This window comes from Pan paniscus, chromosome 19 (assembly GCF_029289425.2).
Source record: "Pan paniscus chromosome 19, NHGRI_mPanPan1-v2.0_pri, whole genome shotgun sequence".
NCBI classification, from domain to species: Eukaryota; Metazoa; Chordata; class Mammalia; order Primates; family Hominidae; genus Pan; species Pan paniscus.
This window is the reverse complement of record NC_073268.2, coordinates 23,778,711-23,921,637: the sequence shown is the minus strand read 5'-3', so window position 1 is coordinate 23,921,637 and position 142,927 is coordinate 23,778,711. Positions and strand designations below refer to the sequence as shown.

At 39.6% G+C, this 142,927-nt stretch overlaps 15 protein-coding genes across 33 annotated transcripts; 2 read left to right on the top strand and 13 right to left on the bottom strand.

The window, feature by feature from the left end:
- Positions 1–2,386: 2,386 nt before the first annotated feature.
- On the bottom strand, positions 2,387–4,431 carry LOC100978467 (keratin-associated protein 1-3). Its single transcript, XM_055101143.2, has one exon. The coding sequence runs from the start codon at positions 2,987–2,989 to the stop codon at positions 2,387–2,389; it is 603 nt and encodes a 200-aa protein (XP_054957118.1). The 5' UTR covers positions 2,990–4,431.
- A 4,155-nt stretch (positions 4,432–8,586) lies between these two features.
- LOC100988562 (keratin-associated protein 1-1) lies at positions 8,587–9,496 on the bottom strand. The gene has a single exon (XM_003831399.6). The coding sequence runs from the start codon at positions 9,441–9,443 to the stop codon at positions 8,910–8,912; it is 534 nt and encodes a 177-aa protein (XP_003831447.3). The 5' UTR covers positions 9,444–9,496; the 3' UTR covers positions 8,587–8,909.
- A 5,311-nt stretch (positions 9,497–14,807) lies between these two features.
- LOC100988223 (keratin-associated protein 2-1-like) lies at positions 14,808–15,248 on the bottom strand. Its single transcript, XM_034941901.3, has one exon. It carries the CDS (start codon positions 15,219–15,221, stop codon positions 14,835–14,837), a length of 387 nt encoding a protein of 128 aa, XP_034797792.1. The 5' UTR covers positions 15,222–15,248; the 3' UTR covers positions 14,808–14,834.
- A 6,768-nt stretch (positions 15,249–22,016) lies between these two features.
- LOC117976485 (keratin-associated protein 2-1-like) lies at positions 22,017–22,786 on the bottom strand. The gene has a single exon (XM_034941902.4). It carries the CDS (start codon positions 22,758–22,760, stop codon positions 22,374–22,376), a length of 387 nt encoding a protein of 128 aa, XP_034797793.2. The 5' UTR covers positions 22,761–22,786; the 3' UTR covers positions 22,017–22,373.
- Positions 22,787–26,786: 4,000 nt separating this feature from the next.
- LOC100987889 (keratin-associated protein 2-1) lies at positions 26,787–27,661 on the bottom strand. Its single transcript, XM_003831397.5, has one exon. It carries the CDS (start codon positions 27,595–27,597, stop codon positions 27,211–27,213), a length of 387 nt encoding a protein of 128 aa, XP_003831445.1. The 5' UTR covers positions 27,598–27,661; the 3' UTR covers positions 26,787–27,210.
- A 4,988-nt stretch (positions 27,662–32,649) lies between these two features.
- Positions 32,650–33,449, bottom strand: LOC100987545 (keratin-associated protein 2-1). The gene has a single exon (XM_008956746.7). The coding sequence runs from the start codon at positions 33,377–33,379 to the stop codon at positions 32,993–32,995; it is 387 nt and encodes a 128-aa protein (XP_008954994.2). The 5' UTR covers positions 33,380–33,449; the 3' UTR covers positions 32,650–32,992.
- An 18,325-nt stretch (positions 33,450–51,774) lies between these two features.
- On the top strand, positions 51,775–52,362 carry LOC117976484 (keratin-associated protein 4-7). Of its 2 annotated transcripts, XM_034941900.1 has the most exons (2): positions 51,775–51,926; positions 52,047–52,362. In XM_034941900.1, the coding sequence occupies exons 1-2, from the start codon at positions 51,775–51,777 to the stop codon at positions 52,360–52,362; spliced, it is 468 nt and encodes a 155-aa protein (XP_034797791.1). The 2 variants fall into 2 exon arrangements, with proteins under 2 accessions (XP_034797791.1, XP_034797790.1); XM_034941899.2 differs by having other exon boundaries at positions 51,775–52,362.
- Positions 52,363–64,632: 12,270 nt separating this feature from the next.
- LOC100979458 (keratin-associated protein 4-11) lies at positions 64,633–66,991 on the bottom strand. 3 transcript variants are annotated; one of them, XM_034943359.3, is made up of 3 exons: positions 65,564–66,991; positions 65,330–65,473; positions 65,179–65,254 (listed from the first exon to the last, which is right to left on the bottom strand). In XM_034943359.3, exons 1-3 carry the CDS (start codon positions 65,764–65,766, stop codon positions 65,179–65,181), a joined length of 423 nt encoding a protein of 140 aa, XP_034799250.1. In that variant the 5' UTR covers positions 65,767–66,991. The 3 variants fall into 3 exon arrangements, with proteins under 3 accessions (XP_034799248.1, XP_034799250.1, XP_034799249.1); XM_034943358.3 differs by having other exon boundaries at positions 65,179–65,428; positions 65,504–66,991; XM_034943357.4 differs by having other exon boundaries at positions 64,633–66,991.
- Positions 66,992–69,200: 2,209 nt separating this feature from the next.
- LOC103785299 (putative keratin-associated protein 4-16) lies at positions 69,201–69,896 on the bottom strand. Its single transcript, XM_055101142.1, has one exon. The coding sequence runs from the start codon at positions 69,894–69,896 to the stop codon at positions 69,201–69,203; it is 696 nt and encodes a 231-aa protein (XP_054957117.1).
- Positions 69,897–73,081: 3,185 nt separating this feature from the next.
- LOC112437599 (keratin-associated protein 4-7) lies at positions 73,082–73,669 on the top strand. Of its 2 annotated transcripts, XM_034943356.3 has the most exons (2): positions 73,082–73,233; positions 73,354–73,669. In XM_034943356.3, exons 1-2 carry the CDS (start codon positions 73,082–73,084, stop codon positions 73,667–73,669), a joined length of 468 nt encoding a protein of 155 aa, XP_034799247.3. The 2 variants fall into 2 exon arrangements, with proteins under 2 accessions (XP_034799247.3, XP_034799246.3); XM_034943355.3 differs by having other exon boundaries at positions 73,082–73,669.
- Positions 73,670–85,318: 11,649 nt separating this feature from the next.
- LOC117976697 (keratin-associated protein 4-11) lies at positions 85,319–91,589 on the bottom strand. Of its 4 annotated transcripts, XM_055101141.2 has the most exons (3): positions 85,704–86,950; positions 85,459–85,613; positions 85,319–85,404 (listed from the first exon to the last, which is right to left on the bottom strand). In XM_055101141.2, the coding sequence occupies exons 1-3, from the start codon at positions 86,009–86,011 to the stop codon at positions 85,319–85,321; spliced, it is 549 nt and encodes a 182-aa protein (XP_054957116.2). In that variant the 5' UTR covers positions 86,012–86,950. The 4 variants fall into 4 exon arrangements, with proteins under 4 accessions (XP_054957116.2, XP_054957113.2, XP_054957115.2 ...); XM_055101138.2 differs by adding an exon at positions 91,210–91,589 and having other exon boundaries at positions 85,319–85,799; XM_055101140.2 differs by having other exon boundaries at positions 85,319–85,568; positions 85,644–86,950.
- Positions 91,590–106,917: 15,328 nt separating this feature from the next.
- LOC117976696 (keratin-associated protein 4-6) lies at positions 106,918–108,029 on the bottom strand. Of its 4 annotated transcripts, none has more exons than XM_034943343.3 (2): positions 107,771–107,972; positions 107,355–107,668 (listed from the first exon to the last, which is right to left on the bottom strand). In XM_034943343.3, the coding sequence occupies exons 1-2, from the start codon at positions 107,970–107,972 to the stop codon at positions 107,355–107,357; spliced, it is 516 nt and encodes a 171-aa protein (XP_034799234.2). The 4 variants fall into 4 exon arrangements, with proteins under 4 accessions (XP_034799231.2, XP_034799234.2, XP_034799233.2 ...); XM_034943342.3 differs by having other exon boundaries at positions 107,355–107,745; positions 107,803–107,972; XM_034943341.3 differs by having other exon boundaries at positions 107,355–107,769; positions 107,827–107,972.
- Positions 108,030–117,577: 9,548 nt separating this feature from the next.
- On the bottom strand, positions 117,578–118,228 carry LOC103782660 (keratin-associated protein 4-5). Of its 9 annotated transcripts, none has more exons than XM_063599283.1 (2): positions 117,875–118,228; positions 117,578–117,787 (listed from the first exon to the last, which is right to left on the bottom strand). In XM_063599283.1, the coding sequence occupies exons 1-2, from the start codon at positions 118,226–118,228 to the stop codon at positions 117,578–117,580; spliced, it is 564 nt and encodes a 187-aa protein (XP_063455353.1). The 9 variants fall into 9 exon arrangements, with proteins under 9 accessions (XP_063455353.1, XP_063455350.1, XP_063455352.1 ...); XM_063599280.1 differs by having other exon boundaries at positions 117,578–117,842; positions 117,888–118,228; XM_063599282.1 differs by having other exon boundaries at positions 117,578–117,827; positions 117,888–118,228.
- A 9,825-nt stretch (positions 118,229–128,053) lies between these two features.
- LOC117976695 (keratin-associated protein 4-4) lies at positions 128,054–129,153 on the bottom strand. Its single transcript, XM_034943332.4, has one exon. It carries the CDS (start codon positions 129,094–129,096, stop codon positions 128,596–128,598), a length of 501 nt encoding a protein of 166 aa, XP_034799223.1. The 5' UTR covers positions 129,097–129,153; the 3' UTR covers positions 128,054–128,595.
- A 7,702-nt stretch (positions 129,154–136,855) lies between these two features.
- On the bottom strand, positions 136,856–137,473 carry LOC117974279 (keratin-associated protein 4-3). Its single transcript, XM_034943330.2, has one exon. The coding sequence runs from the start codon at positions 137,471–137,473 to the stop codon at positions 136,856–136,858; it is 618 nt and encodes a 205-aa protein (XP_034799221.1).
- Positions 137,474–142,927: the final 5,454 nt, after the last annotated feature.

The window sequence follows — 142,927 nt, the reverse complement described above, 5'->3', positions numbered from 1 at the left end:
CAACCTAAGTGTCCATGTCCATCATTAAATGAGTGGATAAAGAAAATGTGATACACACACACATACACACACACACACTCACACACTGGAATATTATTGGTCATAAAAGAAGGAAATCCTGATATTTGGGGCAACACAGATGAAACTTGAGAACATTATACTAAGTGAAATGTCAGAAAAAGAAAAAGACTAATATTGCACTTTCTCACTTACAAGTGGAACTTAATGTAAATGACAAGTTAATGGGTGCAACACACCAACATGGCACATGTATACATATGTAACAAACCTGCACATTGTGCACATGTACCTTAGAACTTAAAGTATAATAAAAACAAAAAAACCTCAAAAAAAGAAAAAGTTGAACTCATAGAAGTAGAAAGTAGAATGGTGGTTACCGGGGGTAGGGTGGTGGTGGAGTGTGTTGGGAAGATGTTGGTCAAAGGATGACAAAATTTCAGTTAGATAAGAGGAATAAATTCAAGAGATCTATTGTACAACATAGAGACTATAGTTCATAACAATATGTTACAGTCCTGAAAATTGCTAAGAGGGTAGATTCTGTGTTTTCACTACAAAAAAACTTATGTGAGGTAATGCATATGTTAATTAGTTTGATTTAGCCATTGTACGAAGTATACATATTCCAAAAAAATGTGTTGTACACAATAAATACATGTAATTTTTGTCAATTCAAATAAATAAATAAATGAACTCATTTAACCATATGTGTATTTGAGGGTTTATTTCTAGGCTCTCTGTTCTTTTCCATTGCTTTATATATCTGTCTTTATATCAGTATCACACTGTTATGATTACTGTAGCTTTACAGTAAATTTTGAAATAGGAAAATGTGAGACCAACTTTGTTCTTTTTTAAGATTGTTTTGGCTATATAGGACCCCTTCTAATTTCATTGTATTTTAGGATGGATTTTTTTAAAATTTCTGCAAAAACATCATTGGGATTTTTATAGGGATTGCGTTAAATCTGTAGATTCTCTGGGTAGTATTGACATCTTAACAATATTAAATCCTACAATCCATGATCTCAGGATGTCTTTTCATTTATTTGTATCTTCTTTAATTTCTTTCAGTAACATTTTGTAGTTTCTGGTGTACAAGTCTTTCCCCTCCAAGGCTAAGTTTGTTCCTAAGTATTTTATTCTTTATTTTATTATTATTACTATTATTTGAAATGGAGTCTCACTCTGTCACCCAGGCTGGAGTGAAGTGGCACAATCTTGGCTCACTGTAACCTCCACCTCCTGGGTTCAAGCAATTCTCATGCCTCAGCCTCCCCAGTAGCTGGGACCACAGGCATCCACGAACATGCCTGGCTAATTTTTGTATTTTTAGTAGAGACAGGGTTTCACTATATTGGCCAGGCTGGACTTGAGCTCCTAACCTCAGGTGATCTGCCCACCTCAGCTTACCAAAGTGCTGGGATTACAGGCATGAGCCACCATGCCCGGCCATAAGTATTTTATTCTTTTGATGGAATTGTTTTTAAAATTTTCCTTACAGATTTTTCATGGTTAGTATATAGAAATGCAATTTATTTTTTTTAGTAGAGATGGGGTTTCACCATGTTGGCCAAGCTGATCTCAAACTCCCGACCTCGTGATCTGCCCACCTTGGCCTCCCAAAATGCTGGGATTACAGGTGTGAGCCACCGTACCCAGCCAGAGATTTTGATTTCTGTAACTTCCTGGTTGTGAAAGCACTGTGTAAGTTTAAGTTATGGTAACAGAGCCTTTGCCATTTCTGAGGCCCTAAATAACTACATTTACTCTATGTTTTTATGGTCATTAACCTCCACTGGACCTCTGGATAACAAATTTCCTAATGTGGTATTAGAAGAGAAGGGATATCAAAAGCAGATTAAAGTTTTTCATATGACATTCTATGAAATATACATCCTGAGTACACTCAATGAAAAAAAAAGATATGTTTGTTGCACCAATAGTTAAAATTTATTAGACCTTGGTATATTATTCCTCTTTCAATAGGGGGTGCAATTTGCAGGACGGTGGGATACAGGAAGTGAGTGTCCTGAGAAGGACAGATGGCTCTTCCATGGACTCGTCGGCGCTGAGACTCAGAGCGTGGGCTTCAATGCTTGCAAAGGCTCAGTTTCAAGGTAAATCGGCTTTTTCATTTCTTGGGTCAAATTTGTATTTTGGCATCCTCAGAGAGAAGAGTAAGGTCTTTCTGGAATTGAAAGGAATCAGATAACTCTGAGGCCAAAATATTTGGTAGCCCCCATAAGAAAGCCAAAGAAAGGTTGAAGAATTTGTTAGTTGTCCATAAGTGCTTGAAGAAATAATTTGTTCATGAATGGAACTGAAAGTGGAAATTTCAAGTTGAAAATCAGCAAACTGGCTTTTAGCAGGTGGGCTCACAGGAGTAGCAGCAGCAGACTGGGCGGCAGCAGGACTGTCCACAGTAGGATGGGCGGCAGCAGGAGGCCTCGGCATGGTGCAGCTGGCAGCAGGATGGGGGTGTGCAGCTCACCACACAGCAGGGGGGCAGCCAGGTACCCTCCACACGGCAGTCTGGGCGGCACCACCTGATACGGGTGCTCACAGCTCCACTGCTGCCCTCCTGGCCATAGCCAATGCCACCACCAATGCCACAGCCAGTTCCACAGGAGCTGGTCTGGCAGCAGCTTGGCTGGCAGCAGCTGGTCTCACAGCAGCTTGGCTGGCAGCAACTGGAGCTGCAGGTCCCACTGGTTGAGAAGCTAGGAAATCCGCAGAAGCTGGTCTGGCAGCAGCTTGGCTGGCAGCAGCTGGTCTCACAGCAGCGTGGCTGGCAGCAGCTGGTCTCACAGCAGCTTGGCTGGCAGCAGCTGGAGCTGCATGTCCCACTGGTGGAGCAGCTGGGATATCCACAGAAGCTGGTCTGGCAGCAGGTCATGGTGTTGGGAGCTGGTCTGAAGTCTGGGTTCTTGGAGGAGTTTCTGAGTTTTGGTGATGGCTGCCACATTGGGCCTTTTATAAGCCTTGGCCAGCTACTGTTTACATAATTCCTGAAGTCTCTTCCTTATTTGTGTTTGATAATTTGTCTCTGAATGATAATTGGCCTCTCCCTGAATTATTTGTTGAACCTACTGAGAGCCTTTGAAAGTTGATTGTATTTGGTCTGCAATTAGGCTTCTTTACCATGGTCAAGAAGTCATTGGCATTAATTAGGAATGTGATCCCTAACTCCTCATGTTTCTTAAAATTTCCTCATGGTCAAGGAATAATTGACTGATGCCTCACCTTTAAGGATTGTCAATATTACTCAGTGTTGACCCTTACAACTGGGTGATTGGGTCTCACATGACAGTTTAATTCCCTCCAATTTTAACTGTGGCTCCTTCTCTAACTTTCTTATCTTCCCTTTGACTGTGAAGCAAGACTATATTCAGCTGGCCAGAAAGGGATGTTTTCTCGGGCCTGGGAGATTTGCATTAATTGCTATTGATAACATTTTTCCATCACTGATTATGTGCCTAAATAGTTCTGAGTACTTCATATGTGTCAATTTGCTGAATTTTCACAGCAATCTATGGGCTAGGTATCATTGCCACTCCCATCAACCATGTGAGAAAACTGAGCCACAACAGATTGAAGTAACTTACCCAAGTTCACACTAGTATCTAGTGAATCTAAAATTTGAATCCACACCCTCTGATTCCAGACTAAACTCTTTAAACACTATAGTCAATTCTTTCTCTCTTTCTCTCTGTCTTTCTCCCTTCCTTCCTTCCCTCCTTTCTTCCTTCCCTCCTTTCTTTCTCTTTCTTTTTCTTTCTTTCTTTCTTTCTCTTTCTTTCTTTCTTTCTTCTTTCTCCTTTCTTTCTTCTTTCTTTCTTTCCTTTCTTCTTTTTTTATGTAAGCAGTCATTCTAAGGAAAATCCAAGGGTGAAAGCAAGCCATAAAAATTTGCTTCCTTTCTTACAGACTTTTTTGAGAGCAAAAGGAAGGAAGGGAGAGCTTAGGGTAAGTAATAACACTGTTTACTAGAGCCATTCCTAGAGGTTTTATTTATTTATTAACAGCATAATAAGCACACTTCAAGAAAATCTTAAGTGCTAAAAAAGTTAACCTCCTTGTGACTTTGTCTCATCTTTTATCTTAGGATATTCTATAGATTTAGATTTTTTAACTGCATAAAATTATACTTCTTAACATATTAATACTGGAGTATGTGATTTACTACAGAGTGTTAGATCGGCTGTATGCAGTTTATTATAGATATTAGAGACTAATCCAGTGAACTGGAAAGTTTATATAATTTGAATTTGAATGAGACAGCTGATGACGGTGAATATAAAGGTTTTGTTTAGATGCAATAAAAGGTGACCAGGCCTCCATGGAGTATGGGTTCATTACAGAGAAATGCAAGTTACGATGCTACTCTTGGATTTTGAACTAGAACACCAAGTGGTAGTTCTGCTTCTCTAGAAATGACAGCTTTGAGTTTACATCATAACTCTTTCTGAGTCAGAATTAAGACATATTTTCAAATCCCACATCAAATTTGGTTTAAAAGATATGATTCTTTGTGAATTCCTTGCTTCTTCTTAAGCAAAGCTACATCACAGATTCTTTGATTAGCTAATATTTTTTATGTTGGATGCTTGAAATACGTGGATGTGTCATGACAACAATCTCAGGAGCTATTTAATTCAGATCTAAATTTAGCAGAATCTTTGATACTAAACAGATGTGTCTCCTTTTGCAAAAGGCTCAGATATCTGAGGACTTGAAATACATTATTGATAAGAGCACTGGAGACAGTGGCGTTGCATATCAGTTCTCCCTTTCTGGGCTTTTCTACTGTGGCACTATTTTCAACATCTTCCTCAATGCAAAATTTAAGGTATGACACTTACTTGAGAATTTGACTCCTGTGCCACAGAACGAAGACTAATCTGAACATTCCCTTACCTCCTCTAAGTAAATTAAGAAAATGAAATTTATTTTATTTCACTTTACATAATATCCTTCAAGTTTAGGTATGTTGTAATATGTGACCGAATTTCCTGCTTTATATAGACTCAATAGTATTCCGTTGTGTGTATATATCACATTTCTTATTACTGTGCTGATTCCCTCTGGCTTTCATTACTTCATTTAAGTGATGGGCTCTAGACCATTCCAGTACCATAAGAAGAAAGAATGTGTTTGTCTGTTATTCCTGAACGTGGCTTTAGTTTAACACAGATACTAATGTTTGAAATTATTTTTCTTTAAGATATCATGGTTCTGGTTTTCTAGTTACAAGTTCTGGGGATTCTCCCAATTTCTTCATCTCTGTTTTACTAGTTCTCTAATTCAGTTGTGACTGCCTTACTTAGATTCTCGAGAAATAAAACATGATTGATGTACCAGTCAAATGAATACAACATTCCTATGTAGGGCTTCTGTGCTTCTGCTCTGGGCTTCCATCCTAGTAATCTAGACCAGATAACACATAAACTTCAAGGACCTCCTCTTACTACCAACTTTTATCCTAAGCCAAGTCACAAGATCTATCTCTTCCCTCCTGAATGCCAACCAGGCTTTTTTGGGGTGCTGCTGAGCCAAAGTCCTTTTAATTAAAAGGTACATCCAACCTAAACCCTCTCAGAGACAACAGAGCTCTAAATGAGGGGAATAAAATGTTGACTACATTGTAGGGTCATTGTGTATAGATGTACAGGTCGCGCCCTGATGTGTGGCTTGTGGCTCTGTCCACTCAGAGGAAGGAGCATATTATTTCTTACATCAAGCTGGAGGCTCAACAAACTGTGCACCCCTCTGTCTGTATCTTCTCCAAAGTGGTGCCTTTTCCTAATTCTTTTAAAGTTGTGCTAGCAGGGGTCCTGTTCTTTTGATTTTTTAAAATGGAGGTTAAATTCACATAACCTACAATTAACCATTTTAAAGTGTATAATTGAGTGACATATAGTATATTTATAATGTTGGGCAACATCATCTCTCTCTAGTTTCAAAAACTTTTCCATCATCGCAGAAGAACACCCCCATGACCTTTAAGCAATCACTTCCCATACCGCTCTACCCCCAGGCACTGGCTCACCACTTTGATTTAATGACGAAAGATTTTATCCCTTGGAATGAAAGCCTCACTATGCGTCTTTTATTTAATGCTTGCTTCATCTAGAACTGTCTCTGAAAATTAGAATAAGAACGGTGACAGTATATAGCCAACATCACATTCATTTAAATCCATCCTTGCAGTGAACATTTATTTTCTGCTTCACAATACATAAGAAGATTATACAGGTATTATAAAAACATCAGTTGATACTCCCTTTCATCATTTTTCAAAGTATATTTTCAGGAGTATTTGTGTTACAGGGTGTTAACAGGTAACATAAGAATAGAGAGTTTTCTGGCTAAGTTAGTTTGGGAGTGATGGTTATAGAGTTGTTTTTTTTTTCTTTTCTTTTTTTTTTTTTTGAGATGGACTCCCACTCTGTCACCCAGGCTGTAGTGTAGTGGCGCGATCTTGTTTCACCGCAACCTCCACCTCCTGGATTCAAGTGATTCTCCTGCTTCAGCCTGTAAGACCACAGGTTCCCGCCATGACGCCTGGCTAATTTTTGTATTTTTAGTAGACACGGGGTTTTGCCATGTTTGTCATGCTGGTCTCGAACTTGTGACCTCAGGTGATCCACCTGCCTCAGCCTCCGGAAGTGCTAGGATGACAGGTGTGAGCCACTGAGCCCGGCCACTGGTTGTAGAGCTTTCTTTATTGCAGGGCATCTCAGTCCCTTTGATATTCCAGTGTGGCTTTATAAACTTGCAAAAAGGTGATAAAGCATACAACATAATTTGACCACTGTATATTTTTTCCTCTTTGGGCATCTGAAGCTATTACTGGTCAGTGTGTATCCTGTTTAGGAAATTATCTACCCTCTTATGCCTGGAAGGGATGTTGTCAGTAATGACTCAATTCTCTCATTTCCCAAATTAGAAATAGGTACCCAGGCAAGTGAAGGGACTTGCTCAAGGATTCATGGATAGCTAGTTACAAAGTTGGGACTAGAACTCAGGAGTCTTGATTTAGCTTTTTGTTCTTCTACCCAATAGCATAAGCTATTTTTACATCTTATGCTATTGGGTAGAAGGAAAAAAAAAACACACTCAAATGTTCTTTCTACTCTCTCACTCAACAACAATCAACACAGAAGATTTCTGTGGCTAATGTGTGGGGATTTCTCCCCATCAAGAAGCAAGGAAATAAATTCTGCAGCAGATACCAGCTGCATGTTTTCCACTCCAATTCCATTCTAACGCTATTTACTTGGTGATAGTGTCAGGTTTTACAGGGGGGAGGGCTCAGTTCTGTAAGACTGCCCCCTACTTCCAGTGCCAAGCACAAGCTCCAGGTTGTTTTGCCTGTGCTTCTGACCAACCAGCCATAAATTGGGAATTCCATGACACCCTCAAGTTTGATGAATGTGCTAGAGCAGGTCCCAGGACTCAGGGAAACATTTAGCTTATTGGTTTATTATAAAGACAATTACAAACGGTACAGAAGAAGAGATGCATAGGGTGAGGTGTGGGGGAAGGGGTATGAGGAGCTTTCATAACCTCTCTGGGAACAGCACATTCCAGGAACCTCCACACATTCAGCTATCTGGAAGCTCCTCAAACTCTGTGGTTTTTTTTTTTTTTTTTTGAACATTTTATGGGGACTTCAGTGGATGGGCATGATGGACAACCATTAGAAACGTGATTGGACAAAAAGAGTATAATCTAATGTTAGTAGAGTGAGTGGTGAAACCCAGCAAGTCCTGTCTGTCAGATCCTTCTTGGTCTCTCTATGCAGCCTTCCTTCCTCCAGGGCATGGGGCAGAACCTCTTCTGAAATGGGGATCTTATGACCTACAATCAGGCAAGGTAGGTAGGAGAATATCTTGACGGCCAGTGCCAAGAACAGTGGGGGAAGATTCTTGCCTTGAGGAGTAAAAGGAGCAGGTGAAAAGAGGTGGGGAGAAGGCCAGAGAGAGAGAGAGAGCAAGAGCAAGTGAGTGAGCGAGAGCGAGAGAGCGAGAGAGAGAGAGAGAGATATTCTGTTTTCTGAGGCCTGCTTCTGAAGTGTAAAGTGCCCTAACATCAATAAAAGGGCTATGGGAGTTATGAGCCTAGACCTTGAATGAAATGTGTATATTTGTTATGTGCTATTACTCTATAATCTTGTGTTTGTATTCTTTCACAATTTTTATTATGCTTTTGTATATCTTAGAGGACAGAAATAATTGTATACAACCTCATATATGAATGGATGAATGAATAGATTTGGCAAAACCTCAAGAAGCTGAATCAATCTGTTGGAATACCTAGCCCACCACTTTGCACATGAGAGGACCTTAGGAAACAGTTCCTAAATGTTGTCAAGTTCCTTTAATCATATGTCTTGGCTGCAAAATATTGGACCATTTAATGGTAAAACAAAGGAAAATTGCTGTTAAATATCATCATTAAAAGAGCAAAAGTACAGAAAAACCATAGTGTCATGTCATGTTGATATTTTGAAAAATCCCCGTACCCCAATATTCTTAATAAATTCCAAAGCAAAGAAAGTTCAAACAACAACTTCATCATTGAAGAGATGAAAACTTTAATTAAATTTAAGTCCCAATAACTGGTGAAATATTTCAGGTGATATTTATAGTAAAATAGTATCTAACTCTTTTCACATTGTAGGACTTTGGCTGACAACCAGGTCTAGGAAAAATTTTTGGTCTTCCATTGTAAATGAATTTACATCCTACGGAATTTATGTGGCTGTGTGATGAGAGGTTGCAAGCCCAGTTATAGGTACTGGAGTTCAGAAGATTGTTAGGATTCTAATTTGGCTAGTTTTAAGGTGCCATCTTATCAGGATCCCCAGCAGAAGGAGGTTTTCAACAAGTGGGCTCAGAGCAGTAGCAGCAGCAGACTGGGCGGCAACAGGACTGTCCACAGTAGGATGGGCGGCAGCAGGAGGCCTCGGCGTGGTGCAGCTGGCAGCAGGTTGGGGGTGTGCAGCTAACCACGCAGCAGGGAGGCAGGCAGGTACCCTCCACACGGCAGTCTGGGCGGCACCACCTGATACGGGTGCTCACAGCTCCACTGCTGCCCTCCTGGCCATAGCCAATGCCACCACCAATGCCGCAGCCAGTTCCGCAGGAGCTGGTCTGGTAGCAGCTTGGCTGGCAGCAGCTAGTTTCACAGCAGCTTGGCTGGCAGCAGCTGGAGTCACAAGTCCCACTGGTTGAGAAGCTAGGAAATCCACAGAAGCTGGTCTGGCAGCAGCTTGGCTGGCAGCAGCTGGTCTCACAGCAGCATGGCTGGCAGGAGTTGGTCTCACAGCAGCTTGGCTGGCAGCAGCTGGATCCGCAGGTCCCACTGGTGGAGCAGCTGGGAAATCCACAGAAGCTGGTCTGACAGCAGGCCATGGTGTCAGGAGTTGATCTGAAGGTTGGGTTGCTTGGAGGAGTTTCTGAATTATGGCTGCCTATTCCACTGCCGGCTTTTTATAAGTCTGGGCCAATTCCTCTATTTGTGGCGAGCAACATTTTTATCTTGTTACTCTTTAAACCAGCCTTTCTAGGGCCCTCTGATGGTTCAAATGCTGAATTGTTTTAAATATATCTCGAAATTGATTTTTCCTTATTGCTCAGCTAATACTCACCAAATGTGTTTGTCTTTGGTAAAAATGTTAACATTTTATTTACAGACAATGGTATAATTTCCACTTGAGCTTCAGCTTCAGGTTTGCACTTGTGGGTATATCACGTGACAAAGTGACTCTCACCCATAAGGTGATGTGATTTTGGAGATCATATTCACCAAACCTCAGGTCTCCAGAAAAGAATTATTAATCATGATTGCCCTTATGTAAGACTGCTTTGTATTTTTTAGACTAATAAGATTATCCTCTCTCGATATAATCTTATTAGCCAGATAGAAACTCTGATAAACTCTATATTCATAGAAATTCATAGATTTTTCCCTGAAATGGAATCTTTCCAATTTCTGTGATATCTCCTGAACTTCACATTCATATTTTAGGAAACATTGATCACTCAGGAGAATATATAAAACAAAACCTGTTCAATTTCAATGTCTCTTAAAAAAGAGGCTAAAATTCATATTCAGTAATTGGAAAAAATTGCAAAATATTTTAATGAAATTTACACTTCTCTATGAAAGACAAAAATCACTTGTATATGGATTATCTGGCATATAATTTTTCAAAGGCAGAATTTAATTTTAATTTATGTCATTTCACGTTACTAAACCATGTGTCCTGTGAAAAGATATTAGACCAAAGAGCATGACAACTGAATTTAGGAAAGGGAATAAATCAAAGAAAAAGCAAGAGTTAGAAAATACTTTTATCTGCTTTATAAGGCAGGTTAGAAAATGGGTGACCAAATATAGTTCAAGAGGTGTAGTATAATAAATGCAAAGAGATTAAGAAAAATTTCAGCAAAATAAAAGTTAAAACAATTCCTGGTCATTGCCAGAAGAAAGAATGTAATTTTCACTGGGAGTTTAGGGTTACATGAGATAAATGAAAAAAGGCTGGTCAAAAACATATTATTTCTACTTGGGGTAGGTTTATTTCTCCCTTCCAATCATGAATAGAAACACATAGTTAGCTTTTTATGAGGTGGTGGCATTTGTTTGTACAGGAATGGGGTTATATCACAGTGTGATTCATGCCAGCTTCAGTAAAGATGTTCACATCATATGGTAACCATGACTGTAGGTATGAAGTTGAAAATGGTTATATGTAATCACTGAATGTTGGAGATCAAAAATGTAGTAAATTATCCTGTTCCACCACTTAATTTTATAGGTGTAGAAACTGACATCATTCTTATTATAAATAGCACATATTTATTAACTTCTACTATGCCCAGAGCACTAAAGGCTTATACAGAAAGCAAGATCCCATATATTTGTTTTGTATCTTGCTCTAGTATAAAAATCAGTGTAGTAGCAATAGGAGGGATTAATCAAGGAAAAGAGTTGAGTATAGAACCATTTAGTCTCAAAGTTCTAAATGGGAACATTGGTGATGTGGTATGGAGCACTTTTCATTTTCACTTAACATCGGTTGATGTTAGAATACTCTTGAGTCTTGAAGAGGTTAAGTGGCTTGTTCCATTCACACAGTACACAACCAGAAGAGCTGGGTATAAAATTCCTATCACTTGTTCCTAGACCAGTTCTTTTTATTTTATACCATGCTGCTTTTCAGAATCAATTAATGTTAGTAAGGCTCTTTGTCTTTGTCTTTTTTTTCTAAAAAAAAGGTATTTTGTAATAGCACAAGAATAGAAATATTAGATGGTAGAGAGATGGCACTATGGAGTAGTGATTTTAAATACACAATAAATAAGTACAAATATGTTAAAGTTCTTTTAAGTATCTGGACGAGAGACTTATAATTGGAATAAGTCACATTTGCCTCCTAGTTGTTTTTTGTTTCCCACATTCAACTAAGTTAATATAATTTCTGGGTTTCTACATCTGCTATACTCATTGTGTCTTCTTTATTCCATGGGTATTATCTTAGTTGAGCTCTTATTGTAATCACTTGACCAAGGCAATATCTTCCTGATTAGTTTCTGTATAGTTCTGTACGACTCATTTCTCTGGCCTTTGACCTCTGTCTTTATAAGGAGCTATCATGAGAATTGTCCCAATGCCCTGCTCTTGTTATGCCATTTTCCTGCCCCAAAGCTTTCAACAACTCCTTACTGCTTATTGCATTAAGGATGTACTCCGTTGGCTAGTATTCAAAGCATACAAATTTTCCAAATCTTTCTTTCACTATCACTCTATATATATCCAGTGCCCCCAGCCAAACCGTACTCTGAACAACCCTATGGTTCCCCTCCCTCCACACCTTTGCTCATACAATTTCTATTGCTGAGAATGCCATCCCTGTGATCTGGACACCACAATCTGAACCTATATAAAATGTTAGCTTCTCTTTTCAATCTTTCTTATTTTCCCCAACCAACAGTGACTTCTGTGTTGACACCACACAGTGTTGTACTTTTATTTTTTAATATTCTACTTTTTAGATGAATTATAGGTGAATATGACTCATGTCTCTAGAATCTTTTTGAAGATGGGAACATTTTTAATTCAATTTTACTTTCTATTTTATACCATATAGCCTGTGACTTGCATATGGTAGGCAAGCAGCACATTTAGACCCTATTTCTCAATTCATTTAAAAACAACCCAAAATGGATTAAATACTTAAATATAAGACCACATATAATAAAACAACTAGAAGAAAACACACAGGAAACATTTTATGGCACTGGTCTGGACAATGGTTTTTTCTTGGGGGGATAAGACCTCAAAGGCACAGGCAACAAAAGTGAAAGTAAACAAATGGGATTATATAAAATTAAAACCTTCTGCACAGCAAAGGAAACAATCAAATCAGCAGAGTGAAGAGACAGCCTAGAGAATGGGAGAAAATATTTTCTTTTTTGGTACTTTTTTTTAAATTATACTTTAAGTTCTAGGGTACATGTGCACAACGTGCAGGTTTGTTACATATGTATACGTGTGCCATGTTGGTGTGCTGCACCCATTAACTCATCATTTACATTAGGTATATCTCCTAATGCTATCCCTCCCCCCTCCCCCCACCACACAATAGGCCCTGGTGTGTTATGTTCCCCCTCCTGTGTCCAAGTGTTCTCATTGTTCAATTCCCATGTATGAGTGAGAACATGCAGTGTTTGGTTTTCTGTCCTTGCGATAGTTTGCTGAGAATGATGGTTTCCAGCTTCATCCATGTCCCTACAAAGGACATGAACTCATCATTTTTTATGGCTGCATAGTATTCCATGTATATGTGCCACATTTTCTTAATCCAGTCTATCATTGATGGACATTTGGGTTGGTTCCAAGTCTTTGCTATTGTGAATAGTGCTGCAATAAACATACATGTGCATGTATCTTTATAGCAGCATGATTAATAATCCTTTGGGTATATACCCAGTAATGGGATGGCTGGGTCAAATGGTATTTCTAGTTCTAGATCCCTGAGGAATCGCCACACTGTCTTCCACAATGGTTGAACTAGTTTACAGTCCCACCAACAGTGTAAAAGTGTTCCTATTTCTCCACATCCTGTTCAGCACCTGTTGTTTCCTGACTTTTTAATGATCACCATTCTAACTGGTGTGAGATGGTATCTCATTGTGGTTTTGATTTGCATTTCTCTGATGGCCAGTGATGATGAGCATTTTTTTCATGTGTCTGTTGGCTGCATAAATGTCTTCTTTTGAGAAGTGTCTGTTCATGTCCTTCACCCACTTATTGATGGGGTTGTTTGTTTTTTTCTTGTAAATTTGTTTGAGTTCTTTGTATATTCTGGATATTAGCCCTTTGTCAGATGAGTAGATTGCAAAAATGTGGGAGAAAATATTTTCAAACTATGCATCTGACCAGGGGTTAATATCTAGAATATATAAGGAACTTGAACAACTCAACAGTGAATAATAATAAAAAATCCAATTAAAAATAGGTAAAAGACCTGAATAGATATTTCACAAAAGAAAACATACAAATTGCCAACACATATATGAAGAAGTGCTCAGCATCACTAATCGTCAGGAAATGCAAATCAAAACCGCAATGAGATACCATATCACCACAATTAGAATGGCTATTATCAAAAATACAAAAAGATAAAAAATGCTGGTGTGGATGTGGAAAAAAGGGAACTCATACAAGGTTGGAGGGAATGTAAAGTAGTATAGCCATTATGGAAAACAGTATGGAGGGTTCCCCAAAAATTAAAAATAGGACGACCATGTGATCCAGGAATCCCACTACTGAGTATATACGCAAAGGAAATGAAATCAGTATGTTGAGGAGATATCTGCACTTCCATGTTTATTGCAGCACGATTCACAACAGCCAACATATGAAAACAATCTAAGTGTCCATCAATGGATGAATGGATAAAGAAAATGTGACACACACTCACACACAAACACACAATGAAATACTATCAGCCATGAAAAAGAATGAAATACTGTCATGTGCATCAACATGGATGAACCTGGGGGACATTATGTTAAGTGAAATTAACCAGGCACAGAAAGACAAATAGCACATTCTCTCACTCCTATGTGAAATCTAAAGAAGTTGATCTCATAGAAGTAGAGAGTAGAATAGTGACTACCAGAGGCTGGGGAGGGTGAGAGGAGGGGAGGATAGGCAGAGATTGGTCTACAGGTACAAAGTTACAGGCAGATAGGAGGGATAAGTTTTGGTATTCTGATGTACAGTGGGGTGACTGTGGTTAGTAATATTGTATCATATATTTCAAAATAGCGATCAGAGAATATTTTAAATGATCTTACCATGAAGAAATGATTAATGTATGAGGTGACGAATATGCTAAACACCCTGACTTGATTATTACACGATGTATACATGTATGGAAACATCACATTGCACCCCATAAATATGTACAATTATGTGTCAGTTTTTTAATTAAAAAATTAATTTAATACAAAATATTAGAATGAGTAAATAAAACCAAAGCTTTTTGCAAGGCCAAAGAACAGATATTTATTAGAAAATAAACATGCCACAAAATCTTAAGAAGAAGGAAATTACTTCTTTTACAGACTTCAGAATGGCCCAGGTCTTAATAGATGAGCCCAGTGCTCGGTTCCCAGCTTGGTTGATGTGGGGTTTTGTGGGCTCAGGGCAGGAGGTTTGTTAAAGTAGAGAAATGGGAGTGTGACTTTTTCAGAAGGTGAGTTACGCGTTCCGGGCAGTCAGTGCACTGCTCAGCAGGAGGAGGTCCTGCAGGTGGTGCTGCAAGGGGTCGGCTGGCCGCAGGGGGGCCGGCAGCAGGGGGACTGCACAGACACAGGCTGGCAGCAGGTGGTGGCCCAGCAGCAGGGCCTGCACACCACAGCCGTGCACGACGAGGGGCAGCAGGTGATGGGGCGGCAGCAGCCTTCCTGCAGGGAGCAGGGGTCGCAGCACACCGGGCGGCGGCAGGGCTCGCAGATGGGGCGCGTGCAGCGGGACACGCAGGTCACGGGGCGGCACACGGTGGTCTGGCAGGTCACGGGGCGGCAGCAGCAGGGGTCGCGGCAGCAGCAGGGCTGGCAGCAGCCTCCCCCATAGCTCAGGGAGGAGAAGGTGGAGCCGCAGCAGGAGCCGGTCATGGTGGTGTCTGAGGCTGGTGTGGGTTGGGCTGTTGAGAGGAGCTGGGTGTTCTCGGGTGTGAATGTCCTCCTCCCCCTCTGGGCCCTTTATATACCCTGGCCGGGTGCAGGTGACCCTTTTCGTTTACCTTTTGGCCAATTAAGTAGAATTTTGTTTTGACTAATGGTTGCTTGTGACACACTCATTATCTCATTAAAGAGCTCTTGTTTTATCTCTAAGTATGGATGTACTCACACTGGGTGAAAATCTAAGAACTCATCGTCATTTGAGGTGATAGTAGCTCTTGATGCTTATTTTGAGTAGATAACACTGGATCAAATCTGGACAAAAAGGTCTAAAAAAACTTCCGTTTTTAAAAGAAATTAAAAACATAGAGAAGTACATAGAACACTGAGTAGAGCCTATCCTGACCCCAATAGGGGACTCAAGTCCTTGGAAGCACCTACATGTGAAACGTGAATCACACGAGTGTTAGACAAGCCCTCTCATGTAGTCTGCTTGGGAATACGTTTGATTATCACTTGATATAGTGGGATACATAGGCCTTGAATAGGATAGCAGCTCATAGAGTTGTACAGGACAGACAAAAATTTTTGCAAACCACTAAGTATTGGAATAAAACCTCCAAGACTGCCTTGCATGTTTTGTTTTCTCTAGTTCAGGTTCTGTGCAACTCTGGTCTTTCTGGTCATAAGATGCTGATTTTTATCTCTGAAACATGTCATTTTTTAGCGTTGCCTTTCTTGTGCATGTAATGAAGAATTCTGTAATGGGAAATTTTTCTGAATATACCTTGTTGGCCGGGCGCAGTGGCTCACGCCTGTAATCCCAACACTTGGGGAGGCCAAGGCAGGTGGATCACCTGAGCTCAGGAGTTCAAGACCACCCTGGGCAACATGGTGAAACCTCAACTCTAATAAAATACAAAAAATTAGCTGGGTGTGGTGGCAGGTGCCTGTAGTCCCAGCTGTGCCGGAGGCTGGGTAACGAGAATCACTTGAGCCCCAAAGGCGGAGGTTGCAGCGAGCCGAGATCATGCCATTGCACTCCAGCTTGGGCTACAGAGTGAGACTCCATCTCAAAAAAGAAAAATGCATATATACTTTGACATAGGTGCTCTGATTAGCAAGTGACAAGAAAGGGGTTTTCAACCAACATTGCACACATATCCAGAATACTGTTCAGGGGTAGACACATTGGGAGGCTGCCCAGTGTTCTGCTGTGGCACTGCTAAAAGCGTGATGGATGCGCTTCTTCAGGAAGTGTTGCCAGGGGCAGTTCAGGAACTACATGGGGGAAACAGTCCCATTACTTTCCAGCTTTACTCCTCCTGTTAGTCACCAGACAGGGTTTTGAATCACTTCAGGATCATTTTCTTTATTTGAAAGAATGTGCCTTGGGGCCGGACATCTAAAGCTCCCCAAATGGAATTTCAAGCATAATTTCAAAACTTTAAAAGGAATGTAAATTGACTGGACCCAGTAGTCACAATTAGGGAAACAGAAGAGGGAGATATCAGGCACAATCTCATCGCTAGAGACCTTTGACTCTCCTGTTTTACATTCTTTTCTTTGTTTATGGACGTGGGATTTTTGTTTTTCAAAGTGGTAACCAGAGGTAACTAGGTAAAAAGTTGTATATTCTGCTCTTTTCGAGACATATTATCTCATAATTTATTTTCATGCTGCTGTGGAGTCTTCATGATAATCACATTTTATGCAATGGGAGCCTCTTTGGAAGACTTAAATCATCACATTAACAAGACTCATTTCTCTACTGCAGAAACTTCAAACCCAAGGTCATTCTAAAGAGATCTGTCTCTCCCCTTTATAAAGATCTGTCTCTCCCCTTTATAAGGATCTGTCTCCCCTTTATAAAGATCCAAAAAGATAATCTGTGCATCACTCAGTAACCTTTCTAGTGTTTATTCACTCTAAGACACTTATCCACACCCCATAGCCAAACTTCATTTTCAGGCAGAGAAAATATGGGTCATGCTTCAGTTATTCATGCCTCAGAGTTGTAAGAGCACAGACAGCTCTGCGGTTTGACACTGGTGGCAAGTCACATCCTATTTTCTGACCCCACTTATTCTGAAACTGGACAATGCTCATTTAAAGCTCTGCCACTTACTGGCTGTGTGTCCTTGGGCCATAATAATAGTTCATATCAGAATTGTAAGGATTACATGAGCTAATATTTGTCAAGTGCTAAGAACAAACAATGTCTGGCACTTAGTGTCTTGTATTTGTTAAATATATATATATAGTAAATATATATATACACACATATATACACATATATAGTAACATGACCTTTTACTATATATATAGTAAAATATATATAGTATATATGTATATATACATATGTATTACATATATAGTAAAATATGTATAGTACATATGTATGTATACTATATATGTATATGGTGTTGCGGGAAGTCAGGAACCCCAAACGGAGGACCGACTGAAGCCATGACAGAAGAACATGGATTGTGAAGATTTTATGGACATTTATTAGTTCCCCAAATTAATACTTTTGTAATTTCTTATGCCTGTCTTTACTGAAATCTCTAAACATAAATTGTAAAGATTTCATGGACACTTATCACTTCCCCAATCAATACGCTTGTGATTTCCTATGCCTGTCTTTACTTTAATCTCTTAATCCTGTCAGTTGAGGAGGATGTATATCATTCCAGGACCCTGTAATAATTGCATTAACTACAAAAATTGTACAGCATGTGTGTTTGAGCAATATGAAATGTGGGCACCCTGAAAAAAGAACAGAATAACAGCAATTGTTCAGGGAATAAGAGAGATAATCTTAAACTCTGACCGCTGGTGAGCCGGGCAGAACAGAGCCATATTTCTCTTCTTTCAAAAGCAAATGGGAGAAATATCGCTGAATTCTTTTTCTCAGCGTGGAACGTCCCTGAGAAAGAGAATGCGCACCTAGGGGTAGGTCTCTGAACTGGCCCCCCCGGGGTGTACCTGTCTCTTATGGTTGAGATTGCAGAGGTGAAATAAACTCCAGGCTCCCATAGCGCTCCCAGGCTTATTAGGAAGAGGAAATTCCCACCTAATAAATTTTGGTCAGACCGGTTGATCTCAAAACCCTGTCTCCTGATAAGATGTTATCAATGACAGTGGTGCCCAAAACTTCATTAGCAATTTTAATTTCGCCTCGGTCCTGTGGTCCTCTGATCTCGCCCTGCCTCCACTTGCCTTGTGATATTGTATTACCCTGTTAAGTACTTGATGTCTGTCACTCACACCTATTCGTATACTCCCTCCCGTTTTGAAACTCCCTAATAAAAACTTGCTGGTTTTTGTGGCTTGTGGGGCATCACAGATCCTACCAAAATGTGATGTCTCCCCCGGACACCCAGCTTTAAAGTTTCTCTCTTTTGTTCTCTGTCCCTTTATTTCTCAAGCCAGCCGATGCTTAGGAAAATAGAAAAGAACATACGTGATTATCGGGGCAGGTCCCCCGATAATATGGTACATATATATTACATATATAGTAAAATATATATAATATATTATATATAGTAAAATATATATAATATATTATATATAGTAAAATATATATAATATGTTATATATAGTAAAATATATATAATATGTTATATATAGTAAAATATATATAATATGTTATATATAGTAAAATATATATAATATGTTATATATAGTAAAATATATATAATATAATATATTACATATTTATATATACATATATACTATATGTATTTTACTATATATAGTATATATGTATATATACAAATATGTATATATATTTTACTATATGTATTTTACATATACTATATATATTTACTCTATGTATACCATATGTATATATAGCAAAAGGTCATGTTACATTGGTACTTTCTAAATTCTAAACTTTAAGTTTAGAACAAAGACCAACATATTTGTTATGGCAAATGGTTAGTTCTCTGCTCAGTCACCAAACAATACACATGAAATAACATTATTCAGTGGTAAGTTCCATTAATAGCATGAAATAAAATAAAAGCACCTGGAAGGAAGAAACAGAGCACCTTCTCATTGAGCACTTACCTCTGTGAAGGGAGTCAGGCTATTGTTGAACTGACAGAAGGCATATCTGTCAGGACTGTGTATAACAACAAGACCCCTACTGAGAACCCCACAGCCCATGCAATACAGAATGGGGTCTTAGAGAAGCATCCTTAAAAAAAAAAGCCTTCAAATTGATTTAGACAGATTTCTCATGGTGATGTACAACAGATTTTGTGTAACAAACTCTAGAGTTTTATTTCACATTATCATTTAACAATAACATTATGAACAAATCTTTTTTTCATTATTTCAACTTTTCCTTTAGATTCAGGTGGTATATTGTGTGATGTGCCAGTTTGTTATGTGGGTATACTGTGTGATGCTGAGGTTTGGGGTATGATTGATCCTGTCACCCAGGACTGAGTGTAGCACCCAACAGTTTTTCAGCCCTTGTCTCCCTCCCGCTCTCCCTGCTCTAGTAGTCCCCAGTGTCTATTGTTGCCATCATTATGTCAATGAGTACCTGATGTTTAACTCCCATTTGTCAGTGAGAAAATATGGCATTTGGTTTTCTGTTCCTGGGTTAATTTGTTTAGGATAATGGCCCCCAGCTGCATCCATGTTACTGTGAAGGACATGAGTTCATTGTTTTTTATGGGTCAGTAGTATTCCATGGTGTATGTGTACCATATTTTCTCTATCCAGTCCACCACTGATGGGAACCTAGGTCGATTCCATGTCTTCGCTATTGTGAATTGTACTGTGACAAACATGCAAGTGCATGTGTCTTTTTGGTAGAATGATTTGTTGTCTTTTGGCTACAGACCAAGTAAAGGGATTGCTGGGTCAAATGATAGTTCTACTTTAAGTTCCTGAGAAATCTCCACACTGCTTTCCATAGTAGCTGAACTAATTTACATTCCCATCAACAGCATATAAGCATTCTCTCCTCTCAACAGCCTTGTCAGCATCTGTTGTTTTTTTACTATTTTTTTCTTTATTCTGAAAGTATGGGGCTTCAGTTACTGAGTTTTTTAATAATAGCCATTTTGACTGGTGTAAGATGGTATCTCATTGTGGTTTTGATTTTGCATTTCTTTGATGAATAATGATGTGGAGCATTTTTTCACATGTGTGTTTGGCTGCTTGTATGTCTTGTTTTGAGAAGTGATTGTTCAAGTCCTTTGCCCACTTTTTAATGGGATTATTTGTTTTTGCTTGTTCAATTGTTTAAGTTCCTTATAGATTCTGGATGTTAGACCTTTGTTGGATGCACAGTTTGTGAATATTTTCTCTCAATCTGTAGGTTGTCTATTTACTGTGTTCATAGTTTCATTTACTGTGCAGAAGCTCTTTAGTTTAATTAGGTCCCACTTGCCAATTTTTGTGTTTGTTGCAATTGCTTTTGAGGACTTAGTCATAAATTCTTTCCCAAGGTTGATGTTAAGAATGATGTTTTCTAGATTTTCTCCTAGGGTTTTTAAAGTTTGAGGTCTTACATTTAAATCTTTAATCCATCTTGAGTTAATTTTTCTATATGGTGAAAGTCAGGGTCTAGTTTCAATCATCTGCATAGAGCTAGCCAGCTATCCCAGCACCACTTATTGAATAGGGAGTCCTATCCTCATTGCTTATTTTTGTTAATGTTATCAAAGATTAGATTGTTGTATGCGCATGGCTTTATTTCTGGGTTCTCTATTCTGTTCCTTTTGTCTATGCCACTTTATATTTTAAAACTTTCTGTTTTTGTACCAGTACCATGCTGTTTTGTTTACTGTAGTCTTGTAGCATTGTTTGAAGTCAGGTAATGTGATGCCTTCAGTTTTCTTTTTATTTAGGATTGCTTTGGCTATTTGGGCTCTTTTTGGTTCCATATGAATTTCAGAATAGTTTTTTTCTAGTTCTGTGAAAAATGACATTGGTAGCTTGATAGAAATAGCATTGAATCTGTAGATTGCTTGGGGCAGTGTGGTCATTTTAATGATACTGATTCTTCCAATCCATTGGCATGGGATGTTTTTCCATTCGTTTGTGTCACCTATCATTTCTTTAAGTTGTGTTCTGTAGTTTTCTCTGTAGAGATTTTTCACTTCCTTGGTTAGATGTATTCCTAGGAAGTGTGTATATGTGTGTGTGTGGCTATTGAAGTGTAAAATAAAGTTGTAGAATGTGCAACCATTTTGTGATTAACATGTCTCTCACCATACTAAGAAGTGTTTGACCTGAGGTCTAAATGCAGGAAATTTGTATTCTCCAGGGTCTTTTCTGAACTTTTGGGATTATAATTACATTAGTAAGTAACTTATTTACTCTTACATTACTCATGTTTCTTTAACTTCAAAAACAGAGGTAATTGGCCAGAGGTTGCCTAAGGCTTCTTCCACCTCTAACACCCTGGGCGTTCTATGATGTTCCAACAGGTGTCGGATCAGTAAACACACCATTAGGCTGGGAATGTAAGTTTCAACCCAGGTGCGGCCTCCCAGCGTGTTTCTTGTTGCAGAACATTTCTCAGGTGTTCAATGCATGCCTGGAATTCTGGGCACAAGTGACTCTGTGCACATGATAAAGTCATAGTTGTATCCATCTTCCTGACTCAGCTGTGCTCCATAAATGCCATTTACAATGATTATAAGAAAACTACTCAGACTTAAGTTATGAGAACTGTATAAGAGGATTATTCTGCATCTTGCTTTGAGTATCTCTAGAAAAAAAGAGACAATCTCCCAGAAGAAAATATCACAAAGACCATGATTTCTATGGTAGGAGTATTGAGTTTATTAGAAAGCAGACAACATGATATAGGAGTTAGACTGGAGTCCTAGGAAAAGTATTTCTCATCTGTGGTTGGTCTGAAAAGGTGTCTTCAATGCATAGTGTGAGCTAGTATGAAGAGATGAGAAATGGGCTTCTCAAGGAAACGTGTATTGCTCTGCGGTGAAGCCCTGAGGGGCAGCGGGATGGACCTGGCCATCTTCTGAGGGGCCCTTCGTGATAACGGGCTGCTCAGCAGGAGGAGGTCCTGCAGGTGGTGCTGCAAGGGGTTGGCTGGCCGCAGGGGGGCCGGCAGCAGGGGGACTGCACAGACACAGGCTGGCAGCAGGTGGTGGCTCAGCAGGAGTAGGTCCTGCAGGTGGTGCTGCAAGGGGTCGGCTGGCCGCAGGGGGGCCGGCAGCAGGGGGACTGCACAGACACAGGCTGGCAGCAGGTGGTGGCCCAGCAGCAGGGCCTGCACACCACAGCCGTGCACGACGAGGGGCAGCAGGTGATGGGGCGGCAGCAGCCTTCCTGCAGGGAGCAGGGGTCGCAGCACACCGGGCGGCGGCAGGGCTCGCAGATGGGGCGCGTGCAGCGGGGCACGCAGGTCACGGGGCGGCACACGGTGGTCTGGCAGGTCACGGGGCGGCAGCAGCAGGGGTCGCGGCAGCAGCAGGGCTGGCAGCAGCCTCCCCCATAGCTCAGGGAGGAGAAGGTGGAGCCGCAGCAGGAGCCGGTCATGGTGGTGTCTGAGGCTGGTGTGGGTTGGGCTGTTGAGAGGAGCTGGGTGTTCTCAGGTGTGAATGTCCTCCTCCCCCTCTGGGCCCTTTATATACCCTGGCTGGGAGCTGATGACCCCCAGGACACAAGGTCATTTCCTTGTTTTCACTTATTCTTCCTGAAATAACACCAGCAGATTAGTAAGTTTTGTAGACATTGTTTAGATGCTCAGGTACACATAAAAGTCTATTTTCCTTATTTAGTGTAGACCCATTATATTTTGCTATTTATGGTTCAAATATGAATTTAATGACCCTAACTTCAAAGTCTCCAATTATCGTTATAATTCAATGACGCTTTTGCTAGTTGCTGTTTTGATAGCTCAAAGCAGCTGCTGTGCTCTGCATGCTCTGAGTGTTATTACTTGCTAGCAGTTGAAGTAAAGCGAGCACCTCAAGTTGTTAGCATTCTTTGCCACTGCTAAGCTTCCTGGGCAAAACAAGTTGAGGATAATACTACAGGGATAGTTTAAAAGTCAGGATTTCTCAGTAAAAGAAGAATTTTCCTGTCCCCTTTTTGGAGGTACAAGAATGCATTTTAGTAGGTTTCCATCATCCAGTGGTTTTTGTCTTAGAGATATGTTCATTGATTTCTATGGTTGTATCTTTCCAGACCAAGGTAAATTTCACTGTAATCTTCATGATAGCCAGTATCATTAAGTTGTAACTATGTTCCAAGCATCATATTAAAAAATACATGCATTAATCTAATCTTCATAACATTCTTAGGATGTGGATATTGTTTATTTCTCATTTCACACATAAGGAACCAGATAAGTGACTTACCCAAGGTCATGTACCTAGTAAGTGTTTGAGCCAATACTCATTCCAGAAATATCTGTGGGAACATTATTTATCAGCCCAAAAAGCTGAAGAACTCACTGTAGCTAAAGAATGGATTGTAGGTACCACATTCCCAGGTATTAAGGAATGTCTATTTTATTTAGGAGCTTTTACAGTGTATTTACTTTGAAAACAGTTGTTATTTATGATATGTCTAATTTTTAGAGTCGGTTGAAAGGACTCTATGTCTTACCAACAGCCTCAGGAATGGGAAGAATTACCTTCTATTCAGCCTTCTGAAAATGTCGAAACATACCCTAAGGAGATAGTCATAGTTGGGCATAACTGAATAATCATGGGGTATTGTGAACAAAGCCACCAATATGGTGAGGAAGTCAAACAAGTCTATTTAGAGGAAGGTTGCAGTCTTGCGGTATAACAAAACCCTTCAGTAGTGATCCCACTTGAACGTGTTCTCGGGCCTCATCTGGCCCATACCTCAGTGTCTTCAACATCTCCCTGTGTGCTATGCTGGGGCTCATTTCTGCTTATGGAACCAATTGTCATTTTTAATTGTTTCAAACTGTCATGACTTGTAGGCAAATTATGTCACTCAATCACTTTTGAGTCTTTGCCTCTTAATTTACTTGGTTCTGACCTTTTCCTTTACAACTAAGACTGTTCTATTAGGTTGGTGCAAAAAGTAATTGTGGTTTTTGGCATTACTTTCAATGGCAAAAGCTACAATTATTTTTGCACCAGCCTAATAGATCTGAAGTTGAAGGTTCAAGTGGAAGCCTTCTTATTGATCACACCACTTGCATGGTTTCTTATAGGCTTACCCAGATCTGCACCAGCCACTTCAGCCAACCAGAGAATGGGGTGACTGTGGGAATAAATGAGATCCAATGATAATGATAGGTTTGAGGGGAAACAAGGCATTGTCCATTAGAGAAAACACTTTTAAATAAGGAGGTCTCTAGAAGGCTAACAAGAAAAACTCTGAGAGGAGAAAAACAGATGTACTTAACGAATTTTGAAAACAGTGATCAAGAATATATAGAAAGAAATTAGACTTGTGAGCCTATCCATTGGTTAATTACCAAACCGTTAAAAAAGATAAAACTCCATTGTGCACGTACTGCAAATGTAAAGGTTTTGAATATAACAGTCTTCTTTTTGAGAAACTTTTACCATATTTCCAGAAAAAAGATCTTTCTTCATGATTGGTTTATTGTTTTATTTTAAGAATATGCATATCCAGCATGAGTTGAGAGTTGGGATGGAATGATAATGTCTTTCTCTGTTTTAACCAATCCCCTTAGAACTTACTCATTTATCATTCAACACATCATTTCTGATTATACTCAATGTGCCAAATATTGTGCAGATCAGTGGGAATCTAGTAGTGAACAAAGTTAGTCGAGATCCTGGCCCTCAATGTAAATTAGCTCAGCCATTGTGGAAAGCAGTTTGGCGATTTCTGAAAGTATTTAAAACAGAATTACCATTCAACCCAGCAATCCCATTATTGGGTATGGACCCAGAGGGATAGAAATCATTCTACCATAAAGACATATACATGCATATGTTTATTGCAGCACTGTTCAAAGTAGCAAAGATATGGAATCAACCTAAATACCCATCAAGGGTGGACTGGATAAAGAAAATGTGGTACACATACACCATGGAATACTATACAGCCATAAAAAAGGAAATTATGTCCTTTGTAGCAATGTGGATGAAGCTGGAGGCCATTATCCTAAGCAAACTAACACAGATACAGAAAACCAAATACGGCATGTTCTCACTTATAAGTGGTAGCTAAACAATGAGTACATATGGACACAAATAAGGGAACAACAGATACTGAAGCTTACTTGAGGGCAGATGGTGGGAAGAGGGTGAGGATAAAAAAACCATCTATCTGTTACTATGCTTTTGTTTAATTAAATTAATTAATTAATTTTTGAGACAGAGTCTCACTCTGTCACCCAGGCAGGAGTGCAGTGGCGCAACCTTGTCTCACCAAAGCCTCTGCCTCCCAGGTTCAAGCGATTCTCCTGATTCAGCCTCCTGAGTAGCTTGGATTACAGGCGCGTGCCACCATGCCCAGCTACTTTTTGTATTTTTAGTAGAGACAGGGTTTCACCATGTTGGCCAGGATGGTCTTGAATTCCTGGCCTCAAGTGACCTACCCATCTCAGCCTCCCAAAGTGCTGGGATTTCAGGCTTGAGCCACTGCACCTGGCCATCTGTTACTATGCTTATTACCTGGGTGATGAAATAATCTGTATACCAAAACCCTGTGACACACAATTTACCTATATAACAAACGTGCACATGTACCCCTGAACTTGAAATAAATTTAAATTAAAAAGACTAAAGACCCCTGCCCTCACAAAGCTTCCCTTGCCTCACTTCTCTCAATGGGCAGGTAGATATGCCCAGGAATACATGCTGAACAATCAAAGAAACCTCTTTTCTATCACATGCTAGGAACTAAGAAGATATTTATCAGGGAAATGATAGTGGTTAGCCTTCCTTACCAACATACAAGTATTTAACAAAATCAAAAATATATGCAGTATGGATTAATGTTATCAGCATTTCAACAGCATTGCAGTTGTTTAAATGGTAAGATGTATGCGGAGCTCAAAACTAGGATGATTACAACCAAGGCTTCATTTCTCCGTGTCTTCTCAGCAGCAGCCACTCCACTGGAAGTAGAACTGGCCGTGGTGGTGCTGACGGGAACCATGGAGAAGATGGGATAGTGGTTCCTCCAGCATAGGATATTCAGTGGCTAGGGATTCCCAGGTCTTGTTTGACATCAATTACCATACAGTTTCCTACATTGGTGAACAAATAGGGCTATAACTTAACTTAGACTTCCTCCCCCTTATCATGTGTGTGAATTATTCATAAGTCAAGTTTATGTTTACAGAGACCTACTGTAGTCTCACCATTTCGTCAGCATCACCATAAAACCTGCGACTCGAAATATGAAGGTGAATCACGAGATGATCAGATTTATTTGAAATGCTATTAAAATTATAGACCTTCCACCTGAGTTGTTCCTATTCTAAAGCTCAAAAATGGCCCTTAGAAAATCTCTCCTTTCGTTCTTCTGATTCTGCATGCTGTAGTGTAAGCTAAATATGAGCTTTTGAAGAGCAATAAACAATAAATAAAAAGAAATGTGTTTGCTTCCCCAGAAATATAATTTTATTTCTTTTTACAGTGTAAAAATACAGCATACAAGTAGTATTATCCTGGAAGAAAAAAATCTCATCTGAGAACCTCGAAACAGTAGAAAAAAGGGTGATGAGTCAGTGGGACAGAGTTCTATTCAAGAGGAGCTTTGATTTTTATTTACTCGTTTTTTTTTTCAAGCCAGGAATTCGAATGATGAAAGCTGGAATTTTTCTCAAGATTGTCAGAGAGGGCCAGGATTAGCTGCATAATTATGTGGGGAAATAGATAGGATGTTATTGTTGAATTCGTGCTTGAGGATCAGCTAGGCTGCAAAGGTGGAGTCTCTCATCTGATCCAGAAGGGGTAGAAGAGTCTGCACAAGCTTCTGTGCACCTGGGAATGTTTCGTGCGTTGAGGGGAGAGGTGGTGGCTCAGCAGGAGGAGGTCCTGCAGGTGGTGCTGCAAGGGGTCGGCTGGCCGCAGGGGGGCCGGCAGCAGGGGGACTGCACAGACACAGGCTGGCAGCAGGTGGTGGCCCAGCAGCAGGGCCTGCACACCACAGCCGTGCACGACGAGGGGCAGCAGGTGATGGGGCGGCAGCAGCCTTCCTGCAGGGAGCAGGGGTCGCAGCACACCGGGCGGCGGCAGGGCTCGCAGATGGGGCGCGTGCAGCGGGGCACGCAGGTCACGGGGCGGCACACGGTGGTCTGGCAGGTCACGGGGCGGCAGCAGCAGGGGTCGCGGCAGCAGCAGGGCTGGCAGCAGCCTCCCCCATAGCTCAGGGAGGAGAAGGTGGAGCCGCAGCAGGAGCCGGTCATGGTGGTGTCTGAGGCTGGTGTGGGTTGGGCTGTTGAGAGGAGCTGGGTGTTCTCAGGTGTGAATGTCCTCGTTCCATTCTGGGCCCTTTATATACCCTAGCTGGATGCTGATGACCCCCAGGACATGAGGTCATTTCCTGGAGTTGTAGCTGCCCGTTGAAATGAGAACTCTGGATTTAACTGCTGAGGCAGCGATCCCTAAATCACTAAAGAATGCTTTGTTTTCTACCTGTCTGCTTTTTCCCTAGAACGGAATACCTGGTCATGTGTATCATCAGAACAATTGCTCATCTATCAGCTAGTCTTTCCAGGCCATGCCATGTGAGAAGGTGCAAGTTTGAAGAATCCAGCCACCATCACACTTTCCTCTTGTTCGCTGCCATCCGTGACTTAAGCATGGGACTGGAATGTTCATGAGTCACAGGCTGGGTTTCTGATTGGCATTGAGATCAAGCAAGAATTTCTAAAAAACCAAAATGGCTCATAAGAGCAGATGTGTATTGATTCTGCTATGGAAAGAATGGCCCAGTGTTTAATGACACACTGCCTAACCTTGTTTATAAGAAAATCATCACCAAAGCTGCTAGACTGATTTTATTTTAGTAATCTGAGTTGGTTTATAACTCATTAACACTTATGAGACACTTATTATGTAGATGGTACTGTACTATTTGGGGGTGGAGAGGGAAAGGAAAGAAAAATAGCTTTCAAATAGTTTCCTATCACATAGTAATCACAAATTTTAGTAAGGCAAGACAAAGATAAATCAAGCAATTAAAGGGAAAGAACTTTTCTGGGAACAACAAGGTCAAACTAAATGGGGATTTCATTCATTCTGTGCCTTTCTGAATGCCCTTCCCTGATTATTGTCCCAGAAATAAAATTGAAATTGGGCTATTTCTTGCTTTCTTGCTTTGATATATGCACTTTGTATTACATACTTAAAAATCTATGGACAATATCTACAAAGGAATCAATTATCTTTCTGTCACAGCTTCTTTAGTTTGTTGGCTGAGGGTTTTGTTTGCTTATGAGGTGGGAAGGTGGCATTATGAAAAAGACAAGGGGAATTAGTTGAGCTGGTGACCAATAAAATAGCTTTGTCTTTTCCAGCCATAGCGAAGACGAATAGGAATACAGAAAATAAATTTAGAGTTGGAAGGTAGATTAAAGATAACATTGTCCAAGGAATGCTGATGGTCTTCAGTGCAAATTTACCTCTGAGGTGTGTTTTGTTTTGTTTTCTCTTTTTAAAAATACACCCTTTGGTCTATCATATCCCTGATCTTTGAAGGCCTTTGAGTCTATGATCCATCATAGTCCATCACAGTTTTTGGAAGACCAGATTTACAAAATGAATTCCTCCAAAGTCATACGGATCAAAGAGTGGCAAATATTTAGCAATACCACAGGTCTTCTGTGGAGTAGAAACACTGGTGATGTCTCCCAGTCTTTTTCCAACTCGGAGTCACTCAAAATAGATAACATGTAGCAGTAGTTATTAAAAAGTTTTATTCCCTTTAGTGAAATAAAATAAGTACTCACTTGATACATGGTTTAGCATTCTGTTCTTTGTTTTGGAATGTATACAGAGATGCCAAACTGAAAAGAGAAATATGTCTGTAAATCCACTGCTTTTGTTAACAAAAGAACACAGTACTAAGAAATACTGTTTTCTAAAATTATAGGCTGTTAGAAACCTTGCTCTTCCAAGCCACATCAGTAAGAAGGAAACATTCCACTCTTGCCTAGACAGGATCTAAGTCATTTGGACAGAGAAGCAACCTCAGTACCCAACCCAGGTACAGAATTTCAGACAAGTGACTTGCAGACACAACATTCCCCATTTGTCTCAACTATGCAGTTTCCAGTGAAAGAGGACCATAAGTCTGTTTCACAGCTCAGGTCTGGTGTTAATTATTTTTTATACACAGCCCTGTTTTTCTTGAGCCTGTGAAAACACTACGTCACGTAGTTTTACCCCAACATTCCTCAACATTTTGTAATAACATTTCTCCTCCTTTGTTTGGGAGGATGCCCCATGGTCCTCAGCCATGTGGTCTCCCTTGCTGTAGCACATTAATAGTCCTAAGCTATTGGACAAGAGGTGTATCCCTGGTCTTTACCACATGGACTTTTTAAGTCATGTTATTCAAGTTCCACACATTCTTCAAGTGCATAATCACTAGGATGGAAACAAGTAAATCTGAAGCACAGTGAAAATAACTTGTGAGATTTTTGTAGTTGGATAGATAAAGAATGTAGTGTTGGTGACCTCTTGTGATGGTGGGCCATGCCCTCTTCTTAATAGTTTTATGAATTATATTTCGTTAGGAACTAGTCTGGAAGCCACTAGATGTTAGGAAAATTATTAAAATTCTAAAATTAGAATATACATTCCTTAAGGACTTCGTTCTCAGAAATAATCTTAAAAATATCCTCCAATCATAAGAGTCAGGGATGGGATGGGGAATATTGACGGGCACAGGGCAGGAGGAAAATGGAGAAGATAAAGAAGGATTCCAGTCCTTTCTCCACCTCTTTGCAGTTGTCTAACTTAGAGTAAATGACTTACCCTTAGCCAGGTTTCCTCATCTGTAAAATGGGCAGAGTCTTCGGCGCCTGGTGTTCTTCAGAGGCTGGCTTATCATAAAATCCATGCAAACATGGAAGACAGAGAAAGGGATATAATTAATTAGATATAATTAGAAAAGAAAATAGTTTAGTTGTGAGAGACAGAAAAACTAAATGATCAGGGGACTGGTGGAATTTGTTGCTAGAATTTTTTTAAAAATTTCATCTGAGTTTTTTAGATATTCATTTGCCTGAAGTCAGGGAAGGCAAAGTAATCTTTTGAGGTCTATTACAGCTTTGAGTTGTTTAATTCCCTTGGAAGGTTCAATGTGAAAGAAAGAGTCGAACCATCAGATACTTACATGTTGCTCAATCCTTCTTTTACCTGATGCTGCACTCCTATTCATAAATCCTATAATCTAGGACTCATTCCTGTGGACTTGTAAAATGAATTTTTAAAGATTATTTTCATTCTGAGACAGCCTTAATCTGATGCCAAGTTGTTGTGGGTTTTTTTTTGCCTTCTTCATTATATTTATTAGAAAATCTATTCCTACTGGTAGATGTGGACTATCCTGAAAAAAAAATTACAATTTAAGTTTGGTTAGTAAAGCCCTCCCCTGAATTTGTTCCCATTCCCAATGAGTTGATATGCAGTAGATAGCACATCTTTTGAGCCTGTTCGATACAGTGATGTCCAAATGCACCACAAGGAATATAAATGAATGTTACTGGGCATTTAACTATGTGCCAGGCATCTTGCATACATAAAAAGTTATAATTGTTATTTAACTTCCCTGTCAATCTACATTGGTAAATGTTGCTTTTCCCATTTTGCGGATGAGAAAACTCGAGAGTCAGAGAGGTTAAGTTACACTAATGCCAAAATTTTTGCTTTAAATAATTATCTACCTTTTAAAATTCTTGTGGTAAAGACAATTTCCTTTTATTTTGACAACTAAACAAACAGAAATTAAGTACCGGCTACGTATTAAACGTTGAGCTCAGTATTGGAAGCCAAAAACAAACTGTGGTCCCCTCCTTGGAGGCAAAAAAACATATAATCTCAATACAATGCCTTATGGGGAGGGAGGTAAGCTATTGGAACTTGCTGAGAGCTCCTAACCTGTGTGTGTGTGTGTGTGTGTGTGTGCATTTGCACATGTGTTTGTGTGATACAGGGGTTGGGACAGGACTACTGGAGAAGACTGAATTGAATCTTGGAAATGAATCAGAGTTAAGTAGGTGATGACGGTGAAGAGAGAGTGTGTAAAAGAACAGATAAGTGAAAGAACATGAGGAAAAGCAAAACATTTGGAACTGCAAATGTTTAATAACTATAAGGTCAGTGTTGCTTGAAGTGAATCTTAGTTGGGAGCAGTGAGACATGGATCTGTAGAGATGGGCAAAGGACAGGCAGCAGACCACCTGATGTGCACACACTTCCTAGCCACGTGGGTAATCTGAGGACTAGCCTAGCTCTCCTGTAACATCTTCAAATACCAAATACTTGTACCAGGAATCCTAGTGCCTGTCTCTGTTCCTCTTCTGTCTTTCTCATCATCTCCATCATCTTCCTCTTCACTCTTCCTCCTATTCATTGCCTTGCCTCCCCTCTTCACTTTTTATTCATTCCTTATCTCTTACTTTTTGTCTCTCTTTTTTTGTTGTCATTTTATTCCACCTATGACAAACTCAAGATACTGTTTTTTTTGCACATTCATTTACATTCACTTCTCTGCCAAACCGATTCTTCTGATTACAGTTTAGCAGGTGCTGTTTCATACTTATTATTATATTACATTTTTTCTTCACTTTGGGTGTCTTCATTGTGGCTTGTCCTGGTGACTATTCTTGGAAGGCTTCCAGGCCATGCTTGTTAAGCCCTCAAGGAGCTCAAATCCTGGTCTTCCTCTGAAGTAATGGTCCTGAAATTCTAATGACTTACATGGAAGTGATAGAAAATAAACGGCCTTGGGCCCCACTCCCAGAGATTTTGATTCATTAGGTTTGGTTTGGGGCCTAAGAATGTGCATTTTAATAGGTAATTGCAAGAGATTCTATTGTGTATGATGCATGGGCCACACTTTGAAAAATGCTACGCTAGGAACTGTGGTAAGAAGATGAGATGCGCTGTGCTGGTCAGTTTACTACCAGTGGTCATTCTGGGCTTGGCATATGCTATTCCCACTTCTACCCCTCTTCATGAACATTGTCTTTCCTTTTGTCTATTCCATTAGACCATAAGCTTCTTGGATACAAGGCATGTAGCTTGTTCATCACTAATCAGGGAGCACCTGTCAACTGGAGGTCCCTTGATAAACAATTCCTGAATGACTGAATAGATGAGATTTCTATGGATAAGGTTTTGCTTAGGTTGAGCTTTAGTTCCCTTGTGCAGGTTCCAAAATCTTGCTTATCTGTGTACGCTAATAAACATGCACTAACAAACAAATCAGGGAGCAGGGCAGTCTGCTATGCCAGGAAAAATTAGTTTATTGACAACAGTGAGCAACACATTGCAAAAGATGATGGTGACAGTTTGAGCAGTAAAAACCATCAGGTTGTAGAATGTGTTTGCAAAGTCCACCCCAGGAATTCTTAAAGGTCGATTTACTATCCATAATGACTAAGGCTGATGTAGACACCTGAAAATGTGGGTGAGGGTGGTAATGGACGTCTGCTTACACCAGGCTGTATCCAGATGGTAAAAATCACTATTGTCACCTTGTGAAAAAAAATCTATTTTTCTTTTAACTTTTTAAAAACACCAGATAGATGTTTAGGCTTCAGTGTATTGCTCTGTGGGGGCATTGGGGTCTCAGCAGGAGGAGGTCCTGCAGGTGGTGCTGCAAGGGGTCGGCTGGCCGCAGGGGGGCCGGCAGCAGGGGGACTGCACAGACACAGGCTGGCAGCAGGTGGTGGCCCAGCAGCAGGGCCTGCACACCACAGCCGTGCACGACGAGGGGCAGCAGGTGATGGGGCGGCAGCAGCCTTCCTGCAGGGAGCAGGGGTCGCAGCACACCGGGCGGCGGCAGGGCTCGCAGATGGGGCGCGTGCAGCGGGGCACGCAGGTCACGGGGCGGCACACGGTGGTCTGGCAGGTCACGGGGCGGCAGCAGCAGGGGTCGCGGCAGCAGCAGGGCTGGCAGCAGCCTCCCCCATAGCTCAGGGAGGAGAAGGTGGAGCCGCAGCAGGAGCCGGTCATGGTGGTGTCTGAGGCTGGTGTGGGTTGGGCTGTTGAGAGGAGCTGGGTGTTCTCAGGTGTGAATGTCCTCCTCCCCCTCTGGGCCCTTTATATACCCTGGCTGGGAGCTGATGACCCTTCAACATATGATCATTTTCTTGTGCATCTTCTGGCCAATTAAGTGAAGATTTAGCATTGACTAATGGTATTTTGGTCACTCTTCACCTCATACATATTCATGTACATACACGACAAATATTCACTCATTTTCTTGTATTGTTTAACCTCACTAAATTTAAACATTGGATTCACTTCTGATTAATTTTCCTTTGAAATATTCCTAACCCATAAGAGAGAAAAGAATGTGTTTTCTAAATTAGTGTCTAATCGCTCTGCCCTTTGGCGCTAAAATTAGCATGTTATTCCTTGTCTTCAAAGGCTCCCATCACCGGCACCCAAGCAGTGACTTGCCTTATTAATGCACATGGGCATGATGGTAGCAGGTTAATTGCATCATCCTAGTGCAGACCAGTAGTCATCTGCTTCACAGATAGCTCCTTCCGTGACTCACTTAAAGATAGGCTTGTGGTTTTTCATGTGAGCAGGGACCACACGAAATGCGGATCCCTGGCCACTGGTGTGGTCACTCTCCCCTGACTAGGACCTGGGCTTTCCTGCCTTGGTTTTGATGTGTCATCATTCACCTGGAATGCCCTCCTCATCCTTCCAATCCAAACTCAACTTCTACCTTGATTGTAAAACCCTCTTCAAGGATCCATTGCAATTATTATATTTGTAATTTGTTTGGAATTAGTCGTTGCATCTGTAGAGTCTGGGAAGGGATTGCAGAGAATATGTAGGCCTATGCCCTCACTCTACAGCTGAGGTCCTGAGAGTGTACCAAGGTCACACAATGAGGTCACCATATGAGGTCTGAGATCCAGGTCTCCTCAGTCTGCAGTAAGTAGCCTCTACTATGAGTTTTATGCTCATTGGATTCAGTAAACCATGGTCTTTAGACAGGAAAGAAAACATATATTAAAGTAGAAGCCCAGACTTCATGCCACTATGCAATATATCCATGTAACAATGCTGCATTTGAACCTCTTACATTTATACATATTAAACACAGATTTAAAAAAATAAGTAATGAACTTTCCTTTCAGCAGCAAGGTTAGAAGTGGTACTGGAAGAGAATTAGGGAAATGTTTTGCCCAGATGACACATTGTCATCCTGGACCCCCATTGACTCCAGTAAGGATGACAATGTGTCTGAGAGGCTAGAGAAGGGACCTGGAGAAAGCTAACATGATGCAGGGTTTATTAGTGGAACTTACATACAAGGGTGGTCCAGTGGTGGTATCTGGACAGGAGAACTGCTACTATTTGTAAAAAGCATGCAGTTCACATAGTATTTTCATTAGAACCCTCCACCTAACAACCTCCATTTAATCCAAAACAAAGGGCCTCAATCCCCAGTATGACCTGAGTTCTAATGGATGAGGTGGGGATTCAAATGTCCTTCATAGATAAGGAGTGGATCTCCAGGTTGGCCACTCCCAGATCCTTAGCTCAGAACTCCAAGCATATATTCTTCTTTGATTGTAGGATCATTCTCAGGGTATGCTTAAGTTAAGTTATTGCTGCCAGATGTGTCTGCCATACCCTCCACCTCAGCATACCCTTGAATAGCCCTTACATTCTAATCACACCATTCTTCTGAGATTTCCCTGGGGCTAGGATATGCAGAGGAGCATTGCAACCAGATGTTTCAGCAGCAACATAAACTACTACAACAAAAAAGAATAATGAATGTAACAAAAATTGTACTGTATAGAAAGTTTTTCCAAGCACTCAGGAGTTGATTAAACCATGTGGTTACAGGGTCATAAGATAGAGATTCTATAGCAGAAATCTGGGTATCTAGGGCCCACATGGCCTGTGTTACATTGTGAGAGTAATCAGGGATATATACACAAAATTCAGTTTTAATTAATGCACAGGTTCTGCCCTGATAAGCGGTTAAGATGTCCTGGGCCATGCAATTTTGCAAAGTAACACACCTAATTTGGGCAGTTTCTTCAGTGAGAAGAGTAATATCATGGCAGATATCATTAAAGACTGCAGCCCTATGTTAAGCCAGGGCCTCAACTTGCAGCTGTATGTCTATTGTCACCACTTGGGTGGTGAGTGGTGGGGGGCGGGGGGGGGGGAGGGGGACATGGCAAAAGTGGCCAACGGGTAAAACCACTGGGATGCATGCTTCCAGCGGTGCCTGGCTTTTACAATTTCCCAGTTAGTAAGAATGGTGTCTAAACTGGGCACGATGTATCCCAGCAAATGAGGATGTCCCCAGGTGCATCTACCAGTCCAATTATAGGGTAAGTAAGGCCAACTGTGGATGCCGCATGCCCACAGCCATCCTAAGGGGTGTGGTAGGCCCCCACGTGGAGAGTCACTCTGTCGTCACAGTCAAGTATCACTGGTTGCCTGAAGAGATTGGTTTCATTGCTGTCATATTCCATGTCTATTACCTGAAGAAATAGATTACATTACACTGTGGGGGTAGCCATCCCATATTACTGGTTTTAGCTTGTGGCATGCTATTATCATGCCTTTTAATACATGTGGGTGCACAGCCCACAAGCTGTATCTATACTGCTGTTGTCCACCCTGGCCCATCATCTACAGAATACCCCACAGTGGGGGTGATATTAACCTGCTCCTATACTAGGTGGAAAATATGTTGTCTCATCTCTGATGGTGGGAAACTTATCACATGAAGTGTGGTTATTGCTAAAGGGAAATGGGTGAGGGTCATTATACCAAGTATAGAAATGGCTCCAGATACTGAGGTTAGCTGCTTGGATGCACCATGGCAGGCTGATGCTGGAGGAGAAGGGCAGCTCCCTGCAGATGCAACAGTCTGTTTTGTTTTGGGGAAAGGTCGCCATTTGCACCCAGTTGGTGAAGAGGTACACCACCTATGGGCGACAGGTGAGATACCTAGTGGGTAGAAGAATGGGCAAGTTGGCCAGGCACAGTGGCTCACGTCTGTAATCCCAACACTTTTGGAGGCCAAGGCGTGTGGAACACCTGAGGTCTGGAGTTCGTGACCAGCTGACCAACATGGTGAAACCCTGTCTCTACTAAAACTACAAAAAAATCAGGCAGGCGTGGTGGTGCATGCCTGTAATCCCAGCCACTTGGGAGGCTGAGGCAGGAGAATCACTTGAACCCAGGAGGTGGAGATTGCAGTGAGCCGAGATCATGCCACTGCACTCTAGCCTGGGCAACAAGAGCAAAACTCCATCTCCAAAAAAAAAAAAAAAAGAAGAAGAAAGGGCAAGTCAGGCCATCTAACAAGACAGGAAGTTGTGTCGTTCTGAGAGATCACCACCCCCAGCAGCAACCTGTGCCTGGTTTGCAATACCACATGGATTGCCCACTTCTGCAACATGTTGCAGCCACAGTAAGACAGTGTGGATATTGTAATGTCCAATAATGACAGGATGATCACCCCCTTGCACAAGTGGGGACTAGGATTGATTATTTTAGAAGTACAAGGAGGAATAGGATGTAAAATAGGTGTGATCTGTATATCATTTTCTACGCCCTTGCCCCATGGAGTGAAAAAACTGTACCAACTGGGGCTGGTTTGTGATTTCCGGGCCCATGTAATGATGTGCTCTCCAGTGGGTAGGTCCTATGGCAAGGGCATAGCCCCAGGTTGAGTCCCAGGTTGAGGCAAAGGAGGGGGGGACCATCCCTTACACTGTCAACCTGGATCGTGATGGTGGTATCAGGTCCTTGAGCCAGAAGAGTGTGTGCACTGGGGAGTTGAGAGCACACCTGTTAATTCAGGGATATCTTGGGCCTGCACAGCCTGAGTTACATTGTGAGAGTAATCAGGGATATATATACACGACATTCAGTTTTAATTAATGCAGAAGATCCACACTAAGCGTCCAGGGCATGTGATTTTGCAAAGTGATACATCTAATTTGGATAGTTTCATTCAGGGTGCAGATGGGTGCTGGTAAGCAGTGTGTCCACAGAGCCAGAGAGGGCGTCTCCTGCCAGAGTTGTTTCTTCAATGGTTGTTTCATCCATTCAATCAGCCCCGCTGCTATAGGGTTGTATGGCAGGTAGAAATGCCAATGGATATCCAGGGCCTCCACCGATTCCTGCACTTTGTATATGGTAAAGTGAGAGCCCTGGGCACTGTTGATATCAGTGGGGATGCCACAGACCACATATAACTCCAGTCTTTTTATGGTGGTTTTCTGGGTAACATACTTGCTGGGATACACCTACAGTAGCCCCATGCAGGTGTCTGCACAAGTCAAGGCATAGCGGAAGCCATCAGATAGGGGCAAAGGCCCTTGGGATTCTGGGACCTTGGCCTTCATCCTAGTATAAAGGGGCTGGCACCTGCCATTCCTCTGTGGGAGGGCAGCGGGCTGAGCCTGAGGCTCCTTTGTGAAGCACTCTTCCAGCTTGAGCTTCTACCATAGCCTGACCAGAACAGCATTGAACTGTAGGCTCTTAGATAACAGTCTAGATTCAAATCCAAGCATGTCTAAATCGAAAGCTGTGTTTTCACAAATAGGCTTATGAAAATGAGATTCTCCTTCGAATTAATTTGAATAGGCTCACTTTGCACTATCCATTAATCCTCATTATATTGATAAAGCTAAAAATTTAACTAACTATCCCCTCCAGAAAATTTATCAAAATTTACCATAAAACCAACCCTGTCACAAATACTTGGCCACTGTTCTATTTTTATTTTCTTTGTAGAAAGCCATCTGTTCATCCTTGTGTATTGATTGGTGTATTAAGCTGGCTTCACATTGCTACCATGGTTGAATTAGACAGCTATTGCTGCATAGCAAGCAACCACAAACTCTCATAGCTTATAGTAACAAGTATTTATTTATTGGTCATATATTTGTAGGTTAGTTGGGGTTTGGTTGATTAAGGCTGGCCTTAGCTTCTGCCCACAGGTTGGTTTGGGACTTTCTTTTGAATGAGAGTTGTCATATTTAGCAAATAAAAATACAGTTTCCCCAGTTACATGTCAATTTCATAAAAACAACAAATAATTTTATTACAATTATATCTGATTATGCATGGGTATACTTACATTTAAAAATTATTTGTTGTTTGTCTGGAATTCCATTTTAATGGAGTGTACGGTATTTTAGGGGCCATCCTCCTCTGAGAACAAAGGCCCAAGGGAACAATCTCACATTTTGAGTGTTCGGGTCATGCCTTCTGACATCTCATTGGTCAAAGCAACTCACATGGCAAAGTCCAAGTCAGAGGGTGGGAGAGGATACTTCTGGAGTTGGGTGGGAGGAGGGGGGAGAGTAAACATTAATAAGGAATAATCTAATCTACCAAAGTAGAGAATCAATTATTTTAATAATCTTTGTGTGAGGCTTGGAAAAGACTTCTAGAAGATCAAATTAGATTATGTCTATTTCATTAGAAATTCTATTTTGGGATGGGAGTGGTGGCTCATGCCTGTAATCCCAGCACTTTGGGAGGCCGAGGTGGGCTGATCATTTGAGGTCAGGAGTTCAACACCAGCCTGGCCAACATGGTGAAATCCTGTCTCTACTAAAGATACAAAAATTAGCTGGCCATGGTGGCAGGTGCCTGTAATCCCAGCTACTCAGGATAATAATCAAGTGACACAGCATATCCAAGAGCATTGCCTAGAAATCTATATTTATTAAAAACAAAACTGCCTGAGATGTTCTAGGAAGATGCCAAGAAGAGTCCAAGGCCATGACCTTCTCATCAACTCCTTGCTGGGTGCAATTCCATCCATAAGACTGTGGCCTAAATTCAATATAACTGCGACTTTGTATTCTCAAGAAGATGAATCAGGAGTAGGGCTCTGTGAAGTATGGCATAAAGAGCCAAGCTTTTTTACAAGGCGGGAAAGACCAAAGACTTAGTGACTTGAAAGGATATCAGTATTTCCAGTGAATCTTGTGTGGGTCAAAGACCATTTATCTTGTTGCTTGATGAGTGTGGCTACTTCCTTGAACCACATGGAGACACATTGTACAGGAAGAAGTGCCTCCTTCTGCTCGTCATCTGTGATTCTCATCTGACACCATGATCAGCTTCTGTTGTAGCTCTGTCTGCTCTGAATAGAGCTGTGGCCAAGGCCTCTGCCAGACCTGCTGCTGCCCCAGTTGCTGCCAGACCACCTACTGCAGAACCATCTGCTACCATCCCAGCTGCTCTGTGTCCAGCTGTTGCAGGCCCCAGTGCTGCCAGTCCCTGTGCCGCCCCAGCTGCCGCATTTCTAGCTGCTGCCGCTCCAGCTGCAGTGTGTCCACCTGCTCCAGGCCCAGCTGTTATAATCCCCAGTACTACCAGCCCTCCTGCTGCCACCCTTCTGCTGCACTTCTAGCTGCTGCCACCCTGGCTGCTGTGTGTCCAGCTGCTGCTGTCCAGTCTGCTACCAGACCACCTGCTGTGGTCCAGTCTCCTATGAATCCTCTTGCTGTTGAACTTCATTCCTGACCACCAGCCCTGGTTCAGCCACCTTGTTGTCAGTGTACCAGTCGTTCTCATTCCCCTTCTCCACTGGACCTGGCCTTGCCCTGATCCACCACTACATTTATATAGCTCATTGTTCATTCCACCAAGCAACTATTTTAAAAGCAACAATTTAAATGCATATCTTACAAAACCTCCAACTTCTATGCTTGGTGTGCAGTCAGATGACCAGATATCTCACACTATTTCATTGGAACAGGCTTCTAAGCTTACAATTGCCGAGTGTGGTCTGGACTTTGCAATGAATTACGTCTAGTAGAGTAACTATATCTCAATAAACACTCTTTTGGTATCAAAAACATTTGTGACCTTTCAGTATTTCTTACTGTTGATTATTTATTTGTAAAATGGTTTGAGTTCCTATTGTATGGGCAATAACAAAAAAATTGATATTATATGTATCAGCCAAAGCCCGTATTAGAGAAAATGCCAAATAATTCATTTTTTTATCCAAAACAGATTGCTCATTTTACCTGCCATCAAGTTTATTGAGACAAAACAAGAACTCAATTTTTACTGTAATTAAATTAAGAACCAATTAGCAAGCTATTGGGCTCTGGGAATTGCATAAAATGAATGAGACCCACTTCTTGTCCCTTAGGTAACTCACAACATAATCATGGATTTTTTTTTTTTTTTTGAGATGGGGTTTCGCTCTTGTTTCCCAGGCTGGAGTGCAGTGGCTTGATCTCAGCTCACGGCAACCTCTGCCTCTCGGGTTCAAGTGATTCTCTTGCCTCAGCCTCCCAAGTAGCTGGGATTACAGGCATGAACCACCATGCCCGGCTAATTTTGTATTTTTAGTAGAGACGGGGTTTCTTCATGTTCGTCAGGCTGGTCTCGAACTCCTGAACTGAGGTGATCCGCCTGCCTCGGCCTCCTAAAGTGCTGGTATTACAGGCGTGAGCCACCACACCTGGTCTGAAAGTTATTTTTCTTTCCTTTCCCTCTCCACTCAATTAATTCAATTAATCATGAATTTAATTTAAATGCATATGTCAGGGAGAGTATGTTGGTAATATTAGTGAGAAAAAGGACTCTATTCTATTGGAGAAAAGTAATACATACATAAGGATTGATTCATAGAAATAAAATGTGTCAATTCTGAAAATTCAGGTTAACATGCACAGGTCTCAAACACGTAAGATTATGTGAAGGAGAATCAGATCACAGCCGAATATTTATATCTTTATGAAGGGTAGTCTTATTAAAAAGACATTTAAAAAATTATAGCCCTTTTATGGAGGAGGGATATGTCAAGATTAATTCATGGTGAGTTCTATGGAAAAATAAGAGGCATAATTTTAGGCTGGGAAGCCATAGTCAGTGGGAATATCAGCGAGCATGAGTGATGAAACACGTCATTATGGGAAAGAAAGTGATGGAAACCAAATTGGAATTGCAGTTGAGTTCTATTTTTGAGATGCTTCACTGACCCATTAATGATATTCATCCACTGATGCTCCATTAAAGCTCCAATTGCAGAGTTTGCATGCAGGTCTACCTATGAGACATGCAAAGGTTAGGGCTCACTCCACATGACCTGGATCAAGTCACCCAGCTACCTGTGTTTCCTTTATAACTTTGAGATTCCCTTTTGCATTGGGAGTTCAGTTCATATTGTATTTCCTGTGTCTTTTCAAGCCATTTCCTTCCATTTCAAAATGATATCAATCAAAATGATATCAGTAGGCTCAAGAGCTCTAGGCAAAACTTTTAGCTGAAGAGGAAAATAAAAAAGTAAAGTAAGCAAAAAACTCAAAACAACATATTCAGAAATTGATATGGTAATGCGACGTGAGAATCGTATCTTTGGGCTCAGGCATCCCTCTTCAATTTATTCCAGGACCATAAATGGTCTATACAAGGTGTTTCTCATTTCAGTATTGCTTAAGTACCTAGGCCTGAGAAATCTACCAGAGCCTCAAACTAGTAATGATGCCTATTCTGTCATATCTGCTTATTGCAAAACTGTATTTGTTTTGTTCATTTATATGATCTCTTCTATGGCACATAAACATTTATAAATATGTTATCTTCATTTTTGAATTTTTTCCTTTTTTTAAAAGACAGGATCTGGCCCTGTCACCTAAGTTGGAGTGCAGTGGCACCATGTCAGCTCACTGCAAAATTCAGCTCCATGGCTCAAGCCAACCTCCCCTAGCTACTTCAGCCTCCCAAGTAGCTAGGACCGCAGGCATGCACCACCATGTCTAGCTAATTTTTGTATTTTTTGTAAAGACAGGGTCTCACTATGTTGCCCAGGTTGGTCTTGAACTCCTGAGCTCAAGCAATCCACCCACCTCGGTCTCCCAAAGTGCTGGGATTACAGGCGCGAGCCACCACACCCACTTTATTATCAGAAAATATAGGTATTGTTACCCCATTTTTTAATTTGCCTACCACTTGTGTATTCTTTGCTATTTTTTATCCCCTACCACTTTTAGAATATATTTGAATCTTTTTAAATTTTATCAGCTTCATCTCTCAGAACCATTATTTTATGCATGACATCTATACTGTAATGGAATTCTTTATTTTGATTTGTATTTCAGTCAATGGGAATATTTCTTAAAGGAATTTTAAAGGGAAGTTATATATCCCAAGTCCTTGAATCTATGAGGAAATCTTTCCATTGCCTTCACACATGACCAATAGCTTGTGTGGATCAAAATAACAGGGTCTGGTTCTGTCACCTAAGCTGGAGTGTGGTGGCACCATTTCAGCTCACTGCAAGCTCCAACTCCTGGACTCAAGCCATCCTCCCACCTCAGCCTCCCAAGTAGCTGGGACCACAGGCATGCCACAATTTTTTCGCCCTTCAATGCAGTTTAGGCGTGAATAAAATATTGAAAAATAAAATTAACCTTCAGGATTATTTAACATGCTTTGGAAACACAGAGAAAGAATCTCACCAACATCTGGAGCATGGGCACTAGTTTACTTCAGGAACATTTAAGGGGGAGTGTATATATGAGATACTAAGTCTAATTTTAACAGTTTAGTAATAGCAGGTCCTTAAAATGTCAGAAAATTAACTTTTATGTCCTCTTATCCTCTTTGAATCCATTATGATACACCAACTTTTAAAAGGTGTTAAAAAACAGAAACCCTCATCTTACTTTCTCAGGACAGGAGACAATAGCAGATAAGAAAGTGTAGCAAATTTGGGGCAAGAGCAATGGTGGTCAACTAAAGATAACAAAAGGAGCTACAATGTGAATGCATGCAGAGAGAGTACCACAGAGTGTAAAGCTGGTTTCCCTTGAATCCTCAGAAAGGCTCAGAACCCGGAGTTACCAGGCAATACCCCTGAAGGCAGGGTAGGCAGCAGGCTGCTTTGACCCCTGGATCCCTACCCCACCCTACAAAGTTGGTCATTAGGCTTCCCCCACTTCCAACTAGGAGAAACAAGGGTTATCTTCCAGAAAATTTAGTGACAGAGACTCCAGATTTGGGAATACTAGAGTGAACAAAAGTCAAGAATAGAACAGAAAACAGACTCATGCAGTGAAAATCTGAGCACTGTGCTCAGCATCCAGGACTCTGATGGCCATAAGCCTTCCAAGCAGGATATTGGAAGATTCTCCTCTAAAGAAACTAAACATATAAATCTTGACTTCCTTTTTGTGGATGAAGGGGAGGAGAGGTGAAGAGATCAATTAACAAGCCCTGCTGTCCACACAGAACTTTCAATTGGCTTTTTAGTGCCATGTTAACCAATATGCTGCAGACACTTTGGAAATGTCTCCAGCCTGACAATTCACAGTAATTTAAAAAGAAAAAAAGAAAAAGGGGGAAAAACAAATTTGACAGCAATAGAAACTACAGGGAGCAGAATAGAACTAAAAAATTATAAAACAAGAACTATTGTAAATAAAATACTCAAGAGAGCTAAGAGAAGAAATTCTGTTTGAAATAAAAACAAGATTCTAAGAAACAGGAGCAGTCAGAGAAGTTGAGTGAAACCTTGAGAATTAAAATGTGATAGAAAAAATTAGAAAAACGTTCAGTAAAATGTTTGGAAGGTAAAGTAGAACAAGAAGTCAAATAATTTGTTCTCCTGTCTTGAAGATATGTAAAAAAAAATTATAAAAAGAAGTGAAAGAAATGGACATTAAAGAAACTATAATAACACAGAGGATCAATTCAGGAGATCTACCACTCAATGAAGAAAAATTTTAGAAAGACAAATGAGAAAACATAAGGAATCAGGTGTAATGGTGGCCTGTGCCTATAGTCCCAGTTACTTGGGAGGCTGAGGTGAGAGGGTCCCTTGGGCCCAGGGATTTGAAGCCAGCCTGGGCAACATAGAGAAGTCTTGTCTCAAAAGGAAAAAAGAAGACAGGAAGGGAAGGGAGAAAGAAAGAAAGAGAGAGAGAAAGAGAAAGAGAGAGAGAGAGAAAGAGAGAGAGAGAGAAAGAGAGAGAGAGAAAGAGAAAGAAAAGAAAGAAAGAAAGAAAGGAAGAAGGGAAGGAAGGAAGAAGGGAAGGAAGGAAGAAGGGAAGGAAGGAAGAAGGGAAGGAAGGAGGGAGGAAGAAAGGAAGAAGGGAAGGAAGGAGGGAGGAAGGAAGGAAAGAAGGGAGGGAGGAAGGAAAGGAGAGAAAGAAAGAGAAAGAGGAAGGAAGGAAAAGAAAGAAAGACAAGGAAGAAAAAGAAAGGAAGGAAGACAGGAAGAAAGGGAAATAGAGAAAGAGGAAGGGAGGGAGGGAAGGAAGGAAGGAAGAAGGAAGGAAGGAAGGAAACACAAGGGAGAAAACTATCAAAGAAATAGTATAAGAAAATTTCTTTCAGAGGGGAGCTCCAGATTAAAAGACCACCAGCACTGAGAACAGTGAATGTAAGGCTCACATCAAGATACATCACTGTGAAATCTCAGAATATTAGGGATATGAAAATGGTACTAAAAGCGTCCAATGAGGAAAATAATATGTGGTTCCCATACCAAGGTTCAGGAGGTGAAATGGCATCACACTTTTCAACATCAACACCGGAAGCCAGAAGACAATGGGAAATGCCTTAAAATTTCTCAGTGGGATGTTTTTTAGCCTAGAATTCCATGCCTGGCCAAACTACCAAACAGAAACAAAGGAATAGTAACATTTTCAGATATGAAAAGTCCAAAAAAATCCTTATTGTCCCTGCACCCTTTCTAAAGTAACGTCTGGAGGATGTGCACCACCAACATGAAGAAGAAGTTGACAAAGAGGAGAACACAGATTCAGAAAACAGGAATTTCAAGTCAGAAAATCAGAATTGCATTCAAGGTAAATCCAAAAATGGCAACCATACATCAAGCCTAGAAAGCAATCAGTGCAGAGGAGAACAGAAAGATGAGGATTTTGGAGGGAGAACTCTAGGAAAAAGATCTTTCTAAATGGTGTGGTTACACTACTATTTCTTGACTTTTAAAGTTTAGATATTATCTATTGGCCCACTGTTATGTGTGACGAGAATTTAGCTCTTACATCCCTCTCTATCCAACAGCCACCATTCTTCCTCTCCCTTTGTGTTCCAACTTCCCAACTGACCTGAGAATTCTAAAGTACTGTCAAATGTAGTCTTTGAAAAGGTGCTCAACATCACTAATCATCAGGGAAGTGATAATGAAAACCACAATAAGATATTACCTCATGCCTGTTAGGATGGCTATTATCAAGAAGTCAAAAGATAAGTGTTGGCAAGGATGTGGTGTAAAGGGAACTCTTATACATTGTTGTTGGGAATGTAACTTGATGCAGCCATTATGGAAAACAGTATGGAGGCTCCTCAAAAAATTAAAAATAGAACTCACCTGTGAACCAGGAATTCCACTTCTGGATACATATCCAAAGTAAATAAAATCACTATCTTGAAGATATCTGCACTTGTATGTACATTGCAGCATTATTCACAACTACTAAGATACAGAAATATCTACATGCCCATCCACAGATGAGTGGATAAAGAAAATGTATATAAATGTCATTATTCAAAATGCAATTCAGCCTTTAAAAAGAAGAAAATCCTGTCATTTATAACAACATGGATGAACCCAGAGGACATTAAGCTAAGTGAAATAAGCTAGACACACAAAGACCGATACTGCATGATCTGACTTATATGGTGGTTGCCTGGGGTGGAATGAGGAAGAAATGGGTAGATGTTGGTCAAAGAGTATAAAGTTTCAGCTATCCAAAATCAGTAAGTTCTGGAAATTGAATGTATGGCAATGTGACTATAGTTAACAATACTGTATTGTACACTTGAAATTTGCTAGAACATAAGTATTTTCACCACAAAAAGAATAACTATGTGAGGTGATTGATATGTTAATTAGTTTGATTGTGGTCATCTATTTCACAATGTATATGTATATCAAAACATTATTTTGTACACCTTGAATATATGCAATTTTTACTTGTCAATTATATCTCCAAAAAGCTTTCAAAAAGCTAACAATAAATTCAACAATATGAAACACATGAGAAACATGCTGCCAGGATCTTAGAAGAGGGCAACTTAAGGGAGAGGTGGCTTGGGCAGAGAGCATCAGGAAAGGTTTGCTTGTGGAGGTAACAGCACCTAAGTCTTAAAGAACAAGTAGTATGGAGGTTCCTGCATAGTCTGTAGAACAGAATGAGAGAGTTCTCACCACTGTTGAATAGATAAGTGAATGATGATCTATAGCTGTATAGGACTCCTAATTTCCGATTATATCAAACCCAACAAAGACCTTCCAAAAGAACATTTCTGGCCAATATAAAGCTCATCTGCACACATGGACCTGCTATTGTGATCCCACCTGTGAGTTACACAGGGCTTTTCAAGGCCCTAAGCCAATCCCTACATGACCCTGTGAATATTCTGAACATTGAAGACTATGGCATTAGTGATTCACTTTTGCTCTATTCTATTCTATTCTATTGGCATTATGCATTCCTAGAAGTATTGTGTGTTGGGGCAATAATTCATTACTTGACTAACATATTACCTGAAATTCTGATGATCAGGTTACATCATAGAAAAGAATTAGGACAATGTCCTGAATATCTCCTACGCTTCCTAAATGTCTTGCTATAATTGATCATCATACAACAAAATCTTATTAATTTGGGACATGTGCAGGCTAATTTTCCCTGGCCTGTACCGAGGGAAAATTGGCATCTTCCACAAAATTCATGGACAAATTGGGAAGGTAAATGTAATTACAGAAGATATATTTAACCTAGCGTGAATGTACTTTGCGCTAATTGCAAGTGAATCATATTATTCTGTACTTGAGCCTTGAACCTCATCACTTAGAAGCATTCTTTAGCTATGATGCTTAATTATGTTTAAATGTATTGGGAAGAAGCTAAATGACATTATCATTTTATTTCTTTTTTAAGTTTTGAGGTACAAGTGTGACTTTGTTACATGCATAGATTGCATAATTAGCAAGTCAGAGCTTTTAGGCCATCATCACATGAGTAACATAAACTGTACCCATTAAGTAATTTCTCATTGTCAACCCCACTCTCACTCTCTAAGCTTTCTGAGTGTCCATGGTCTATCATTCTACTCTCTATGTCCATACGCACATATTATGTAGCCCCCATGTGTGAGAATATGTGATATTTGTCTTTCTGTGTCTGATTTGTTTCATTTAAGATAATGATCTCCAGTTCCATCCATGTTGCTGCAAAATACATCATCTTATTATGATTTTATGGCGGAATAGCATTAAGTGACGTTATTTTCTAAAGTCCAAGTCAACCAAATTAGTGTAGCCTGCACTTTGGGGCCATTATTAAGTAAAATGAGGGTTATCTGAAAGCAAGCACTGCATATCCTACAATACTGCAACAGTCAGTCTGGTAACTGAGATAATTACTCGGGGATTAAAGGGTGGTCATATATACAGTATGGACACGGGGAGGACATTTGTCCCAGGCAAGACAGAGCAGGATTGGTGATATTTCATCATACAACTCAGAATGGCATGCAATTGAAAACTTACAAATTGTTTATTTCTGGAATCTTCCATTAAATACATTAGAACCGTGGTTGACCATAAGTAACTGAGACCATGGAAAGTAAATCCACAGATAGGGAAGGAATACTGTAATGCTATGAAGAGAGCATTAAGGGTGATTCTGGTCAGGGCTCAGAAGAAAATAATAGCTGTAGGGAAAGTATGAATCTTCTTATAGATTATTTAGGTGGTCGTGGCCAGAATGCTGAGAGAAATATGGACAATAGAGGCTATTCTGATGAGATCTCAGATGGAAATAAGGAACAAGAATTGGAAACTGGAGTAAAGGCCATCCTTGTCACAAAGTGGCAAAGGACTTGATTGAATTATGTTCATGTCTAAAGGCTTTATGGAAGGCAGAGTTAAAGAAAGATGAACAAGTATATCGGGGGAAGAAATTTCCAAGAAAAATGTTGAAGGAGCTGATTGGTGTCTTTGAACTGCGTATAGTAAAATGCAAGAGGAAAGAAACGATTTAAAGGTGGAATTCACAATTAAAAGGGAAACAGAGAATATAGATGTAGAAAATGTGCAGCCTGACCAACAATGAGAACACATGGTCACAGGAAGGGGAACATCACACACCAGGGACTGTTGTGGGGTGGGGGGAGGGGGGAGGGTTAGCATTAGGAGATATACCTAATGTAAATGACGAGTTAATGGGTGCAGCACACCAATATGGCACATGTATACATATGTAACAAACCTGCACGTTGTGCACATGTACTCTAAAACTTAAAGTATAATAATAATAAAATTTTAAAAAAAGAATGAAAAAGCATGCAAGGGTGTGGCCAAGTGATGCTTTGATACAAGGATTGATATGAATAGAAGGAAGCTAGGTGCTGTTCATCAGATCAATGGGAGAATGGCTCTGAAGGCATTTCAGAGATCGTTGAAGCTATCCCTCCCATCACAGGCTCCAAATGAGAGAATCTTGAGGTCAGAAAGGACTTGGAACTCTCCACATTCTAGCACAGTGCCCCTTTGCTGCTCCAGTTGTGGCTCAAGTGGGCTTAGATGAGACTTGTGCTGCTGCTGCAGAGGCCACAAACTGTGAGCCTTGGTGGTGTTCATGTAGTACTGACTGTAGATACACAGACTGCAGGAGTTGTGGGGCAATGGTGGTCCACCTAGGTTTGAAAGGATGTTTCTGACAGCCTGCCTTAGGGGTGTAGCCACAGCAGAGAGATCCTCCTAGGGCCATGCTCAGGAAAACGGGGGGTCAGAGCAGCCACTGAGACCCTAGAACTGTAGAACTATCAGCCTGCAATACTAGCCTGAGAGAGCTGCAGCAGAGACTCCAATCAGATAGCTGCTGTATGGGCTGAGCCCAGCAAAGCCATGGGGCAGGGCTATCTGAGGGCATTTGGGGCCTAACACCAAGGCCCCAGGCAGCCCTTCCCCATGTCGGGCACATCCAGGAGACAGCACATGGAGTCGAAGTTTATTCTCCAGTCTTAAGATTTAATGCTGTCTTCCCTGTTGGACTCACCTGGGGCCAGTTACCCTTTTTTCTTTCCTGTTGCTCCCTTTTGGAATGGGCCTGTCTATCCTATGCCTCTCCCACCATTGGATTTTGGAACTAGATAACTTCTTTAATAGGTTCACATATGGAGGAGAATTTGCCTCAGGATAAGTCCTGTGTTGAGTCTCATTCATATTAGAGTCACATGAGACTCTTAGATTTACATTTTGACTTTTAAGTTGGTGATGGAACATGACTTTGGGACTATTGGGATAAAAGGAATATATTTTGCGTATGAGAAGGACATGGATTTGGGGGGCCAAGGGTGGAATGCAATGGTTTGAATGTGTCCCTCAAAGTTCATGTGTTGGAAACTTGATCCTCAATGCAGCAGTGTTGGGAGGTGGGGCCTAACAGGAGATGTTTGGGTCATGGTGACACCACCCTCATGAGTGGATTAATGTTGTTATCACAAGAGTGGGTTCCTTATAAAAGGATGAGTTTGACTCCTTCTTTCTCTGTCTCACCCTCTCTCCCTTCCACAATGGGATAACATGGTATTCCTGGTTATCTATAACCAAGTCTCATTCTATAAACGGAATCCTAATTCCACAAGATTCCACATATGCTATTTATCAGGGGACATGTTGCTTACCACATAAATAATTGTAGTTTTCCTGAAATGAAACTCTGATCTCCTTGTTTGGAATGTTTTCCTCTCTTTTATCCAGAAGTCAAATGATATATACATTTTTAAAGGACCTTACATGATTCTGTGTCATCAAAAAGCCTTCATTCATTCAACAAACATTTATTTCCGGTGTTCTCTGTGCTGAGTATCATGGTAACAAAAAGAAACATCATAGCCCATGCCTTCAGGCTATTTACATTGCATATGGGGGAATGAAAGAAGTAAATGTCTATGATACAGTAGAATGTATCACATTATGAGCACAAGGCAGGAAATAATGATAAATGAATGGGGTAGTTTATCAGGAAAGATATTGTTGAGGAGGAAATATTTAACTGGGTTTTGACAAATGAGTAGGAGTTTGCAGAGTGGACAAAAAAAGACGACACATTCCAAGAAGATGAAGCAGTTTCAGCAAGCTTAGCAAATTTTATTCTTTACCACTTTCTTGGCTACACTAAGACATATTAGGCTTACTTTCTCTTTAATCTTGGACAAGCATTTTGTTTGTTTGTTTTAGCTTTTTAATGCTTCTTTTGAGTATTCTGCTAAAAGAGCAATAAGAATGTACATTACTTTATAAGGTTGTAATAAAGAGTGAAAATTAAAAAGATATTTAGCACAATGTCTGGTGCATAGTCAATACTTCACAAGTAATATACATACCCTGAGGATGTATGGAACTTATCCACATACTATACATTTTTATTTTAGTTGTTTAATGAACATAATGGTAATTCTTTTCATTTTTGCCAAATTCTGTTTCTTATGCATGTGTCTTATACAAGTACCTGCAGGTAAAAGAGGAGGGTTTATCTGTTCTATACCCAGAGTACCCAATAGAATGTCTTGGATGCGTATTATTGAAGGCTTAATAATTCTAAATATTGTTGACATATAACAAATGCTTTTGTCAATGAAAATCCATCATGCAGTTTTGATGATCAAAGGTAAATCAAAACTTCCTACTCCAAATACCTATACTGTAAGACATACAGAAAAATGTGTTTTTACTCATTAAAGGCAATGAGTCATGGCTAAGTACTTTCACTTGGAGTGGGGGAATAAGATCTGACACAGAGTTTATAACTTCCTTGAGATCTGACCATCTCCCCAACCATTCAAGAAGCACACATAGAATCAGAGCCATCTTCATTATAGATGGGACATCCTTCTCACGAATGAGTCCTTCCTTCTAATTCCTTTCCAACATTTCATCTGACCAGGACATTATTTGACAACAAAAGACACATTCACATTATAAAAATTGTCCCCCATGATTTGCAGAGAGCAATCTACAGGTAGGAGGGAGAATCACATTTAGAAATAAAGTGTCAGAGTCATGTGACCAGTGCTTTGTAAAAGACACTGCAGAGACCAGGGACAAAGGTGACCCCCACTAAGGAAGAAATATGACAAGTGTTTCCAATAGAAACACAGGAGCACAGCAGGAAAAGGAAATGGGTTATTTTCTCTCTTTTGGAGTATTTAAGTAGAAGCACACAATTATGTAATTACATGATTAAGTTTTCCACGAGGTAAATAATAAGGAAATAATGACGTGGTGGCAATGGGCCTTCAGCAGGGTATAAAGGAGGCTATGGACCCAGAAGACTTCCAAACCCAAGAACTTCACTCTCTTGGAAACCCACCCAGATCCTCCCCGTTCTGACACCATGGTCAGCTCCTGTTGTGGCTCCGTGTGCTCTGACCAGGGCTGCGGCCAAGACCTCTGTCAGGAGACCTGCTGCCGCCCCAGCTGCTGTGAGACCACCTGCTGCAGGACCACCTGCTGCCGCCCCAGCTGCTGTGTGTCCAGCTGCTGCAGGCCCCAGTGCTGCCAGTCTGTGTGCTGCCAACCCACTTGCTCCCGCCCCAGCTGCTGTCAGACCACCTGTTGCAGGACCACCTGCTACCGCCCCAGCTGTTGTGTGTCCAGCTGCTGCAGGCCCCAGTGCTGCCAGTCTGTGTGCTGCCAACCCACCTGCTGTCGCCCCAGCTGCTGTGAGACGACCTGCTGCCACCCTAGGTGCTGCATCTCCAGCTGCTGCCGCCCCAGCTGCTGTGTGTCCAACTGCTGCAAGCCCCAGTGCTGCCAGTCTGTGTGCTGCCAGCCCACCTGCTGCCGCCCCAGCTGCTGCCGCCCCTGCTGCTGCCTGCGTCCAGTCTGTGGCCGAGTCTCCTGCCACACCACTTGCTATCGCCCAACCTGTGTCATCTCCACCTGTCCCCGCCCCTTGTGCTGTGCCTCCTCTTGCTGCTGAGCCCACTGCCCTGGCTCACGTCCCCCTTCACCACTGGCCCACAGATGTAGACCCTTCTACTGTGCTGACCATTAGGATACATGAAGTGGGGTTGATGTCATTCAATAGGATGGACCTTATGCTTCCAAAGAGCCCACCACCATTTCAATGACTCTTTGAGAACATTCTGGTTCATTTTAAACTCCCTCCCTTGCTTTCTTTTTCTTCCGGTGGTGGCACCAAATGTGAATTAATTTGTAATACACTAGCTAAGAAATTATTCCAATCTTCTGATTTCCTTATTTTCTTTATCACTTTAAGGTACAGATTCTCCTTCTCAGTGAGGTAGATATTATCTGCAGGACCAGTTTTGTCACTGATGTTGCACCCTCAGATCCAGCCACCCAATTATATTCTGTGTTTCTCCTAGGGTGAATTTCTTATGCTTTGTTGCATCTCTGCTTTCTAATAAACTTTTCTGCACTTAAGAATTCATTGGTATCATTCTCTATTGCTTTCATAATTATTTTACTGATTCCCTGGCAATTATATTTTACACAAAGACACAGGAGGAGCAACCTGTGTGAAATCATTTTGAAGATACATTCTATATCAAATATAGATAATTTAAGGTATTGGAATAAAAGTGCTGTGTGTATATGTGTGTGTATGTGCACATGTGTCTTAATATTCTAAATTAAGACAGATTTAATTCATGCCTTAGCTCTTGAAACACATTTTATCATGAACACATTATATCTCACAATACTATTGTCCCTATTTTGACAAAAAACATAAAACCAAATTTCAGAAAAGTAGACACCAATGAAATAAGGGAAATCTTCTATAAAGAATTTAATGTACTCGAGTCATTTCACTCAATAAACAACATTTTGGAATTTATAACCAAAAAGCGGGCTTTATTTCCCAGTGAGTTCTGCTGAGAAAAAAAAGCATGTTGAGCTGTATTTTATCTGGATAGCGTGGTATATTTCTGACAGTGGTCTCTATGGGTATACGTTATAATTTAAACATCTCCACACTTAACATTTTAATATATATAAACCCAGAAAGGCTGAAAATTTCAAGGCTCACTTTTCTTTTTAAGAATTATTTTCTTGTAGATTTGTTTGAGTTCATTGTAGATTCTCGATATTAGCCCTTTGTCAGATGAGTAGATTGCAAAAATTTTCTCCCATTCTGTAGGTTGCCTGTTCACCCTGATGGTAGTTTCTTTTGCTGTGCAGAAGCTCTTTAGTTTAATTAGATCCCATTTGTCAATTTTGGCTTTTGTTGCCATTGCTTTTGGTGTTTTAGACATGAAGTCCATGCCCATGCCTATGTCCTGAATGGTATTGCCTAGGTTTTCTTCTAGGGTTTTTATGGTTTTAGGTCTAATATGTAAGTCTTTAATCCATCCTGAATTAATTTTTGTATAAAGTGTAAGGAAGGGATCCAGTTTCAGCTTTCTACATATGACTAGCCAGTTTTCACAGCACCATTTATTAAATAGGGGATCCTTTCTCCATTTCTTGTTTTTGTCAGGTTTGTCAAAGACCAAAAAACAAACAGCCCCATCAAAAAGTGGGCAAAGGATATGAACAGACACTTCTCAAAAGAAGACATTTATGCAGCCAAAAGACACATGACAAAATGCTCATCATCACTGGCCATCAGAGAAATGCAAATCAAAACCACAATGAGATACCATCTCACACCAGTTAGAAGGGCAATCATTAAAAAGTCAGGAAACAACAGGTGCTGGAGAGGATGTGGAGAAATAGGAACACTTTTACACTGTTGGTGGGACTGTAAACTAGTTCAACCATTGTGGAAGACAGTGTGGCGATTCCTCAGGGATCTTGAACTAGAAATACCATTTGACCCAGCAATCCATTACTGGGTATATACCCAAAGGATTATAAACCATGCTGCTGTAAAGACACATGCACATGTATGTTTATTGCGGCACTATTCACAATAGCAAAGACTTGGAACCAAGCCAAATGTCCAACAATCATAGACTGGATTAAGAAAATGTGGCACATATACACCATGGAATACTATGCAGCCATATAAAATGATGAGTTCATGTCCTTTGTAGGGACATGGATGAAGCTGGAAACCATCATTCTCAGCAAACTATCGCAAGGACAAAAAACCAAACACGGCATGTTCTCACTCATAGGTGGGAATTGAACAATGAGAACACATGGACACAGGAAGGGAAACATCACACACCGGGGCCTGTTGTGGGGGTGGGGGGAAGGGGGAAGGATACCATTAGGAGATATACCTAATGTTAAGTGACAAGTTGATGGGTGCAGCACACCAACATGGCACATGTATATATGTAACTAACCTGCATGTTGTGCACATGTACCCTAAAACTTGAAGTATAATATAAATAAATAAATAAATAAATAGAGAAGAAAAAGAATTTTTTTTTTGAAATTAGTTCATAGCCTTGAGTAGGTCGCAGCTGGGGTGCATATCCTAATTAGAATCTCCAAGAGTAGTGCCTTCATTTGAATCTGAAAGAATATGGTAAGTGATTATAACTTGGCATTCTAGTAGGAGCACCTGCTCTTGATGTTTTTACTTTTACTTGACAATTATCAGCTCTGAAGTGCCCTAAGCTATTGAGCCAATCAAGTTTAAGATGATTTGTTCAGATATCATTGATAAGCTTCACATTTTTTCAGATGCCTTAAGAAAATTGTTGCCCAGATCTTAATCATAGAGTTATGATGCCTTCTTAAACATGAGGCAGGATAAATAAGGTTAGAAGGCTGTGAAAGTAAAATAAATATTGAGGCCCCCAAATCACTAAGCTAAAGGGAAAAGGCAAACTCAGAACTGCTTAGGGAAAATCTGCCTCTCATTCTATTCAAAGTCACCCCTCTGCTCACTGAGATAAATGCATATCTGATTGCCTCCTTGGGAAAGACTAATCAGAAACTCAAAAGAATGCAACAATTTGTCTCTTATATACCTATGATCTGGAAGCCCCCTCCCAGCTTTGAGTTGTCCCGCCTTTGCTTCGAGTTGTCCTGCCTTTTCTGAACCAAATATGTGTTTATCTTACATATGTTGATTGATGTCTCATATCTCCCTAAAATGTATAAAACAAAAGTGTTATCTGACCACCTTACACACATGTTGTCAGGACTTCCTGAAGCTGTCTCACTGGAGCAGCCTGAAGCTGTGTCACTGAAGCATCCTCAACCTTGGCAAAATAAACTTTCTAAATTAACTGAAGCCTGTCTCAGATATTCAGGGTTCACATTTTGGTAATTCTGAAGGGATTCTGAGTGGAGATGCACCTGACCTTTGACAAATATCCAGTTGGTACCTGGTAATAGCATGAGCTAACCTTATGGCTCAAACCAAGAGGACAATTTACTGAGTTCTGGAAGCACCCTCCCCAAAGAATCTATGATCTCCCAAAATTTGGTGAAGATCTAAAGTGTATTTTGCTGTACAACCTCCCCATCTATTTTTTTTTTTTTTTGGAGTTTTACTGGCTTACTTGCCTTCCTTTACAAGGAAGGCAAGATTTATTTTACTTCCTTTACAAGGAAGGCAAGATTTCCTGCTTCCATGGTGATGAAATGCATGTAGAGTTTGAGCTCACTCCCAGCAGGGAACACCAGTTTGAGTTTTTTTCCTGCTTCCAGGATGGTAGAAAGCAGCCTTCAGCCTGAGACCCATCCCTAGGTAAGTAGCTGAACTGGGGCTTTGTCTGGGCTAAAGTTTAACAACCAGCTGGTCTTAATTTCTCCTTATCATTAGAATGCTTGGTAATCATATTGTTGGACATTTTGTTGTTTGTTTTGGTCTTTCTCCCATCAGACTTGACCAACTCTACCTGACTTGGTCAAATCCAAGTGAGAATTCAAAATTATGGGTAACAAAGCCTCTTTAATTTGGCTAAAATTCATTGCAGCTGCAAAAGAAGAAAACAAACAAAAAGAACCAAAAATCCATGCACTTGGTTTCTGTGTTTGCTTCCTGCCTTAGAAAACAAATTTTCTTTCATTTACTTTTCTTCCACCATATACCTCTTTCCCCCTTTGCCATCCGCAGTACCAAAAAATCTAGAGGGGGCTTCTAATGACTTGAACCCCCTTAAAGAATCAGAACAAAGGTCGCCACTCACCCCTTTTGGGGTGTTTTGTTTTCTTTGTGGAGTTTCAAGAGTCATGGGTAGATTCTTCTTAACTCTAAACCTCTATTTTCCTGTATTGCAAGACCTGACCTCTTTGGCTTTGACCTTGCTGGGTATAATGGTAGATGACAGCTACAGAGTTAAGGGGTGTCTGAGCACAGTTTACAAAAAGTAGTCTTGGCTGTTGTTTTGTTTTCCTTCCAGGAAGTTGTTGTTTAAAGATCCTAATTCTAGTTCAGAGATGCGTTCTAAAGGGTCCTCTCTGTTGCTTTTTCTCCACAAATTAAGCTCGATTCGGCTTGTCTGTGTGCATTTGCATGAGGAACTGAACTGTTGTTTTCAGTGGTGACCCACTGTGGAGTCCTGCCCACAAGTGGCACATATTGATCCACCACAGAAAACCTCTAGGCCTCAGCTCAGTTCCTCTTTTTAAGAAGAAAACTGGGAAACAAATAATCTAAGAATGAGGAGAAAGCAAAGAGAATGATTCCCTTTCGAGCACTCCATAGGTTTTATGGCACCTGTACTTGCCAGAGTTTAAGTAAAATGGAAGTAATATGGTCTTTGTGCATATTTACATTAAGAAAGAAAGGGCCCATGTAAATTAGTTCAACCATTGTGGAAGACAGTATGGTGATTCCTCAAGGATCTAGAATCAGAAATACCATTTGATCCAGCAATCCCATTACTTGTTATATACCCAAAGGAATACAAATCATTCTACTATAAAGACACAGGCACATGTATGTTTATTGCAGCACTATTTACAAGAGCAAAGACATGGAACTAACCCAAACGCCCATCAATTATAGACTTGATAAAGAAAATGTGGTACATATACACCATGGAATACGATGCAGCCATAAAACGGAGTGAGATCATGTCCTTTGTAGGGACATGGATGAAGCTGGAAACCATCATCCTCAGCAAACTAACACAGAAACAGAATACCAAATACAACATGTTCTCACTCACATATGGGAGTTGAACTTTGAGAACACATGGACACAGAGAGGAGAGCAACACATATCAGGGGCTGTTAGGGGGTGGGGAATGAGAGGAGGGAACTTAGAGGATGGGTCAATAGGTGCAGCAAACCACCAAGGCACACATATACCTCTGTAACAAACCTGCACGTTCTCCTGCATGTATATTTCATTTTTTTTTTAGAAGAGAAAGAAAAGAAGGAAAGAAAGCAAGAAAGCAAGAAAGAGAAAGAAAGAAAGAAAGAAAGAAAGAAAGAAAGAAAGAAAGAAAGAAAGAAAGAAAGAAAGAAAGAAAGAAAAGAAGAGCCTTAAGGTCGACCTACAAACTACAGAGTTCCTAAGTTCTCTTTTTTCTCTATTTTCTTTTCTGCCTGCTTTAAATCTGCTGTTATTTTTCTATTAAGATCAAAACCACTGTTTGGATACAACAGTTTTTTTGCTTGCAAGCTGGTGAATTTGTATGTATCTCATGGCTAAAGTTCTGAAGTAAAAGCTATAGGATGTGTGTGTGGGTGTGTGTATTTAAAAGGCCTTTATAATTTTTATAATTTTATGTTTATTTGGCAATGAAATCCATTTTAATTTCCCTCTAGCACCACCAGACTTTTTCTCTCCGTACCTTAAGATATAAATTTTGCTCTTTGATTTTTGCCTGAGTTGTTTCCTTTAATATGCAAACTTAAAGCCATTTAGCTGACAACTTCCTAGGGGATTAAAACAGGTTACTGAGAATTTGAAAGTCTAAGATAGTGGGAAAATCTTCTTATGAATCTATAAGATGTACTTCTATCAACATGCCTACTAGGTCTATGTATTTATGTGTTGTGTACACAATGTCTCACTACTGAAAATATATAAAAGAGCTCTAATTAATTGGCTTAAGAAAAAAGCACTTAAATCAAATACTTATTAGGAAAAAAGAAAAGACTAGTTGAATGCTTTCTCAAGTTTATGTAACTTAAGTAAAATCTTTAATAAATAAGCTACTTTTAAAATGATTGGTAAAGTAATATTAGACATGTCTTAAGAATTGCCAGCATGCATTTTGTTTGCATTTATTAATCAAGCAATTTCATGTTTATCCCTGTCAAATACTATAAGGTGTCAAAATTTGGCATGGGGTTACAAAACTGTGATAGAATGATCTTTGCTTGTGTAATCTTTAATAAATAAGACATTGATACTGGTTTAATAAAAATAGCCACATCTTGAATTTAGTCAGATTACCATAACTTCTAATCTTGTGGCTTTTAGTGGTCTAGTCCACAGGCAGTAATATTTACTTTGGGAATGAAATATTATAATCTTTGTTTCAAAGGTAAACTATAAACTGTTTTCCTCTCAAAGTCTGTTCAGCCTGTGCTGGTAAGAAAGCTTAAAGAGAAATAATTTCATATGAGAAAGAATCTTGTATGGTAAATTTAGACCTAAAATAAAATGACTGATTGTTTAAGAAAGATGGATGTTCAAAACAAACTAGAAAGTCCAAGCATATCATGAACAGTCTCTATAAGTCATAAGAGGATTTATTTTTAAAAAATACCAAAAAACTTTTATATGATTGAGTTGTCTATAATTAAAGGGAAATTATAATGGTCTTCCTGAAGATTGGGCTTCATGCTAAAAAAAACACTTATAGACTAAATAAGTAGTTAGAGCGATGAAATTTTCTTAAGGGATTGATTTACTCTTAATAAATTATAAGAGATTTTAATTTTTTAACCCGAAGTTCAACTATTTACTTGCTGTTTTCTCTCCCCTTCAACTTGTTTTCAGCTCATATAAGTTATTTTCCTTAAGTTCTGTTTGTTGCGGCCTGATGCTAACAATGTTTTCTAAAAGTCTAAAGGAAATGTTTTCTTCCAAAGTAATACTCTGTGCAGTGTAGAAGGTCTTTTCTTTTGCCTTTTGATAATTGACCTAACAGATTTTATGGCTTATTGAAACAATTCCTATGCCATTATTATTAGTTTTTGGTTTGCTTAGGAAAAAGAAACAGATAATTTTTTTAAAAAATTAACGTTATTACATCCATGTATATTTCTGTGTGCACTTTGAAAGTACCTGTGACATTGAGTTACAGGCCTTTAACTCCTGGATCTAAAAAGGAGACCAAGATCTGCTAAATCTTAAGCACTGACAGCAATTAAAACCCCATCTTCAGGCCTGGTAGAAGATGCCAATCAAAATAAACTGCATTTCTGAGACATAAGCCCATAAATCAAAGCTATTCAACTCTTCAAGGCTCAGGAACTACCACAGAAGAGGTAGGCATGTGAGAGTATAAGGGCTGATTTTGAGAGATAAAATAAGTTCAGTTTCTCTACAAGTTAATAATTGATGTCAAAGGCACACTGATGCAATACCAGCATATGGGCCCCTGTGTCAGATTAACAAGGTTTTCTTGAAGTGTTAACTGACCCCTTAATAAAGGTTATAAAGGTTATAAAAGGCTTATGGAAGTTGTATCTTATGGTCAAGATTAAAATTTTATAGATTGTTTAAAAAATTTTGAAAAACAAATTTAATTGGCTTTATGCTGTTTTATTTGGGCTTATTGTTTGAAAAATTGACTTATTTTATGATGACCTGTGATATCAAGTGTTTTAAACCTTTGATATTTGACAAACTTTCCAAAATCAAATTACAAGTTGTGTATTTTTCTGACCTAATTAATCCTTTAAGATATTAGTTTCCCTCAAGTCCAAAAACGAAATAATTTGACTTATTTGGTATAAAAATTATACAGGAAGCATTGTCAAATATAAAATGGTGTTTGGTTTTCTTTGGGCTGCATTTGCATAAAAACGTTATTGGTATGTGCACCAAAATTATGGGAAACTCCTATAATTCTGATAAGACCTGGTGTACATTATCAGTAATAATTATGATTGTTACATTAAATTATTGTGTGCCATGGTGGTAACAAATTTTCTCATCAATTGTGTCTTTGACTATGGCTGACCTAAAACTTTTTGTCACCCATAGACAATTTTTGTCTTGTTTTAGTCCTCTTTAGAAGATGGTTTTATAATCAACTATAAAACTCTAACAGGTATTCTTGAATGCAGGTTTCTAATAACTTTGGAGATTGTGACATCACAATGAAGGAAAAGCTTTCAGGACTCATGGAGACCTGAAATGTTCATGAATATCAAGCAGAACAGGAATTAACTGCATGAACTGAACTAACAGAAGACCGAAGTAACCTTTTTGACTTTTTGCTTAAAACGTTGCTGACCCTTTGTTTTGTTTTTTTCAGTCAAGGAAACTTTTCTTTTGAGCCATTGTCAGCTTTTAACAAGTTAGTATACTCCTGTGAAAAATATTTGGAGCATATTTGTTTCTCTCTACCTGATTTTCCCCAGAATTGGAAACTATCTGTGAGTATTCTTAACTTATGGCAATACAGTTATTTGCGTAAGTGCAATAAGAATCTGGTCTCATTTGTAACAGGACACAATAAATTGATCATTTTACCAAGGCTTTTACTCGAATGGTGTGCTCTTCTTTGAGGAATCAAACTTGACTTATGGAGCCAATGAAATCCCCTTGGGAGGACTGGCCTCACACCTTATCTACACAGTCCCTGTACGGGGTTCCTGACCTGTGGTAAGTAAAGCATGTCACTTTCTAACAGTTCCAGGAGCCCCAAGTTTATCTTGGAACCTCAAGAGGAGAGGAATTCACCCAACTCATAGGTATTTAATGGTACAAATCCATGGCTAGGCTAAGCTTTCCAAAAGTCTTATCCAAAATTCCTTCTATGGAACAAAGTTCTGATAGGGACAGAGGACAGGGAAATTCTAGGCAGAAAAGGATAGGTCCCTGACAAAACCCCACCTTCAAGCTGAAAAGCCTTAAACCACGGCCCGAAGTGAGAACTTATATCCCTGTTTTCCTGGTTGAAAGTTGCCTTTTTCTAAACCACTCATGGCCCCATCCTGTCCCATCCTGTGCCTGTGAAGATCTCAGACTCAGCTGGCAGAGGCAAGAAGCAGCTGGATGTTGGGGACTACAGCTGGACATCAGAGAGAAGCAGCTTGACTGCAGAGGGACAGCTTGATGGTGTAACCTTGGAGAAGAATCCGGCTGGATACAGCCTAACTTTGAGGAAGATTACCTACCCACCCCATCCTTTTTCAGCTCCCCTTTCTGCTAAGAGCCACTTTCATCAGCAACAAAATCCCCCACATTTACCATCGTTTGATTGGTTCATGTGACCTCACTTTTCCTGGACACCAGACAAGAGCTTGTGAACCAGGAGAGCAGATACAAAAGGCTGTCACACTGGCCCTCTGCTCTTGCTGGTGGAGGGCAGCTGCCTCATGCAAAAGGGCAGAGGGCTCACTGAGCTGTTGACACTTAAGCCATCCATGGAAGGCAGAGTTAAAAGAGCACTGTAATGTGACTTCTGGGGCTATGGAAGTCACAGGCACCTCCACCTAGATGCTGCTGTGGGGCCTGCACAGAGTTTGCTCCTGCCAGCACCCAAAAGCACTCACTCTGGCTCCTGCACCCATTCACCTGCACACTTCCTCCCATGAGCAGGGGACTGCAGCAGGTCCGAGTGAGTGAAGTTTGATCCTGCAGCACTGAAGTGCTGATTCCAGCACTCATGCACTCCAGTTCCTGCCTCATTTGCTTGCATGCTCCCTCCTGCAAGGAGTTGAGAGTGGCAGGCTGAATAAATGAGGCCCTATCACAAGTCCCACAAAGGGGTCAGGGAAACATCCTGCTTCACTTCCATCAAAGCGAATTTAAAAGCTTATGCAAAAAAATTATTACTATTACTATGACTGTGCTGTATACAATAATCAGGTCAGGTATAATAAAGCAAATCAGCTCTGCCATGATTTGTCTTTAGTAAAAATGGGAAATGGGAGAGGGAAGAATTGTTTCGAAAAATGATAGTACACCTGTTGTTAGATTCTAGTCTTGCCTAATGTTTTTCCATTTTTATTAATTTTTACAGTTTGGCCTGAATTCTAATTTTTCTTGGCTACAGGTCTTCAAAAGATTGTCTTCAGTTTTTTTCTTCTTCTTCTTTCCCACATTTTTCCTAATTTGGAGTCACCGAAAACTCATCTGTGCTTTTGTAAAGCCCTGTGAACTGAAGCTATAAGATTTAAACTTCAGAAGAAAATATTAGCAACCTTTTCACATACATGAGCCTCTTTCATACCTGCCTACTGATATATGGACTTCCGAGTAATGTGGCCCATATTGATTTTCCAGGATTGTTCTTTTGTTTATTTTTGTTTTTCCCCCTTCCTCTCCCTATTTCCTCTTCATAGGACATGAAACTTCACAACCTGCTAAAAATGAACTTTCCTAATAACTCAGGAATTATCTGTCTAGGAATAAACAATCCTAGCCATGAGATATCAGATGAAACTTGAGACCAAAGACTGACTTTCTTCTAAAATGCTTTCTCAAAAAGATTTTTAAGAAGAAATGGGTGGAAATTTTAAAGGAAAATAAACCTTGGGGCCCTGAAATCACTAAGGTAAAGGGGAAAGTCAAGCTGGGAACGGCTTAGGGCAAACCTGCCTCCCATTCTATTCACAGTCACCCCTCTGCTCACAGAGATAAATGCATATCTGATTGCCTCCTTTGGAAAGGCTAATCAGAAACTCTGAAGAAAGCAACCATTTTTCTCTTATCTACCTATGACCTGGAAGCCCCTCCCTGCTTAGACTTGTCCCGGCCTTTCCGGACAGAACCACTGTTCATCTTACATATGTTGATTGATGTCTCATGTCTCCCTAAAATGTATAAAACCAAGCTGTGCTCTGACCACTTTGGGCACATGTCTTCAGAACCTCCTGAGGCTGCGTCACAGGTATACATCCCCAACCTTGGCAAAATAAACTTTCTAAATTAACTGAGACCTGTCTCCAATTTTGGGGGTTCACAAGGCTATACTGAATTGTCCCCTGTGTGAAGCCCAGCAGGAGCCTTTCACAGCAGGTTCTTTTCACTTGAACCTTTGTGCATCAGCACCTAACTCTTTCGCAAGATAAGGGGTCCTACGGAATACCAGCAGACCCACCAGAGGGTTACAAGTTCCTGATACCTAGTACAACCTGGGAAAGAGAGCAAAGGCCCTTTATTCCTGATGTAGCTTCCCCAATCTCTAGCCAATTTGCACCAAAAGCCCAAGAAACTCCTAACTACAAATTCCTTCCAGGGGTGGGGTGTGTGGGAGGGTGGGCAGGGACTTCTCTGGGGTCCTGCATGCACAGCTAGGCTCAAGGTTCAGCTTATAGTAAACTTTTCCTCATTTTAATAGTAAAAACAGCCACAACAAGAAAAACACCCCTAGGCGAAGATTTCATATGCTAATGATACATGCAATGGGTGTTACATCATGTGGATCCTGAGCACATGTGCCAACCGCAGGTCTGCCTTTGCATACTTGACCTCACCGGTACTTTTTGATTATGTACGTATAGCTCTCATGAGAGGAATTCCTTTTACAGCACTAGCTGCTGTCTCTCCCATTGAGCAGCCCACTCTGCCTCTCAAAGGGTACTTTTGCTTTGCAAAAAACTTCTTCGCTTACTCTTACTTTGGATTTGCTCTCAAATTCTTTCGCGCAGCAAATTCAAGAACCTGAACTGGTCCACCAACAACAAAATAACAAAATTCCCTTATATAACATTTGGAGTCTGCCTTAACTGATTTGAATCAAGATGGAATGCAGTAGGAAGAGATGTACTTTTTAAATTTGACACAGAAGAGTGAGGAGTATTACCATGATATCATAAGTTCTAAAATCATGGATGAACTTACAAACCACAATACTGGGGGCTTTACCTATCCCAAAGCATTCCGTATATCAAATTGAAACAATCAAAAGCTTCTATTTTATTTTAGTTTATCTGTGACATTACTAGGGGCTTTACGTATCCCAAACCATTCCATATATCAAATTGAAACAATCAAAAGCTTCTATTTTATTTTAGTTTATGTGTGACATTGGAGCAGTTTGGCACTATGAGTTCATCCCTGAAGTCTTACTTTGGAATCATGCTTTGAGAATCCCCTTCTACTGCATTCCCACCTCACCCCCATGAATCAGTAAACTCAGTGAAAATTATCACAAAAAATGCAAAAAACAATAAAAGATTTCTAAATGAAAAGTTTAATACAATATATTTTGTGAACACAATAAAGATAAAGAACTAATAAAATAGAAAAATTCTGGCAAACTTGAACAGAGAGAGAAAGAGAGAGCAGGCAGAAAGCGGGAGAGCACGGGAGGGGCAGCCTCCTACCTTTCCAAGAGAAAAGAATGACTGAAAGGCTGACAGACAAATAGTATGTTTGAAAGGGAGATAATGTGTACCTCACTGGGAAGGATATTCTGTAGGCTCAAAATGATTTTTAAAAATGAGGAATTTAGAGGATTGGAATTATTTCTTAGCTAGTGGATTACAAATTAATTCGTATTTGGTGCCATGACTGGAAGAGAAAGAAAGCAAGGGAGGGAGTTTAAAATGAACCAGAATGTTCTCACAGAGTCAGCGGGATGGTGATGGGCTCATTGGAAACATGAGGTCCACCCTGCTGAATGACATCAATCCCACTCCATGTGCCCTAATATTCAGCACAGAAGAATGGTCTACATTTGTGGACCAGCGGTGAAGGGAGAGATGAGCCAGGGCAGTGGGCTCAGCAGCAAGAGGAGGCACAGCACATGGGGCGGGGGCAGGTGGAGATGACACAGGTTGGGCGATAGCAAGTGGTGTGGCAGGAGATTCGGCCACAGACTGGACGCAGGCAGCAGCAGGGGCGGCAGCAGCTGGATTCACAGCAAGAGGGGCGGCAGCAGCTGGAGATGCTGCAGCTGGGGTGGCAGCAGTTGGGTTGGCAGCACACAGACTGGCAGCACTGGGGCTTGCAGCAGCTGGACACACAGCAGCTGGGGCGACAGCAGCCGGAGATGCAGCAGCTAGGGCGGCAGCAGGTGGGCTGGCAGCACACAGACTGGCAGCACTGGGGCTTGCAGCAGCTGGACACACAGCAGCTGGGGCGACAGCAGCTGGAGATGCAGCATCTGGGGCGGCAGCAGGTGGGCTGGCAGCACACAGACTGGCAGCACTGGGGTCTGCAGCAGCAGGACACACTGTAGCTGGGGCGGTAGCAGGTGGTCCTGCAGCAGGTGGTCTGACAGCAGCTGGGGCAGCAGCAGGTCTCCTGGCAGAGGTCTTGGCCACAGCCTTGGTGAGAGCACACAGAGCCACAACAGGAGTTGACCATGGTGTCAGAGGGTGAAGGATCTATTTGGGTTTCCAAGAGAGTAAAGTTCTTGAGTTTGGCAGTCTCCTGGGTCCATAGCCCCTTTATACCCTCCTGAAGGCCCGTTGCCACCACGTCATTATTTCCTTGTTAATATTTACCTACTGAAAAAATTAATCATGTAATTACATCATTGTGTGTTTCTAGTTAAGTACTCCAAAACAGAGAAAATAACTCATTTCCTTTTCCTGCTGTGCTCCTGTGTTTCCATTGGAAATGCTTGTCATATTTCTTCCTTGGTGGCGGTCACCTTTGTCCCTGGTCTATGCAGTGTCTTTTACAAAGCACTGGTCACAGGACTCTCTGACATTTTGTTTTTAAATATGACTCTCCCTCCTACCTGTAGATTACTGTCTGCAAATCATGGGGGATGATTTTTATAATGTGAATGTATCTTTTGTTGTCAAAGAATGTCCTGGTCAGGTGAAATGTTGGGAAGGAATTAGAAGGAAGGACTCATTTGGGGAAGGATGTCCCATCTGTAATGAGGATGACTCTGATCCCGTGTGTGCATCTCGGATGTTCGGGCAGATGGTCAGACCCCAACAAGTTCTAAACTCTTTGTCAGATCTTATTCCACAGCCTCCAGCAAAAGTACTTACCCATGACTCACTGCCTTTAAAGGGTAAAAACACATTTTGCTGTATTTCTTACAGTATAGGCATTAAGAGTAGGAAGTTTTGATTTATCTTTTTTTATTTTTTCTGACAGAGTCTCCCTCTGTCACCTGGCTGGAGTACAGTGGCATGATCTCGGCTCACTGCAACTTCCACCTCCTGGGTTCAAGCAGTTCCTCTTCCTCAGCCTTCTGAGTAGCTGGGACTACAGGTGTACGCCACCACACCCAGCTTACTTTTGTATTTTTAGTAGAGACAGGGTTTCACCATGTTGGCCAAGACGGTCTTGATCTCTTGACCTCATGATCCACCTGCCTTTGCTTCCCAAAGTGTTGGGATTGCAGGCGTGAGCCACCAACACCCAGCCTGATTAATCTTTGATCATCAAAATTGCGTGATGCATTTTTCATTTACAAAAGCATTTGTTATATATGAAGAATATTTAGAATTATTAAGCCTTCAATAACATGCATCCAAGATGTTCTGTTGGGTACTCTGGGTGTAGAACAGATAAACCCTCATCTTTTTCTTGCAGGTACTTGCATAAGACACATGGATAGGAAACAGTTTGGCAGAAATGAAAAGAATTACAATTATTTTCATTAAACAACTAAAATAAAAAATGTGTAGTATGTGGATAAGTTCCATACACCCTCAGGGTATGTATATTACTTGTGAAGTATTGACTATATAGCAGGCATTGTACCAAATATCTTACATTTGTTTCATTTTCACACTTTAATACAACCTTATGAACTAGTTTATATTCGTATTAGTCTTTTAGGGGAATACTCAAAAGAAGCATTAAAAAGTTAAAACAAACAAACAACCTGTCCAAGGTTAAAGAGAAAGTAAGCCTAATACGTCTTAGTGTAGCCAAGAAAGCCGTAAAGAATACAATTTGCTAAGCTTGCTGAAACTGCTTCATCTTCTTGGAATGTTTCATCTTTTTTTGTCCACTCTGCAAACTCCTACTCATGTGTCAAGACCCAGTTAAAATATTTCCTCCTCAATAATATCTTTCCTGATAAGCTACCCCATTCATGTATCATGATTTCCTGCCTTGTGCTCATAATTTGTTACATTCTCCTGTATCATAGTCATTTACTTCTGTCATTCCACCACGTGCAATGCAAATACCCTGAAGGCATGGGCTATGGCATTTATTCTTGTTACCATGATACTCAGCACAGAGAACACTGGTGGTAAATGTTTGTTGAGTGAAGGAAGGCTTTTTGATGACATAGAGGCATGTAAGGTCCTTTAAAAATGTATATATCTTTTGACTTCTGGATAAAAGAGAGGAAAACATTCCAAACAAAGAGATCACATTTCATTTCAGGAAGACTAAACTAATTTACGTGGTAGGTAACATGTCATCTGATAAATAACATATGTGGAAAGTTGTGGAAGTTAAGATTCAATTTATAGAATGAGACTTGTTTATAGATAACCAGGAATACAGTGTTGAACATGCATGCCTATATTTACACAATAGAAAGACAGGAAGGAAGTAAATGCCAAATGGTAGCACTGGTTCTCCTTCACCTCCTGACTTCCTCGTTGTACTCTTGTCGATTGAAATAACTATTATTTCCAGTTTGATATCAGTCAGCCAAAAATGTTTGTTGATCATCTGTTGTCTTAACTTAAATTCTACCCAATGTAAACCTTGAGAAAAATACCTGGGTGCACATAATTTATTTGAGGGATGATCCCAGGAAGCACAAGTGAGGAAATGGCGAAAGTAAGACAGGAAAGGTAGAAAATCCCAACAGTGTTTGTGTTAATGGTAGGACCCCCACTGTGGGCATCTGGGGATGAACCCCGGGGACAGGCCTGAGGCTGGAGGCACTTGGCCACCATGATTGCACACCTACAAAATCCTGGAGAGTCAGCTGGGTATTAGTATGAATCATGAGATCAGATAAAATATGAACTTATACTAATCTATAGACTTTTTATACACTAGCAATAATTTTCTCTAAAATTTAATGGAGAAAAATCACACTGGGGCCTGTCGTGGGGTGGGGGGAGGAGGGAGGGATAGCATTAGGAGAAATACCTAATGTAAATGATGAGTTAATGGGTGCAGCACACCAACATGGCACATGTATACATATGTAACAAACCTGCACATTGTGCACATGTACCCTAGGACTTTAAGAATAATTTAAAAAAAGAACAACGTGCTCACAATTCTAAAGAGTAAATAGAAAAATATGTAAATAAATCTGCCAAGCCTATGTGAAGGAAAGTGCTAATATTTCCTGAAGGACATAAAATAACGTTTGAATAAATGTCAGAACAAGAGATGTGCAACGAAAGCCAAGTTTTCAAATAAATACATACATGTGTTATGCATTCATTTAATGAGGATGTATCTCAATTTGTAACATTAGGTATTGAATGGGATTGGCAAAGACCGTGATGGGAAACTTACTTTTGGTTGCATTCTTTTGTATTGTCTAAATGTTTAAAGAGCATATATTTGTGTATAAATGATATAAAAATCCTTAGAAAATAATAAATGTGATTTATATAAAATTCATAATTTTTTCTACAGATTCTGTTAAATATGTTTTCTGCTATTATGTTTACATTCTTATTTCTTTCAGGAACTAAAATATTAAAAGTAAATTTCAGTCAGTCATTTGAGCTCTCAAATTAGCTATCACGAATTTCAAATTGTTTTGGGGGACAGGCTGGGTTCCCCAGGAAGCAGACACTGAGATGGAGAGCAACATACAGGAGGTTTATTGAAGCATGCTCTTGGGATTAACACTGGGGAAATGAGGGGAGGGGAGGGGAAGGGGAAGGGAGAGAAGGGGAAGGGAAGGGGATTAACACTGGGGAAAGGAGGGGAGGGGAAGTGTGGGGAGGGGAGGGGAGGGCAAGAGAAAGGAAGAAAGGGAGGGGAAGGGGTGGGGAAGGGAGGGGAAAGGGTGGGGAAGGGGAGAGGAGGGGAAGGGGAGGGGAGGCACAGCACAAGGGGCGGGGGCAGGTGGAGATGACACAGGTTGGGTGATAGCAAGTGATGTGGCAGGAGACTCGACCACAGACTGGACGCAGGCAGCAGAAGGGGCAGCAGCAGCTCGATTCACAGCAAGAGGGGCAGCAGCTGCTGGAGATGCAGCAGCTGGGGCGGCAGCAGGTGGGGCGGCAGCAGGTGGGCTGGCAGCACACGGAATGGCAGCACTGGGGTCTGCAGCAGCTGGACACACAGCAGCTGGGGTGGCAGCAGGTCGTCCTGCAGCAGGTGGTCTGACAGCAGCTGGGGTGACAACAGGTGGGCTGGCAGCACACAGACTGGCAGCACTGGGGTCTGCAGCAGCTGGACACAGAGCAGCTGTGGGGGCAGGAGGTGGTTCTGCAGCAGGTGGTCTGACAAGAGCTGGGGTGACAGCAGTTGGGTGGGCTGGCAGCACACAGACTGGAAGCACTGGGGCTGCATGGCATCTTTGAACTGCACATAGTAAAATGCAAGAGGAAAGAAATGATTTAAAGGTGGAATTCATAATTAAAAGGGAAACAGAACATAAAGATGTGGAAAATGTGGAGACTGACCATATAAAGAATGAAAAAGCATGCAAGATTGTGGCCAAGTAATGCTTTGTTACAAGGATTGATATGAATAGAAGGAAGCTAGGTGCTGTTCATCAAATCAATGGGAGAATGGCTCTGAAGGCGTTTCAAAGATCTTTGAAGCTGTCCCTCCCATCACAGGCTCCAAATAAGAGAATCTTGAGGTCAGAAAGGGCTTAGTACTCTCCACATTCTAGCACAGTGCCCCTTTGCTGCTCCAGTTGTGGCTCAAGTGGGCTTAGATGAGACTTGTGCTGCTGCTGCAGAGGCCACAAACTGTGAGCCTTGGTGATGTTCATGTAGTACTGACTGTAGATACACAGACTGCAGGAGTTGTGGGGCAATGGTGGTCCACCTAGGTTTGAAAGGATGTTTCTGACAGCCTGCCTTAGGGGTGTAGCCACAGCAGAGAGGTCCTCCTAGGGCCATGCTCAGGAAAATGGGGGGTCAGAGCAGCCACTGAGACCCTAGAACTATAGAACTATCAGCCTGCAATACTAGCCTGAGAGAGCTGCAGCAGAGACTCCAATCAGATAGCTGCTGTATGGGCTGAGCCCAGCAAAGCCATGGGGCAGGGCTATCTGAGGGCATTTGGGGCCTAACACCAAGGCCCCAGGCAGCCCTGCCCCATGTAGGGCACATCCAGGAGACGGCACATGGAGTCGAAGTTTATTCTCCAGTCTTAAGATTTAATGCTGTCTTCCCTGTTGGACTCAACTGGGGCCAGTTACCCTTTTTTCTTTCCTGTTGCTCCCTTTTGGAATGGGCCTGTCTATCCTATGCCTCTCCCACCATTGGATTTTGGAACTAGATAGCTTCTTTAATAGGTTCACATATGGAGGAGAATTTGCCTCAGGATAAGTCCTGTGTTGAGTCTTATTCATATCAGAGTCACATGAGACTCTTAGATTTACATTTTGACTTTTAAGTTGGTGCTGGAACAAGTTAATACTCTGGGACTATTGGAATAAAATGAATATATTTTGTGTACGAGAAGGACATGGATTTGGGGGACCAAGGGTGGAATGCAATGGTTTGAATGTGTCCCTCAAAGTTCATGTGTTGGAAACTTGATCCTCAATGCAGCAGTGTTGGGAGGCGGGGCCTAACAGGAGATGTTTGGGTCATGGTGACACCACCCTCATGAGTGGATTAATATTGTTATCACAAGAGAGGGTTCCTTATAAAAGGATGAGCTTGACTCCCTCTTTCTTTGTCTCACCCTCTCTTTTTCCTTCCACAGTGGGAAGACACGGTATTCCTGGTTATCTATAAACAAGTCTCATTCTATAAACAGAATCCTAACTTCCACAACTTTCCACATATGTTATTTATCAGGGGACATGTTACTTACCGTAGAAATAAGTGTAGTTTTCCTGAAATGAAACTCTGATCCCCTTGTTTGGAATGTTTTCCTCTCTTTTCTCCAGAAGTCAAAAGATATATACATTTTTAAAGGACCTTACATGCTTCTATGTCATCAAAAAGCCTTCATTCACTCAAGAAACATTTATCACTGGTGTTCTCTGTGCTGAGTATCATGGTAACAAAAAGAAAGATCATAGCCCATGCGTTCAGGGTATTTGCACTGTATATGGAGGAATGAAAGAAGTAAATGTCTATGATACAGTAGAATGTATCAAATTATGAGCACAAGACAGGAAATAATAATAAATGAATCGGGTAGCTTATTAGGAAAGATATTATTGAGAAGGAAATATTTTAACTGGGTTTTGACACATGAGTAGGAGTTCGCAGAGTGGACAAAAAAAGATGAAACATTCCAAGAAGATGAAGCAGTTTCAGCAAGCTTAGTAAATTGTATTCTTTATCGCTTTCTTGGCTACACTAAGACATATTAGGCTTACTTTCTCTTTAATCTTGGACAAGTATTTTGTTTGTTTGTTTTAGCTTTTTAATGCTTCTTTTGAGTATTCTGCTAAAAGAGTAATAAGAATCTACAGTACTTTTTAAGGTTGTATTAAAGAGTGAAAATGAAATAAATATAAGATATTTAGCACAATGTTTGGTACATAGTCAATACTTCACAAGTAACATATATATACACTGAGGGTGTGTGGAACTTATCCACATACTATACATTTTTATTTTAGCTGTTTAATGAACATACTTGTAATTCTTTTCATTTTTGCCAAATTCTGTTTCTTATGCATGTGTCTTATACAAGTACCTGCAGGAAAAACAGGAGGGTTTATCTGTTCTATACCCAGAGTACCCAATAGAATGTCTTGGATGCGTATTATTGAAGGCTTAATAATTCTAAATATTGTTGACATATAACAAATGCTTTTGTCAATGAAAATCCATCATGCAATTTTGATGATGAAAGATAAATCAAAACTTCCTACTCCAAATGCCTATACTGTAAGACATACAGAAAAATGTGTTTTTACTCATTAAAGGCAATGAGTCATGGCTAAGTACTTTCACTTGGAGTGGGGGAATAAGATCTGACACAGAGTTTATAACTTCCTTGAGATCTGACCATCTCCCCAACCATTCAAGAAGCATACACGGAATCAGTCGTCTTCATTATAGATGGGACATCCTTCTCACGAATGAGTCCTTCCTTCTAATTCCTTTCCAACATTTCATCTGACCAGGACATTATTTGACAACAAAAGACACATTCACATTATAAAAATTGTCCCCCATGATTTGCAGAGAGCAATCTACAGGTAGGAGGGATAATCACATTTAGAAATAAAGTGTCAGAGTCATGTGACCAATGCTTTGTAAAAGACACTGCAGAGACCAGGGACAAAGGTGACCCCCACTAAGGAAGAAATATGACAAGTGTTTCCAATAGAAACACAGGAGCACAGCAGGAAAAGGAAATGGGTTATTTTCTCTCTTTTGGAGTATTTAAGTAGAAACACACAATTATGTAATTACATGATTAAGTTTTCCACGAGGTAAATAATAAGGAAATAATGACGTGGTGTCAGTGGGCCTTCAGCAGGGTATAAAGGTGGCTATGGACCCAGAAGACTTCCAAACCCAAGAACTTCACTCTCTTGGAAACCCACCCAGATCCTCCCCGTTCTGACACCATGGTCAGCTCCTGTTGTGGCTCCGTGTGCTCTGACCAGGGCTGCGGCCAAGACCTCTGTCAGGAGACCTGCTGCCGCCCCAGCTGCTGTGAGACCACCTGCTGCAGGACCACCTGCTGCCGCCCCAGCTGCTGTGTGTCCAGCTGCTGCAGGCCCCAGTGCTGCCAGTCTGTGTGCTGCCAACCCACTTGCTCCCGCCCCAGCTGCTGTCAGACCACCTGTTGCAGGACCACCTGCTACCGCCCCAGCTGTTGTGTATCCAGCTGCTGCAGGCCCCAGTGCTGCCAGTCTGTGTGCTGCCAACCCACCTGCTGTCGCCCCAGCTGCTGTGAGACGACCTGCTGCCACCCTAGGTGCTGCATCTCCAGCTGCTGCCGCCCCAGCTGCTGTGTGTCCAGCTGCTGCAAGCCCCAGTGCTGCCAGTCTGTGTGCTGCCAGCCCACCTGCTGCCGCCCCAGCTGCTGCCGCCCCTGCTGCTGCCTGCGTCCAGTCTGTGGCCGAGTCTCCTGCCACACCACTTGCTATCGCCCAACCTGTGTCATCTCCACCTGTCCCCGCCCCTTGTGCTGTGCCTCCTCTTGCTGCTGAGCCCACTGCCCTGGCTCACGTCCCCCTTCACCACTGGCCCACAGATGTAGACCCTTCTACTGTGCTGACCATTAGGATACATGAAGTGGGGTTGATGTCATTCAATAGGATGGACCTCATGTTTCCAATGAGCCCATCACCATTTCACTGACTCTTTGAGAACATTGTGATTCATTTTAAATTCCCTCCCTTGCTTTCTTTTTCTTCTGGTGGTGGCACCAAATGTGAATTAATTTGTAATCCACTAGCTAGAAATTATTCCAATCCTCTAATTTCCTCATTTTCTTTATCACTTTGAGGTACAGATCTTCTTCTCAGTGAGGTAGACATTATCTGCAGGACCAGTTTTGTCACTGAGGTTGCACCCTCAGATCCAGCCGCCCAGTTATAGTCTGTGTTTCTCCTAGCGTGAATTTCTTATGCTTTGTTATATCTCTGCTTTCTAATAAACTTTTCTGTACATAAGAATTCATTGGTATCATTCTCTATTGCTTTCATAATTATTTTACTGATTCCCTGACAATTATATTTCACACAAAGACACAGGAAAAGCAACTCGTGTTGAAATCACTTTGAAGATACATGCTGTATCGAATATAGATAATTTACGGTATTGGAATAGAAATGCTGTGTGTATATGTGTGTGTGTGTGTGTGTCTTAATATCCTAAATTAAGACAGATTTAATTCATACCTTAGCTCTTGAAACACATTTTATCTTCAACACATTATATCTCATAATACTATCGTCCCTATTTTGACAAAAAAGATAAAACCAAATTTCTGAAAATTAGACACCAATGAAAGAAGGGAAATCTTCTATAAAGAATTTCATGTACTGAATTCATTTCACTCAATAACAACATTTTGGAATTTATAATCAAAAAGTGGGCTTTATTTCCCAGTGAGTTCGGCTGAGAGAAAAAAGCATATTGAGCTGTATTTCATCTGGATAGCATGGTATATTGCTGACTGTGGTCTCTATGGGTTTACATTATAATGTAAACAACTCCACACTTAACATTTTAATATATATAAACCAAGAAAGGATGAAACTTTCAAGGCTCACTTTTGTTTTTAAGTATTATTTTATTGGAATTAGTTCAGTCTTGAGTAGGTCGCAGCTGGGGTGCATATCCTAATTAGAATTTCCAAGAGAGGTGCCTTCATTTGAATCTGAAAGAATATGGTAAGTGACTATAACTTGGCATTCTAGTAGGAGCACCTGCTCTTGATGTTTTTACTTTTATTTGACTATTATCAGCTCTGAAATGGCCTTAAGCTATTGAGCCAATCAAGTTTAAGATGATTTGTTCAGGTATGTTCAAATATGAAAAATAAGCTTCATATTTTTTCAGATGCCTTAAGAAAAATGTTGCCCAGATCTCAGTCATAGAGTTATGATGCCTTCTTAAACATGAGGCAGGATAAATAAGGTTAGGAGGCTGTGAAAGTAAAATAAATATTGGGGCCCCCAAATCACTAAGCTAAAGGGAAAAGGCAAACTCGGAACTGCTTAGGACAAACTTGCCTCTCATTCTATGCAAAGTCACCCCTCTGCTCACTGAGATAAATGCATATCTGATTGCCTCCTTGGGAAAGGCTAATCAGAAACTCAAAAGAAAGCAACCATTTGTCCCTTATATACCTATGATCCGGAAGCCCCCTCCCAGCTTCGAGTTGTCCCGCCTTTGCTTCGAGTTGTCTTGCCTTTTCTGGACCAAATCCGTGTTCATCTTACATATGTTGATTGATATCTCATGTCTCCCTAAAATGTATAAAACAAAAGTGTTATCTGACCACCTTACACACATGTCATCAGGACTTCCTGAGGCTGTGTCACCGGAGCATCCTCAACCTTGGCAAAATCAACTTTCTCAATTAACTGAGACCTGTCTCAGATTTTCTGGGTTAACATTTTGGTAACTGTGAAAGGATTCTGAGTGGAGATGCCCTTGACCTTTGATGAATATCCTGTTGGTGCCTGGTAATAGCATGAACTAACTTTATGGCTCAAACCAAATAGGACAATTTGCTGAGGTCTGGGAGCACCCTCCCCAAAGAATCTATGATCTCCCAAAATTTGGTGAAGAACTAAAGTTCATTTTGTTGTACAACTGCCCCATCTATTTTTGTTTTTGGAGTTTTACTTGCTTATTTGCCTTCCTTATAAGGAAGGCAAGATTTACTTTTACTTCCTTTACAAGGAAGGCAAGATTTCCTGCTTCCATGGTGATGAAAGGCATGTAGAGTTTGAGCTCACTCCCAGCAGGGAAGACCAGTTTGAGTTTTTTTCCTGCTTCTAGGGTGGTAGAAAGCAGCCTTCAGCCTGAGACTCATCCCTAGGTAAGTAGCTGAACTGGGGCTTTGTCTGGGCTAAAGTTTAACAACCAGCTAGCTGGTCTTAATTTCTCCTTATCATTAGAGTGCTTGGTAATCCTATGGTTGGAGATTTTGTTGTTTGTTTTGGTCTTTCTCCCATCAGACTTGACCAACTCTACCTGACTTCGTCAAATCCAAGTGAGAATTCAAAATTATGGGTAATAAAACCTCTCTAATTTGGCTAAAATTCCTTGCAGCTGCAAAAGAAGAAAACAAACAAAAAGAACCAAAAACCCATGCACTTGGTTTCTGTGTTTGCTTCCTGTCTTAAAAAACGAATGTTCTTTCGTTTACTTTTCTTGCACCATATACCTCCTCCCCCTTTGCCATTTGCAGTACCAAAAAGTCTAGAGAAGGCTTCTAATGACTTGAACCCCCTTAAAGAATTCAGAACAAAGGTTGCCACTCACCCCTTTTGGGATGTTTTGTTTTCTTTGTGGAGTTTCAAGAGTCATGGGTAGATTCTTCTTAACTCTAAACCTCTATTTTCCTGTATTACATGACCTGACCTCTTTGGCTTTGACCTTGTTGTGTATAGTGGTAGATGAGAGCTAAAAGTTAAGGGGTGGCTGAGCACGGTTTACAAAAAGTGGTCTTGGCTGTTGTTTTGTTTTCCTTCTAGGAAGTTGTTTAAGGGTCCTAATTCTAGTTCACAAATGCATTCTAAAGGGTCTTCTCTGTTGCTTTTTCTCCCCAAATTAAGCTCAATTCAGCTTGTCTGTGTGCATTTGCAGGATGAACTGAACTGTTGTTTTCAGTGGTGACCCACTGTGGAGTTTGCCCACAAGCAGCACATATTGATCCACCACAGAAAACCTCTAGGCCTCAGCTCAGTTCCTCTTTTTAAGAAGAAAACTGGGAAACAAATAATCTAAGAATGAGGAGAAAGCAAAGAGAATGATCCCCTTTCAAGCACTCCATAGGTTTTATGGCACCTGTACTTGCCAGAGTTTAAGTAAAATGGAAGTAATATGGTCTTTGTGCATATTTACATTAAGAAAGAAAGGGCCCATGTAAATTAGTTCAACCATTGTGGAAGACAGTATGGTGATTCCTCAAAGATCTAGAATCAGAAATACCATTTGATCCAGTAATCCCATTACTTGTTATATACCCAAAGGAATACAAATCATTCTACTATAAAGACACAGGCACATGTATGTTTATTGCAGCACTATTTACAAGAGCAAAGACATGGAACTAACCCAAACGCCCATCAATTATAGACTTGATAAAGAAAATGTGGTACATATACACCATGGAATACGATGCAGCCATAAAACGGAGTGAGATCATGTCCTTTGTAGGGACATGGATGAAGCTGGAAACCATCATCCTCAGCAAACTAACACAGAAACAGAATACCAAATACAACATGTTCGCACTCATATATGGGAGTTGAACTTTGAGAACACATGGACACAGAGAGGACAGCAACACATATCAGGGGCTGTTGGGGGGTGGGGAATGAGAGGAGGGAATTTAGAGAATGGGTCAATAGGTGCAGCAAACCACCAAGGCACACATATACCTCTGTAACAAACCTGCACGTTCTTCTGCATGTGTATTCCATTTTTTTTAGAAGAGAAAGAAAAGAAGGAAAGCAAGCAAGCAAGCAAGCAAGCAAAAAAGAAAGAAAGAAAGAAAGAAAGAAAGAAAGAAAGAAAGAAAGAAAGAAAAGAAGAACCTTAAGGTCGACCTACAAACTACAGAGTTCCTAAGTTCTCTTTTTTCTCTATTTTCTTTTCTGCCTGCTTTAAATCTGCTGTTATTTTTCTATTAAGATCAAAACCACTGTTTGGATACAACAGGCTTTTTGTTTGCAACCTGGTGAATTTGTATTTATCTCATGGCTAAAGTTCTGAAGTAAAAGCTATAGGATTTCTGTGTGTGTGTGTGTGTGTGTGTGTGTGTGTGTATCTATTTAAAAGGCCTTTATAATTTTTATAATTTTATGTTTAATTGGCAATTAAATCCATTTTGATTTCCCTCTAGCACCACCAGACTTTTTCTCTCTGTACCTTATGATATAATTTTGCTATTTGATTTTTGCCTGAGTTGTTTCCTTTAACATGCAAACTTAAGGCTATTTAGCTGACAACTCCCTAGGGGAGTAAAACAGGTTATTAAGAATTTGAAAGCCTTAGATAGGGGAAAAAAGCTCCTTAAGTATCTATACGATGTACTTCTATCAGCATGCCTACTATGTCTATATATTTATGTGATGTGTACACAATGTCTTGCTACTGAAAATATATAAAAGAGTTCTAATTAATTGGCTTAAGATAAAAAGCACTTGAATCTAATACTTTCTCAGGAAAAAAGAAAAGACTAGTTGAATGCTTTCTGAAGTTTATGTAACAAGTAAAATCTTTAATAAATAAGCTAGCTTTAAAATTATTGGTAAAGTAATATTAGACATGTCTTAAAAATTGCCAGCATGCATTTTTTTTTGCATTTATTAATCAAGCAATTTCATGCTTATCCCTGTCAAATATCATAAGGTGTCAAAATTTGCCATGGAGTTACAAAACTGTAATAGAATGATCTTTGCTTGTATAATCTTTAATAAACAAGACATTGATATTGGTTTAATAAAAATAGTCACATCTTGAATTTAGTAAGATTACTGTAACTTCTAATTTTGTGGTTTTGGTGGTCTAGTCCACAGGCAGTAAGATTTAGTTTGAGAATGAACTGTTATAATCTTTGTTTCAAAGGTAAACTATAAACTATGTTCCTCTCAACGTCTGTTCAGCCTGTGCCCAGGATTGAACAAGAACAGTTTGGAGGTTAGAAGCAAGATGGAGTCAATTAGGTCAGATCTTTTTCACTGTCTCAGTTATAATTTTGCAATGGCAGTTCCATAACTTTAAATGATGACTATTGCAGTTTTCATAAATAATCTAGGTAAACAATTCCTTTTTAAAAAGGTGAACAATTGTCATCTAATTCAATGCTTATTTAAAGATTATGTATAAGACAAGTTAAAAGGAACCAGGAAATCAGAGAGATGTAAAGAAAGGTATAAAAATAAAGAGGATAAAGAGGGTTCTTTTTGGTAAGGAAGCTTAAAGAGAAATAATTTCATATGAGAAAGGATCTTGTATGGTAAATTTAGACCTAAAATAAAATGATTGTTTAAGAAAGATGGATGTTCAAAACAAACCAGAAAGTCCAAGCATATCATGAACAGTCTGTAAAAGTCATAATAAGAGGATTAAAAAAAACCCAACAAACTTTTATATGGTCAAGTTGTCTATAATTAAAGGGAAATTATAATAGTCTTCCTGAAGATTGGGCTTCATGTAAAAAAAAAAAGCACTGATAAACAAAATAGTTAGAGCGATGAAATTTTCTTAAGGGATTGATTTACTCTTAATAAATTATAAGAGATTTTAATTTTTTTAACCCAAAGTTCAACTATTTACTCGCTGTTTTCTCTCCCCTTCAACTCGTTTGCAGCTCATATAAGTTATTTTCCTTAAATTCTATTTGTTATGGTCTGATGCTAACAATGTTTTCTAAAAGTCTAAAGAAAATGTTTTCTTCCAAAGTAATATTCTGTGCAGTGTAGAATGTCTTTTCTTTTGCCTTTGGGTAATTGACCTAACAGATTTTATGGCTTATTGAAACAATGCTATGCTGTTATTATTAATTTTTGATTTGCTCAGGAAAAAGTATCTGAGATAATTTTTCAAAATTAAGGTTATTACATCCATGTATATTTCTGTAGGTGCTTTGAAAGTACCTGTGACATTGAGTTACAGGCCTTTGACTCCTGGGTCTAAAAAGGACACCAAGGTCTGCTAAATCTTAAGCACTGACAGCAATTAAAACCTCATCTTCAGGCCTGGTAGAAGATGCCAATCAAAATATACTGCATTCCTGAGACATAAGGCCAGAAGTAAAAGCTATTCAACTCCTCAAGGCTCAGGAACTACCACAGAAGAGGTAGGCATGTGAGATTGTAAGGGCTGATTTTGAGAGACAAAATAAGTTCAGTTTCTCTACAAGTTAATAATTGATGTCAAAGGCACACTGATGCAATACCAGCATACGGGCCCCTGCGTCAGATTAAAAAGGTTTTCTTGAAGTGTTAACCAACCCCTTAATAAAGGTTATAAAGGTTAAAAAAGGCTTGTGGAAGCTGTATCTTATGGTCAAGATTAAAATTTTAAAGATTGTTTATAAAATTTCAAAAAACAAATTTAATTGGCTTTATGCTGTTTTATTTGGGCTTAATGTTTGAAAAATTGACTTATTTTATGATGACCTGTCATATCAAGTATTTTAAACTTTTGATATTTGGCAAAGTTTCCAGAATCAAATTACAAGTTGTGTATTTTTCTGACCTAATTAATCCTTTAAGATATTAGTTTCCCTAAAGTCCAAAAATGAAATAAATGACTTATTTGGTATAAAAATTATACAGGAAGCATTGTCAAATATAAAATGGTGCTTGGTTTTCTTTGGGCTGTATTTGTATAAAAATGTTATTCGTATGTGCACCAAAATTATGGGAAACTCCTATAATTCTGATATGATATGGTGTACAATATCACTAATAATTATAACTGTTATATAAAATTATCGTGTGCCACAGTGGTAACAAATTTTCTTGTCAATTGTGTCTTCGACTATGGCTGACCTAAAACTTTCTGTCACCCATGGACAATTGTTTTGTTTTAGTCCTTTTTAGAAGATGGTTTTATAATCAGCTGTAAAACTCTAACACGCATTCTTGAAGGCAAGTTTCTAATAACTTTGGAGATTGTGACATCAGAACGGAGGAAAAGCTTTCAGAACTCATGGAGACCTGAAATGTTCATGAATAGCAAGCAGAACAGGAATTAACTGCATGAACTGAACTAATAGAAGAGCAACGTAATCTTTTCGACTTTTTGCTTAAAATGTTGCTGCTCCTTGTTCTCTTTTTTTCAGTCAAGGTAACTTTTATTTGAGCTGTTGTCAGCTTTTAACAAGTTAGTATACGCCTGTGAAAAATATTTGGAGCATATTTGTTTCTCTCTACCTGATTTTCCCCAGAATTGGAAACTATCTGTGAGTATTCTTAACTTATGGCAATACAGTTATTTGCATAAGTGCAATAAGAATCTGTTTTCATGTGTAACAAGACACAATTGGAGAAATTGGTCATTTTACCAAGGCTTTGACTGGAATGGTGTGCTCTCCTTTAAGGAATCAAACTTGACTTATGGAGCCAATAAAAGCCCCTTGGGAGAACTGGCCTCATACCTTATCTACACGGTCCCTGTACAGGGTTCCTGACCTGTGGTAAGTAAAGCATGTCACTTTCTAACAGTTCCAGGAGCCCCAAGTTTATCTTGGAACCTCAAGAGGAGAGGAATTCATGCAACTCATAGGTATTTAATGGTACAAATCCATGGCTAGGCTAAGCTTTCCAAAAGTCTTATCCGAAATTCCTTCTATGGAACAAAGTTCTGATAGGGACAGGGGGCTGAGAAATTCTAGGCAGAAAAGGGTAGGTCTCTGACAAAACCCCACCTTCAAGCTGAAAAGCCTTAAACCACGGCCTGAAGTGAGAACTTATATCCCTGTTTTCCTGGTTGAAAGTTGCCTTTTTCTAAACCACTCATGGCCCCATCCTGTCCCATCCTGTGCCTGTGAAGATCTCAGACTCAGCTGGCAGAGGCAAGAAGCAGCTGGATGTTGGGGACTACAGCTGGACATCAGAGAGAAGCAGCTTGACTGCAGAGGGACAGCTTGATGGTGTAACCTTGGAGAAGAATCCGGCTGGATACAGCCTAACTTTGAGGAAGATTACCTACCCACCCCATCCTTTTTCAGCTCCCCTTTCTGCTAAGAGCCACTTTCATCAGCAACAAAATCCCCCACATTTACCATCCTTTGATTGGTTCATGTGACCTCACTTTTCCTGGACACAAGACAAGAGCTTGGGAGCCAGGAGAGCAGATACAAAAGACTGTCACACTGGCCCTCTGCCCTTGCTGGTGGAGGGTAGCTGCCTCACACAAAAAGGCAGAGGCCTCACTGAGCTGTTGACACTTAAGCCATCCATGGAAGGCGGAGTTAAAAGAACACTGTAACATGCCCTCTGGGGCTATGGGGGTCGCAGGCACCCCCACCTAGATGCTGCTGTGGGGCCCACACAGAGTTTGCTCCTGCCGGTGGCCAAAAGCACTCACTTTGGCTCCTGCACTGATTCACCTGCATGCTTCCTCCCACAAGCAGGGGACTGCAGCAGGTCCCAGTGAGTGAAGTTTGATCCCACCGTGCTGCAGTGCCAATTCCAGCACACGTGCACTCCAGTTCCTGCCTCATTTGCTTCCATGCTTGCTCCTGCAAGGAGTTGAGAGTGGTAGGCTGAATAAACGAGGCACCCATCACAAGTCCCACAAAGGGGTCAGGGAAACATCCTGCTTCAGTTCCATCAAAGGCAATTTAAAAGCTTATGCAAAAAAAAGTATTACTATGGCTGTGCTGTATACAAATAATCAGGTCAAGTATAATAAAGAAAATCAGCCCTGCCATGATTTGTATTTAGTAAAAATGGGAAATGGGAGAGAGAAGAATTATGTTTCAAAAAATGATAATACACCTGTTGTTAGATTCTAGTCTTGCCTAATGTTTTTCCATTTCTATTATTTTCTACAGTTTCGACTGAATTCTAATTTTTCTTGGCTACAGGTCTTCAAAAGATTGTTTTCAGTTTTTTTCTTCTTCTTTCCCCCATTTTTCTTAATTTGGAGTCACTGAAAACTCATCTGTGCTTTTGTAAAGCCCTGCGAACTGGAGCTAGAGAATTTAAACTTCAAAAGAAAATACCAGCAACCTGTTTACATACATAAGCCACTTTCATACCTGCCTACTGATGTATGGACTTCAGAGTAATGTGGCCCATATTGATTTTCCAGGATTGTTCTTTTGTTTATTTTTGTTTTTCTCCCTTCCTCCCCCTATTTTCTCTTCATAGGACATGAAACTTCACAACCTGCTAAAAATGAACTTTCCTAATAACTCAGGAATTATCTGTCTAGGAATAAACAATCCTAGCCATGAGATATCAGATGAAACTTGAGACCAAAGATGGACTTTCTTCAAAAAGTCGTTCCCAAAAGGTTTTTAAGAAAAGGGGGGAAATTTGAAAGGAAAATAAACCTTGGGGCCCTGAAATCACTAAGGTAAAGGGGAAAGTCAAGCTGGGAACTGCTTAGGGCAAACCTGCCTCCCATTCTATTCACAGTCACCCCTCTGCTCACTGAATTAAATGCATATCTGATTGCCTCCTTTGGAAAGGCTAATCAGAAACTCTAAAGAAAGCAACCATTTGTCTCTTATCTACCTATGACCTGGAAGCCCCTCCCCGCTTAGAGTTGTCCCGCCTTTTCTGGACGGAACCACTGTTCATCTTACATATGTTGATTGATGTCTCATGTCTCCCTAAAATGTATAAAACCAAGCTGTGCTCTGACCACTTTGGGCACATGTCTTCAGAACCTCCTGAGGCTGTGTCACAGGTGTACATCCCCAACCTTGGCAAAATAAACTTTCTAAATTAACTGAGACCTGTCTCCGATTTTGGGGGTTCACAAGGCCATACTGACTTGTCCCCTGTGTGAAGCCCAGCAGGAGCCTTTCACAGCAAGCTCTTTTCAGTTGAACCTTTGTGCGTCAGTGCCTAACTCTTTCACAAGATAAGGGGTCCTACAGAATAGAAGCAGACCCACCAGAGGGTTACAAGTTCCTGATACCTAGTACAACCTGGGAAAGAGAGCAAAGGCCCTTTATTCCTGATGTAGCTTCCCCAATCTCTAGCCAATTTGCACCAAAAGCCCAAGAAACTCCTAACTACAAATTCCTTCCAGGGGTGGGGTGTGTGGGAGGGTGGGCAGGGACTTCTCTGGGGTCCTGCATGCACAGCTAGGCTCAAGGTTCAGCTTATAGTAAACTTTTCCTCATTTTAATAGTAAAAACAGCCACAACAAGAAAAACACCCCTAGGCGGAGATTTCATATGCTAATGATACATGCGATGGGTGTTACACCATGTGGATCCTGAGCACGTGTGCCAACCGCAGGTCTGCCTTTGCATACTTGACCTCACCAGTATTTTATGATTATGTATGTATAGCTCCCATAAAAGGAATTCCTCTTACAGCACTAGCTGCTGTCTCTCCCACTGAGCAGCCCACTCTGCCTCTCAAAGAGTACTTTTGCTTTGCAACAAATTTCTTCGCTTACTCTTACTTTGGATTTGCTCTCAAATTCTTTTGCACAGCAAATTCAAGAACCTGAACTGGTCCACCAACAACAAAATAACAAAATTCCCTTATATAACTTTCGGAGTCTGCCTTAACTGATTTGAATCAAGATGGAATGCAGTAGGATGAGATGTGCCATTTAAATTTGACACAGAAGAGTGAGGAGTATTACCATGATATCGTAAGTTCTAAAATCATGGATGAACTTGCAAACAACAATACTGGGGCTTTACCTATCCCAAAGCATTCCATATATCAAATTGAAACAATCAAAAGCTTCTATTTTATTTTAGTTTATGCATGACATTGGAGCAGTTTGGCACTATGAGTTCATCCCTGAAGTCTTACTTTGGAATCATGCTTTGAGAATCCCCTTCTACTGCATTCCCACCTCACCCCCATGAATCAGTAAACTCAGTGAAAATTATCCCAAAAAAATGCAAAAAACAATTAAAGATTTCTAAATGAAAAGTTTAATACAATATATTTTGTGAACACAATAAAGATAAAGAACTAATAAAATAGAAAAATTCTGGCAAACTTGAACAAACAGAGACAAAGAGAGAACAGGGAGAAAGCAGGAGAGCATGGGAGGGGCAGCCTCCCACCTTTCCAAGAGAAAAGAATGACTGAAAGGCTGACAGACAAATAATATGTTTGAAAGGGCGATAATGTGTACCTCACTGGGAAGGATATTCTGTAGGCTCAAAACAATTTAAAAAATGAGGAATTTAGAGGATTGGAATAATTTCTTAGCTAGTGGATTACAAATTATTTCATATTTGGTGCCATGACTGGAAGAGAAAGAAAGCAAGGGAGGGAGTTTAAAATGAACCAGAATGTTCTCACAGTCAGCGGGATGGTGATGGGCTCATTGGAAACATGAAATCCAACCTGCTGAATGACATCAATCCCACTCCATGTGTCCTAATATTCAGCACAGAAGAATGGTCTACAACTGTGGGCCTGCAGTGAAGGGAGAGATGAGCCAGGGCAGTGGGCTCAGCAGCAAGAGGAGGCGCAGCACATGGGGCGGGGGCAGGTGGAGATGACACAGGTTGGGCGATAGCAAGTGGTGTGGCAGGAGACTCGGCCACAGACTGGACGCAGGCAGCAGCAGGGGCGGCAGCAGCTGGATTCACAGCAAGAGGGGTGGCAGCAGCTGGAGATGCTGCAGCTGGGGTGGCAGCAGGTGGGCTGGCAGCACACAGACTGGCAGCACTGGGGCCTGCAGCAGCTGGACACACAGCAGCTGGGGCGACAGCAGCTGGAGATGCAGCAGCTAGGGCGGCAGCAGGTGGGCTGGCAGCACACAGACTGGCAGCACTGGGGCTTGCAGCAGCTGGACACACAGCAGCTGGGGCGACAGCAGCTGGAGATGCAGCATCTGGGGCGGCAGCAGGTGGGCTGGCAGCACACAGACTGGCAGCACTGGGGCTTGAAGCAGCTGGGCACACAGCAGCTGGGGCGGCAGCAGGTGGTCCTGCAGCAGGTGGTCTCACAGCAGCTGGGGTGGCAGCAGGTCTCCTGGCAGAGGTCTTGGCCACAGCCTTGGTGAGAGCACACGGAGCCACAACAGGAGTTGACCATGGTGTCAGAGGGTGAAGGATCTAGTTGGGTTTCTAGGAGAGTGAAGTTCTTGTGTTTGGAAGTCTCCTGGGCCTGTAGTCCCTTTATACCCTCCTGAAGGCCCATTGTCACAATGTCATTATTTCCTTGTTATTATTTACCTACTGGAAAAATTAATCATGTAATTACATAATTGTGTTTCCAGTTAAATACTCCAAAACAGAGAAAATAACTCATTTCCTTTTCCTGCTGTGCTCCTGTGTTTCCATTGGAAATGCTTGTCATATTTCTTCATTAGTGGGGGGTCACCTTTGTCCCTGGTCTATGCAGTGTCTTTTACAAAGCACTGGTCACAGGACTCTCTGACATTTTGTTTTTAAATGTGACTCTCCCTCCTACCTGCAGATTGCTGTCTGCAAATCATGGGGGATGAATTTTATAATGTGAATGTATCTTTTGTTGTCAAAGAATGTCCTGGTCAGGTGAAATGTTGGGAAGGAATTAGAAGGAAGGACCCATTTGGGGAAGGATGTCCCATCTGTAATGAGGATGACTCTGATCCCGTGTTTGCATCTTGGATGGTCGGGCAGATAGTCAGATCCCAACAAGTTCTAAACTCTGTCAGATCTTATTCCACAGCCTCCAGCGAAAGTACTTACCCATGACTCACTGCCTTTAAAGGGTAAAAACACATTTTGCTGTATGTCTTACAGTATATGCATTATGAGTAGGAAGTTTTGATTTATCTTTTTTTTTTTTTTGACAGATTCTCAATCTGTCGCCAGGCTGGAGTACAGTGGCATGATCTCTGCTCACTGCAACCTCCACCTCCTGGGTTCAAGCGATTCTTCTGCCTCAGCCTCCCGAGTAGGGAGGTTTGCGCCACCACACCCAGCTTACTTTTGTATTTTTAGTAGAGACAGGGTTTCACCATGTTGGCCAAGACGGTCTCGATCTCTTGACCCCGTGATCCACCTGCCTTGGCTTCCCAAAGTGTTGGGATTGCAGGCATGAGCCACTGCACCCAGCCTGATTAATCTTTGATCATCAAAATTGCATGATGGATTTTTCATTTACAAAAGCATTTGTTATATATAAAGAATATTTAGAATTATTAAGCCTTCAATAACATGCATCCAAGATGTTCTATTAGGTACTCTGGGTGTAGAACAGATAAACCCTCATCTTTTTCTTGCAGGTACTTGCATAAGACACATGGATAGGAAACAGTTTGGCAGAAATGAAAAGAATTACAATTATTTTCATTAAACAACTAAAATAAAAAATGTATAGTATGTGGATAAGTTCCATACACCCTCACGGTATGTATATTACTTGTGAAGTATTGACTAGCAGGCATTGTACCAAATATCTTACATTTGTTTCATTTTCACACTTTAATACAACCTTATGAACTAGTTTATATTCTTATTAGTCTTTTAGGGGAATACTCAAAAGAGGCATTAAAAAGTTAAAACAAACAAACAAACAACTTGTCCAAGGTTAAAGAGAAAGTAAGCCTAATACGTCTTAGTGTAGCCAAGAAAGCCGTAAAGAATACAATTTGCTAAGCTTGCTGAAACTGCTTCATCTTCTTGGAATGTTTCATCTTTTTTTGTCCACTCTGCAAACTCCTACTCATGTGTCAAGACCCAGTTAAAATATTTCCTCCTCAATAATATCTTTCCTGATAAGCTACCCCATTCACGTATCATGATTTCCTGCCTTGTGCTCATAATTTATACATTCTCCTGTATCATAGTCATTTACTTCTGTCATTCCACCACGTGCAATGCAAATACCCTGAAGCCATGCGCTATGGCATTTATTCTTGTTACCATGATACTCAGCACAGAGAACACTGGTGGTAAATGTTTGTTGAGTGAAGGAAGGCTTTTTGATGACATAGAGGCATGTAAGGTCCTTTAAAAAATGTATATATCTTTTGACTTCTGGATAAAAGAGAGGAAAACATTCCAAACAAAGAAATCATAATTTCATTTCAGGAAGACTAAACTCATTTGTGTGATAGGTAACATGTCACCTGATAAATAACATACGTGGAAACTGCGGAAGTTAAGATTCAATTTATAGAATGAGACTTGTTTATAGATAACCAAGAATACAGTGTTGAACATGCATGCCTATATTCACACAGTAAAAAGACAGGAAGGAAGTAAACGCCAGATGGTAGCACTGGTTCTCCTTCACCTCCTGACTTCCTCGTTTTACTCTTGTTGATTGAAATAACTATTATTTCCAGTTTGGTATCAGTCAGCCAAAAATGTTTGCTGATAATCTGTTGTCTTAGCTTAAATTCCACCCAATGCAAACCTTGAGAAAAAGACCTGAGTGCACATAATTTATTTGGGGGATGATCCCAGGAAGCACAAGTGAGGAAACGGTGAAAGTAAGACAGGAAAGGTAGAAAATCCCAGCAGTGTTTGTGTTAATGGTAAGGCCCCCACTGTGGGCAGCTGGGGACGAACCCCAGGGACAAGCCTGAGGCTGGAGGTACTTGGCCACCATGATTGCACACCTGTAAAATCCTGTAGAGTCAGCTGGGTATTAGTGTGAATCGTGAGATCCGATAAAATATGAACTTATACTAATCTATAGACTTTTTATACACTAGCGATAATTCTCTCTAAAATTTAATGAAGAAAAATCACACACTGGGGCCTGTCGTGGGGTGGGGGGAGGGAGGAGGGATAGCATTAGGAGAAATACCTAATGTAAATGATGAGTTAATGGGTGCAGCACACCAACATGGCACATGTATACATATGTAACAAACTTGCACGTTGTGCACATGTACCCTAGAACTTAAAGTATAATTTAAAAAAAAGAAGCATGTACTCACAGTTCTCAAGAGTAAATAGAAAAATATGTAAATAAATCTGCCAAGGCTATGTGAAGGAAAATGTTAACATTTCCTGAAGGACATAAAATAATGTTTGAATAAATGTCAGAACAAGAGATGTGCAACGAAAGCCAAGTTTTCAAATAAATACATACATGTTTTATGCATGCATTTAATGAGGATGTATCTCAATTTGCAACATTAGGTATTGAATGGGATTGGCAAAAACCATGATGGGAAACTTACTTTTGTTCACATTGTCACATTCTTTTGTATTGTCTAAATGTTTAAAGAGCATATATTTGTGTATAAATGATCTAAACATCCTTAGAAAATAATAAATGTGATTTATATAAAATTCATAATTTTTCTACATATTCTGTTAAATATATTTTCTGCTATTATGTTTACATTCTTATTTCTTTCAGGAACTAAAATATTAAAAGTAGATTTCAGTCAGTCATTTGAGCTCTCAAATTAGCTATCACGAATTTCAAATTGTTTTGGGGGACAGGCTGGGTTCCCCAGGAAGCAGACACTGAGATGGAGAGCAACATACAGGAGGTTTATTGAAGCATGCTCTTGGGATTAACACTGGGGAGGGCAGGGGAGGGGAAAGGGAGGGGAGGGGAAAGGGAAAGGGAAGGGGAAGGGGAGGGAAAGAGAAGGGAAGGGAAGGGAAAGGAAGGGAAGGGAAGGGAGGGGAAGGGAAGGGAAGGGAAGGGAAAGGAAAGGAAAGTGAAAGGAAGATCAAGTTTGACACTGGGATAAATCAAACTGCAGGGCAATCTCCATGGAAGTCTCAGATGAACCTATAGGGAGTTCTGGAGATGAGATGACCCATTAGAGTCATCCCTGGTTGGAGAGAAATGTGGGTCTTTATAGTTTCATCCTAAAAAGAGGGCATGACTTTGGACGAAAAGAAAAAAAATCAGTCTCCAGCATACCTGTGAGTTTTCACTAGGCCTGCTTCCTTCATTTCCATCACCTGCCTGGCCATGAAGGTGGCCCTCTCTACATGGCAGCATGAACTCCCCATTGAAACTCTGCCAGTCAGAATGAAGCAGATCCACTGTGTTTGTGTTGAGGATTCATTACACATGACTCAGTAGAAAATACATGGACTTTGCTAAACCACCTATTAGCTGCTTTTACTGGAAAAAAAAAGAAATTGAAATACAGTGTTTTAAAAGATCACAGCTCTGTGCACAATAGTAAAGACATGGAATCAGTCTAGGTGCCCATCAACAGTGCATTGGATAAAGAACATGTGACATTTTCACACCATGGAATACTACACAGCCATAGAAAAGAATGAAATTTTGTCCTTTGCAGCAACATGGATGTGGCTGGAGGACATTATCTTAAGCAAATTATTCCAGGAACAGAAAACCAAATATTGCATGTTGTCACTTACAAATGGGAGCTAAACATTGGATACACATGGACACAAAGATGAGAACAATTGGGAACTCCAAAAAGGGGGAGAGAGGGAGAGAGGAAGGGCTAAAAATGACCCACTGCTCAGTACCTGGTGACAGAATCATTTGTAGCCCAAACCTCAGCATCACACAACATGTAACAAATACGAATATGTACTCTTTGATTCTAAAATAAAAGTTGAAATTATTTTTTAAAAGATAATGAGTTGTGATCAATCTTTCAAAACGTTTCCCCTGTTGTTATATTCATGGATATTTCATGACTTCAGCTTCACTCTTTTTGTCTAAAGACTACAAAATGACTAATTGATTTGCCTAAGCCTGAAAAGACTTTTCTAGAAAAAAACTAGGCAGTGATCGATGTCAGTTGACCTCTGTTAGAAGGTTGACTAATCTGTGCTGTGAGCCCTACAGGTGTAGTTAAATGTAATCACCCAGGACCCAAATATAAAACCCTTTTTAAAAAGAGAATAAGAATCATATTCAATTTTCAGTGCCAATAGAATAGAGGTTTATTTTGGTACATGGAAATAATAAGGTACAAAAATGTTTGCAAAAGACTTTAAGAGAGAGACTTCACTGGACTTCAAGGTTGGAGGCTTTAAGATCTGTGGCCCTACAAATGATAGAGGCAATCTTCAAATTCCTTAGGCATGATGAATAAATGTCCTGAAGTCAAAGAGGCGGGGGGATGTTGGAGGACAATTTGTCAATTTATTAGGAGATTGTCAATGAATTCCTTTGGAAGGAAGGGAGTTTGGACAAAAGGTAGAATGCAAATACAGAATTTCTAAGGATGAGGTTTGCTTATGGGACCCAGATCAATTCTCTTGAACAGTCCGCATGTTTGCAATGAGAGCCTTCATCTGTAGGAAAGGACGTAATAAGGAAGTGGTGTGTTCACAGCAGAGATTTAGCAGCAAGAGGAGGCACAGCACAAGGGGCGGGGGCAGGTGGAGATGACACAGGTTGGGCGATAGCAAGTGGTGTGGCAGGAGACTCGGCCACAGACTGGACGCAGGCAGCAGCAGGGGCGGCAGCAGCTGGATTCACAGCAAGAGGGGCGGCAGCTGCTGGAGATGCAGCAGCTGGGGCAGCAGCAGGTGGGCTGGCAGCACACAGACTGACCGCACTGGGGTCTGCAGCAGCTGGACACACAGCAGCTGGGGCGGCAGCAAGTGGTCCTGCAGCAGGTGGTCTGACAGCAGCTGGGGCGGCAGCAGGTGGGCTGGCAGCACACAGACTGGCAGCACTGGGGCCTGCAGCAGCTGGACACACAGCAGCTGGGGCGGCAGCAGGTGGTCCTGCAGCAGGTGGTCTCACAGCAGCTGGGGCGGCAGCAGTTCTCCAGGCCACAGCCCTGGTCAGAGCACACAGAGCCACAACAGGAGTTGACCATGGTGTCAGAGGGTGGAGGTTCTCGGTGGGTTTCCAGGAGAGTGAGTGTTCTGAGTTTGATCTCTCCTTGTTCTCTCTTTTGCTTTTTATACCCTGCTGAGAACCAATATGACCATGTGAATAATCTTGTGGTTTGCACATTACTAATAGAGAATCAGTTGTTTTTTAGTAAATTAGATAGTTGTGCTTATCTGGTAAATATTTCTATAAATAGAAAAGGCAACATTTCCTTTTCCTGTTGTATTCTGAGCTATCCAATTTGGTTAAGCCAAGTGAATCAGCTCTCATTCTGCTTCTTTCATCTGATGTGTCTTCTGATGTGTAGACCCATTACATGACATTGTTTGATTGGATTTCATAAGTTAATTCTTTATTTATTTGACTCCTGGATAATAAGTTGAAAATAGATTTTATGATGACTAAATCTCCTCTGCTCTCAAAGGGGTTAAAAATAAATTGCATGGAATGCTGGTAGGAAAATGTGATGAAAGATTCATCTTTGGGGGGTGATAGGAGGTAACTTGTGTATAATAAGGAACACTGTGATTCCTTTGAATTTTGTGGCTGGTCAGTGAGATATAAAAGATCCCACTGAAATTCCTGCTTCATGTTATTGACTCTATTTAGCTTGAAACAGATATAATGCAATGATTCATTGCTTTAAAAGTAAAAATACATTGGCATGATAGGTCCCTTTATAAATTATTGTTGGCATGTTCTTCAGAGATGTGGATCATAAGTAACATTTTTGTTCTATTTTGTTGGTAAGTCAAGATAACCACTGAATGTGTTTAACTGAAGTGTTATTGAAAGTAGATTTTCTCATACTCGAAAGCTGTTTTTTCTCACAATGTATGTTGGAGATATTTTGCTTGATACATGGAGAAAAGAAACAAAGGATCAAGTTTAATTTCTGTCCTACAGAAGCTTAAACAAGACAAATAAGAAACATGTATAGGAAAGAATTTAGCAACTATTTAGAGAATGGTGTGATTAGTGAACAAAATAACAATTATGTATTTAATCTGTACACTTCCAATGAAAGATGAAACAATACTAATAGTTATAATTTTTTGAGTGCTTACTATGTGTCAGGAATTTTCTGAGTCCTCTATAATTGTTATCTTGTTTATACTTCAAAAGGATTCTACTATGTAGACACAATTTTTCTAAATTCTTTACATCCAAGGTACTTGAGGCCCAGATAGATTGAAGTCACACAGTCTGTAATAGGGAAAGGGCGTCTCTCCTAGAGTGTTCAAGGAACGTTTTGCGCATGAACATTTTGCAATTAAATCCCTCCTGATATTTAAAAACAATTATTTATAATTAAAAACATGCAAGATATGTTCTCACTCCTAAGTGGGAGTTGAACAATGAGATCACATGGACACAGGGAGGGGAACATCACACACTGGAGCCTGTCGGGGGTGACAGACAAGGGGAGGGAGAGCATTAGGACAAATACCTGATGCATGTCGGGCTTAAAACCCAGATGACGGATTGATAGGTGCAGCAAACCATCATGGCATATGTATAACTATGTAACAGACCTGCATGTTCTGCACATGTATCCCAAAACTTAAAGTAAAATTAAAAAAAAAAGATGCATGGTAAGAAACCATCATAAACAAAGTAAAAACACAAATGACTAAATAATAAAAAAGGACTAGCAATTAATATCACGGACAAAGGGTTAATAGTATATAAAAGACTTCTGAGACCGGACACGGTGGCTCACACCTGTAATCCCAGCACTTTGGGATGCCAAGGCAGGCGGATTGTTTGAGGTTAGGAATTTGAGACCAACTTGGTTAACTTGGCAAAACCCCATCTCTACCAAAAAAACACAAAAAAGCAAAAAAAAAAAAAAAAAGGCTAGGTGGCATGCATCTGTGGTCTGTGGTCCCAGCTACTCAGGAAGCTAAGGTGGGAGGATTGCTTGAGCCCAGGAGGCGGAGGTTGCAGTGAGCCAAGATTGCACCACTGCACTCCAGCCTGGGTGACAGAAGAAGAAGAAAAAAAGGCTTCTGGAAATAGATAGAAAACAGACCAACAGCCTAATGGGAAAATAAAATGCAAATATTTTACCACCATATAAATATACTCAATCTCATGCATAGTAAGAGAAATGAAATAATATGGTATGATAGTTCTCACCTGTTAGATTATCAAAAATTCAAAATCTGATAGCATTCTCTGGAAGTGAGATGATGTGAAAATGGGCATGCTCGTATTTGTCTTGTGAAGGTTTGGCAATAACTAGCAGCATTATTCTTTGACTCAGCTATCCCAATTCCATAAAATATCTCAAACATACTCAGGTAAATATATGAAAGATATTGCACAAGACGATTCATAACAGTTCTATTTGGGAAAAAAACTAAAAACTACAACAACACTGGATACAACCCAGGTGTCCTTCAATAGGGCACTGGCGTATAAACTGTGGTGCCTTCCCACGATGGAGTACTATGCAGCTGTCAAAAGGAATAAGGAGTGTCTCTATAGGCTACTATAAATTAATCTCCAGTAGATATTGTTAGGAGACGATAAAGCAGTGGAGAAAAATGTGTACAATTGTTCTACAACAATGTTTTAAAAATCCAGGATATAAATATTGAAAGTATATTTGCTTACACTTTAAGAAACGACAGAAGAATAGAGAGAGAGGAGATGAGAAAACAGGAAAGAGGGACTTCTGTCAAAACATCAAATTGTGCATTTTAAGTACATGCAGTTTATTTATTATATGTCAATTGTAATTTAATGTAGCTGAAAACAAAGAAAAAAATAATGGAAGAATCAACCACATTTGGTTTTGTTGTTATTGTTGTTGTTGTTGTTTGAGATGGAGTCTCACTTTGTCACCCAGGCTGGAGTGCAGTGGAGCGATCTTGGCTCACTGCAACCTCCACCTCCTGTGTTCAAGCAATTCTCTGCCTCAGCCTCCTGAGTAACTGGGATTACAGGCGCCCACCACCACGCCCGGTTAATTTTTGTATTTTTAATAGACATGGGGTTTCACCATCTTGGCCAGGCTGGTCTTGAACACCTGACCTCATGATTCACCTGCCTCAGCCTCGCAAAAGTGCTGAGATTACAGGCGTGATCCACCACACCCAGCCCATGTTTGTTTTTTAAAAATTGACCCATAGAGGATGGAGGGAATAGAATAGAGAAGATAGAAACAGACACTAGATTATTTTTGAATGTATCTTTTTCTGTAGCTTGGACTTTGCACCCATGTAAATATTTTACATACTTATAAAAATATTAAATTTTTAAAATCTCTCAAAATCACTAAAACCACCACCACAACAATGGAATCTAACTGTATATCCAGGCATAACTTCAGAGTAAGTAACTATCCCAAGGCCAAAATGTTTTTTTCAAAAACCTGTTAAGTTTGTTTGCAATAACTACACTGTTGTTATTAGTATTGGCAATATTATTCCAAGATTGTTGTGCAAGCATTATGTAATAAAGAAAATGAGTAATTACATCAAGGAATGGTTATTTTTGGCAAGGAATAAAAGAGATTTAGGAAAAAGATATGAGGTTAAGTAAAAATCCTGTAATTATCAGTAGAAATGCTGATGTACTTTATCTTTTAAGCAAATATTTTCTAGTTGTGGACACTGAAAAAGTTGAGAGAAAATAATCAATTTAGTAATACTCATCATTTTTACATTTCAATCTTTCGTCCCAAATGCCATATTCACTACAAGGAACAGGGGTTCCTTGGAGAAATGGCTGAATATAAGTGTGGGTAAGGAAATATACAAATGAACCTGGAATATCTTATTATATATATATAAAAAAATCTACTAGATTCACGTCAAAAGTAGCCAGAGACCAACTTGAAGTTTGTTATTTGAGCACCAATGGGGATATGAACTGGAACCCACAGGTTCATATTGACAGGAGTTAAAAAAAATACTTTGGTCAGCTTTGAATGATGTTCCATTAGCAAGATTAACCAAGAAAAGAGGAGAAAAAATCTAAATAACCTCACTAAGAAATGAAATGGGAGCTATTACAACTGACACCACACAAATACAAAAGATCATTCAAGGCTACTATGAACACCTTTATGCACATAAACTAGAAACCTAGAAGAGATGGATAAATTCAGGGAAAAATACAACCCTCTTAACTTAAATCGAGAAGAATTAGATACCCTGAACAGACCAATAACAACCAGTGAGATTGAATGGTAATTAAAAAATTACCAACAAAAAAAAGTCCAGGACTAGGCAGATTCACAGCAGAATTCTACTAGACATTCAAAGAAGAATTGGTAACAATCCTTTTGACACTATTCCACAAGATAGACAATTAAGGAATCCTCCCTAATTCATTCTATGAAGTCAGCATCACCCTAATACCAAAACCAGAAAATGACATAACCAAAAAAGAAAACTACAGACCAATATCCTTGATGAATATAGATGCTAAAATCCTTAATAAAATACTAGCTAACTGAATCCAACAACATATCAAAAAGATAATCCACCATAATCAAGTGGGTTTCATACCAGGGATGCAGGGATTGTTTAACATATGCAAGTCAATAACTGTGATACACCACATAAACAAAATTAAAAACAACAATCACATAATCATCTCAATAGATGCAGAAAAAACATTTGACAAAATCCAGCATCCTTTTATTATTAAAACCTTCAGCAAAATCAGCGTACAGGGGACATACCTTAATGTAATAAAAGCCATCTATGACAAACCCACAGCCAACATAATACTGAATGGGGAAATGTTGAAAGCATTACCTCTGAGAACAGGAACAAGACAAGGGTGCCCACTCTGCCACTCTTCTTCAACATAGTACTGGAAGCCCTAGCCAGAGCAGTCAGACAAGAGAAAGAAATAAAGGGCATCCAAATCAGTAAAGAGGAAGTCAAACTGTCCCTGTTTGCTGACAGTATGGTTGTTTACCTTGAAAACTCTAAGGATTCCTCCAGAAAGCTCCTAGAACTGATGAAAGAATTCAGCAAAATTTCCAGATATAAGATTAATGTACACAAATCACCAGCTCTTCTATACACCAACAGCGACCAAGCGGAGAATCAAATCAAGAACTCAACCCCTTTAACAATAGCTGCAAAAAAAAAAAAAAAAAGAAACAAAAAACTTAGGAATATACTTGACAAAGGAGACAAAAGACCTTTACAAGGAAAACTACAAAACACTGTTGAAAGAAATCATAGACGATAGAAACAAATGGAAACACATCCAATGCTCATGGATGAGTAGAATCAATATTGTGAAAATGATCATACTGCCAAAAGCAGTCTACAAATTCAATGCCATCCCCATCAAAATACCACCATCATTCTTCACAGAGTTGGAAAAAACAATTCTAAAATTCATATGGGACCAAAAAAGAGCCCACATAACCAAAGCAAGACTAAGCAAAACGAACAAATCTGGAGGCATCACACTATCTGATTTCAAACTACATTCTAAGACCATAGTCACCAAAACAGTGTGGTACTGGTATAAAAATAGGCACATGGATCAATGGAACAGAATAGAGAACCCAGAAATAAACTCAAATACTTACAGCCAACTGATCTTCGACAAAGCAAACAAAAACATAAAATAATATTCTTATTAATTTTTCTCCACAGTTTCTCTCATTAATTCCATAGTGGATTAGAGTATTTGATTATTGGCTTGTCTTATTTTTATTCTTATGTTAACTGTAGCTTCTGTATGTGAAGTTTTATCTCTATATTTATGTGTTGATTGTAGCCTTTAGCATAATACTTTTTCCTACTTTGTCTTCTGTAATGCTTTTTGTGTAAGTCTAACTTGTGGGATAGAAGAATTGTGGCCCCTGCTTTCTTCCATTTGCATTTTCATATATGTATCTCTGTCTTTACCTTTTCACTTTTAACCTTCTGATGCTTGTTGATTCACTTGTGTCTCTTTATAGACAGCATAATGCTGAGCTTTCCTTTTCATAAGCCAATCTGAAAATCTTTTTTTAAAGTCAGTTGAGCCTATTATATGAATGGATATAATCAATATGATTAAATTTAATTATGTCATTTTTATTATACTTATATATAATAATGATATATAATAAGTTATCTTCTATATTTGTTAAATATTTCTCTTGCCTGTCTCTTTATCTTTCTATCTCTCTGTCTTTCACTTTTAAAATTCTAATCTTTCACCTTTTAAATTCTCTCTCTTTCTCAGTATGCCTTTTGGTATTTAGGAATGTTTGTATTTTGTACTAACGGTTACCTTTATATACCTCATGAGCTCTATTTTTTAGCTACTGTCAGTTGATTCTCTGCTTACAGAAATATTGAAATTATCTAGTTACCTCTTTATTCCTCACTCCCTGAGCATGAGATTTGAATTCCTGGTTAATATCTATAAGGCAATCAGCAAACTTCTACTTTATATATTTGCTCTCCTTTTCCTTCCTGTTTTGGTAGTTGTGCTGTATCGACATTGTCAGTACATAGCTGTTATGTATCACACTTCCTCTCTTAGGCTTATCGTTCATTCTGTTCTTAGTTCCAAAGGATATATATCGATCCAGACCTCATGTAGATGTCCTTCCAGTGTCTTTAGTCATCTGATTTTATGAAGTTCACTTGTTCATAAATTCTTCAGGATCCACCCATGGTGGAGAATATTCACTGGGTTTTTTCATGTTTATAATAGTTTGTTTGTGGCCTTTATACCTGAAGTTCAGTTTGGCTGAATTTAAAATCTTTGCCTCACATTTTCTTTCCTTGAGCGTTACTGTATTATCTTCTGACATTTTCATCAAAATGTGTGAAAACAAGCTCGTTTTATTTCCTTCTAGTTGACATGGACATTTTGCCTGGATGTTCAAATGATTACTTTTCTTTAAATAATTATTATGTTTTTCTTTAAAATTCAAGGCTTTTATAACATTATGTCTCAATTTTGACCATTATGAGCTTATTTTTCCAGAAGGGGTAGCTATACTTATAACAGATAAAACAAACTTAAAATCAACAACAGTAAAAACAGAGAAAGGAGGTCATTATATAATAATAAAGGGATCAATTCAGCAAGAAGATATAACAATTCTAAATATACATATTAGTAAGAGAGTGAGCTTAGTAAATTTGAAAGTCCCTTTGCTACCTGTCCTTTTTTTGTGCTCTGCTGAAGCAGCTGTGACCATGTCCGGGATCATTTCCTACTTTATTTTCTTATGGAGATGTTGGGGCTCAGAAAACAAAACCCCAAAATATGATTCTTTGGTACCTTGATTGGGGAATTGTGGGGAACAGCAGCTATAAGCAGAGGTTTTCTCTGAGGTTCCCGTATCTGCCTGAAGACATCCAGGAAAGATATATAACAGGAAAAGAGGCTAAATGTTGACATCACCCCAGAGCGGCTTTGCCTGAAAGACTTTACCTACATAGCAAGACAGCCTTTGTTCACCATACATTTCTTTCCCTCACCTTCCCATAGCTTGTGGACACCTCCCCTAAGAATCCCCAAGACCCTATTCTGATGCTATACAAACTTCAATCATTGGCCCTTCTTCAGGTCTTATAGTTTGTGAGGCTCTGCACATGCATGTAATAAATTTGTATGCCTTTTCTCCTGTTGATCAGTCTGCTGTCACTTTTTTCCAGAGACTCAAATTCTCAGATCTAGAGAGTAGAGGGAAGTTTAAAACACACCTATACACTATACACGAAATTAGATCATTACGTTTTTCTGGTTAAATATTTTAAGATGTAGGAAAATATTATTTCCCTTTCCTAGTGTGTTAAGATTTTCCAATCTGGACTTTCTCACAGAATTATCTTGCCTATTTCTTTGTCTACTGTGTCTTCTCAAGATGGCCCATCACATGGATTCAGTCCGGTATGTACCTGTGATCTGTGCATCACGCCATGATCCTGTTTGGGCAAATTGTTCTCATGATGCCAAGATCTCTTTTGATGTCAAAGAGAAGCAGAATTAGAGTAGGGAAATAAAAAGAAACAAGCTCATCTTTCTGAGTTAGTTACCGGTGAGCAATGAGGAAGACATATCCTATTTGTGAGTCATAAATGCTCATTAGATAGTGGACTCTCTAGACTTCTTCAAAGTATGCACCAGGTATCATTTCCTTTATTCAATTTGAAACTGTTAACAATGACTCATTGTTTTAAAATATGAAAAGGCATTTGGAGCTACTCTGAATAAATTCTCACTGGCCTAATATGGGACTTGGGCACCAAAATGAATATTGGCAGTAATAGATTACAACCCATCAAATAAAATTAAGGATTGATGAGTCCATATTGATATGAATTAAATGGAGAAGTTAAAAAAAGGAAGATGAGAAAGTTATCCATGACAGTAGAATGTCAATGAGTAAATGTAGAAGGAATAAAGGAGTTTCAAATCACCATTTACAGCCATTATAATAAAACTTGATCAAGTGAATATCATCAATGAATGCTATAACTATTGGGTGGAAGTTTAATGGGGAGCAGGATATTTGCACACTTCAAAATATTTTCCCAATAACTGTTTATTAATTTCAAAGAGAAAATGTTAACTTTACTGTGAAGAAACTTGAGAACATACCCTTCATCACAGGATCAAAGTTAGCAGCATTAATAATGGTCAAACTAGCATGTGTCTCCTGAAGTCACACACTGAAAGGACACATTACTTATGCAATATTTCTGTTAAAATGCAAAACCTGAATATAAGCATGTGGAAACATCAGATAACCTCAGACTAAGAAATACTCCACATAACGACTGGCCTGCTATCTTCAAAAATATTAGCACCATCTAATATAAAGACAGTCTGAGCAAGTATTTCAGGTCTAAATAAAGTAAGGAGATATGATAGCTAAATGCAATGTATGAACATGGATAAAAATTGCTCTATAGGATATATTGGGAAAATGGCAACATTTGGGTATAGCATGTATATTAGGTAATAATATTGCGTCAACATTCAGTTTAATTGATATCTTTACTGTGGTTATATATGAAAATGTCCTTAGTCTTAGGACATAAGTCTATCTCTATCCATGTCATCTCTCTAGAGAGAGAGAGAAATCAAATGTGGCCAAATGTTGAATCTAGGTGAAGACTATATGGCATAAGGAATTCTTTACTCTTATAACTATTCTGTAAGTTTGAAATGTTTTCAAAAATGAAAAAAGTTTAAAAATAAAACGAATTAGGATTGAAAAAGTATTTTTTCTTTGGCGTGTTAAAAGAAAAATTTAGGCAAATTAAATTTAACAGATTTTAATTCATCAAAGAATAATTCATGAATTGGGAAGCTCCCAGACCAGCACAAGTTCGGAGCAACTCCTTGGCTTCCATTTGGTTAAATAACATTTATGGATAGAAAAAGGAAAGTGATTTGAGTAGTTGCAACTGAGACCATATGATGTTCTACTAAATATCTGAAGATTAAGATGAAGAATTGAGTTATGATCACATACCTCAATTATTAAAAGTAGCCCTAATCTAAAAAAAAGAAAAAACGAAAAAAAAAAAAGGAAAAGGAAAGTGATGTACAGGAAACCAAAGTGAGGGACAGAAATAGCTGGGCTGGTTAGAGCTCAACGTTTGCTTTAGTTAAACATGGTTTAAACAGTCGGCCTCTGTGATTGACCAGAACTGGGCTGCCGTGGACTTGGATACTTGTTGGAAAGGAAGGTTACAGTTTGTTTACATATCCAGTTAGGTTACAGTTTACTATGCATGGAGAAACGTTTATGCCAAGCCTAAAATATGTAAAGAGGCAGCTTTAGGCTAAACTTAATTTAACAATTGTTAGTATAATAAGAGTGAGGAGTTTGGGTCTTTTGGAGGAAATGCTGAAGTATATAATAAAATTTACTTCATAGGAGCATCTACTATAAAAACCCTTTAAAAATATTTCTAACACAGTAAATCTTTCATCTCCTTGGGTCTCTGAAAATAAAGAACTTCTGGCAATGTAGCTGACTGAGTTGATACTGACAGACCCACTTCCTGGTATGAGTAAGTATAAATTCTTCAAAGATTTTTTTAAAAATTCAATCGTAGTTGAACTTGAGAAAAGTAGAGAAAAATTCTCATTTGTCAGAAACTAAGAGGGAACTCAAATGGCAAACACTAGCTGATGTCCTGTGGCCTGTGGGAAGGTTTGGCATCCAGTTAGATGCCCTCAGAACTGGAGGCTGGTGGTTAAAACTCAGGCAGGTACAAGAAATGGGACCTGAAACTATCACCAGGCAGGATCTAGGAAGTAAGACCCTTATATAAAGTTTATATTCTTAAGAACGCTGTTTGGGCAGATTGTTCTCATGATGCCAAGATCCCTTTGATGTCAAAAGAGAAGAATGTAAACTTAAGGTTTACATTCTGAAAGCATTTTTGTGCATAAGATGGAGACAAGAAAACCTTAGTCTGCCTACAGGAATTTTATGTGGTAATAAAGTCATGAACAACTAAACCATGCAATATCACCAAGCTTCTTAATTCACACTGTATGCATAGCGGAGGAACCTCAAGGTGAGAAACTGCTGATACTAAATAGTGCATGTCCTTGAAGTAATCAGAAACAAAAGCAAAAGGAATAGCACACAGAAAGAACACCCCAAAAAGAAAAAAATATAAAAATAAAAAAGCATTAAGCACAAGAAAAAATAAACCTCTAAGAAACCACACACAGATTGCATGGGATCCCCCACAGGGGTCAATTTCTGCATAAGATAAATGCATAGGCAAATATTACAAAATATGTAAGAAAATAATTTATCATGAGTAGTGTAGTAGACACAGGAAAAGGGAATATAACCCCTGGGAATTGAGATAACTGAAAATTCTGAAGGAGACTATATATAAATGGGTTTAAAAGGTAAACAAAAAATGGAAATCGGGGGGTTGGGGGCAAGGGGAGGGAGAGCATTAGGACAAATACCTAATGCATGTGGGGCTTAAAACCTAGATGATGGGCAGGGTGCAGTGGCTCATGCCTGTAATCCCAGCACTTTGGGAGGCTGAGATGGGCAGATCACGAGGTCAGGAGATCGAGATCATCCTGGCAAACATGGTGAAACCCCGTCTGTACCAAAAATACAAAAATTATCTGGGCATGGCTGTGTGCACCTATAGTCCCAGCCACTTGGGAGGCTGAAGCGGGAGAACTGCTTGAACCCAGGAAGTGGAGGTTGCGGTGAGCTGAGATCAGGCCACTGCACTCCAGCCTGGTGATAGAACAAGACTCTGTCTCAAAAAAAAAAAAAAAAAAACACCTAGGCGATGGGTTGATGAGTGCAGCAAACCACCATGGCACGTGTATACCTATGTAACAAACCTGCACGTTCTGCACATGCATCTCAGAACTTAAAGTATATTAAATAAAAATTTAAAAATGAAAATCATAATGAAGAAATGGAATATAGAAAATGACTGATTTGGAAAAGAACAATGTAGAATTACCCTTTGTTGGGACCATCCTTCCTATCACTTTCCTTTTACTTGAAGCCTTTCTTTTGTTTTTTGTTTTTGTTTTTATTTTTATTTTTTGAAACAGAGTCTCGCTCTGTCGCCCAGCCTGGAGTGCAGTAGTGCAATCTCAGCTCACTGCAACCTCTGCCTCCTGGGTTCAAGCAATCCTCCCACCTCAGTCTCCTGAGTAGCTGGGATTACAGGCGCCCACCACCATGCCCAGCTAAGTTTTGTATTTTTACTAGAGATGGGGTTTCTCCATGTTGGTCAGGCTGGTCTCCAACTCCTGACCTCAAAGTGACCCACCCACCTCGGCCTCCCAAAGTGCTGGGATTACAGACGTTAGCCACAGCTCCTGGCCTAGTCTTTTTCTTTTAGCAAAGTTTTCTGTTAACCTATTCTTTCATTTCTGTTTTCCTGAAAATAACTTAATTTCATTATCTTTTTTGTTTCTCTGGGCATTTAATTCTCTATCGGCAGTGTTTCCCTTCACAAGATGTCTCTTCATCGTCTTCTCACTTCCATTATTTCAGGTGAGTTTTAGGCTTCCTGTTCTTTTTGGAAAAGCGTATGTTGTTTTTTCCCCTGTTGCTTTTACTTATTTTATTATTTTATTATAAAATTATATATATATATAATTTAAGGTGTACAATACAATGTTTTGATATACATTGTAAAATGATTACTAAAGGCAAGATAATCAACATATTCATTGCCTCACATAGTTAGTTGCCTTTGTGTGTGTGTGTGTGCGTGTGTGTGTGTGTGAAAACACTCAACATCTACTCTCTTAGCAAGTTTCAAGCATACAGTACAGTGTTATTAACTGTAGTCACCATGCTGTACATTAAATTTTTAGAATTTATTCATTCTACATAACTGGAACCTTGTACCCTTTGACAGATATCTTCTAATTTCCCTCACCTTCCTGCCCCTAATAACCACCATTCTACTCTCTGCTTTTGTGAGTTTCACTTTTTTTAAGGTTCCACATATAAGTGACATCATGCAGTACTTTTCCTTCCGTGTTTGCCTTATTTCACTTAACATAATATCCTCCAGGCTCATCCATCTTGTCACAAATGGCAGAATTTCCTTTTTTAAAGCTGAATAATATTTCTTTATATGTATGCTTTAACATATATTAATATTATTATATATGATGTGTGTGTATGTATGTGTGTGTCTGTGTGTATATATGTGTGTGTGTGTGTGTGTATATATATATATATATATATCTCCATTCATCCTTTAATGGACACATACTGAATCCATATCCTGGCTATTGAGAATAATGTTGCAGTAAACATGAGAGTGCAGATAACTCCAGGATACTGATTTTTTACCTTCAGATATATACCTAGAAGTGGAATTGCTAGATTTTATATGGCAGACCTATTGTAATTTTCAAAGAAACTTCCATACTGTTTTCTATAATGGCTGTATCCATTTCTTGTTACGTTTATGATTTTCTTTTTATCTTTGGTTTTCAACAACTTTCCTTGATGTGCCTACATGTTGTTTTTCTTTTTATTCACTCTGCTTGGGTTCAGAGATGTTCTAGAATCTGTGACTTGAGGTCTGTCATCAATTGTTTCAAATTGCCATCCAGTATCTCTTTGTTTATAACTTCTCCATTCTCTCTTCTCTCTTTCTGGGACTCCAATTTACATGTATGTTAGACTTTTCACTATGCTCCAAGTGTGTCTTATGCTATTTTCTCCATTTTAAAACTTTTCTTCTCTCTGCATTCCAATGTGAATATTTTCTACTTCCATTTTGCTGTTCCTCTCTCCTGTCTAATCTTCTGTTAAGCTTATTTATTGAATTCTTAATTTCAGTTTTTGAGTTTTTTGGTTCTAGAATTTTTACTGAACTTTTTAAAAATAGATTCTACTTCTTTAATAAAATTTACATTTTTAATCTATTATTTCAAACATATTAATTGTAAGTATTCTAAAGTCAGTGTTAGTACCTGTATATAGATCATCCTTGGCTCTGTTTCTATTTTCTTTTTTCTTCTTGATTTTGCTCATTTAGTCATTTTTTTCTGGCATACTTGGTAATTTTTTTAATTGAATGCCAGAAATTCAGGAATTATATATGAAAAACTAGAGGCTGAAGGTGATCTTGTCTTTCAGCTGAAGGAATTTAATTTTTTTCTGAGACTATGGTCTCTCAAATACTGCCTGCATAAGTCAACTCCCAATGCTCATAAACAACTGTTTTCTTAGTTTTGTCTAATTGTCAGAGTCATTCCTACTGAGAGGTTGAATCTTCTATCAGTTACTTTGTCACAACTGGAAGTGGAATTCTGTTTTTTAATTTTTTAAATTATACTTTATGTTCTAGGGTACATGTGCACAACGTGCAAGCTTGTTACATAGGTATACATGTGCCATGTTGGTTTGCTGCACCCATCAACTCATCATTTACATTAGGTATTTCTCCTAATACTATCTCTCCCCCAGGCCCCCACCCCCCAACAGGCCCTGGTGTGTGATGTTCCCCACCCTGTGTGTGATGTTCCCCGCCCTGTGTCCAAGTGTTCTCATTGTTCAATTCCCACCTATGAGTGTCCTTTACTTTTTCAAGTGACCCCTCTTTCCTTCATCGGGATTTCGGACCTTGCACTCTGCTAGTTGTTGTCTTACTTCTCTGGTGATTCCTTTCCAGTCTCCTGTGGTTTCTGTTGCTTTGTTTTCAACTTACAAGTGATGGAATGTCCCACAGCTCAGGGCATAGATGTCTTATTCTCAGACACTTATTCCCTATGACCAGGAAGCCACATTCAGTCCCATGGCATTCAAAGTCCCATTTCATATGCTGAGACCAACTGGAGGTTCATTTAATTTTCACCTACTTTCTCTGACCCATTAGGAGTTGTGTGCTGTAAGTGCTGTGAAGGAATAATGCCACTACACAGTCTAAATTATTGTTTGTTCATGTAGTAGAACCTATGGAAGTTAAAGATTCATGATTCAATACCACTACATTATTTACTGGACCTTTAACTCCTAGAATATGTATTTAGTACAGAACTTTCTAAATGTTTCTCCTGCTTTTACTAGCTTGAATTGACGTAAAATTTATTTTCACCATTTTCCCCCTAGGATGGAGTTTATAGGCCATATTCTGGGTTTAACTAAGCACCAAACTATTCCGTTAGTTGGTTTCTTCTAAGTCCCCATATTTCTCTATGAAAATTCATTTTTGTAGAATTTATTGACCAAGACCATGTGCCCCAAGACCATGCTGTTAAATACACACCACAGAAAAGTCATTAAGGTAGGAAAAATACTAAAATTTGAGTATTTTACATTTTCTGCAATTCCCCAACTTCTCAGAAGATTGATTTTCCCTAAAGGTAATTATTTTGTTGTTAATGGATGGAGATGAAATTAAAGCAGCTGAGAGTGTGATAAATTGAATTACACGAGAGATGGATAAACCTTAAAGAGTAGCCTCTGGTTTTACAAGAATGGGATAAAAGAGATAAGGGCAGAACAAGACAGGATCGGGGGCCATGGGTGGAGGAGAGAAATGGAAAAATAAAGCAAATAAGAGAGGAGTGAGATTGTAAGGAAAGATACACTTTCAAAAATATTTAAGAAAATTTAGCTTTGGGATATAACCCTTCTCCATATTCATAAAAAAACTTAACTTAAAATCTTTATTTTTTTCAATACTTTTGGAAACATCCATGTATTGCCTTTTTTTTAAGTCATTACATGTTGCGATTTTCTTGAAGGTGAGAGCAAGAATAGGATTCATTCAGTTGTGTTTTGGGTGGAATTTCTCAGGAACTAAGGACAATCATTACAAAGCAACACAAAAAGAACATTGTATTTCTATGCGACAAAAGTGGAGTTTTATTCAGAAGCAGCAAAAATAAGATACAGAAACATTGCTGTAAAAGGAAATACAGGGTGAAACAATCAGACTTTCAAATCTGAGAGTGAGACATTCTTGCCCCGAGTTACCCTGCAAGAATTTCCATGTTTGGGACAGAAGAACTTGGTATCCATAAATACAAATATAAGGTATAAAATTTGGTAAATTCTATTAATTTCTTTCTGTAAATAATATCTAATTTCACACTTGGGTCAACATGGGGAACATATATTCTAGATGTATAGCCAGGACATATATCCTAGATATATGTCCAGGATATGGACACACAGTTGGTGGGAATGGCCTCTTCTGAGTTGTTTATGAGATGCACAAGGTCTGCTTCTGTGAGGAGTTAGCTGAAGGGGAGGAGATAGTTTCAGGAAAGGAGCTCAGCAGCAAGAGGAGGCACAGCACAAGGGACGGGGGCAGGTGGAAATGACACAGGTTGGGCGATAGCAAGTGGTGTGGCAGGAGACTCGGCCACAGACTGGACGCAGGCAGCAGCAGGGGCGGCAGCAGCAAGGGCGGCAGCAGCTGGATTCACAGCAAGAGGGGCGGCAGCAGCTGGAGATGCAGCAGCTGGGACGGCAGCAGGTTGGCTGGCAGCACACAGACTGGCAGCAATGGGGCCTGCAGCAGCTGGACACACAGCAGCTGGGGCGACAGCAGCTGGAGATGCAGCAGCTGGGACGGCAGCAAGTGGGCTGGCAGCACACAGACTGGCAGCACTGGGGTCTGCAGCAGCTGGATACACAGCAGCTAGGGCGGCAGCAGGTGGTCCTGCAGCAGGTGGTCTGACAGCAGCTGGGACAGCAGCTGGGACGGCAGCAGGTGGGCTGGCAGCACACAGACTGGCAGCACTGGGGTCTGCAGCAGCTGGACACACAGCAGCTGGGGCGGCAGCAGGTGGTCCTGCAGCAGGTGGTCTGACAGCAGCTGGGGCGGCAGCAGGTCTCCAGGCCACAGCCCTGGTCAGAGCAGACGGAACCACAATAGGAGCTGACCATGGTGTCAGAGGGTAAAGGTTCTGGGTGGGTTTCCAGGAGAGTGAGTTTCGTGAGTTTGGGAGTCTCCTTGCTGCATGTCCCCTTTTATACCCAGCTGAGGAGCCTTTGTGATTATGAGAAGATTGTTTCCTTGTTTTTGTTTATATGACACAAATGCAATTACTAAATTATATTGTGTTTTTCTAGTAAAAAATCCCAATATATAGAAAATGATTATTTCCCTTTTCTCACCCTGGTGTTCCCACATGAGTCACCTCTTGTTTTCCTTTCCTTGGTTTCAGTGTCACATGACTTCAGTCTCTGGGTATCATGTGACATGGGAGGGCCACTGTCACTTGTCTGTTTCTCATCATGATATCGTTTTGGGAGAGCTTCTGATTGGGCTAAGATCTCTAGTGGAGAAATGCATGTGTCAATCAGCTGGAATGCTGACAAGAAAAAAGAAAATATGCTTCTGTTTTTGAGTGTGAGAAATGAGGAAGCTTATGATTCACTGTATGTATTCTGGGTGGCCATTGAGCTAACTAAATTCCTAGGTCATTGCAAGCTGTGTTAATTCTCATCACTCTGGTGCACCTTGAAACAGTTAGTAGTGACTCACTGTTTCTAAGGAACAAAGCATCATCTGGGCTTGAGCTGCGTCTGTCTTCAAAAGTGTCCTACAGGCTGAGGTAGAGTAATGTGGATCATAGTTTTTGATCTGCCTTTTGAAATATCAAATGTGTAATGGTTATGCTTTATTGACATTTTGTTAAAATCTTTTTCATACATTTTGAGCTAAAACATCTAGCAGGGTTTTTTTTAGTATCACTTATTTCTAAGATTTTTTAAGAAGCATTGAGAGGAATATAAAAGATATATTCTTTAACTTACAGGTACTTATGTAACTGTGGACCTCAATTTTAAAAATCACCCACTTTCTCTTCCTTTCCTCCCCTCTCACCTCTTCATTCCTTCCCTCTGCACGCTCCCTTCTGGCAAGACTATCTAATATCTTATCTAATTATATTCTTGCTTAAGAAATTCCAGAGGCTAATCTTGAAACAAACCAGACACAGAGCCCTGAGGAATCCTCTCACTTAGGGGGAATCTTGAACAATTAATCCACCACCATTGGGCTGAAGTCAAAATAATGCCTCCCAAACCTCTGGACACCCAAGATAGCCATTGGAACAAGACATGCAGACTCAGCACCCTGCACCACCCCTGCATGTCTCCCATGCCAAGTTTCCCTTTCAAAACTCTATGGCAAATTTTAAAATTTAAGATGGCACTTTAGAATGCTAGTTCACTAGCTAAAGGATGTCAGTGAGATATATCTTGGGGTGAAATGTTTTTATTTCCTTCACTTAGCATTCTTCTAGTTATTCATTACCAGTTAGTTCAAATGCCATTTTTCTCCAATATCATTCTTGGCCTCACACAAAGCAAGGTTATCCTCTGGTTTACTGGCTCTCCAACTAGAACTAACTTTCCTTTCACCAGCCCTTGCCTCTTATGTGTTGGCTTTCCAGCAGCAAGCAGCTGAACCTGGGTCCAGTTACATTTACACAGAAATTGCATTCATAACAAGTTTTTATTTTATTTATTTATGTATTTATTTTTTGAGATGCAGTTTCACTCTTATTGCCCAGGCTGGAGTGCAGTGGCACCATCTCAGCTCACTGCAACCTCCGCTTTCCAGGTTCAAGTAATTCTTCCACCTCAGCCTCCCAAGTAGCTGGGATTACAGCCATGTGTCACCACGCCCGGCTAATTTTGTATTTTTAGTAGAGATGGGGTTTCACCATGTTGTCCAGGCTGATTTCAAACTCCTGACCTCAGGTGATCCACCCACCTTGGCCTCCCAAAGTGCTGGGATTATAGGAGACAGCCACTGTGCCCGGCCCATAAAGAGTTTTTAAATAAAATCCTCACATGATTATGGTTCTAAATAAAGGGTCTTCTTTAGTGCCGTGGACATTCAGGGAAAAGCAATTATTCAAGGAAAGAACAAATTACCTTCACGATATTTTCTCTTCCTGGGAATGAAGGGATGTCTCTTGTGAACTTATGTGGGGCCTGAGGAACCTGGAGATCTCTGCCCTAGTGGAGTTTGTATTCTAGAAGGAGCTGATAGACACATGAATTTACAATGGAGAATGAGATGATAGAGCCCATGTGTAAATAAGGCACCACAGAAGTGCAATGGAGGAAGGATTTTCCTCACTGAAAAATCACTGACTTGAGGCGGATTGATTAGTAGGAGAAAAGGCATACACATTTATCTAACAAGTATACCCAAGAGCCTTCAGAATGAAAACTCAACCCCTCAATAAGGTACAGAAGCTTATACAACATCTTGAGATCCCAGAAAGAATGAGGGCTCAGAGCATGGCCAAAAACAGGAAACAGGTTTTAGTGGCAAGGCAGGTGTATTGGTCCATTCTCATGCTACTATGAAGAAATACCCAAGACTGGGTAATTAACAAAGGAAAGAGGTTTAATTGACTCACAGTTCACCATGGCTGGGGAAGCCTCAGGAAACTTACAATCATGGCAGAAGGGGAGGCAAACACGTCCTTCACATCGTGGGAGCAAGGAGAAGTGCAGAGGAGAAGGAAGATAAGCCCCTTATAAAACCATTAAATCTCATGAGAACTCACTATCACATGAAGGTAACCGACCCCATGATTAAATTGCCTCCCCCTGTGTCCTTCCCATGACACGTGGGGATTATGAGAACTACAATTCAAGATGAGATTTGGGTGGGGACACAAAGCCTAACCATATCAACAGGTTATGGGAGGGAGAAAGAAAGAGGCTTGGCTAGCAAAGGGGGTCTTGTTATGTGGATGAAATCTCACAGGTAGCAACTCTCAGAGAAAAGAGATGGTAAATGATTTTTTTCAGAACTCTAAGGGTGTCAGACAGTCAGTTATTCTCTTCTAGATCCAGGAAAGGCCTATAATGAGAAGGCCTGACTGCATTAATGGAGATTCTCTACAGATGCAAATTTCCTTCACAAAAGACAGCTTTGCAGGGCCACTTTAGTCTGCTGGCCATGTGGCAGCCATCTTAAAATATGTCAAAAAATATATTTTGGGGTAAAACATTTTTTATTTTCTTAATTTAGCATTCTTCTAGTTGTTTTTTACTGTCCAAATGCCATTTTTCTCCAATATCTTTCTTGTTCTCACACAAAGCAAGGTCCTTACTCCACTGCACATCTGTTGTGCCTTATGTATGCACAGCCTCTACCATCTGATTCTCTCTCAGAAATTCGTTTGTCTATTGGCACCTTCTAAAATACAAACTCCATTAGGGCATAGACTATGATCTATTCATCTTTATATAACAGAACCTGAAACATATGTTTAATGGATGAAGATTTTGTCAAGGCTTTCAAGGGTCACACTGACCTTTGAGAATACAAACCATTCAAATAGGTGGAGAGAAAGGGGATATAAAAGGAGCACATAATTGAGATTGGGCATGACCCTGGCTTGTGATGGTGAAAGTGATATGCTGAAAGGTCTGTTTTGAGAAGTAATGAGAGAAGTTGGGATTGATAGCATGAGGGAGAAATTGTGGGTACCCTCAAATCCTGGAAGAAATGGTAGGGAGCTATGAAAAGCCTTCAGGAAGGAATGTTAGGTGATATTGTAACCGCCCAGTGGGTTCATTTTTCTTGCTGCCCAGATGGAGCAAACTTACCAAGACAGGGGAATTGCAATAGAGAAAGAGTTTAATGTGCATAGAGCCAGCTAAAAAGGAGACCAGAGCTTTGTTATTATTCATATCAGCCTCCTTGAAAATTAGGAGGTTAGAGTTTTTCAAGGATAGTTTTGTGAGCAAAGGAATGGGTGCTGCTGATTGGTTGTGGATGCAATCATAGGGCTGTGGACCATGGTCCTTGTGAGCTGAGTTTGCTTCAGGCAGCGGGGGTCGGTGGGGGCAGGACCAGCTGAGTCAAGAGTCACAGGTCCAGGTGGGCCTACTGATTGTCAGAAATGCAAAAACATGAAAAGACGTCTCAAAAATCTAATTTTAGGTTCTACAGTAGTGATGTTATCTGCAGGAGTAATTGGGGGAGTTGCAAATCTTGCGACCCTGCAGATAACATCACTACTGTAGAACCTAAAATTAGATTTTTGAGACGTCTTTTCATGTTTTTGCATTTCTGACAATCAGTAGGCCCACCTGGACCTGTGACTCTTGACTCAGCTGGTCCTGTCCCCACCGACCCCCGCTGCCTGAAGCAAACTCAGCTCACAAGGACCATGGTCCACAGCCCTATGATTGCATCCACAACCAATCAGCAGCACCCATTCCTTTGCTCACAAAACTATCCTTGAAAAACTCTAGCCTCCTAAGTGGCTGGTAATTGCTTATGTCTACACCTTAGCAGAACTCAGACTCCTCTCATCCTCTTAACCTGGTGAACTTTCATTAGTTTTACAAAGGTGGTTTAGTTTTGTGGAATGGATATTATCATTTAAACTATAAACTAAATTCCTCCCCCAGGTTAGCTTGGCCCAAGCCCAGGGCAATTTGGAGGTTAAAGGCAAGATAGGAGTTGGTTCAATCAGATCTCTTCCACTGTGATAATTTTCTTGCTGTTATAATTTTGGCAAAAGTGCTTTCAAAATATATGCTATGCACAATTTATTTTAATTTTTGATCTGCCTTTAGAAATGACAAAACACTCCTGGATTTCTGGGAAGAGATGCCATTAAAAAATTGAAGTGAGGCTGGACGTGGTGGCTCACACCTGTAATCCCAGCACTTTGGGAGGCCAAGGCAGGTGGATCACAAGGTCAGGAGATCAAGACCATCCTGGGTAACATGGTGAAATCCTGTCTCTATTAAAAATACAAAAAAATTAGCTGGGCATGGTGGTGAGCACCTGTAGTCCCAGCTACTTGGGAGGTTGAAGCAGGAAAATGGCATGAACCTGGGAGGCGGAGCTTGTGGTGAGCAGAGATCACGCCGCTGCACCCCAGCCTGGGCAACAGAGTGAGACTCCATCTCAAAAACAAGAGAAAAGAAAAGAAAAGAAAAAAGTTGAAGTAAGACAGCAAAATTTGAACTCTCAGCATCAGGTGATGGCCATGAGCATAACAAAGATAAATTATTCTCTTTATTATGAAATAATAAATTTATTTATGAAATAACTAAATTCTTTCTTTGAAATAATCAGTAGAGACTTGGAACAAATTGAAAATAGAGGTATAAGAAGGGTTCTTCCTAAAAGTTATAAAAGATATTTCAATTGAACTAATTGTTTACATATTCTATAATTTTCTATATATGTAATTTATACCCCCTACCTACTTAAAGCCAATAATTAAAGTTTTTAAAGGATAAATAAATCAGAAAGGATAAGATGTGCCTAAAAAAGAAGAACTTAAAAAGAATAAGCCATTTAGAGATAAGGAAGAAATATTTACATTAAAAGACTAGAATGGAATCGTTGGCACAATTATGCACTGACTACACTTGTTCTTTTCAGAAACTTAAGCAAAATAAAAACCCAATGTGTTATGGAATTCCTGTCCCTCCCTTCCTTCCTTCCTTCCTTCCTTCCTTTCTTTCTTTCCTTTCTTTCTTTCCTTCCTTCCTTCTTTCTTTTTTCTTTCTTTCTTTCTTTGTTTCTTTCTTTTTCTTTCTTCTCTAAATATTGTATACTGAGAATTTTGCTGGATGCTGGAATAACACAATAACAAACGACATGTTTTGCAATTGTTCTACTGTTTTACATATATTCGCTCAATTGCTAGTCCCAACAATCCAGTATGGTAAATTCTATTATAATCCTCCCTTTACAGATGAGAAACTTAAGGCACAGGTGGGATTCAAGCCAGTAAGCAGGGGAAATGTAATTTTATTTCAGCCAGCCCAGCACTGGGTCCATGTTTTTAATCACTATACACACAACCTCTCTGCAAAATCAGATATGAAAGGAATTTTCTCTATCCTCATGTTGCTTTTGATGCAGTAAAATTTATGAATTTTTTTCTTTGACAGCTCCTGGGTATGTGTCATATTTTAAAAGGCCTTTCCAGTTATAAATTTACATAAGCATTATCCCATAATTTCTGTTAACTTCAAGGTTTCATGTTTTATATTTTAAAATATTTTACCTACTAGGAATTTATACAGATACAAAATATGAGGTTTAAATGTTTTATAATCAGATGTGACCAAGGCTCAACATCATTTATTAAATAATACATCTTTCCATTACTGAGTTAAAGTGCCACCTTTTCATATAATAAATTCTTTTGTGTACGTTAGTCTATTTCTGGACTTGATTTTCAATTCACTAATGATTTTTCATGTGCTAGTATCACAGTCATCAATGTATGGTATTAACATGCTTCTAATGGTTATCAAGTTCAAGTCTGCCTTGATAGGTTATGGCAATATGCTGGTGAACTCATATATCTGTGTTGCAAAATGGTATATGTATACTGGGTTCCTTGCCCTGAAAATGTGAATTGCACCTGTCTGGCCTCTGAAACTGGCATCGAAAAGAATACACTAGCTGAGTCTGCAGTGGCGTATGAGTCTTACTAGGTTTGTTGAGTTTCCTGTAAAATTCTGACTTAGGTGGTGCAGCTGAAACAATTGGTGGAACCAACTTGTTTAATCACCAAGCTTGTTGATTAACCTCTTCCTTACTCACTGGCCAGATGGGACTGTTATAAGGGAGTTCATGGGAATTAAAACTCTTATTTCAGTTACTTCTTTAATCAAAACAGGCATCTATTGTTGCCTTTCTGGAGTTCTATCTTGCTTAGTTTTACTAGCTAGAAAGGCTTGAGCAATTCCAAAGCTATATATTTAGCATGGGCAAATAATACTGAGAGACTTCGAAGTGAATGAAACATCAACTAAGTCACTGTTTCATTCACTTAAAATCCATCTCTACTATGCATTTAGATAAAGCTGATGTGACCACAGAATAATAACTGCAGTCACACTTTCCCATTCATAAATTTATGTCTACCTTGGGTTTCACCACAATGTCTTCCATATCATCTTTGGACCCTTCAGAGCACCATAACTCTCTCCAAAGCCAATGACTGCACTTGAGTGTCTGTGCATACTTATTCTAAGAAGTTTCGCATGCCACCCTTGGGACATTTCACCCAAATTATTGCATAGGCCTTCAGACCCGGGGTACCTGCTCCTTGTTATTGTGAGCCCTGGGTACTGAGCTTTCCCTTGTTGCTTTCCCTGAACTCTAGCTACACCTTTGCAAATAGTCTCTTTATTACGCAGATACACTGTGTCATCTCATTCCTGCTGTGGCCCAGTTCTTGTGGACACAGGAAATTACAAGCCTCATATACTTTAATACTGAAAAGACCATATAAAACCTATAGTCTTTGATTTCACTCTAGCTAATAAAGCATAATGTTAAAACCAAAGCCTGCATCCTGTAATGAGCAGTTGTCAAAGAAAAACATATGAGAGGATAAAAGGTTTGTTAATTCTGATGTATGAAATGACAAGTCTGTACTCTGTAGAATAATTTAGAGTGAATGGAAAAGGCTGAAGCTGAAAGTGTCTGCAAGGCATTTTTATGATATGCTAAGACCATAACGCCTAACTTAGGCTGGAGTGAAGCCCACGTAATGTTAACTTCTATTCATGTAGTCGCTTGACAACTTAAAACTTCTTTATTTTTACATTTCAGAAATAATAATTAGCTCTTAGTTACATTTCTTTGGAAATATAACACAGCTAATAAATAAAATTCTGATTTATAGAAATTTTGGATTTAAAGCAATTTTAATATACTTTGGATTATTAGCTGAAATATAAACCCTTATATTTATATAAATAAGATATTTTGCACATATTGTGACACATTTTTTCATCTACATAGAATAACACTTGTTTGAGTTTTGATGATGAGAAAACTGAGTCTCAAGGAAAAGTCCCACCCATGTTCTCTTAAGACAAAGCAAGGTGATTAAAGCCCAAAACAAAGGAGTAAAACCATCAAGAAAATGAAAAAACCTCAGTAACATTAGGGGCTAAAATTATAAAGGAGTTTCAGTCTGGAAATACTAAGACTTTGAGCATCTATTAATTAAAAGATGTAAAACTTTTATGAGAAAACTGCCACGGATGTCATAAATTTCCCAAAATCTTGACTTAGAAGGTACACTGTGTTCTGAAAGATCATTTTATGTTAAGAGAGGAAAAAAGGAAGGAAGGAAGGAAGGAGTGAGGGAGGAAGGAAGGAAGGAAGGAAGGAAGGAAGGAAGGAAGGAAGGAAAGAAGGAAGGAAGGCAGGCAGGTAGGCAGGCAAGGGGAGGGGAGGTGGAGGGAAGGTAAAGGGATTCGAAGGGGAGGGAGGGGGAAGTAAGGAAATAAGAAAAAAGTACTTGAGCTAGGGAAAACACTCAAAATTTCCACAACCAATAATGGAACATACTGGAAGTAGAAATACAGTCAGACAAAATGTAGATGACTTCATGATGTTCAACTTGCTGGAGTTTTTAAGGGACACTTGAGGCATATACCAAAACTTAATTTTGAGTTGTAGAAGACAGTGCAACAATGATACAAATTTTCTTGCTGTTCTGTCAAAAAGAAAATTATGCTAAGATATTATTCTAGCCCAGGGTATTGTTTCAATCATAGTAACAGCAGAAATTGTATTTATTTATTTATTTATTTATTGAGACAGAGTTGCTCTGTCACCCAGGCTGGAGTGCAGTGACATGATCTCGGCTCACTGCAACCTCCTCCTCCTGGGTTCAAGTGATTCACCTGCTTCAGCCTCCCAAGTAGCTGGGACTACAGGTGTGCACCACCACGCCCAACTAATTTTTGTACTTTCAGTAGAGAAGGGATTTCACTATGTTGCCCACACTGGTCTCGAATTCCTGGCCTCAAGTGTTCCACCCACTCAGCCTCCCAAAGTGCTGGGATTGCAAATGTGAGCCACCATGCTCGACCAGAAACTGTATCCATTAAGAGCCTATACTGCATTATGTACCAGGCCCTGTGGTGAGTATATTACATGGGTTATGTCTCTTAACATTTAAAGAACGTAATGCATTATCTCTATTCACAGAGAAAGAAAACTGAGGCCTGAGGAGGTTAAAAAACTTGCCCCATGCCACACAACAAATACCTAGGGGAGTCGTGATTCCAATACAGGTAACATGAATCAAGAGCCCAGGCTCTTAAACATGCTCGCCTGCATTTGAAGAGAGATGGCCCTTGATGTGAACTGACAGGTAAAGACACACACACACACACACACGCAATGAAATCACTAACAAATCAGAAGATTTCAATATTAGGGAAGTGGCTGTTTATTAATACATGAAAACAATATTATATGAGATCATCACAGTTAGTGTCCCCTTCGAATGAAGACACTGCTCATCTAAAAATAACTGCACTGGGGCCTGGCATAACATATTTTAATGAATGTGATTGTCTGTCATTTCCTAGAAGAGCTGAATGTCCACTCTGAAGGCCACACGAGACAAACTGGCAGGGAAGTGTTCATTTTTCCAGTGACTGGCTGGCTACAGTGCATTTTAAATGACTAATGAAGCCATTCATAGTATGACAAATATCACAAGGAGACATTAGCAGCAAGAGGAGGCACAGCACAGGGGGCGGGGGCAGGTGGAGATGACACAGGTTGGGCGATAGCAAGTGGTGTGGCAGGAGACTCGGCCACAGACTGGACGCAGGCAGCAGCAGGGGCGGCAGCAGCTGGATTCACAGCAAGAGGGGTGGCAGCAGCTGGAGATGCAGCAGCTAGGATGACAGCAGGTGGGCTGGCAGCACACAGACTGGCAGCACTGGGGCCTGCAGCACCTGGACACACAGCAGCTGGGGCGGCAGCAGCTGGAGATGCAGCAGCTGGGCTGGCAGCACACAGACTGGCAGCACTGGGGTCTGCAGCAGCTGGACACACAGCAGCTGGGGCAGCAGCAGGTGGTCCTGCAGCAGGTGGTCTGGCAGCAGCTGGGGCGGCAGCAGCAGGGGCGGCAGCAGCTGGGTTCACAGCAAGAGGGGCGGCAGCAGCTGGAGATGCAGCAGCTAGGGTGGCAGCAGGTGGGCTGGTAGCACACAGACTGGCAGCACTGGGGCTTGCAGCAGCTGGACACACAGCAGCTGGGGCGGCAGCAGGTGGTCCTGCAGCAGGTGGTCTGGCAGCAGCTGGGGTGGCAGCAGTTCTCCAGGCCACAGCTCTGCTCAGAGCTGACAGAGCCACAACAGAAGCTGACCATGGTGTCAGCGGGTGGAGGTTCTGGGTGGATTTCTAGAAGAATGAGGTTCTCAAGTTTGGAAGAGTCCTTGGGCCACAGCCTCTTATATACTGCCCAGCTGTCCTGTTGGTACTACATTTTCCTTGTTTTTGTTTACTTAATAACTAAGTAATTATCAGATTACACAATAATGTTTGCCCATTTAATGGTTTAAACTTGTTGAAAACAAAATTTTCTTGTCCGGATGTAATAAGATCTATCACGTCTGCCTTCTCTCATGATTCACACCTTGGTAGCATCTTCTAGACCACGTTCTCTTCCTCTTCCTCCACAGAGGGCTGTTCATGTGATTCCCTGCATTTGGAATTGCATTTCTTACTCTCGCTTCAGGTACCCTCTACCAAGATGGGATTTGGTCAGTCACACTTCCAGTTATGCATTCCCTCTAGTGACCAATAGCGAGGAAAGCCCATCTGCTCTGTGTGGCATTCCTAGTCTGTGGGTCATTATTAAGCAATAAGCAAAGGGATAGCAATACCTGCATGTGGCCTTGGTGACCTCTACACTATTGAAATGGGTTTCCCTGAATGTTTCAAATTTTGGGTCATATTCCATATCCTTAAATTTTTATACTTGGTGTTACTAATGGGTCAGTTTCTTAAATTGATACTTTGCTCTCCTATATTTTGTGTCATGTGTCTCCAGTTAATCTATTAGATTCCGGAAGACATAGTCCCATTTTTATTCCATAACTCATTGTTTTTTTTAAATGCCTCTAACTGTCTGTTAACATAATGCAGGTGTGTGTTTTCACTTTTTAAAAAAGAAATTTGAGATAATTGTAGATTTACATACAGCTGTAACAAACAGTCCCAGGAGAGGCTGTCTGTACTTCACCCAGGCTCCCTAACACTGTGTAACACCTGTATAATACTTTTAAGTATCTATCTACCCCCACTACTGTGTCTTGCATGATGTGCTTAATATAGAAAGAACTCAAGCTCAGTGAAATTAAAAACAATTAGTTATTTTTCAGATTGACATATAATATTGTATTTACCATGTACAACTTAATATTTTGAAGTATATATACATTGTGGAAGGGTTAAATCTAGCTAATAAATGCATTACCTCTCATACCTATCATTTTTTTGTGGTGAGAATGCTTAATATCCATTCTTAGAATTTTTCAAGAATACAATATGTACAATATATCATCATTAACTATAGTCACTATGCTATACAGTAGACCTCTTGAACTGATTCTTCCTGTCTAGCTACAATTATATGTCTTTTGACCAGTATCTCCTCAAGCCCCTGACTCCCTAGCCACCCCTAGCCTCTGATTATCTTCATTCTCTGCTCTACTTCTATGATATCAACTTTTTTGAGTGCGATCATGTGAGTGAGATCATGTGCTATCTGTCTTTCTATGACTGATTTACTTCACTTAGCATAATTTCCTTGAGATGTATCCATGTTGTCACAAATGACAGAACTTCCGTCTTTTTACAGCCAAATAGTATTGCACTGAGTATATACTGCATTTTCTTTATCCACTTACTCGTTGGTGGACACTTGCACTGTGTGCATATCTTGGCAATTGTGAATAGTGCTGCAATAAATCTGGACATGCAGTTATTTCTTCAACATACTAAGTTCATTTCCTTTAGATACATAAAGTACCCAGAAATGGATTGCTGGATAATACGGTAATTCCAGTTTTAATTTTTTGAGGAACCCTTATATTGTTTTCCATAATGGCTGAACTAATTTATATTCCCACCAACAGTGTACAAGGGAGTTTTTTTCACATCCTTGCCAATACTTGTCATCTTTTGTCTTTTTGATGATAACCATTCTAACAGGAATAAGGTGATATCTCAATGTGGTTTCGATTTGTATTTCCCTAATGATTAGCAATGTTGAGTACTTTTTCACAAACCTGTTAGCCATTTGTATGTCTTCTTTTGAGAAATGTCTAGTCAGGTCTTTTGCCCATTTTTAATCAGGTTTTTGTTTTCTTGCTTGTGAGCTGTTTGAGCTCCTTTTATATTTTGGATGTTAACCCCTTATGAGATATGTACTTTATAAATATTTTCTCCCATTCTGTAGGTTATCTCTTGACTCTTTTTGTGGTTTCCTTTGCTGTGTGGAAGCTTTTTAGTTTGATGTAATCTCAGTCATCCAATTTTTCTTTCGTCGCCTGTGCTTTTGAGGTCATATTCAAAAAGTCATTGCCGAGCCCAATATCATGAATCTTTCCCCCATGCTTTCTTCCAAAAATTTCATAGCCTCTGATCTTACATTCAAGCCATTAACCCATTTGAACTGATTTTTGCATACTGTAAGAAATAAGGGACTAATTTCATTCTTCTGCATGTGGATACCCAGTTTTCCTAACACAATTTATTGAAGAAACTGTCCTTCCCCCATTCTTGGCATCTTTGTTGAAAATCAATTGCTTATAAATGAGTGACTTTATTTATGGTCTCTCTATTCCATTCCATTGGTCTGTGTGTCTGTTTTTATGTCAGAATGATGGTATTTTGGTTACTGCAGTGTTGTGGTTTATTTTGAAGTCAGGGAGTGTGGTGCTTCTAGCTATATTCTTAGTGTTCAAGATCACTTTGGTTTTTTGTGGTTCTATACAAATTTTAGAACTTTTAAAAAATATTTCTGTGAAGAATGTCATTGGTATATTTATAGGGATTGTGTGAGATCTGTAGATTGCTTTAATAATATTTGGACAATATTGGGATAAACACAGGATATCATTCCATTTATTTGTGTTTTCGTCAATTTCTTTCATCTGTGTTTTACAGTTTTCAGTGTAGATATCCTCACTTCCTTGGTTAAACTTGTTCTTAAGTATTTTATTTTATTGTAACTATTGTAAATGAAATAGTTTTCTTGATTTCTTTTTCAGATGGTTTGCTATTAGTGTATAGAAAACCTACTGGGTTTTGCATGTTGATTTTATACTCTGCAACCTTACTGAATTTGTTTATTAGTTCTCACAGTTTCTCAGTGGAGTCTTTAGGGTTTTCTACATATAAGATCATGTCATCTGCAAATAGAAACAATGTAACTTCTTCCTTTCCAATTCAGATATTTTTAAAATATTTTATTCGTGTAAATGTATAATTTTGTTACATGGATATATTGCATAATGGTCGAGTCAGGACATTTAGAGTATCCATCACTGAAATAACGTGCATTCTACCCATCAAGTAATTTCTCATCATCCATCCCCCTCCTACACCCCTGCCCTTCAGACTCTCCACTGTCTGTCATTCCACACTCTACCTCCATGTGTACGCATCATTTGGCCCCACTGTAACTGAGAACATGCAGTATTTGTCTTTCTATGTCTGAGTTGTTTCACTTAAGATAATGGCCTCCGGTTCCATCCATGTTTCTGCAAAAGACATGGTTTCATTATGTTTTATGGCTGAAGAGTATTCCATTGTTTATATATAGCACATTTTCTTTATCCAGTCATCCACTGATGGACATTTAGGTTGATTCCATATGTTTGCTACTATAAATAGTGGTGCAATAAACACATGTGTGCAGGTATATTTTTGGTATAATGATTTCTTTTCCTTCAGGTAGACACTCAGTCATGGGATTGCTGGATCAAATGGTAGTTCTAGTTTTAGTTCTTTGAGAAATCTCCATACTGTTTTCCATAGAGGTTGTACTAATTTACATTCTCAACAACTGTTTATGCGTTCCCTTTCAGCTCCATCTTCATCAACATTTGTTATTTCTGTCTTTTTGATAACAACCATTCTTACTGGTATAAGATGATCGCTCATGGTGGTTTTAATTTGCATTTGTTTAATGATTAGTGATGATAAGCATTATTTCAAATGCTTATTGGCCATTTGTACGTCTTCTTTTGAAAAATGTCTATTCATGTCCTTTTCCCCTTTTTAATGGAATTATTTGCAATGTTTTTGTTGGTAGAGTTCCTCTTAAATTCTGGATATTAATCCCCTGTTGGATGGATAGTTTGCAGATATTTTCTCCCATTCTGCAGGTTGCCTGTTCACTCCATTGATTATGTCTTTTGCTGTGCATGACAGACCAGGAGCACCATCATCTTGGACAAACACTGCCACTTGAAGTTGCAGCTCCCTTTCTAGCCTCATGCATTTCAAGGAAATCACTTCTCTTCTAACTACAAGCAGCCGGAAACAGCAGACAGTAAAACACAGATAAGATAGCTCGGGCACAGAGGGAAGCAGGGGGAAAGTCTCTTGGGTAACTGCCAAACTTCACCCTCGTACAATGGGCCCCAGTAAAAGAGTGAGCCTTAATAAGCACTTTCCTTTCCCTTCACGTGCACTAAGATAGGGAAGTTAAAAGCAGACTCGGGCTATGCCTGCAAGGGAATAGACACACAACTCTCCCTCCCAGATAAGCACAACAAAGAGACACAGAAGCAGTCCAAGCCTCTAAAAAACTCTCCCACCCTGAATCCTTAAAAACTCTTAGTCTGTAAAAGAGTGTGCCTCCAACCTAACTCAGCCAAATGCCGCTCTTAGGTTTGTTTTCTCTAAAATAAACCTGTCTTAACTGGCAAGCCATCTTTCATGTTTCTTTCCTTTTTGTTTAATTCTTACAGTGCAGAAACTTTTTAGTTTAGATAAATCTTATTTGCCTATTTTCTGTTTTGTTGCCTGTGCGTTAGAGGGCATAGTCATGAGTTTTTGGCTAGACCAATGTCCAGAAGAGTTTTCCCTAGGCTTTCTTCTGGTTTCTTTCTTTTTTTCTTTCTTTCGTTCGTTCGTTCTTTCTTTTTTTTAGACGGAGTCTCGCTCTGTCACCCAGGCTGGAGTGCAATGGCTTGATCTCGGCTCACTGCAACCTCTGCCTCCCAGGTTCAAGCGATTCTCCTGCCTTAGCCTCTGGAGTAGCTGGGATTACAAGCACCCACGACCATGCCTGGCTAATTTTTGTATTTTTAGTAGAGACAGGGTTTCACCATGTTGGTCAGGATGGTCTTGAACTCCTGACCTCAAGCAATCCGCCCGCCTCAGCCTCCCAAAGTGCTGGGATTATAGGCATGAGCCACCGCTCCCGGGCTCTTCTATTATTTTTATAGCTTCATGTCTTACATTTAAGCCTTTAATGCATCTTGAGTTGATTTTTATACATAGCGAGAGATAGGGATCTGGTTTCATTCTTTTGCAAAGGCAATCCAATGTACCCAACATCATTTATTTATTGAATAGGATTTCCTTTCCCGTGTATGTTCTTATCAACTTTGTCAAAAATCAGTTTGCTGTAAGTATGTGGCTACAATTCTGGGTTCTCTATTCTGTTCCACTGATCTACGTGTCTATTTTTAACCCCAAACCATGTTGTTTTGGTTACTATAGCCTTTTAATATAATTTGAGAATGGATAATGTAATGCCTCCAGCTTCCCCACCCCCCTTTCGGATTGCTTTAGCTACTTGGGCTCTTTTTCACTTCCTTATCAATTTTAGGATTTTTTTTCCCTAATTCCATTAAAAATGACATTAGTATTTCAGTAGGAATTGCACTGAGTCTGTAGACTGCTTTGGGCAGTATGGTCATTTTAACAGCATTAATTCTTCTGATCCGTGAGAATGAGATGTTTCCCATTTGTTTGTGTTATCTACAATTTCTTTTGTCAGTGTTTTGTAGTTTTCCTTGCTGGTATCTTTCACCTCATTCGATAAATATATTCTTAAGTATTTTTATAACTATTGTAAATGAGATTGCATTCTTGATTTGGTATTCAGCTGGATCATTATTGGTGTATGCAAATGCTACTGATTTTTGCTTGTTGATTTCATATTCTGAAACTTTACTGAATTTGCTTATCAAATCCAAGAGTTTTTTGGTGAAGCCTTTAGGGTTTTCTAGATATAAGATCATGTCATCTTTTGCTGTGTGAAGCTTTTTAGTTTAAATAAGTCCTGTCTGCCAATTTTTGCTTTTGTTGCCTGTGCTTTTGAGATCTTAGTCATGAATTCTTTGGCTAGATCGAGGTCCAGAAGAGTATTTCCTAGGTTTTCTTCTGGTATTTTTATAGTTTCATATTTTACATGTAAGTCTTTGATTTATCTTGAGTTGATTTTTGTACATGGTGAGAGAAATGGATCCAATTTCATTCAGCAAACAGAAATAATTTGCCTTTCTGTTTTCAAATTTGAATACTGTTTATCTCTTTCTCTTGCTTGATTGCTCTGGCTAGGGCTTCCAGTACTATGTTGAATAGGAGTGGTACAACTTGGCATCCTAGTCTTGTTCCAGTTCTTAGGGAGAATGCTTTCAGTTTTTCCCTATTCAGTGTGATGTCAGCTATGGGTTTTTCATATGTGACCTTGACTATGTTGAGATACATTCCCTCTATACCTAATTTGCTGTGAGTTTTTTCATAAAAATATTCTGAATTTTTAAAAATGCTTTTTTTGCATCTACTTAAGTGATCATATGCTTTTCATCCTTCATTCTATTAATGTGATGTATCATGTTTATTGATTTATGTGTGTTGACCTAACCTTGCATCCCCTGAGTGAATCTCACTTGATCATGGTGAATGATCTTTCTAATATGTTGTTGAATAAGGTTTCCTGGTATCTTGTTGAGTATTTTGTATTTTTGCACCTATGTTTATAAAGTATATTGGCCTATAATTTTCTTTTCTTGTAGCGTCCTTATCTGGCTTTGGTAAAGAGTAATGCTGTCATTATAAACAGATGTTGGAAGTGTTCCCTCCTCTTCACTTTTTGTGGAAGAGTTTGATAAGGATTGGCATTAATCCTTCTTCAGATGCTTGTTAGAATTCACATGTGAAGCTATCTGGTATTGAGCTATTCTTTGCTGGGAGGTTTGTTATTGCTACTTTAATCTTCTTATTCATTATTGGACTCCTCAGATTTTCTATTCTTCATGATTCAGTCTCGGTAGGCATTATGTTTCTAGGAATTCATCCATTCCTTCTAAGTTATCCATACATTTACACACAAACATACACAGACATACACATACACATACACATACTCATAAGTGCGTGTGAAACTGATAAAACTAGAACAAGTTTTGTGGATTTTACCAATGTCAGTTTGTGGGGTTTGACATGTACTCTAGTGATGGAATATGTGACGACTGGGGAAAACTGGGTGAAGGGTGCATAGGACTTTGCTGTACTTTTTTTCTACTTTCTATGAATTTATAGTTAATTCTAAATAAAAAGTTAAAAATATATATATGAGGATTATTGGGAAAAAAGGGGGAGCATGCTTTTACTTGCCAATCTCATTGAATATTTACGACATCCTTACTATATTTTGTCGCTATTGTGATCATTTCCTTAAAGAAAAGCAACCCTAGGCTGAGATAGTTAACATGTACAAGAACATACCTGGTATGTAGTACAGTCAGAATTCAGCCCCAACTCTCTCTAATTCCCAAGTGCACAGTCTATACTGTATATAGAGCTTCCTTATCAGTTTAAATCCCTTCCTTTAAATAAGTTTAAATCACTTCATGGGATGCAGTTTATTGACGACTTTCTATTTCGGTGGCTGTTGCAATTCATAGCTCTTATGTTAGATGTATTAGGTTCAAATATGCCTCCTTTGATACATTTTCCTATTTCTGCTGTGAGACAGAATCCTAGTTTTGATAAAAAATCTCATTAGAGAATATCAATTTAATTTTTCAATTGTATGATCCCCTGATAACATGTACTCTCCGGTTGTGCAGAAAAAGAGACAGAAATATGCATAGGCCAATTTATTAATAATAAACAGTGAAAGAGAACCATACACACAGATTGTCTCAAGTCTACCTAAATGGTACCTCTTTTATTACACAGAACAGCTGTATTTTTTCTTTTATGCACTTTTTTCTCTTTAAACTAATTGTTTTGTTGTCATTTTAGAAGTTCATTTTTTTTTTATGTTTACCTAATTGATACCTCATCTGGAGGATTGGACCATCTATGAATCTTCTTCCTCTCCCACAGGTTGACCCATAGCTACTGGTAACTGATGTCTGAGTGCAAAATTCCAACCACCTTGCCTCTCAGAAAGATGGGTCTGTGATACTAATCACACTCTAGAGCTTCCTATGGGGTCAGAAGAGAAAATAATTCAATAAAAATCATGTTCTGCCTTAGGTTTTTAAACTCCTCTATTCTGCTTCCCAGTTTCTTACTGATTTTTCCTGAGAGCATTTTCTTATAAGTCACTTATCCAAGAATCCTTGTTTTCGGTTCTATTTTGAGTGAATCCAACTTAGCACACCTCTTAAACACAGTTTCTTTTAGAATAAAAGTTACTAGCATGGCAATTCTGCCTTATCCTTCAGATATAATAATGTGGAAGAAAAAGAGATTGAAGACTGGGTGTGATGGCTCATGCCTGTAATCCCAGCACTTTTGGAAGCTGAGGCAGACAGATCACTTGAGGTCAGGAGTTCGAGGCCAGCCTGGCCAACATGGTGAAACCCCGTGTCTACTAAAAATACAAAAATTAGCTGGACGTGATGGCACATACCTGTAATTCCAGCTACTTGAGGGGCTGAGGTGGGAAAATCACTTGAACCTGGGAGGTGGAGGTTGCAGTGAGCTGAGATGGCACCATTGCCCTCCAGCCTGGGTGACATAGCAAGACTCTATCTCAAAAAAAAAAAAAAAAAGAGAGAGAGAGAGATAAAGACAACTAGTCCAGAGATAACTGTGCCAAAACTGAGGAGAAGAAGAAAAAGAAGAAGAGGAAGAAGAAGAAGAAGAAGAAGAGGAGGAGGAGGAGGAAGAGGAGGAGGAGGAGGAAGAAGGATAAGAAAAATATTTATTTAGAACATTTACCTATTTACTAGACAGTATACTCAAGAGTTGACCGTGACATCAGGGTAACCACTGATATTGTATAAAAATGATTTAATTATGTTACGTGAAATAGGCCAAGCACAGAAAGACAAATTGCTAATGGAATGGAACTCATGAAGATAAAGAATAGATTGCTGGTTATCAGAGTCAGAGGAGGGTGCCTGTGGGAAATGAAGAGGTGGATTGACGTGTACAAATATAAGTTAGAGATAAAAATATGACCTAGTATTCAATATAACTGTAGGATGACTATAGTTAACAATGATCTATTAAACATTCCAAAGTAGCTACAAAAGAATAATTCAGATGTTCCTAGCATAAAGAAAAGATAAACTGTGATGGATAATCCAATTACCCTGATTGGATCTTTACAAATTATATGGATGTATCAAAATTTTATATGTGCATCTGCTATATATCAATAAAAAAGGAAAAATGTTTTGAAGGGCACTAATACTGAGGTTAGGAACACTGGTGTCTTAGATTGGGTCCCCACTGGAGCCAACCCAGGAGTATATTTGGGAGGTGGTCCCAAGAAGTGCTGTACGGAACACGAAAAATGCTCCAGGAAAGGGAGGGAAGTGAATACAAGATGAGTTAATGATCAGAATAGCCCTGTAGGCAGCTGGAATTTGGTGTCTCTGAGGACCACTGACAGGCTGGTACAACATGCTCCCAACTGGAGGAGAAATAACTAAAGCATGTGTTCACCAACTCTCACTCATTTGTTGAATACTGTTCCAACAGGCTTTAACTCTACAGTCCAGAGCTTGCTCCTTGGCTAGAGAAACTCTTCAAGAAGAGAGTTCCAGGTGCTTGCTCTAAGAAACCACCATTGTATATTAGAATAAAGTGCGCTGAGGAAATAGAGGTGGTGCCCCTGAAATTACATTCTGCAGAGAAGAACAACAGAAAAATTGACTGGTAATGACCACACTCAAAAAAGAAAAATAATGAGACACAGTATCTGTATATTTCTATGCCTGAAAATTTATTTAAGATTTATTTAGATAAATATTTGTTTAAAATGGAATAGCTCCATATGAGAAATTATGGCAGAGAGCAAATATTTCAATTAAGATAGTTGACAGATTTCAGAGCAAATTACAACTTATGTTCATTTGGTAGAGAGGTAAAATGTGGGGGGAGCATATATTTGGAGGCCAGATTCAATCTAAGAATTGGTTGGAACTGAAGTTTTCCAACTAGCTTCCCATGACTCAGCTCATAGATGAGCTACATCAAGAACGCTGGTTGATGAGAATCTGGTGAGTCCAGATGACAGCCTCAGCAGCAAGAAGCACTAGAGCAGGTTGGGCGGTAGCACATGGTCTGGCAGCAGTTGGGGCGGCAGCAACTGGAGATGCAGCAGGAGAGCCTGCAGCAGCTGAAGCCACAGCAGGAGGAGCTACTGCTGCTAGAGATACTGCAGGAAGGCTGGCAGCAGCTGGAAATGCAATAGCTGGGGTGGCAGCAGGTGGTCCTGTAGCAGGTGGTTTGCCAGCAGATGGGCTAGCAGCATAGAGACTGGCCACAATGGGGCCTGTAGCAGCTGGACACACAGCAGCTGGGGCGGCAGCAGGTGGTTCTGCAGCAGGTGGTCTGGCAGCACTGGGGTCTGCAGCAGCTGGACACACAGTAGCTGGGGCAGCAGCAGGTGGGCTGGCAGCACACAGACTGGCAGCACTGGGGCCTGCAGCAGCTGGGGTGGCAGCAGGTGGTCCTACAGCAGGTAGTCTGGCAGCATTGGGGTCTGCAGCAGGTGGGCTGGCAGCACACAGACTGGCAGCACTGGGGTCTGCAGCAGCTGGACACACAGCAACTGGGGTGGCAGCAGGTGGTCCTGCAGCAGGTGGTCTGGCAGCACTGGGGTCTGCAGCAGCTGGACACACAGCAGCTGGGGCGGCAGCAGGTGGTCCTGCAGCAGGTGGTCTGGCAGCAGCTGGGACGGCAGCAGTTCTCTAGGCCACAGCCCTGGTCAGAGCACACAGAGCCACAACAGGAGTTGACCATGGTGTCAGAGGGTGGAGGTTCTGGGTGGGTTTCCAGGAAGGAGGGTTTGGAAGGCTTGGAAGTCTCCTTGCCCCAGATCCTCTTTTATACCCTGCTAAGGGCTGATGTCATCGGATGCAGCACTCTTTCCTTGTCATTGTTTGTTCTGATGAGCAGGCAATTATCAAATTAGGCAAGTTTGTTTTTCTGCTTAAATTTGTCAACATGGAGAAAAGCATTATTTCCTTCCCCTGGTGTGTTAGGATTCTTCAGGTCAGCTCTTCTTGAACAACCTCTTGTGTGTCTCTTGCTGCAGCTACCTCCTTGAGCTGCCATGTGACATCTGCCTGCAGGTACCATGTGCTGCAGCCTCATTTTCCTTAATACATTATGTCTGACCTTGGGTGATTTTAATTCTTCTAGGCCCGTAATTTTCTTTTGGTGACTCAGGAGGAGAAAGCTGTGCTTTAATCTCATGGCATGTTTGTTATAGATCAAGTGAGCAATGAAGGTTTGAATGTGAAACAGGTGACCAGTGGCATGAAAACACAAATACTATTAGGATATATTCCTTGCCACCTTCCATACAATGAATCATGACCCATTTTCTAGATGTTCTACTGGGGAAAGCAGAATTGTTTTAAGGTGGACATCTAAGTCATGAATTATCGATGCTTCTTTTTCTTGAGAAACAACACTCCAAAACTCAGTTTCAGGGCCTTTAGGGGAAATTGGCTACAGAGATCAGCTATACTAAAAGGTTCAGGTCCCTCCGCTCTCTGCTCTGAGGGGCTGATTTTCCTTCTGACTTTTCCTTCCTATCTGTCTGGCTTTAACAATCACATTGAGTCATCTCCTCTATTTCTAAGGTTTACTTGCCAACCTAAGGTAAAGGACCCAGTGTGCTTGCTATATATATTATATATTATATATATAATATATTATATTATATATAATATATATAATATATTATATTATATATTATATATATAATATATTATATTATATATTATATATATAATATATTATATTATATATAATATATAATATTTATATTATATATATTATATATAATATAATATATTATATTATATATAATATATACATAATATATTATATTATATATAATATATACATAATATAATATATTATATATAATATATACATAATATATTATATTATATATAATATATACATAATATATTATATTATATATAATATATACATAATATATTATATTATATATAATATATACATAATATATTATATTATATATAATATATACATAATATATTATATTATATAATATAATATATACATAATATATTATATTATATATAATATATACATAATATATTATATTATATATAATATATACATAATATATTATATATAATATATACATAATATATTATATTATATATAATATATATATAATATATACATAATATATATATTATATATAATATATACATAATATATTATATTATATATAATATATACATAATATATTATATTATATATAATATATACATAATATATTATATTATATATAATATATACATAATATATTATATTATATATAATATATACATAATATATTATATTATATATAATATATACATAATATATTATATTATATATAATATATACATAATATATTATATTATATATAATATATACATAATATATTATATTATATATAATATATACATAATATATTATATATTATATATAATATATACATAATATATTATATATTATATATAATATATACATAATATATTATATATTATATATAATATATACATAATATATTATATATTATATATAATATATTATATACACATAATATATATAATATATATTATATATAATATATTATATACACACACGTATATACACACTATATATAAATATACACACTATATAAATATGCACACTATATATAAATATACACACATACACACACATATATGTGTGTGTGTGTGTGTGTGTGTATATATATATATATATATACACACACATGCATACATACACACACATTATGTCTGACCTTGGGTGATTTTAATTCTTCTAGGCCCATAATTTTCTTTTGATGTATATGTATATATATATATATACACACACACACACAGGTTTGGGGGAATATATATATTCCGCCAAAGGACCTTAGGAATATATATATATATTATACATATATAGATGGGTAGATAGAGAACCTTATATATAGGTAATATAGGAATATATATATTTACATATTTATGAATATATAATATATATTCTTCATATATGTTTGTATTTAATAGTATGTATAAATATGTATATAATATATACAATAACATATTTAGGAATATATATATTTATATATATATATGTATTTACCTTTATCTCCTGAGGCCCTTTACCTTAGGAATATTATGCACACACACACACACTCAAACACACACACACACACACACACACACACACTCCCCAAACCTGGATGTTAAAGAAACCCAAGGAAGAAGGCAGAAACTTCCTGTCTTTGTGCCACCCTCCACTTTGGGATGCTCTTGGGTTAGCAATTTCTGTTTGGACTGGTCTCTCTGAGGATACTATGGACACCCCAACTCTGCTGAGGGTCTTTCCATAAAACGTGCTCATCTAAATATTTGGGGGCCATGAAGGTAAGAAAAAGTGAATATGCCAAATGGCAGAACCATGTTTCCAAAACTACAGAAATACTCTCACAAGGAATCAAACCTAACAAGATGAAATATCAGAACCAATTGTAGATCAAATGAGTGGTTATTAATGCAGCATGGCAAACGAGATTGGGGAGGAGTGAATATATCTAAATTTACTGGGAGTATTTATTTAACTATACACACACCCTAAGGTTGTGTCCACTCTTAGCATCCCTTCACCAGATAGAATATTACAAGTTGAGGACATCTTTTCTGAAAATCCGAAATCTGAAATTCTCCAAAACCCAAACCTTTTTGAGTACCTATATGATGCTCAAAGAAAATGCCCAATAGAACATTTAGGATTTCATGTTTTTGCATTAGGGATGCTCAACAAGTATAATGTGAATATTCCAACTCTGAAAAAACTTGACATTTGAAACACTTCTGGTGCCAAGCATTTCAGATATGGGGTACTCAACCTGGATCACCACAATGGGCTCTATTACTGCAGGCATGCAGTAGAAAGGCAGGTTGAGAACTTCTCGTCTAGAAAAAACCACTGTATGTGTATAAGAAGACCTTGAAGCAGTTTATGATGAGGATTACTTAGGTGTTTCACACTTTAGTAACCTCAGTATTAGTTCACACTTACTGCCAACCACTTACTGCCACTAACACTGTGTTAACTCCTGCATGCAAACTTGAAACATTCATGAAAGTGGAACATTTACTAAGGTAGATGAGGCATTTCTAATCCTCCAAGAGTGTTCAGAACACATCTGGAAAATGCATTTCAATCCAGGCTAGAAGGATAAAGATAAATGGGGGTTTATGAAAAGCAAAGTTGCTGTGAGGGTGGCATTATGATCAATGAGGAACAAATGGAAACACTTTGGAAATGTAACCTAAAAAGGAGAAAAGTGGAACAAAGCAATGGCAGTGCAACCTGAAGGGGCTCTGTATGAGAATGGACTTCCTCAGATGGCTGCCATGGGCTGATATAGGATAGGGAAGATAGGATGTTCCTAGGGAGAAACAAAATCTGACACAACATGAGGAAGGTGCTTTATGAAATGGGCTGCCTCTAGAGATAATCAGGGGAGGGGTTTCAGTGTGAGCTGGTGTTTCTGACTGAGGCACATGCAAGAGCCAGATGGAGGGAATTGGATGAAATTACTTTGAGCTTCCCTCTCTGCACTCAGGTCCATGTAAGTCTAATAAATGGAATATAATGTTATACTGTTAACCAGTTTCTACTGCTGCCCTGGTCCTGATTTCCAGGCTTACACAACCAGGATGATAACAATCTGGCTCCTGAGTGGGCCCCTGCTTCAGCACTGGCTGGTGTTCTGAGTCTGCACTGGCTCTGATGCACCCAGACACAGCATCGTATTGAGGTCCTGAGCCTTTGTCCTCAGTCAGAGTGAACAGAAGCAGGTTCCAAGCTGTTACGGGGTTAAAACTCTGGTGAGCCCCTTTATGGTGTATGAGAACAACTCTAAGATTTCCTCGAGAACTTGAATTATGGGAAAAGAATCACATCCTTGAAGAACCCTGATGACTAGTACCTACTGATGACTCAGTGGAGATCACTTTTATTTACATTAATTGACTTTTTTTTGTAAGGTGAGCGTGTGTGTTTTGCTTAATGTAAATTTGCATTATGTTTAGAAATCTCTCATGATTTCTTCTAGTACTTCAGCACTTTCATTTTTCCCCAGCTTTATTGAGGTATAGTTGGCAAATAAAATTTTATGTATATCAAGGGTACAACATGATGCCTTGATATGTATATATTGTGAGATGATTATCACAACCAAGTTAGTTAATACCTATCACCTCACATAGTTATTGTTTCCTGTGTGTGTAATGAGAACAATTAAGATCTACTTTTCCAGAAAATTTCAAGTACTCAATACAGTATTATTAACTATAATCACCATGCTAGTTACTAGATCCCTAGAACTTAGTACCAATGTCAGATTTTGGGATTTGACATGTACTATGATCCTATGAGAAGCAACCACTGAAGGAAACTGAGTGAAGGAACTTTGTCTTATTCAACTTCATGTTAATCTATAGTTATTTCAAAATCTATCGTTATTTACAAAAGTAAAAAAAAAAAGAGGCTAATTGGTAGTAAAAGACAGCATGCTTTTTTTTTGGATATTTTCATATATTTATTCTTATTTTTCATGTGTCTATGTTTAACTACATAGGATTTTTTTTTCGATGTGTGGATATGTATATAGGAAAATTCAGAGATTATTCTTTTTAAGATTGGGTAATTGGCCAGTTTGTTAGCATTTACAGTGTTTTAAATAACTTTTATCTTTCAATTAGAAACACACATCAGGCATATCATACACTCTGTCATCATTTTTCCAATAGTTACACATGTACTTTATTTTCCTTATCTTATTGAGTAGTTCATAAGACATTTGTTTAAAATACTTTCTGTAAAACTTGGAGACAATAAGGTGGGGCTCTGCATTTATGTTCTTGTTGAGTTCTTAGTAGTCCGAATCTTATGCGATTCACCAACTATATTTCTACAAGCAATGTAAATTGGGGAAAAAATCGGGTACTGAAATGTTTATTTTTATAAATGAGCTAAACTTAAAAATGATCCAAAGGGTAAGTTCACAGCAGGCATTCATTTCTTTTCCCTCCATGTAATTTGCATGCAAGTCAGGCATTTTCACATATTTTTATAAATCCTTTTCTTGATTTGTTCTCCTTCTTACAATAATTTTAATACACAATTATTTTTACTCTGGTTAATGGGATTTTTTAAGTGCCCTGAATTCCATTTCAGAATTATGAAGGGAATTAAATATTTATGTTACATGGATAATAGTATTCAATATTCATCAAACGCATGCAAAATAAGCAATTAAGAATATGCAACTGTATCCCATTATGAACATATCCTTGATACGCCTTCCAAACTTAAATTCCAAATTCTTTCTGCTATTCAGCTAGAAGTTTTTGCTAATATTTTCTTCATGGAAAATTGTATTTTCTGCATTGATTAATAATTAATAACAAAAAAAATTCCATTTTTTGAAATAGCCTATTTCTTATTAATTTTTTAATCATTCAATTACCCCCCAGCTTATACAAAGAATTATATAGTAATTATTTTTTAACAGTTAACAAGTCACAGTAGGTTTGGGTTATAATGAACATACTGTGGCTTACAAGATAATATGGAATAGTGGCTAACCCACGAATATAGTGAGAAAACTTTTTAAAAGTTATATTGGAGTAATCCCTTAGCTAATAATTATTATTGTAGTTTAGATATTTGGCTATGACAAAGTAATACTAGTTGCACCTCACTTGAAAATATATGATAGCAACTTAGTACATGGTATTGTACATATCTTCACTTGGTTAAACAACTTTTAGAGGATATGCTTAGTGATTTTATATTTCAACTCTAAATTGTTAGTTTTCTTTTTTTTATTATACTTTAAGTTTTAGGGTACATGTGCACATTGTGCAGGTTAGTTACATATGTATACATGTGCCTTGCTGGTGCGCTGCACCCACTAACTCGTCATCTAGCATTAGGTATATCTCCCAATGCTAACCCTCCCCCCTCCCCCCACCCCACAACAGTCCCCAGGTGTGATATTCCCCTTCCTGTGTCCATGTGATCTCATTGTTCAATTCCCACCTATGAGTGAGAATATGCGGTGTTTGGTTTTTTGTTCTTGCGATAGTTTACTGAGAATGATTATTTCCAATTTCATCCATGTCCCTACAGAGGACATGAACTCATCATTTTTTATGGCTGCATAGTATTCCATGGTGTGTATGTGCCACATTTTCTTAATCCAGTCTATCATTGTTGGACATTTGGGTTGGTTCCAAGTCTTTGCTATTGTGAATAGTGCCACAATAAACATACGTGTGCATGTGTCTTTATAGCAACATGATTTATACTCCTTTGGGTATATACCCAGTAATGGGATGGCTGGGTCAAATGGTATTTCCAGTTCTAGATCCCTGAGGAATCGCCACACTGACTTCCACAATGGTTGAACTAGTTTACAGTCCCACCAACAGTGTAAAAGTGTTCCTATTTCTCCACATCCTCTCCAGCACCTGTTGTTTCCTGACTTTTTAATGATTGCCATTCTAACTGGTGTGAGATGGTATCTCATTGTGGTTTTGATTTGCATTTCTCTGATGGCCAGTGATGATGAGAGAGCATGCTTTTATTTGTCAACCAGGCACCTTTATCTCATTGACATTTTGTGATTACCTTCATGTGTTTTTGAGTTATTATGATCCTTTCTTAAGAGAAAAGTAATCCTAGGTTGACAGAGTTTAAATGCCATGTCTAAGATCATAGGTGGTATGCAGTACAGTCAGAATTCGCCTCAACTCTGTATAATTCTCAAGTCCACAGAATATACTCTACATTGAGCTGCTTCTGTTTAAATTAGTTTAAATCACATCATGGGATGCAGCTTATTGAAGACAGTTTTTTTGTGCTGGCAGTTATATTCCACAGCTTTCATGTTATATGTGTTAGCTTCAAAAATGTCTCTTAAATTCTTCTCCTGTTTCTACTATGAGACTGAATTCTGGCTTGGATAAAATCTAATTGGAGAATGCCAATTTAATGTTTTAATTATTAGGGTGTTTGACAACATGTACTCTTGTGTTGTGCAGAAAATAGACAGAAATATACATATACCATTATATTATAACAAATGAAAAGAGATGAGCATTTTTGGTGCTTTTGAACACTATGAAGTTTTATTGAGGAACATCAAACAATTCCACATGAAAATTGATACCACAGAAAACATTAGGAAGAAACATCTAGAAGAGTACCATTTGAAGATTTATGTATATTGAATTAGAATAAAGAATTCTAAAACATGTGATGTGGAATTTGACTGTAAATTCAGATTCAATAGTAATAAAAACTTCTATAAAAGAGAATACATACTAATAAAATATTTTCCAAATCAGTCCGTGCCTCTGTTTTCGTGACATCAGGAAGTCCACATGTTCTCTGAATAGATACTCTGTGCCTGAACTGAAGGCTGAGAGCAAGAAGGTGCACAAATCCAGAGCAGCTTCACTCAGCAGCAAGAACTGCCGCAGCAGATGGGGCGGAAGCAGGTTGTTCTACAGCAGGTGGCCTGGCAGCTGGAAGGGCAGCGGCAGCTGGACACACAGCAGCTGGGATGACAGCAGCTAGAAATGCAGCAAGCCGGGCGGCAGCAGGAGGGCTGGCAGCACTGGGGCCTGTAGCAGCTGGAGATACAGCAGCTGGGGCGGCAGCAGGTGGTCTGGCAGCAGCTGGGTTTGCAGCAGCTAGAGATACAGCAGGAAGGCCTGCAGCAACTAGAAATGCAGCAGCTGGGGCGGCAGCAGGTGGTCCTGCAGCAGCTGGGTTTGCAGCAGGTGGTCCTGCAGCAGCTGGGTTTGCAGCAGCTGGAGATACAGCAGGAAGGCCTGCAGCAACTGGAAATGCAGCAGCTGGGGCGGCAGCAGGTGGTCCTGCAGCAGCTGGGTTTGCAGCAGCTGGAGATACAGCAGGAAGGCCTGCAGCAACTGGAAATGCAGCAGCTGGGGCGGCAGCAGGTGGTCCTGCAGCAGGTGGTCTGGCAGCTGCTGGGGCGGCAGCAGCTCTCCTGGCAGAGACCTTGACAACAGCTCTGGTCAGAGCAGACAGAGCCACAACAGGAGCTGACCATGGCGTCAGAGGGTGGAGGTTCTGGGTGGGTTTCCAGGAGAATGAGGTTCTGGAGTTTAGAAGTCTCCTTGAGCCTCTTATATACTGCCCCAGTTTCCTGTTGTCACTATATTTTTCTTGTTTTTGTTTATTTAATTGCTAAATAATTATCAGATTACACAATAATGTTTGTCCATTTAATGGTTTAAAATCATTGGGAAGAAAATATTCTTGTCCAGATGTAATAAGATCTATACCATCTACTTTTCCTTGATTCTCACCTTGATGGCATCTTCTAGACCAAATTATCTTCCTCTTCCTCTACACAGGGCTATCAGGTGATACTCTGCATTTGAAATTACATTTCTCACTCTCTTTTCCTGTACCCAGTACCAGAATGAGATTTAGTAAGTTACATTACCAATTATTCATTTCTTCCATTGACCAAGGGAGAGGAAAGCCCTTCTACTCAGTGTGGCCTCTGGCCTGGGACAAGAAGAAAATGTCCTATTTTGTGTGTCATTTTTGAGCAATGAGGAAAGGTTTAATGGCCACACACAGACACCTCCTGCTTTATTCTGTTCATTCAAGCTTTACAGAAGCACCTGGCTCAAGGTCCTGCCTTGCTTATAAAACAGAGGCATTAAATGGATAATCTGAGAGACCCAAGTTGCCAGCCATTGGGATTACAAATTTGATGTAGATTCTCCTTCAGGGGAGTTCACAGCTTGCTAGAAGGCACACACACACACACATACACACACACACACACACACAGAATTATACTGTGATAAAGTAACATCAAAGGAGCTCATTATAGTTTAATTAAAAGAATCATACTTAAAACAAATTAGCAAACATGACAATTTGGTGGATTAATTCATAAATAAATATTTTAATTTAGTTTGTATCTATTTTTATGATATTGTAAAATTTACATACACTGAAATGAACAAATCCCAAATGTACTATTTGATGAGTTTTTATAAATGGGTACATCCATGTAACCTCCACACCTATTAAGAGAATGATGTAATTTGGCTGTGTCCCCACCCAAATCTCATCTTGAATTGTAGCTCCCGTACTCCCCATGTGTCGTGGTGTCGTGGTGTCGTGGTGTCATGGGAGGGACCCGGTGGGAGGTAATTGAATCAAGGGGGCTGATTTTTCCCATGCTGTTCTCATAATAGTGAATAAGCCTCATGAGATCTGATGGTTTTATAAAGACCAGTTCCCCTGCACATGCTCTTTTGCCTTCTGCCATGTAAGAGATGCCTTTGCTCCTCCTTCACCTTCTGCCATGATTGTGAGGCCTCCCCTGCCATGTGGAACTGCGAGTCTTTTTTAGAGACTCACAGTTAAACCTCCTTTTCTTTATAAATTACCCAGTCTCTGGTATTTCTTCATGCAGTATGAAAATGGATGAATACAGAGAACATTTTCATTATACTAGAAAGTTCCCAAATGTCACTTCAGTAAACTCATCACTTCATAGAGGCAGCCATATGGGGAAATTATTAGCCATGTTCTAATAATTTTTCCACCATAGGTTAGTTTTGATTTGAATATTCAAACAAATTATATATAGCATAATTGTTTTTTCTGTCTGTCATCTTTGCCTTGGTATGTGGCTGTGAGAGTCGCAATGTTGATGCATGCATCACTAGTTCATTCAGAGCTATACTAATAACTGCCAGGGCTTCATTTTAACTATACCAACCAATGTCATGGTAGGGCGACCAGCTGTTTCTGATTGCCCAGTCTGAGGGCATTCCCTGAACTCAGGGCTCTCATTGCTAGAACTAGGAAGTCGCAAGAAGAAAGAGACAGGTTGTTCACTCTATGATAGCATCCTTAAATGTCTTAATTAAGATCATTAAAGACCAAACACCTTGCAATATTTCTGTCACATTAACTTGTTTAGCAAACACTTGATTTACAAGTCTTTACTTTATGGGCTGTGTTTGCAAAGCTGGAGAACATGAAAGATTGAAACAATTGTATTGTGAAGCCACATGGTGTCCTGAAGAGGCAGTTGTTCATTTGATTTGCTGTATATCAGGGGCTGAGGAAAAATTAAAAACATAAAAGAAAAAGGTTTTGATTATGAGGGGAGAGGTTTCTATATAAATTTATGGAGATTAAGAAAACCCTATTGCCACAGCTACAAAGGCAGGTACATTCTGAAGGTAGGGAAATGTATGGAGAATCACAACCCCTCATCCAGGGGTTCTACAAGTTGGCTGAATATTAGAGTCACTCGGGGAGTGTTAAAAACTACTGATGCCTGACTCTTGCTCAGAAAAATTCTGACTTAAGTGCTGTGGGTTATGGCCTGGGCACCAGAATTTTTCAAGTTTCTCAGGTAAAGGGCAGCCAAGTTTGAGACCCATCTGCTTAAACTGTTGTATGACATACATTGTATAATATTCAACTGGAAACAGAAGCAACTAAAATAATTAAAATACAATTGGTAGTATCTACATAGTAGAGAAAATGATACTGGATTTTAAACACTGAATTTGGAGTATTGTAAACTAAAACACTTATAATTATCTTTGCTATTTTAGATGACTCTAATACCAAAACTGACAGTCCACATGGATGATAATGGAGCAACAGGGCATGAACCACCACGGGAAATTCGTATAGACAGCACACTGGATTTTTACAAAATGAGCCTCAAAAGCAGGCGAGATGTCTGTCACTGTATGTATTTGCTGCTAAATTCTACTCACCGTCTGGTGAAGCATACTTGATATTAACTTGAGGACCACACACACAAGTTACGCCAAGTCTATCTAAACTGTCCTTCTTTTATTATATAGACTAGCAGAAGGAGTGCAAGTTTTTCTTTCATATACCTTTTTAAATTTTAAACTAATTTTATGGTTGTCTTTTTAGAAGTTCATGATTAAAGACTTCACTTAGGTAAACATCAAGGAAATTAGAATGAAGTGAACCCAACTGATATTTGCAATCAACACTGAAGAACATGTGTTGTGTTTACCCCGCAACCTGGACGCATCGTATTAACATACCCTTTAAAGAATGACATGGGAAATGGGCTTCTCTTGTCAGGTATCACATCTATTATGTTAGTACTCTGACATTTTTGGAATGAAAACCTAGTATGTATTTTGGAAATAAAATGTAATTTCATTAGGTGAATTACTGTGACTTAGTTATAAGACTGTGAAATACATAGAGAGGCCTACAAAAGGCATGTCTAATTGATAGATAAATTATCATATTTCCAATTCAATTAAGTTCCTATTTATAATAAAAATCAAACTATTAAAATATTTAAGAATAAGCATTAAACAATGCTACCATTCTAGGTATGAAGTGGTATGTGTAATTAGAGCAATATTTAAAATAATATGAATACTCATATGCCATTCAGTAAATCTCTTTGTTCTAAACTGTCTTCAATCACTGCTTTATCTTGACTTTTAAAACTTAAATAGGATATTTCAGTTCACCTTGGATTTTAAAAAAACTTTTTAAGTGAAAAAATATAGGATATTTCAGTTCACCTTGGATTTTAAAAAAACTTTTTAAGTGAAAAAATATACTAAAAATGTATAACATATATACATTAATTAATTAATAATTGATATAACTAATAATTATTAAGCAAGCATGTATGTACCCAAAGCCTTCGTCAAGAAATAGAATCTTGTCATCCATAAGAGGTGCTCCTATATGTCTTTTCTTGACTGTATCTCCCTCCCTCCATTCTAGAAGTAATCACTATTCTGATTTTAAATCCTTCTACTGTATTTTTTATAGTTTTTCAACCTAGACATGCATCCCTAATAATACAGTTTATTTTCCCACATTTTAAAATTTAATCTAAATGGAATCATAGTATGTGTATTTTGTGTTTTGATTATCTTGCTCAATATTGTGTAAGAGCTGGGGCAGCAGCCTCTAAGTTAGCCCCATTATTTCTGCCACCTGGTGCTCATGGTCTTAAGTAATTCCAACCCTTTGAGTAACTTATTTCTAACCAACATCATATGGTACATTGAATGATTAAGTTATTATTCAAAAGATTGTCACTTTCTTCTTGTTGGCCAGCTCTGGTTTGCTCTCACTCTCACTCTCATTGGGTTTGATGAAGCCAGCTGCTATAAGAGACAGAGATCCATGTGGTAACAACTCGAAGACAGCCTCCATCCAACAGCCCACAAGGAGCTGAGGCTCCCTCTAATTGTCCTTGGGAGCTGAATCCTGTCAACAACCATTTAGTGAGCCTGGATGCGGCTGCTTCCTAGTTGAGGCTTTAGATGAGACTCTAGTGACAGTGAACACCTTGATTACAGCCTTGGAAAACACTATGATGCAGAGAACATAGGTAAGGCATGCCTGAATTCTTGATCCACAGAAATTGTGAGATAATGTATGTTGTTTTAAGCTGTTAAGTTGTGAAGTGATAATATAAGGCAACAGTAGATAACTAGTATAGATTTATCTGGTAACATACAGCCCATGGAAGAAGAGGAAGGGATAAAAAGGTGCAGAGAAGGGAGGCTGAGGCGGGTGGATCACGTGGTCAGGAGATTGAGACCATCCTGGCTAACATGGTGAAACCCCAACTCTACTAAAAATACAAAAAGTTAGCCGGGCATGGTGGCATGTGCCTGTAGTCCCAGCTACTCTGGAGACTGAGGCAGGAGAATTGCTTGAACCTGGGAGGCAGAGGTTGCAGTGAGCTGAGATCTCGCCACTGTGCCCCAGCCTGGGAGACAGAGCAAGACTCCATCTCAAAAAAAAAAAAAAAAAAAGTACAGAGAAGTGGAAATATTAAAATAGCTCTGGTCTTAAGGCCAAGCAGCTGACTATATTTCTGGGGTGAATCTTGGAGACACTCTGTTTACAAAAGCAGTAAGGAATGAGCAAGTAAGAGAGCCACCAACATCAATGAGAAATTTAGTAGTGCCTATTCCATAAAGTCAGCATTTGTGATAAAAAGTTTTGTTATAGAACTAAGCTTCCCAGGAGTAATGGGAATGATAAGATCCCAGAATAGCAAAGCCAGGAGGTAGCATTTAACTTTAAGAATTAGTGTAGGTATAATTATATGATATGCAGCAAGCAAGGAATGGCAAACTAGGCAGAGTGATCTGTGACTTACAGGGATCTGTAGTTATGGACAATAGAACATAGTGGTCCTCAGAACAGGACATAGGTGGCCAAAAGGGCATAGGAATAACTGTAGACTCTGTAGATCAATAGCTATGTCTATATCCATATCTATATCTATATCCATAGCTAGCTACATCTACATCTTATACATGTAGATGTATACATCTACATCATATACATGTAGATGTATACATCTACATTATATACATGTAGATGTATATAATCTACATCTACAGTTGACCCTTGAACAACGGGTTTGAACAACATGGGTTCACTTACACATGGATTTTCTTCTGCCTCTGCCACTTCTGAGACAGCAACA

What these genes read in the sequence shown, in the direction of transcription:
- LOC100978467 (XM_055101143.2), bottom strand. Translation starts at nt 2,989, where the DNA reads ATGTGGCAGCCATCACCAAAACTCAGAAACTCCTCCAAGAACCCAGAC.
- LOC100988562 (XM_003831399.6), bottom strand. Translation starts at nt 9,443, where the DNA reads ATGGCCTGCTGTCAGACCAGCTTCTGTGGATTTCCCAGCTGCTCCACC.
- LOC100988223 (XM_034941901.3), bottom strand. Translation starts at nt 15,221, where the DNA reads ATGACCGGCTCCTGCTGCGGCTCCACCTTCTCCTCCCTGAGCTATGGG.
- LOC117976485 (XM_034941902.4), bottom strand. Translation starts at nt 22,760, where the DNA reads ATGACCGGCTCCTGCTGCGGCTCCACCTTCTCCTCCCTGAGCTATGGG.
- LOC100987889 (XM_003831397.5), bottom strand. Translation starts at nt 27,597, where the DNA reads ATGACCGGCTCCTGCTGCGGCTCCACCTTCTCCTCCCTGAGCTATGGG.
- LOC100987545 (XM_008956746.7), bottom strand. Translation starts at nt 33,379, where the DNA reads ATGACCGGCTCCTGCTGCGGCTCCACCTTCTCCTCCCTGAGCTATGGG.
- LOC117976484 (XM_034941899.2), top strand. Translation starts at nt 51,775, where the DNA reads ATGGTCAGCTCCTGTTGTGGCTCCGTGTGCTCTGACCAGGGCTGCGGC.
- LOC100979458 (XM_034943357.4), bottom strand. Translation starts at nt 65,766, where the DNA reads ATGGTCAACTCCTGTTGTGGCTCTGTGTGCTCTCACCAAGGCTGTGGC.
- LOC103785299 (XM_055101142.1), bottom strand. Translation starts at nt 69,896, where the DNA reads ATGTGCAGTTCAAAGATGCCATGCAGCCCCAGTGCTTCCAGTCTGTGT.
- LOC112437599 (XM_034943355.3), top strand. Translation starts at nt 73,082, where the DNA reads ATGGTCAGCTCCTGTTGTGGCTCCGTGTGCTCTGACCAGGGCTGCGGC.
- LOC117976697 (XM_055101138.2), bottom strand. Translation starts at nt 91,589, where the DNA reads ATGGTCAACTCCTGTTGTGGCTCTGTGTGCTCTGACCAGGGCTGTGGC. An exon ending in TGCCGCCCCTGCTGCTGCCT is followed by an intron (nt 85,800 to 91,209) that starts GCGTCCAGTCTG and finishes CACCTGCTGCAG; the next exon opens with GACCACCTGCTGCCGCCCCA.
- LOC117976696 (XM_034943340.4), bottom strand. Translation starts at nt 107,972, where the DNA reads ATGGTCAGCTCCTATTGTGGTTCCGTCTGCTCTGACCAGGGCTGTGGC.
- LOC103782660 (XM_063599278.1), bottom strand. Translation starts at nt 118,228, where the DNA reads ATGGTCAGCTTCTGTTGTGGCTCTGTCAGCTCTGAGCAGAGCTGTGGC.
- LOC117976695 (XM_034943332.4), bottom strand. Translation starts at nt 129,096, where the DNA reads ATGGTCAACTCCTGTTGTGGCTCTGTGTGCTCTGACCAGGGCTGTGGC.
- LOC117974279 (XM_034943330.2), bottom strand. Translation starts at nt 137,473, where the DNA reads ATGGTCAGCTCCTGTTGTGGCTCTGTCTGCTCTGACCAGAGCTGTTGT.